Raw genomic sequence first — 143368 nt, 5'->3', positions numbered from 1 at the left:
CTGCCCTCCTGGGCCACAGCAGAGAGCGGGACTGGAAGAGGAGCGAGGAGCAACAGGGACAGAACCAGCGCTGGTGGCGGAGGATTAACCAAGTGAGCCACGGCGCCGGCCCCAATACTAATCTCTTATTTGTTCTTTAGTCCACTCTTTGACTACATTTGCTTTGTCTGATATGTCCTAAACAGTGCTCTGGGTAATAGCAATACAGCACCAGGAAAGATTTTCCATTTGGAAAATTTGGAATTTGTACTGAGCAGTTATCATTAACTACCAGTTTGTTGAATTTATGTTGGATGTTATTGGTGATGTTGGATGTTATGCTTAGAGTGTGTGATCTCTGCAGTCGTGAAGGGCTTCTTGAAAAAAACTGAGCTGAAATGTAATGAATGACCAGGACTTGATGAAGTGATTGGTTGTCGGGCATTTGCATCTACCCCGAAAGGCCAGATTTGAAGAAAAACCTTTGCAAACTTCATTTTATTTAGTAAAGTGAGAGAAGAGACTTCACTCCACTACCCAAGACATAGTCAACTATGGGAATGAAAGGCTGTTTGCATGATGATGTGCCTTGGTGGCATTCAGCTAAATGGGAAACAAGATGCCACAGCCACATATTTCATCATTTTATTAGCATATGATGCTTAGAATATACAACCCCACAAATGTCAAAGTAGAAAAGGATTTTTCAGGTGTTGGAGTTAGGAGGTATGCCCACGGGGAGTGTACACTAATAGACACTGAATTTCTTTACAGGATGATGAAACAGTACTGGGGTCAGATAACTGTGAAAGTTTCAAAGTTCTTTACTAAAATAAATTTTAATAGAAAATGTTCATATATTCATTGCAGTTGTATGCTGTGTGGTTTCTAACCAAGCTCTAATTATGACTACACTGTGCTCATGAAGTTACAACGTGCTCCAAAACAATCCTGCTGTCTCACATAAAAATATCCCAGGGTGGCGAGCTCCTCCATATGGGAGTTCACAAAGAATCATCATCAAACCTGACATGTCATGGGGGACCAAGCCAAAACAAGGGATTCAGAGGAGAAGTAAACTGGGTTGGAACGTTACAATGTATGAGGGAACCTTTGTCAACATCATAGAAACCCACTGTTCCATGGTCACAATCCAGAAACACCCCAACCATACTCAGGGGCCTCTTCACATAGTGAGTTAAGGGTGGAACACTGGTGTAGAGGACGTAATGGTTGTTACTCTTCAGGGAGGCCAGGAGAAATGCTTCTTCAAAATGAATAATGTCGCTGGTATCACTTGTGCTGGAATCATAACAGACTCCCAAAATCCAGGTGGAAGAGGATGACACATCCACCTCCCAGTAATGTTGGCCAGAGGTGAAGGTCTGAGCACCCCACACAGCAAAGCTCTCTGCTCTCTGGGAATGGTTGGGAGCACTGCGATGTTCTTCTCCAAATATTGTGCTTCTGAGATCTTCAGAGAAGCTTACATAGCGGCGGGCCACTTCCCTCCTCAGACCATTATCCACTGTAGAAAGAGAACAATCTGATCAATGAATGTTGTTTCCATGGCCTGAAGACAAAACTTTGCTGCCCGTGGATTCACTTCACTCGACTTTGCAAGGAAAACTAACAGAAGAAAGGTAGCATAATGAATTGAGATTCACTCAACTGAGAAAATCAAAGGTTCAAGTGCATTTACAGGAAAAAAAAATCAAACAACAGAGAAAAATAAGAAAAGGAGCTTAAACATATCACACACTGTGTGAAGTAGGGTTATGGTTGATCTAGAGTGTTAATTATTTCAATAGTTTTGAATATATATGTTTAATTATATGTCTTTGAATACAGACACAGAGACAGAGAAATGTTACATCTGCTCGTTCACTCTCCATATACCCACGACCAAGGCTGGACCCGGCCTGTGCCAGGAGCCAGCATCCAAACATGGTCTCCCACATGGATGGCAGGGATCCAGACATTGGGGGTAACATCTGCTGCCCCCCAAGGTGTGCATTAGCAGGAAGCTGGATGGAAGCTGAGGTGGGACTGATTCCCAGGCACTGTGCTATGGGGTAAGGATGCCCAAGACACTTTACTGCTGAGCCAAATGCCTACCACTCGATAGCATGTATTGAGACAACGATGCAACTTCTACTTTCTTGGCTAGGAAAGTATCCTTTAGTGTTTTACTTAATTCCATTTGTAAATACAATACTTTGAAATGTGATAGATCTTAAATGGGAAATCAGCTACACATCTGAATATTTCCAAAATAAAACTCATGCTCCAATAAGTAGTATATTTAAAGAATGTTCTGACTTCAGCTTATCTGTTCAGAATGTGGATTTAGCCCAATCTGGGTTTCAACCGTCTGTCCCTGAACTCCCTCTACTGCAGGCCTAACATCATTGCACTGTGTTCACAGATCTCTCATCATTTAATTGTTTTCAGAATCATTGATAGTATTGGAATGGTTCTGCTCTTTTTTTACAGGCAGAGTTAGACAGTGAGTGAGAGTGAGAGAGAGAGAAACAGAGAGAAAGGTCTTCCTTTCCATTGGTTCACCCATCAAATGGCCACTACGGGTGGTACGCTGTGGCTGGTGCACTCCGTCGATCCCAAGCCAAGAGCCAGGTGCTTCCTCAGGTCTCCTATGCGGGTGTAGGGCCCAAGCACTTGGGCCATCCTCCACTGCCTTCCCGGGCCACAGCAGAAAGCTGGCCTGGAAGAGGAGCAATCAGGACAGAATCCAGAGCCCCAACCGGACTGGAACCCGGGGTGCTGGGGCCGCAGGCAGAGGATTAGCCAAGTGAGCCGCGGTGCCAGCCGGAATGGTTCTGCTTGTGAGAATTTCTCCTTTTTTGGGTTGGTCAAATACTTCTGAGTTTATCAATGATAATAGCTATATTAGCAGTGCAGCATAAATGTACTTGGCATATAGAACAAATTAAAAACCACAAGTTGTGGGGAGCAACTCGGACTAGACTAAGTTACTGGAATTAAGACTTATTCTATGCATCTGCTCTCCCACAATATGGCGCTGGGAGAGGAAGAAACAGCTTCTACACAGCTGCCTCCAGTTCAACCAATAAGCAGCAGGACCTGCTCCTGATTGGAGGAGAGCAGCATACTCGGCGTGTGGGTAGCAGAGTTGGGATTGCTGGAAAAGGACTATAAAGGAGGAGCGAGACAACATGCACCAGGAACATCTAAGGGGAACATCTATCTGAAGGAACACCTGTGCAGCCCCCGAGAGAGCCGGCCGGCGGTGTGCCGCTCCCCCGCAAAAGTGGGGATAGTGGCTAGGAGGAACCGCCCTTCCACGGAGGTGTAAGGGACGGTGGCCAACCCGGGAAGAACCAGCAGCAAACCCAGGGAGGGCGGAGCAGACAAAAAGAACAGCGCAGGGTCCTGTGTCGTTCCTCCACGAAGAGGGGGAGCGACATAATGGTGCCGTGACTCGGATAGGAAGCTTAGGCAGGGTTTAGTGTCGTTCCTCCACGAAGAGGGGGAGCAACACAAGTGCCAAATTTAAACTTTAAGATCTGGCCAGTATTACAGCATAGTGGTTAAGGCTGATGGCTCTGACACGGGCATCCCATATGGTAGCTGCTTCATGTCCTAGTTGTTCCACTTCCAATCCAGCTCCCTGAGAATGGCCTGGGGAAGCAGCAGCAGATGACCCAAATATTTGAGCCTCTGCTACCCTTGTGGGAGTAGCAGAAGAAGCTCCTGGCTCCTGGCTTTGGCCTGTGCTAGCCATGGCCATTGCGGCCTTCTGGGGAGTAAAGCAGCAGGTGGAAGAGCTCCCTTTCTCTCTATTTCTCCCTAAAAACCTGCAGTGGATGGAGTAAACACACAGTTTTGACTGCTGCTCTAAGAAGTGAGCATTGTACCCCTTCTTAATCAAATGACCTGGATACTCTTCCTGTAGTTTGCTTACATCAGCATGCTCATTACAAATTTCAGTTTCGATCATTGCAATGTGATGAAACAAAGTGAGAAGGCACAGTTTCAAAAAATCCTATAACATTTTCAGGGACACAAAATGAAATAAAATAGGAAATGGCTCAGGCACAAAAGCCGTGAAGAAGGAAATTAGGGCTGGAAGGATGGAGGCTGAGCTCACCTCTGAAGTTGTTTAGCATCTCTCTGAGTCCAGTGATGTTCCGCAATGTCAGCTCTGGGTTCACCCCCTGGAGACGGAGCGTCTGCACCAGCTCTGCTCTGTAAGGAATCACACGAGTGACACTCCAGGTCAAAGGGCAAAAGCAGGGTCAAATCAAAAGTACCAGCTGTAAATCCAAGATATTTCATTGGGAATTTTCCCATTATCATCTAATAAGAATAAATGTATTCACTACCTTAGGTGAAATAAAATTAGTACTTCTCTCTAAATTTCACATCACATCCATTTGCCTCTTTCTTCTCAGACATTATTCAACCTCTCAAATGACAGTGGCTGCCCCCTGTATCCCTCACTTGACTTCAGGTAAAACAGAAATCCTGAGTAGCTACAGAGAGCAGGGCTTTTAGGTAGAATCTATGGGAATTCAGTCAACAGACATCCCCAACAGTACAGTCAGGAGGATCTGCACTGAGCCAGGAGGCTGTGAGCTTTTCTGCCAAGCAAGGGAATGGAAATCCAAACTGGCAGCCATGGTCCTGAGGGAGCTGAGGTGGCTGATGCCCCTGATCCAGCCAGCAACTGGGACAGACTCAGAGGGCAGGACTTGCTCACTGCTGCTCCCAGGAGTGAACCCTCCCTCCTCCTTCCCTGCTGTGGGAATTGCTCTTTCCTGTGTGTTTCTCACTTTCCCTCTTTCAAGGGTGGGGCCTCCTCTGGGATTTCTCAGAATAATATGAACATAAGGGTTGGTTGGGATAGTTTCAAAGGAAGGGGAGGAGAGAAAAGGTGAAATAAAGCCCAGAAAGTCAAATCTTTTTTTGTATATTTCGGTTCACCCACACCTCATCTGGCACCAAAGAGTAGAAGACCTCAGAATCCCTTATCCAACAACATGGTAAATAGTCAGGAAGATCAAAGGAAATCATGCAAAACAGAAGCATCTGCTGCATCAGCAAGAACACAACTTTCTTACACATTGCAGATTCTCATTGTAAACTTACCTTTCTAATACACTCCGCATATCCTGCAAAAAAAAAAAAAAACATTCAGTCATGATAATTCTCTCCTCTGATCTCTATGAAATACTTGCATTGTTAATTTGTAGTAATATATTTTCTCCTTATGATCTGTAAAGAGGGATCAGAGTCTGTTAATCACAGACTATGACCTGATCCATGAGGAACTTCCTCTGTGTGAATTAAGAAGGTGGTACTCAGGATGAAGATGTGCAGCTGTAAAAAGATTAGGTTGTAGGTTCCCTCACGCCCACTCACATTCCAGAGAGAGGTCTGACTGCTGCTAACATTATTGCAAAGCAGGGAAACCTCCGAACATCAGAGTTCACTGCAAATGACTATCAAAGCTTTCTTAGGCAAAGGCAAGGCCTCAATGTCATCAGAAAATTGTTCTCTGTTTTGTACCCCTGTGACGATGGAGGCAAGAGTAGGGAATATTATTATTATTTTTTTTTTGACAGGCAGAGTGGACAGTGAGGGAGAGAGACAGAGAGAAAGGTCTTCCTTTGCCGTTGGTTCACCCTCCAATGGCCGCCGCGGCCGGCGCGCTGCGGCCGGCGCACCACGCTGATCCGATGGCAGGAGCCAGGAGCCAGGTGCTTTTCCTGGTCTCCCATGGGGTGCAGGGCCCAAGCACCTGGGCCATCCTCCACTGCACTCCCTGGCCACAGCAGAGAGCTGGCCTGGAAGAGGGGCAACCGGGACAGAATCCGGCGCCCCAACCGGGACTAGAACCCGGTGTGCCGGCGCCGCTAGGCGGAGGATTAGCCTAGTGAGCCGCGGCGCCGGCCTGGGAATATTATTTCTGTGAAAGGCAATTGGATAGTTACAACATCATTCATGGACACAACAAATTATCACCTAAAAATAAATATCCTGCAGATTTATTGAATATTCTGGGGTTGCCTAGGCAGGGCCAAACCAACTGATATCACAGGCCTTATATAACCCTCTGGACAATCAGCACCCCTGGAGGGGAGAATAAATTGAAAATTAATCGAAGATGTAACCCTTGTGTGGTCATTGAGTTCCTGGATAATTGTCTCTAGAGTAGTTTTCCTGCTTACAATGCAGGGACTTTTATCTTATCTGAATTGTGACAAAGAAAAGCACCCAAAAGATTATCAGACTATGCAGAACCAAGCGATCGGGCAAAAATAAAGATACAGGGCAGTAGACATGAATCATGCAGTGTAAAGTCATGATAGGTGCAGGTATCATTTTTTGGTTCTTACGCCCTTGCCCAGAAAAGCACTTCTTTCCCATAACATGGACTCTCCCTGCTCACCTGGAGTAACTCCATGTCAGGCTTGTGACACACCTCAGCCAGCTCTCTGTACGTGTTTATCACCTGGTGTTTCTGTTGGGTCATTCTCATTTCACTACCCTGGAGCTGTTGGGAAATCTCCTGTGCTTCTCTGTGCAGGGCCTGCAGCTGCAGTTGCTCCTCCTCGTGGAGAAATATACGCAACTTCTGGTACTGAGCTTTTATCATCAGCTCCCTTAAGGACACATATTCCTGCAGAGATATTAGGTAAAAAGTTTACATATCTCATGCTGAACAGAAAATTGAAACGGCCAATATTATTGCCAGAGTTGCCTGAGACACTGACATCCCATAGGAGTGCCTCTTCAAGTCCCTGCTGTTCCACTTCCCATCCATCTGCTTGCTAACATGCCTGGAAAGGAGGCAGATGAAGGCCCAAGTGTTTGGACCCTTACTTTCCACAATGGAGGCCCTGATGAAGTTTCAACCTCCTCTTCTCAGCCTGGTCCAGCCATTATAAGCTGGGGAATATACAAGTACATGGATGCTCCCCTCACCTCATCACTCTATCTTTCAACTAAATAAAACATTTCAAAATGTACTTTGCAGACTTTCTGCCTCACCCATGCAACACCTCTTGAGTATATGCAAGTCTTTTCTGTGCGTGCCTCCTGTAGGTTCTTAGTCTTTTTCTATGTTTAAATCAAGATTCACCAAATGATCTCAGGTGATTCTCCCCCTTCCCCCCCTCTGCCACCACCTCTCTGAAGCTTCTTCAGTATTTGTACCCCATCAACTCTTTCGATTGTAATGTAAGCCTACTTAAGTTTGTTCTGTTCCTTTGCCTGATTCTTCTAAATAATTAGAACTATTTAGGTAGAGTCCACGTCACACAGTTTTCTTTAATGACTTCATTTTCTTAATTGATACTGTGGGGAGCAATCCGGACTGGACTGAGTTACTGGAATTAAGACTTATTCTATGCATCTGTTCTCCCACAATATGGCGCTGGGAGAGAAGTAAACAGCTTCCGCACAGCTGCCTCCAGTTCAACTAATAAACTGTAGGACTTGCTCCTGATTGGAGAGCAGCGTACTCGGCGTGTGGGCAGCCGAGTTGGGATTGGCGGAGGAGGACTATAAAGGAGGAGAGAGACAGCATGCACCAGGAACATCTATGGGGAACATCTAAGGGGAACATCTATCTGAGGGAACACCTGTGCAGCCCCCAAGAAAGCCGGCCGGCGGTGTGCCGCTCCCCTGCGGAAGTGGGGAATGTGGCCAGGGGGAACTGCCCTTCCACGGAGGTGGAAGGGATAGTAGCCAACCCGGGAAGAACCAGCAGCAAACCCGGGGAGGGCCGAGCAGACGAAAGAACAGCGCAGGGTCCTGTGTTGCTCCTCCACGAAGAGGGCGAGCGACATAATGGTGCCGTGACTCAGATATGAAGCCTAGGCAGGGTCCTGTGTCGTTCCTCCACGAAGAGGGGGAGCGACAGATACGATTCTACTTTTCACTGCTTCTTCATAGCCATACTTAATGCTATCTTTAGTGTTGGAAAAGGTTTGTGGAAACCTTCAGGGTTGGACTTGGAGTATCTGGGATGACCTGTTTTCCATACACCAGGGTATGCTTCTCACTAGGTGTCTTGGCTGGCACAGGAGTTGTGATCACTGAGTTACCATTTGAAACCACCACTGCTTCTGGGAGGAAATCACAAACTCTTCATGGTAAATGGAATTTGCCAAAGCAGTATAGTGATTGTAAGCATTATAGTAATTGAAGAACATCTTTTTCATTCTTACCTTGAATGAATGAGTCTTTTTAATTTCCTCTGTCACATTGTTTTTCAATTCCTGGATCAGTTCCCATAAAGTATTCATTTCCTTTAAAAGCTTTTCCTGCAGAATAATGATAAGATTTAGCAACATGGAATATACGCTTCTATATTTTACCTCCGTACTTATTAGAAATGGTGGTGGTTGAGAGAATAGTATTGAGACTACTAATTGTTGTATTCTGACTTCTTTTTCTGATGTAAGTGATTGTGACTAAAGTGGAGTGGTCATATTTTCACAAGTTGACCTAATTTGAGTCTTAGATTTGGGATACTGAGTGTGGTAGAAAATTACAAGGATGTCATTGCAGTGTAATGAGTTCATTGGCCTCCTGCTAAACCAGTATGCCATGTGGGCTGCAGTTCATGTCCTGGCCACCCCCCCCACCTCTGCTCCATCTCCCTTCTGATGGACTGTGAAAGCAACGGAAGATGCCCCAAGTGCTTTGGCCTTTGACACCCACAGGAAAGTTCCAAAACAATATCCTGACTCCCAGCTACAGCCTGGCCCAGCCCTGGTCATGTGAGCATTTGTGGTGGAAACCACAAAATGTATGGTACATCTCTCTCTCTCTCTTGCTCTCTCTTTCTCTCTGTCTTTTGCTTTCTGTGTTTGCATATAAAACTACCTTTGAAATAAGTAAATCTTAAAAATAAAAGATGAAACATACAATAGAAAATGTGAATAAAGTCAATACAATTTGCTTCCTTAGAAACGGTGTTTATGTTACTTGGCTGTGAAGCAGTCACAATTGCAGCACAAGCCCAAGTTTCTGCTGATGACCACTTGCACTGCACCTTACCAAGTGGCCATGCATGGACAGTGCTTCTAAGGTGGCTCCCCCTGATGACAACTCAACCCAATTGTGAATATTGGGTCCTTTGAGTAACAACATGGAAGGACACATTTACATCTTGGGATTCACAGGGAAAAATCACATGGCTCTGGAGGCACTTCTCACCCGGGACTCCTCAGCAGCACATTCCATCATGGTATGGTCATGTATCTCGGGCTGTGGGCATCCAGAGAGAGGCTGATAGTGCAGGCTCTTGTCCACCTCTGTGAGGAGCCCTGCTGCTTCTGTCTGCTCACCAGGGACCTGCTCCTCAACCTGGTGACCTGGTTCCATCGGTCCTGTTTGGCAGCAGAAGCCAGCTTCTTGTGCACGACACATTGGGCAGCACATGGGAGTCTTGGCTTCCTCCCAGCTCAGAGAAAGACAGGATCTACAAAAGTTGTGTCCACAGTCTATCCTAACTGGGTCTAGGAAGAAGTTCATGCAAATTGGGCATATGAGTTCCTGCTGGAAGACTTGCAACGTGGCTGGATCCATGTCTCGATGAAGATCCTTTAAAAACAGAGAGAAATAAAGTAGTCTTCCCTGAAGAGAGAAAGCATGCACTGTGTACCGTTTTCTTCCCCTGCTTGCCTGCATACAAACCTATACATCATGAGTATAAACATACTGGGTCTACAATCTAACAGAAATAAGAAAGTAATACATGTAATATGGTTGTTTAAAGGAAGTAACCTGGGTCGGTGCTGTAGCGCAACAGATTAAAACCATGGGCTGCAGGGCCCACATCCTGGCTGCTCTACTTCTGAACAGCTCCCTGCTGATGTGCCTGAGAAGCTAGCAGAGGATGACCAATGTCCTTGGGCCACTGAGCATACCCATGGGGAGTCCCAGAAGAAGATCCGGGCTCCTGGCTTCTGATTGGGTCAGTGCTGGCCTTTGGGAACATTTGGAGAGTGAACTAGAGAATCAAAGAACTGTCTCTCTCTCTCTGTCTCTACCTCTAAGAATTTTTCTTTCAAAAAAATAAATAAATAAACCTTTCAACTAAATAATAAAAAAGTATGTAACAAATTTATTTGGAGAAATTTAAGATGATGGTAAAAGATGAGATGATTCCAAGGTTTGTTTTCATTTTCTTATTGGCCTAGAAGCAGCACAAGATCAGTATTTCTTTCTGCATCTCCCTGCCTCCTCCTCTTCCTCTCTCTTCTCTGAGTTCCTACGCTATTCATTTCCTCCAGGACTGCTCGGCTTTAACACACACAAAAACAGTGAAACTCCATACTATGGGTCTACCATCTCTGCCTTGCAACTCAGAGGTACTTTTCTGAAATCAGTTATGAGACCAGGCTTAATCGAAGATTATTTGATTTAATCAGTGTTAAGTTGAATGCTCAGCTTCTATAACAATAAGCAGGTGAGTTTCCTTTTCAACCTCAACCTGAACATTTTCTTCAAGTAATAAACTACACAAATCATTTCCAGTTTGAGAAAATATCATTTCCCCAGAGTTAGTTCTTGTCATCAGAGGGATGGTCACATTCTGAAAAGGTGAACAGTCAACCACAGCAATGGGCAACAACTGGCCAATTGTCCTTTAAATCAAGCCCCCAAAATGATCATGAACACTGGGGTTCCTTCCTATTCTAGAATATCCACAGATGCAGGTAATGGAGGCATGAATGCTTCATCCTTATTTTCCCAAAGTTACACATGTCGTAACTTGGGAACACTTTTGTGTTGGTGGCTCTATTTTGAACATTTTTCACAATTAGTCTACAAATCAAAGTTTTTTAAGGCATAGTTAGTAGACTCTTGAATAAGGGTTTTCAAATTATTTCCAAACATTTAGGATTATTTTGATTTGTATAAAAGCTACTACTCATTTCTCAGTGACCACAGGAAATTGGTTCCACAAGACCTGGGAAGATCCCAAACTTCACAGATGCTCAATCTATTCCATAAGTGGTATGGTGGGGAACTTGCTGTGACTTAGCAGTTAACGCCTCGGACTGCAGTGCCAGCAAAACCAATCTGGCGCTGGTTCGAGTCCCGCTGCTCCACTTCTAATCCAGCTCCCTGCTATGGCCTGTGACAGAAGTAGAAGATGGCCCAAGTCCTTGGGCCCCTATACCCAAGTGGGAGACCTGGAGGAAGCTCCTGACTCTTTGATTCAGATCGGCCCAGTGCCGGCCATTGCAGCTACTTGGGAGTGAACCAGCGAATGGAAGAACCCTGTCTCTCTCTCTGCCTCTGCCTCTCTATAACTCTATCTTTCAAATAAATAAATAAATCATTAGAAAATTTAAAAAAAAATGGTATGGTATTTGTCTAAAACCTAAGCCATACTCCTATGTCCTTAATATCACCACTAGACTACTTAAGATAAAACTAATCCAAAGTAAATGTTTTGTAGATGGCTAGAGTAATGTTAAGGCCTCGTTTCAAGAGAAACGTCTAAATGGTCAAAACACATGCAATTTATTTCTGAATGCCTTCTCTCTATAGTTGGTAGAATCCATGGATTCTGAAGCTTCATATATGCACAGCACACTGCATGCATTCCTGAATTGAAGGGATCAGGTGCTTTATGACTTGTGCAAAAATGGAAAAAAATCCTTAACAACTTAAAATCGAGTAATGTATAAAAAGTAGAATAAAAAGTCAAACAATTTATTATAAAAATCAATGTATACAAATGTTCTAATCATGGATACTTTCAATACTGCAGTAGGTTAATCGCCGCCTGCAGCACCGGCATCTTATATGTGCACTGGTTCTAGGCCCGGCTGCTCCTCTTCCAATCCAGCTCTCTGATACAGCCTGGGAAAACAGTAGAAGATGGCTCAAGTGCTTGGGCAACTGCACCCATGTGGGAGACTGGGATGAAGCTCCTGCCTCCTGGTTTTAAATCAGTGCAGTTCTGGCTGCTGTGGCCAAGTGGGGAGTGAACCGTTGGAGGGAAGACTTCTCTCTCCCTCCCTCTCTCTCTCTCTCACTAACTCTACCTCCCAAATAAATAAATAAAATCTTTAAAAAAAATTAGTAGAAAAGACACATTTGCTTTGATAAAACATCCGTAATCTGATCATTAAACTTCAAGTATATTTGTAAAAGAAACTGAACAGGAAGGCCTGTCCTCTAAATTCTATACTCAAAGTGTGTGTGATGAGTAGTCTCACCTTTGGAAGTGCAGATGTGATTGGTCGTTTCAGTTCTATGCACAGCTGTTTCCAGTTCAGGATTCTCTCTTCTGATCTCAACTCCTCTGGGTGTGTCCCCTTTGACAGGATTTCACCAGACCCACCCACCAAATCCACTCAATGAGAGAGCTTCTGTCTTCAGAACTAATTGGATTTGCATCATGAGGTTACAGGGAAGGTGGAAAAGTGATTCATTGGATTTACAAGGTGCAGAAAATAGTACCCAGGGGCTAAGAGACAAGCAAACTGTAGACTGGGTTTGGGAGATGTGGGGAAGTTGACCAGATGTAAATTGTTCCAAGAAACTTTCACTGAGGGCTGAGAGCGCCAGGCTTTTGCACAAGCTGACACTGGCAGACGTTAGAGGGTGGGAGGATGGCAGAAGTCCCTGTGGCTCTCCTCTGCCTTAGAGGAAACACCTCCTCCCTGCTGCCACCCTCCTTGCAGGACTCTGGTCCTGTTGTAGTTTACACCACAAACCTCCTACACCCATAGTTACACTCTTTCAAATGCTGCTCTCTGGGTTGTTCCAACACTGTGAATATCTGCCATTATGTTTTTTTCCCAAAGTGGCCCCAAGACCTTGCTCCATGGTCTCAGATGTTTTCTTGAATGGTTAACTTAGGGGCTGGCCTAAGGGTTGGGCCACAGCTCACAATGCTGGCATTCCATGTGGGAGCTGTGGTTTAATCCAAGCTGCTCCACTTCCAATCCAGCTCCCCACTTTCATGCCTGAGAAAGCATTGGCAAATGGCTCAAGAGCTTGGCCCTGTGCCTTTCACTGGAGACCTGGAATAAGCTCTGGCTCCTTCCTAGCTTAGATTAAACCATCATTAGACAACCTGGCTGCACTGTAAAATTTCTGTAGAGAAATCATTTTACAGATTCCACAAGAAGATTTTCTATGGCAACCTTGCCAGAACTTCAGCATTTGATGCATATGGCATCAGAAAAATAACAGAAATATATTAATTTATAAGATACAAAATTAAAATAGACAAAAATTTTTATACATATTTCTATTTTTTTGAGAGGCAGAGTTAGTGAGAGAGAGAAAGAGAGAAAGGTTTTCCTTCCATTGGTTCACCCCCTAGATGACTTATATATATTTCTTAGACACATGAACATATGCCTGAAAGCAACAGAAGACTGCTTATTGCCAAGTCATAAAATGAAAATTCCTCTGTTTTCAAGGTTTAAGGTAAAAAACTTCAATTCATTTCTATGGACCCAGTACTCACCTGACGATTGGAATTGCTCCTCTGCAACTTCTTGGATTGGATCCTGGGTCAGGTAGGTGGCTCTGAGTTCCCTGGGCTCTGGAGGATCAGAAGGTCTCCACAGCCCAGTCAACACCAAGCCTCAGAACTGAATAAACCTTGACTGGGCGAGACCTTTATACAAGAGGAGCAAGCCCCGCCCTGATGGGGTTACTGTAGCAGAGAGGACTAGGGGGAGGGGCACTATTTCCCATCATTCTTTGGGTGAACACCTTCTCAGGTGATTTAGTTAAAAGCAATTGGATCAATCTCAAATTACACAAAAGTTTTCTTGATTGAAATGAATAATTATTTGGGAGGTGACAGTTGTAAATTTTTGAATTCCAGATAGATATTCTCTGACTACACCCATCGAGATAGTTTGTATAATTATGGAAGGCCTTTCTTTCTGTCTCTCTCTTTCTCTTCTTCTCAAATAAGTTAAAAAAAAATTTTTTTAAAAATGGAATGTGCTTGGAATGACAGAGATTATCACAACTTAAACTGAGGGTTGATCACATATGGAAGTGCCTGTTCAATCCTTGCTGCTCCACTTCAGATTCCTGCTAATGCAACTGAGAAAGCTGTTGAAGATGGTCCAAACATTTGGACACCTGCATCCAAATGGGATTCCCTGATGAAGCTTCTGGGTCAGCCTGACCCAGCCCAAACTGTGTGGCAGTTTGGAGAGTGAAACAGCTAGTGGAAGATCTCTTTCTCTCCCTCTCTCCTTCACTCTGCCATCTTCTACTGCTTTCCCAGGCCATAGCAGAGAGCTGGATGGGAAGGGGAGCAGCCGAACTGAAAGCGGCACACTGGGTTCTAGTCACAGTCGGGGCGCCGGATTCTGTCCCGGTTGCCCCTCTTCCAAGCCAGCTCTCTGCTGTGGCCAGGGAGTGCAGTGGAGGATGGCCCAATTGCTTGGCCCTGCACCCCATGTGAGACCAGGAGAAGCATCTGGCTCTTGCCATTGGATCAGCGCGGTGCGCCGGCCACAGCGCACTGCCAGAACAGCCATTGGAGGGTGAACCAATGGCAAAGGAAGAACTTTCTCTCATCTCTCTCTCTCACTGTCCACTCTGCCTGTCCAAAAAAAATAAATAAATAAGATGACCCAAGTGCTTGGACCTCTGCACCCAGCTGGGAGAGCTGGAAGAAACTCCTGGCTTCATAATGGACTCAGCTCTGGTCATTGCAGCCATTTCAGGAGTGAAACAGCAGATCTAAGACCCTTTTCTCTGGCTCTCCTTCTGTCTGTAATTCCAACTCTCAAGTAATAAACTCTTAAAAAAATAGGTTCACAAAAAAAGGCTACTTAGTTATGTTGTTTCAATAAAAGGAACATTCCATGAATTGTCTTTTGTCAGCTATAATTTGTTTAAAATTCAATGAATGTTAATATTATTGCTGATAATAATGATGAACCTGGGGAACACAGTTATGTGAAAGAAAAATAGAAAATGCCATATATTCTGTAATTTCAGTTCCATGAACCTATAGATGAAAGGATTAGGAGAATTAGAGTGGCTCATTTGTCTGGTGTCTGAGGAGTGATGATTGGCAGATCACATACAGGTGAGGAGTCACACAATAAGCCAGGAAGCCCAGAGAACTCACACATGCCCCACCCTAATCCTATCTCCCAGCCCCCAAAGAACAAAACTTTTAGTGCAGGGTTTGCGAAATATTCCTCTGTTATATAGGAGAGATACAAAACTAGAAGAGAATGAAACATTTTTCCACCGTGATTCAGGTTGTTTTAGAAATCAAAGGTACATATTGGAACTGGTGTCCCTCATCTCTACAGCACAGTGTACATTTCCCCTGCACGTCACCCCACTGTTTGTAAGCAAACACTATGTCCCAGGACCTCTTCCTCGCTTAAATGAGACAATGGAACTCATTACTGAACGCCAATAAACAACACCAACAGCTTTCACAAGAATTATCTTGTTCTCGGTTCTATTAGTCAGAGCCTCCGATGACATTTAACATATGCAGATGTATTTTTATAAATGCAGAGAAGATGCCACAAATGATGTTATAAACAGCCAGAAAGAAAATTCCCTATCCCTGGGTAGAGTGTGCCACTCTGTAATCTGCACCATACTTTACACTGTATGCTGATTCTTCACTGATTTGCACATCTGAGCAGGCATGTTTCCAAACAGTTCAGAGAAACAGAGAAGAAGAGCAAAAGAACTTGAATCAGCAAGTGACTAAAAGAGAATGTGTATTGCCAGGGATGGTTGAGGTGTAAAATGTGCATTGCACACAAAATTAGCATATAAATATGTAAAATACATTAGTAATATTTATAACAATAGCTATTTAAAATGTTTAGTGTATAAGAAATTTAATAATATCATTAATGTTAATTTTATTTGGTTTATTTTTTTGTGTTCACTAGAAAATTTAATATTAGATATGTGACCCATATTGCTATCTGGTATTTAACATTTTTTAAAATTTATTTAATGAAGGTAAATTTCCAAAGTACAGCTTATGGATTACAATGGCTTTTTTCCCCCCATAACTTCGCTCCCACCTGCAACCCTCCCCTCTCCTGCTCCCTCTCCCATTCCATTCACATCAAGATTGTATTAATGGTTTAAGAAGTCAGGCTGGAGCTGCAGCTTGCTAGGCTAATCCTCCGCCTGCTGCGTCGGCACTCCAGGTTCTTGGCCTGGTTGGGGCACCGGATTCTGTTCCAGTTGCTCCTCATCCAGTGCAGCTTTCTGCTGTGGCCTGGGCAGGCAGTGGAGGATGGCCCAGGTGCTTGGACCCTGCACCTGTGTGGGAGGCCAGGAGGAAGCACCTGGCTCCTGGCTTCAGATTGGCACAGTGCACCAGCTGTGGCGGTCATTTGGCGAGGGGGGGTGAACCAACAGAAGGAAGACCTTTCTCTCTGTCTCTCTCTCTCTCTCTGTCTAACTCTGTCAAAAAAAAAAAAAACTCTATTACCAAGTCCTATGATTATTATAGGTATACCTCCAAAATTATTTTATTTGTCTTATTGTCGCCATTACTGACAAATGTCCTTAGGAAAAAGCTTGGTTTTCCTGTCTGAATTATTCCCAGACACCTAAAATTGTAGAAAAGATGAAGAAAGTGTCCATAGAATTGGATGATGATTGGTGAAGACAAGTGGTAGAATGTAGTACCCATGAATTTTTAAAATCTTCAAATTGTAGCTAACCCTGTTTCTTTCTTTCTTTCTTTCTTTCTATAGACTGAGAGAGAGAGAGAGCTCCCATAGGGGCGTTTCCTGCCAGGTATTTGATACGGGAGTGAAGGAAGACCTGAAAAACCAAACATGAGACAGTGAAACAACCCAGAAAGTAACATCTGAAACAGCCGTGACCACCCTAACTATGGGTGAAGGAGGTTTGTGATATAAACTACAACAGGACCAGAGTTCTGCAAGGAGGGTGGCAGCGGGGAAGAGGTGGTTCCTCTAAGGCAGAGGAGAGGCACAGAGACTTCTGCCATCCTCCTGCCCTCTAACATCCTGCCAGTGTCAGCTTGTGCAAAAGCCTGGCACTCTCAGCCCTCAGTGTAAAATAAAGTTATAAGGTTCTAAGGCATTATCATGGACATTTGAGCACAGTGTAGGGCTTGGATTTGTACACAACAATCGATGTGCTGGTAATCTGTAGTCGAGACTCAACTGCACAGATTTGGGATGTGAGAACAAGCGCCAGTGTACACACATTTTCTGGACATACAAATGCAGTTGCTACAGTGAAGTGTCAAGCTGCAGAACCACAAATTATTACAGGAAGCCATGACACTACAATACGATTATGGGATCCAGTGGCTGGGAAGATGAGAGTGCCATTAACAAATCATAAAGGATCAGTGACAGCTGGGGTGTTACATCCAAGACATTACACATTTGCTCTGGTTCGCCACAGAACATCAAACAGTGGAAATTCCCTGATGGATGTTTCATTCAAATTGTGTCTGGACATAAAGCTATTATTAACACATTGACTGCAAATTCTGATGGAATACTTGTATGTGGAGCTGACAAGGGCACTATGCACCTTTGGGACTGGAGAACTGGCTCCAATTTTCAGAGTCCACGCAGGGGTGCAGCCTGGGTCATTGGACAGTGAATCTGGAATATTCGTTTGTGCTTTTGATCAATCTGAAAGTTAATTACTAACAGCTTCAGCTGATAAAACCATTCATGTTCACAGAGAGGATGACACAGTGAGAGAAGAAATTCATCAAGGGGCTGGCGCTGGGGGAAGCAGGTAAAACTGCCACCTACAGTGCCAGCATCCCATATGAGTGCTAGTTCGAGTCCCGACTGCTCCACTTCTGATGCAACTCTCTGCTATGGCTTGGGAAAGCAGTGAAGATTGCCCAAGTGCTTGGACCCCTGTGCCCTGTGTGGGGGATCCGGAAGAAGTTCCTGGCTCCTAGCTTGGGAGCGCTGGCCGTGGCGGCCAATTAGGAAGTGAACCAGTTGATGGAAATCTCTTTGTCTCTGCCTCTCCACTCTCTGTGTAACTCTGACTTTCAAATAAATAATAAAATGAATCTCTTTTAAAAAAGAAGAAGAACAACCTATCTGGTCAGCTGGAAACCAGAAATTATCAAGAGAAAGAGTTTGTAAAGTGATGCTGTCTCCATGGTGGTTCTTTTTTGTTTGTGTGTGTGTATTTATTTATTCTGAGCTTGGCATTGATGAGGAAATCCTGTCATCTTGTGTTCTGGCTGGGAGTATAAAGCAGAAACTCACTTTTGGTATGATTGCTGCTTTGTATTTTCAACAAACTGCCCCCCCCCACACACACAATCACACTTCTCATGGTGTTTTTATTTCTAAAACACAGAGATTATGGTCTTGGGGAAAGCTAAAACTAGTTTCATCTTCTAACACTTTGAGAGACTCACCTAGAAATAGTGTTGATTTTGGACATTTGAGACAGAATTGACCATCACAGTTAGTTGAATTAGTAGTGACTTGAGTTAGTAGATTACATAATATTAAGCCTACAGAGTTTCCACCTGCCAATTCACTACCCAAAATAGCTAGGATTGGGCAAGGACAAAGACAGGATCCAGAAATGTATTTCTGTTCTTCCATGTGGGTGGGAGAAACCAAGTACTTGAGCCATCACCTGTTGTTGCCCACAGTGCCCGTTGTTACCATGAAGCTAGAATATGCAGAGGAGCAGGACATGTCCCCAAGTGCTCCAAAAAGAGATGTGGCCATTCCAAGTGGATCTGAAACCACTGAGCCAAACATGAATGTTCTTGATGTTAGAATAACTTTGTTAATACTAACTCTCTCTCTCTCTCTCTCTTTTTTTTTTTTTTTGGAATGGGGGTTAGGGGTCAGGTAGAGTTGTAGACAGTGAGAGAGAGAGACAGAGACAAAGTATTTCCTTCCATTGGTTCACTCCCCCAGTGGTCGCTAGGGTTGACAATGCACTGATCTGAAGGCAGGAGCCAGGTGCTTCCTCCTGGTCTCCCATGCGGATGCAGAGCCCAAACACTTGGGCCATCCTCCACTGCCCTTCTGGGACACAGCAGAGAGCTGGACTGGAAGACAAGCAAGGAGCAACGGGGACAGAACCAGCACTGGTGGTGGAGGTGTAACCAAGTGAGCCACAATGACGGCCCCAATACTGAACTCTTATTTGTTCTTTAGTCCACTCATTGACTACATTTGTTTTGTCTGATATGTCCTAAACAGTGCTCCGGGTAATAGCAATACAGCACCAGGAAAATTTCCCATTTGGAAAATTTTGAATTTGTACTGAGCAGTTATCACTAACTACCAGTTTGTTGAATTTATGTTGGATGTTATTGGTGATGTTGGATGTTATGCTTAGAGTGTGTGATCTCTGCAGTCGTGAAGGGCTTCCTGAAAAAAATTGAGCTGAAATGTAATGAATGACCAGGACTTGATGAAGTGATTGGTTGTCAGGCATTTGCATCTACCCCAAAAGGCCAGATTTGAAGAAAAACCTTTGCAAACTTCATTTTATTTAGTAAAGTGAGAGAAGAGACTTCACTCCACTACCCAGGACATAGTCAACTATGGGAATGAAAGGCTGTTTGCATGATGATGTGCCTTGGTGGCATTCAGCTAAATGGGAAACAAGATGCCACAGCCACTTATTTCATCATTTTATTAGCATATGATGCTTAGAATATACAACCCCACAAATGTCAAAGTAGAAAAGGATTTTTCAGGTGTTGGAGTTAGGAGGTATGCCCACGGGGAGTGTACATTAATAGACATTGGATTTCTTTACAGGATGATGAAAAAGAAATTAATGGCAAGGATTCCATAGACTTTCTCTGCTGTCCTGATGCTTCCTTTCCTGACTGGGGTGGAGTCTAAAGTCTCATGGCTCTGCCTCCCACTGGTCTGAGCCACAGGATTTCCATTCCCCTCCCCAGCCTGGCAGGAGTGTCCAGAGGGAAGAGCTGTGCAGCAGGGAAGTCCCAGCTGAGTGCTTGCCAGGAGCAGGTTTCCAATTGGCCCAGAGTTAGAAACCAGATATTACTTGTGACTCTTCCCTAAAATGCTGCATTCCTGTAGCTCATCTGATGAGAAACACATCCTGAAAGGAATGCGTCTTCCTTTAATTATTAAATCACACTTAAGTGGGAAGATCAGGTTAAAGAATTGTATTCTCTGGTCATTTCTACTGTCCTTTTTTTCTTATCACAGTGTTGAGCAGAGAGACTCTGAGTTGGGTTCCCCTGCCTTTCTGTCTTGTGCTCTGGGTGACAGGTCAGGCAGTGCCACACAGAGACTCATCTTTCCTTCCTTTGCTGGGACAGCTCTGGAGGCTTGATCTGGAGTGTGCTGGGCAGGAGAAATCTCCATTTTGGGATGAGGGCCAAGGCTGTTCTGGCCAAGTTCTTACACCACAATGTAAACATACACCAATGAATAAAGCCAACCATTGTAGACATGACAAAATATAAATAAAGATAACCTTGTCAAAAGGATTTATAAGTTTCCTAAGACACGGATTAAAATCCTTGATGGCTGACATCCTCTTTTCTACCTGTTTCTCAGAGAGAAAAAAAGAAAGACACAATCCAAAAACATTACACAGAAAGCATTGGGGAACCCATTAGTTATGAAACCAATAACTCTCAATGATGCTGTAGAACAAGGCACAGCTGTTCTTGTCATTTTAAATAAATTAAATGTATCCAATACAAAGTACTAAATCCATCCATGAAGAAAACACTGAATCAATAGAGAAAGAGCATAAAAGATTCTGATCCTGGGTTCTGCCTTAACCCTGAAGTCCACGCCACCAGGGGTGGAGCCAAGGTCTGAGGGCTCCCACAGACCCTGGGACCTGGTAGCTATACAGACTCCAGCCAGGGACTCCTGCAGCTCCAGGTGCTGGTTAGAGACTGTGGGGAGCAACTTGGACTAGACTGTTACTGGAATTAAGACTTATTCTATGCATCTTCTCTCCCACAATATGGCGCTGAGAAGGGAGTAACAACTTCTACGCAGTGCATCTCGCCAACTTGAGTAATGATGTGCAGGAGCTGATCCTGCTCCTGATTGGAGGAGAGCAGCGTACTCAGCGTGTGGGTAGCAGAGTTGGGATTGGTGGAAGAGGACTATAAAGGAGGAGAGAGACAACATGCACCAGGAACATCTATCTGAAGGAACACCTGAGCAGCCCCCAAGAGAGCCGGCCGGCGGTGTGCCGCTGCCCTACAGAAGTGGGGAAAGTGGCAGGGGGAACCGCCCTTCCACAGAGGTGGAAGGGTTGGTAGCCAACCCAGGAAGAACCAGCAGCAAACCTGGGGAGGGCCGAGCAGACAAAAGAACAGCGCAGGGTCCTGTGTCATTCCTCCACAAAGACGGGGAGCGACATAATGGTGCCGTGACTTGGATATGAAACCTAGGCAGGGTTTAGTGTTGTTCCTCCATGAAGAGGGGGAGCGACAGAGACCAAAGAGATATGTAAATGAGACTCCTAGGCTGCTCCAGGCTCTGAGATAAGACTGGCAGCAGCTCCCCTTCTGGCTTTAGGGATCTGGAGATGAAGAAGCCTCCTTCAAAGAAAGCTGCTATCCCCCGTGAAAAAACCCTGTGTTTTCAAACTCAGCGGCAGCGGTGGTTCCAAGCTTCCAGGGAAATGCCAAGGCAAGTTTGCTGGCAACAAATAGGACACCAGGCTCCCAGGGGCCTTGGAGATAGCCATGGCATGCGAGCCTCCCAATGTGCCTGATCTGAGATAGTGAAACATCATGGCTTCTCCTAGGCGCACCCTGTGCCAGCAGCACAAAAAGTTAGAAAGGAGAACTTAGAAAATGGTCAAGGACCTGGTGGTTCAGTGAGCTGCACTCAAGCCCCCATAACGTCCTTTGTCCAAAGTCATCTGGTGGTTCCAATGGGGCCTGGGTGTCCCCTCAGGGGATGGCTGGGACCAACGTCAGAGTGGATGCAGGATCTGTCCCATCTTCCAGAGCGCAGCAAGGCTCAGCAGGCAGACAAGACCACACCTGAGGACGCTGATGGTGAGGTTCTGGATTCTTTTGGGGCTGTGATCCTGGTGCTCTCTTACCCAGCTCCAGTGCAGACTGAGCCTTAATGGCTCTGCTGGCTCCTGTCCTTTGTGCCCCAGCCATTGCTCAAGGAGCTAGGAGGCCTCCCTTCCCCTGTGCTGCCTGGGAGGAGTGCACAGTGGAAGGAGTCTTTGTAGCCAGGGTGCCCCACAGGCAGTCTCTCCAGAAGCAGGCTGCCAAACTGCCCTGGTACACTCTGGGAAGCAGTCCACCTGGCCAGTGTGTTCCTGGATCTCCAGGTATGCAGACCGGGGTAGCAGGGTCTTGCATCCAGTGACTGGGGTGCTACAGGGCAAGAGCCCGGAAATGCACACCAGCTTCAGCCTCTCGGCTGTAATCAAGTAAGGAAAACTAAATTAATGATCAGCTGGGAAGTTGCTATTAACAATAGGGGCTGTATGTGCACGCCTCATGAGACAAGAAAGTCCCATAAATAAAATAACAGTGAGATAATACCGTGTAGAAAGCTAATATCTTTCTGCAAAGATGTAGAAAAAATGAAATGCCTTTAATCTGGAAGGGGTGTATATTGAAAAAACCATTTTGGCAAACTCTAAAAATTCACTATGGTTGGGAGATGTGAGGCCGCTGGTTAATCCGTGGCTTTCAACACCAGCATCCAATATCCAGAAGTAACAGCATTCCCTGACTTGGAACCTGTTATTGACTGTTGATGTGTGAGGACACAGGTTAGCTACCTATCCAGGTTTAACTTGTTGCTTGCTCTGATGGCAACCCAGCACAGTGCTGGGTGGGGACCTGTCTGCACCAATTATCACCCGACTTCCTGCTATATACACTTGGGAGGGCAGCAAAAGAACTCCCAAGTACTTGGCTGCAGGCCTTGCCTTTGGAACACAGTTAAATCCGGCATCATGTATCAATTTGTGAATATAAAAATATACTTCAGCTTTCTATTAATTTAGGCTTTTATACATAATATCCTTTTTATGGGTGTATTCAGAGAATATCTATCTGGATTTCAAAAATTAACAAATATCACCTCTCAAATAGTTATTCATTTCAATCAAGAGAACGTTTGTGTAATTTGCGATTGATCCAATTGCTGTTAACTAAATCACCTGGAAAGGAGTTCACCCAAGTAATGATGGGAAATAGTGCCCCTCCCCCTAATCCTCTCTGCTACAGTAACCCCATCAGGGCGGGGCTTGCTCCTCTTGTATAAAGGTCTCGCCCAGTCAAGGTTTATTCAGTTCTGAGGCTTGGTGTTGACTGGGCTGTGGAGACCTTCTGATCCTCCAGAGCCCAGGGAACTCAGAAACACCTACCTTACCTAGTGTACATTCCTAGACGTTGCAGAGGACCAATTCCTTTTGCCAGGTGACTACTGGGTCCGAAGAACCGAATTCATGTTTTTTACCTTAAAACTTGAAAATTAGAGGAATTTTCATCTTAGAATTTAACTATCCACAGTCTTAGATCACTCCCAGGCCCAGGGAAATGTACCTAAGAATTAGGTACAAAGTTTCATCTCTATCATACTTTTGCACTTTAAATTCATAGAATTTATTCTGTTATTTTTCTGATGCCATATGCAGAAAACTGCTGAATTTCTGGTGAGGAAGCCCTTGGGAAATCTTGTCATGGAATGTGAAAGTTGATCTCTCTACAAAAATTTTAGATTTTAGCTTGTGTGTTTATCATGGAATAGCATGTTGGAATATATTTTTAATATTTTGTAGAAATTACATTTATGTTATAAAATTTTAATATACACATTTAAAAGCATACGGTGTTGGGGCTGGTGCTGTGGCACAGCGAGTTAACACCCTGGCCTGAAGCACCAGCATCCCATATGGGCGCCAGTTCGAGTCCCGGCTGCTCCACTTCCAATCCAGCTCTCTGTTATGACTTGGGAAAGCAGTGGAAGATGGCCTAAGTCCTTGGGCCTCCTGGCTTTGGATAGGTACAGCTCCGACCATTGCAGTCAATTGGGGAGTGAACCATTGGATGAAGACCTTTCTCTCTCTCTCTCTCTCTCTCTGCGCCTCTCTCTGTCTTTCCTCTCTCTGTACCTCTGACTTTCAATTAAATTAATTAATCTTTAAAAAAATAAAAAATGAAAACCTATGATGAGGGGGCCAGCAGCCCATATGGACAACGTTTCGAGTCCCGGCTGCTCCACTTCCAATCCAGCTCTCTACTATCTCTGGGAAAAGCAGTGGAAAGTGGCCCAGTGCTTAGGCCCCTGTCTCCACATGGGAGAACTAGAAGAAGCTCCTGGCTCCTGGCTTCAGATCAGCCGAGCAGTGGTCATTGCGGCTATTTGGGGAGTGAACCAGCAGATGGAAGACCATTCTCTCAGTCTCTCCCTCTCTCTGTCTGTAACTCTACCTCTCAAATAAGCAATAAATGAAATCTTAAAAAAAAATAAACTGATATTCCACACTCTACCATCCCTCCTGCCCCCTCTCCAACTCTTCTTTCTCCTCCATCTACTGTTCTGACTCTTAATTTTTACAAACATCTGTTTTCAGTTTACTTAATGATCATGAGGGCAATCCTAAACTAGGTAAAGAGTTCAAGAATTGAGCATTTTTGTTTTGACAGGCAGAGTTACTGAAGAGAGAGAGAGAGAGAGAGGGGGAAAGGCCGTCCTTCCATTGGTTCACCCCCCAAATTGCCATTACAGCTGGCGTGCTGCACCGATCTGAAGCCAGGAGCCAGGTACTTCCTCCTGGTCTCCCATGCAGGTGCAGGGCCCAAGCACTTAGGCCATCCTCCACTGCACTCCCAGGCCATAGCAGAGAGCTGGCCTGGAAGAGGGGCAAGTGGGACAGAATCCAGTGCCCTGACTGGGACTAGAACCCGGTGTGCCGGCGCCACTAGGCGGAGGATTACCCTGTTGAGCTGTGGCGCCGGCCTTGAATTCCCACTTTTTAAAAGTGTTTTCATTCCGTGGAAATGGTAGAGAGACATTTGGAGAGAGAGCATTCATCCACAGATTCACACCCCAAATACGTATTCCCAAAGAGCCATGGCTGGGGCAGGCCAACTGGAGGACCCAGGAGCTGTGTGCTGGTCTCATGTGGCTGACAGGGATCAAAGCACTTCAACCATCATTGGATGCCTGCCAGAGTGCTGCATTAGCAGGAAGCTGGATTGGAAGTGGGGAAGCTGGGTCTGAACCAGGAGGTTGTATGGTATGCAGGAGTCCCAGGTGACATCCCTACCTCTGCACCAAATGCCCTGTCCTTTATCACCTCTTCAAGGTTCCATTTTACAACAATGCTGCTTGGTGGGATTAGGACACAACATGAGTTTTGATGGGAACAACCCAGAATCAGAATACAGCACTACCTACCCATCTTGACTCAGTGTAGTCATCTAAACTTGGCTGTATTCAAATTTAAAATCGGGTGGGGTGCTTTTCCTTGCAATCCTCATGACACATCTATCTATTCATTACCAGTGTTCTCTCTGTCTCTCTTGTTTGAAAGATGTATTTTTATCTATAGACGACAGGTCTCCCACATGTTCTTAGGGGCCTGACCACTTGGGCCATCCTTCACTGCTATCCCTAGCACCGTAACAGGGAGCTGGATTGGAAGTGAAGCAGCTGGAAATCAAGTCTGCCTTTATGGGATGTGGGTACTGCAGAGAGCCTCCCCACTTGTTCTCTCTTCTACTTTGAAAAGCACAAGCTCAACAGGCCAGTGTGGGTACCAAGTTGATGTGCAAGTCAACAATTTTAGTACAGACCCCTACCTCACCTTTCTAGTTTCACTTTTGTTCTAACTTGTATTGATAAATTGATCATTTTTCACTTCTTTGAAGGAGAGACACAAAGTGATCTCCCACCTCTTAATACATTCCACAAATGCCCACAAAGAGCTGTATCAGAGCCAGGATAAACCAGAAGGTGGAAACTCAATCCAAATAGTGCATATGGGTGAGCAGATACCATTCACTACTTCCCTCCCTGTGGGCACATTAGCAAGAAGGTGGAATTGAGCACAGTGTTGGGACTCAAACTCAGGCACTCCCATTTGAGACCTGATTGTCCAAAATGTCACCTTAGCTACTGTACTGAATGTCTGCCCCCTGATGGACTTAAGTTCCATAGGTGAACAGGAAAACAACAGGAGAATATGCTCATAGAGGAAGTTTCCCTAAACAGGACATAAAACAGTAACCAAGAAGGTAAAAATCATTGCCTCTATGAAAACTAGTGACTTCTGCATTTTGAAAGATACTCTTTCACAGGACAGAAATGCAATTCAAGACGTGAAGACATTACCAAATATATATGAAACGATATCATACTTACATGCCTACTAAATGTTAGTCATTTAGTAACTACAGAATGTCAGCCTGCTATAAAATTAGGTAAGATTTTAGAGCAGACATTCACAAAGACAGAATATACATGCATAGAGAGAGAGAGCTGTGTGTATATGCAATCAAATATAGAAATGTTCTCATCTTAACTAATCATTAAATTAATACAAATTAAAACCTCAAATTGAATCCCTAAGTCTCATCAAAATAAACAAAATAAAGTGAGATAATACTGTGTATTGTCAGCAAATTTTATCGTGTTAAGCAAAATTTGAAGTGAATTAGTACTGTGTGGTCAACAATAAATGAACAGTATTCAAGTATGGACAATTTTAGATTTAAAGAAATCTTTAGGGCAGCCTCTTTATAATTTTTTCTTATTTGACAGAGTATTAGACTGTGAGAGAGGGACAGAGAGAAAGGTCTTCCTTCCATTGGTTCACTCCCCAGATGGCCACTACAGCCGGGGCTGCGCCAATCCGAAGCCAGGAGCCAGGTTCTTCCTCCTGGTCTCCCATGTGGCTGCAGGCCCCAAGCACTTGGGCCATCCTCCACTGCCTTCCCAAGCCAAAGCAGAGATCGGGACTGGAAGGGAGCAACTGGGACTAGAACCCAGCGCCCAAATGGGATTCTTGCACCGAATGCAGAAGATTAGCCAAGGGAGCCACTGTGCCGACCCAAGGGGGCAGCCTCTTTAAAGACATTCCTGGGAGCATGTGCATTGTGGCACAGTAGGTTAAGATGCAACTTGAAGCACTAGCACCCAACATAGGGTTGCTTTGGACTCCAGCTCCCCACCCCCAGCCAGAGACTGCATCTGAGCTGACCAAATTCCTATCTGGGAAATACAAGCAGCTCCCAGAGCACATGAAGCAGAAATACTTCCAGGGTTTCCAGAGGGAGAAGCAGGAATATGAGGAAAAACTGGCTCGGTTCAGGGAAGATCACCCTGATCTGGTCCAGGGCTCCAAGAAATCGGATTTCTTCAAGAAGGGCCAAGCCCAGGCCCCCAGGAAGTCTCAGGGAAATGGGAAACATGTGAGGTCTCCTCCAGAGAGGTATGGCTTGTTCAGGAAGCTGGTCTTCCTTGGAGAGCCCAAGAAGCCCCCTATGAACGCATACCACAAATTCCACCAAGATTTGTGGTGCAGTCCGGAGCTGCAAAGCCTGCACCTGAGGGAGCGCATGGTGGAGGTCAGCAGGCGCTGGCAGCGTGTTCCACAAACCCAGAGGGAGTTGAAATCCTATCAAAGGGGACACACCCAGAGGAGTTTAGACCAGAACAGGGGATCCTGATCTGAAAGCAGCTGTGCACTGGAGAGCTGAAATGACAGGTCAATCTGCACTTCCAGAGGTGAGACCACTGATAGCACACACTGTATAGAATTTAGAGGATAGGCTTTCGTGTTCACTTTCTTTTACAAAAATACATTAACGATCAGTTTACAGATGTTTTCTCAAAGCTTTCATGTTGCTTTCCTACATATTTTAAATGATATCAGAATTGAAAGTATCTAGCATTAGCACATTCTTATCTATTGATTTGTGTGATTAATTATTTGACTTTTTATTCCACGTCTTTATGCGTTACTAGATTTTAAGTTGTCAAAGATTTCTGTTTTCAATTTTTACACAAGTCACAAGTCAGAGAGAGAGAGAGGGTTCTTCCATCTGCTGGTTCACTCCCAAGTGGCCACAATGGCCTGTCCTGGGTCCTTCTGAAGCCAAGAGTCAGGATCTTCCTCCAAGTCTTCCAAGTGGGTATAGGAGCCTAAGGACTTCACTCATCTTCTACTACTTTCTCAGGACATAGCAGGGAGCTGGATCAAGAGTGGAGTAGCTGGGACTAAAACGACACCTATATGCACTTGCCGGTACTGCAGGTGGCAGCTTTACCTGCTATGCCATAGCAACATCCCACCATACTATCTATATAAGGGATTGAGCAACAGTGAATTTTGGTATCTGCCCAGGTCTTGTGGAACCAATTTCCTGTGGTCACTGAGAAATGAATAGTAGCTTTTACACAAATCAAAATAATGCTAAATATGGTGAAATAACTTGGAAACCTTTATTTAAGAGTCTGCTTTCTATCCCTTTAAAAACTTTGATTTCTAGAATACTTGTAAAAAATGTTCAAAACAGCCAACCAGCAGAAAAGTGCTTCCAAGATAGGGCATGTGTCGCTTTGGGAAAATGAGGATGAATCATTCATGCCTCCATTACCTGCATCCGTGGATATTCTAGAATAGGAAGGAACCACAATGTTCATTATCATTTTGGGGGCTTGATTTAAAGAACAATTGGGCAGAAGCCAGCACTGTGGCATAGCTTGTAAAGCCGCCGCCTGCAGTGTTGACATCCCATAATTGTACTGGATCTAGTCCTGGCTGCTCCACTTCTGATCCAGCTCTCTATTGTGGTCAAGGAAAGCAGTAGAAGAATGTCCAAGTCCTTGGGCCCCTGCACCCATGTGGGAGACCCGGAAGAAGCTCCTGGCTCCTGGCTTCGATTGGCGTAGCTCCAGGTGTTGCAACCAACTGGGGAGTGAAGCAGTGGATGGAAGACCTCTCTCTCTCTCTCTCTCTCTCTCTTTCTCTCTCTCTCTCCTCCCTCACACTCTTTCTTTCTCTCGCTGCCTTTCATTCTCTCTCTAACTCTGGCCTTCAGATAAATAAATCTTAAAAAAAAAGGCAAAAGGGCATTTGCTGCCCATTGCTAGTAATTGACTGTTCACATTTCCAGAATGTGACCATCTCTCTGATGACATGAAATGACTCTGAGGAAATCACATTTTCTCAAACTGGAAATGATTTCTGTATTTTATTACTTGATTAAAAGGCTTGGGTTAAAGTTCAAAAAGAAACTCACCTGCTTATTTTTTTAGTATTTAAGCAGTCAACTTAACACGGATTAAATCAAACAATCTTAGATTAAACCTAATCTTTTATTTGATTTCTTCAGAAAAGTACCTCTGTGAGTTGGAAGGCAGGGAATATAGACTGTAGAATGGAGCCCCACTGTTTTTGTAGGCATTAAAGGCAAGGAGTCCTGGAGGAAATGAGAAGCAGAGAAAAGCAGAGAAGAGAGACAGAGACAGAGAGAGAGACAGAGAGAGAGAGAGAGAAAGGAGGAGGAGTAAGAGAGATTCAGAAATAAATACTGATACTGTGTTGCTTCTAAGCCAATGAGCTAATGAAAATAAACCTTGGAATCATCTCATCTTTTACCATAATCTTAAAATTCTCCAAATAAATTTGTTACATACTTTTTTAATACTTAGTTGGAAGGTTTTTTTTATTTATTTATTTGAAAGAAATGCTTTTAGAAAGAGGTAGAGACAGAGAGAGAGATAGAGGTCTTTGTTTCTCTGGTTCACTCTCCAAAAAGTCCCAAGGGCCAGAGCTTACCCAATCAGAAGCCAGAAGCCAGGATCTTTTTCTGGGACTCCTTGTGTGGGGGCAATGGCCCAAGGACATGGGTCATCCTAGGAACTCAGCCCAGGAAGGCATGTGAACCAAAACAATCTGACAGTCTTCTCATTTCCTTGCTAGGAACAAAGGCGGCTTATGATCCCCCAGCCCAACCGCAGAGATGTTTCTGAATTTTGCCATGGCCTTCACCAGCTGGGTTCAATTGGTCAAGGTTTTCTAATTCTTCAAAGACTGGAGTTCCAGGCACACCACTAGACCTGTGAGAACCCAGAGCCACCTTCTCCAGCTCCTCAGAGCCTCACAAAATGCCTTCTGGCCTGGAGCTCGCCCTGTGTCCTGTTGAAACTCCCTGGATTTTCAGCACTGTTGCCCCTCCAACGGAGTGCAACAGCTGCTCAGTGCAAGAGAGTCCCTGAGCCTAACCCTCTGAGTCCATCCACTTGCAGCATGGGACACACACTACTTGGTAGACTGGTTCTATGACCGCCCCACTGCAGCTTGCCCACCTGCTCCTGGGCAGTCCCTCTCTGGGAGTTCCTGGCCTCGCAGGCTCCTCCCACTGTGGGCTTCTGCCAGGCAGCACAGTGTAAAGGAAGCCTCCTGGCTCTTTCACAGCTGCAGGGGCCCCCTCAGAACTGGGGCAGGTGGACCCATCAGGGTTTAGGCGCCATGCGAGCCAGTAAGAGAGCACCAGGATCTCAGCCACAAAGGTCTTGGGAATCCTCGCCATCAGCCTTCCGCAGGTCTGGTTCTGGGCTCCCTGTTGAGCCTGGGCATGTTTGGGGACAGTGGGACAGATGGTGCCTCTGCTCTGCCACTCATCCCCCTCCCTCCTGAGCCCACTTCTTAGGGGACACACAGGACACTTTGGCACCGCCAGAAGACTTTGGACAGAAGGAAGATTTCCGAGTCCTTGAGTGCAGCTCCCAAGACCTTGACTGATCTCAAGTCCTCCCTTCTAATTCAAGAGAATCCAGATGATGTGGATCCCAGCAGGAAGAGCAGCCAGGACTAGAACCTGTGTCTATATGGGATGGCATCTCTGAGGGGGAGGCCCAGCCCACAATACCACAGCTCTGTCCCTTGTATTCCTAAAGCACTATCTTGCTCAAGGGAATGCACAAGTGTTAACAATTTCAAGGCCTTGTTTTCAAATGCTAATCAATTCTGTGAGCATCATCCTTCTTTAGTGTAGACAAATAGGTAGATAATAGATAGATGATTGGTAGTCTTTTTCCACAATGTTCATAGTTTCTTTTGAAATGATGAAATTAAAATGATAAAGTTTTATTATTTCATTTTACTACTGTATGATCCATGTGTTATTGGATGTAAAACATAACTGTGTTTAGTTTCAAATTTACTTCAGAGAAAAAGGAACTGTTGACTCTTAAGAATTTTCAGTGTTTTGGGCTAACTTGTAGTCATTGGTTGAACAATGACATCCATCTTTCATGGGAAAATCTAAGCTAGAATCCACAATGGTGTTTAAAGAGAGTAATGTCACAGTGAACAAAATTTTTCACTTTTGAATTTCACTTTTCTTTGAACTTTTTACTGACTACTACATTCATAATCCTTTTGCAAATAAGGTAAGAATGTTTGAAAATTACATTCCTGGGGCCGGTGCTATGGTATAGCAGGTAAAGCTGCTGCCTGCATTGCTGGCAGTCCATATGGACACCGGTTTCAGTCCTGACTGTTCCCCTTCCCATCCAGCTCTCTGCTATGGCCTGGGAAAGCAGCAGAAGATGGCAGAGTGAAGGAGAGAGGGAGAGAAAGAGATCTTCCACTAGCTGTTTCACTCTCCAAACTGCCACACAGTTTGGGCTGGGTCAGGCTGACCCAGAAGCTTCATCAGGGAATCCCATTTGGATGCAGGTGTCCAAATGTTTGGACCATCTTCAACAGCTTTCCCAGTTGCATTAGCAGGAATCTGAAGTGGAGCAGCAAGGATTGAACAGGCACTTCCATATGTGATCAACCTTCAGTTTAAGTTGCGATAATCTCTGTCATTCCAAGTACATTCCTTTTTAAAAAAAAATTTTTTTAACAACTTATTTGAGAAGAAGAGAAAGCGAGAGACAGAAAGAAAGGCCTTCCATAGTTATACAAACTATCTCGATGGGTGTATTCAGAGAATATCTATCTGGATTTCAAAAATTTACAAATATCACCTCCCAAATAATTATTCATTTCTTTTTTTTTTTCTTTATTTTTTTTGAAGTTTTTCTTTTTTTTTTTTAATCTTTTATTTAATGAATATAAATTTCCAAAGTACGACTCATGTGTTACAATGGCTTCCCCCCCCATACCGTCCCTCCCACCCACAACCCTCCCCTTTCCCACTCCCTCTCCCCTTCCATTCACATCAAGATTCATTTTCGATTATCTTAATATACAGAAGATCAGCTTAGTATACCTTAAGTAAGTATTTCAACAGTTTGCTCCCACACAGAAACATAAAGTGAAAACTAATAGATGATTTTTTTTTTAAATGATGATGAAATCAGATCAGACCTATTGTCATGTTTAATCCCAGTGAGAGTCAAGTTGGGAATTGATAATTTCTTTCTTTTTTTTTTTTTTTTTTTTTTTACAGAAGATCAGTTTAGTGTACATTAAGTAAAGATTTCAGTCGTTTGCACCCCCATAGAAACACAAAGTGTAATATACTGTTTGAGTACTCGTTATAGCATTAAGCCTCAGTGTACAGCACGTTAAGGACAGAGATCCTACATGAGGAGTAAGTGCACAGTGACTCCTGTTGTTGACTTTACCAATTGACACTCCTGTTTATGGCATCAGTAATCTCCCTATGCACCAGTTATGAGTTTCCAAGGCTATGGAAGCCCCTTGAGTTCTCCGACTCTTATCTTGTTTAGACACGGTCATAGTCAAAGTGGAGGTTCTCTCCTCCCTTCAGAGAAAGGCACCTCCCTCTTTGAAGACCTGTTCTTTCCACTGGGATCTCACTCACAGAGATCTTTTTGCCAGAGTGTCTTGGCTTTCCATGCCTGAAATACTCTCATGGGCTTTTCAGCCAGATCCGAGTGCCTTTAGGGCTGATTCTGAGGCCAGAGTGCTATTTAGGACATCTGCCATTCTATGAGTCTGCTGAGTATCTCACTTCCCATGTTGGATCACTCTCCCCTTTATTTATTCTATCGGTTGGTGTTAGCAGATACTAGACTTGTTTATGTGCTCCCTTTGACTCTTAGTCCTTTCATTATGATCAATTGTGAACTGAAATTGATCACTTGCAGTAGTGAGATGGCATTGGCACATGCCACCTTGATGGGATTGAATTGGAATCCCCTGGTATGTTTCCAACTCTACCAATTGGGGCAAGTCAGCCCGAGCATGCCCCAAATTATACATCTCTTCCCTCTCTTATTCCCACTCTTATGTTTAACAGGGATCACATTTCAGTTAATTTTCAACACTTAAGAATAACTGTGTGATAATTACAGAATTAAACCAGTCATATTAAGTAGAACAGACAAAAAAAAATACTATGAGGGATAATGTATTAAGTTGTCCATTAGCAGTCAGGGCTATGCTGATCAAGTCACCATTTCTCATAGTGTCCATTTCACTTCAGGAGGTTTCCTTTTTGGTGTTCAGTCAGTTGTCACCGATCAGGGAGAACATATGGTATTTGTCCCTTTGGGACTGGCTTACTTCACTCAGCATGATGTGTTCCAGATTCCTCCATTTTGTTGCAAATGACTGGATTTCGTTGTTTCTTACTGCGGTATAGTACTCTAAAGAATACATATCCCATAATTTCTTTATCCAGTCTACCGTTGATGGGCATTTAGGTTGGTTCCAGGTCTTGGCTATTGTGAATTGTGCTGCAATAAACATTAGGGTGCAGACCGCTTTTTTGTTTATCAATTTAAACTCCTTTGGGTAAATTCCAAGGAGTGGGATGGCTGGGTCCAACGGTAGGGTTATCTTCAGGTTTCTGAGGAATCTCCAGACTGATTTCCATAGTGGCTTGACCAGTTTGCATTCCCACCAACAGTGGGTTAATGTCCCTTTTTCCCCACATCCTCGCCAGCATCTGTTGTTGGTAGATTTCTGTATGTGAGCCATTCTAACCGGGGTGAGGTGAAACCTCATTGTGGTTTTGATTTGCATTTCCCTGATTGCTAGTGACCTTGAACATTTTTTCATGTGCCTGTTGGCCATTTGGATTTCCTCTTTTGAAAAATGTCTATTGAGGTCCTTGGCCCATCTCTTAAGTGGGTTGTTGGTTTTGTTGGTTTTGTCACCTCCCAAATAATTATTCATTTCAATCAAGAGAACTTTTGTGTAATTTGAGATTGATCCAATTGCTTTTAACTAAATCACCTGAGAAGGTGTTCACCCAAAGAATGATGGGAAATAGTGCCCCTCCCCCCAATCCTCTCTGCTACAGAAACCCCATCAGGGTGGGGCTTGCTCATCTTGTACAAAGGCCTGCCCAGTCAAGGTTTATTTTGTTCTGAGGCTTGGTGTTGACTGGGCTGTGGAGACCTTCTGATCCTTCAGAGCCCATGGAACTCAGAACCACCTACCTGACCCCAGTATCCATTCCTAGACGTTGCAGAGGACCAGTTCCAATCACCAGGTGAGTACTGGATCCAAAGAAATGAATTAATCCTTTTTACCTTAAAACTTGAAAATAGAGGGATTTTCATCTTAGAAATGAACCAACAGCAGTCTTAGATCACTCCTAGGCCCAGGGTAATGTGCTTTATAATAAATACTGAATTTTCCTTTTTGTTGAACCGGCTCCCCAACCGCCACTAGAACCTGTTGTACTGGTGCCACAGGCGGAGGATCAGCCTAGTGAGCCGCGGCGCCAGCCTCAGAATTTTCATCTCTATTAGAATTTTGCATCTTATAAATTAATGGTGTTTTCTGTTATTTTTGTTATGCCATATGGATGAACATGTTGAAACACTGGAGGGGAAGACCTTGGGGAATCTTGTGGAATGTGAAAAATGATTTCTCTACAGAAATTTGTGGTTGTAGCTTGGGTGTTTAATAATGGTTTTATGCATTTGGAAGATATTTTGAAAATCCATTTCTGTATAATGAACTCTAAAATCTTGGGTACCTATGCTTCCTACTTCTATTTCATATAAGTTAATTATATTGTAACATTTTTAGAACATTAACTCTTTTGTGACTCACTCAGCATTATTTATTATAATACCATCCATTCTTATATCTGTGGGTGCTTCATTCTAGACTCCCACTGCATACCAAAATTCATGAATGCTCAAGTCTCTTATCGAACATGGTTTAGAATTTGCATATGATCGACACACATTGTCCCATATAATTTATATTTTATGTTTTTAATGCTTATTCATATAGCTGATGGGGGAGAGAGAGAGAAAGAGGGAGAGAGAGAGAATTCTATTCCCTGTTTCACTCTAAATGGTTGCAACAGCCATGTGTGGGCCATGCTGAAATGAGGAACCAGGAATTCCAGTCTGTCTTCCACATGGGTGGCTGGTTCCTTTTTACTTGGGCTGTATTCCCTGTTTTCCCAGGCACATCGACAGGGAGCTGAATTGGAACCAGAGCAGCCAGGACTCAAGCCTGCACTGTTATATGGGATGCCTGTTTTAAACAGCCAGTTAACCGGATGTGTCACAATGCCAGGTGCATGTCCCATATATTATTTATTTTTAAAGATTTTTTTACTTAATTGAAAGAGTTATAGAGAGGTCTTCAAATCCCTGGTTCATTCTCCAAATGGCTTCACACTCAGTGTGGGGGGTGTGGTGGGGGGGCGGGGTTAAGTTGGGAGGCAGACTGAAACCAGGAGCTAGGAGTGTCATCCAAGTGTCAGGCATGCAGACATGCTTGCAGAGGCCCAGGGAATGTGTGGGCAATTTTCCCATGCTTTCCCAGGCACATTATCAGGGAGCTTGATCGGAAGTGGAACTTCTGGGGCTCAAACTGGCACCTTTATTGGATGCCTGATTGTAGAAGCAAGTTAACCTGCTATGCCACAACCTTGGCCCTCTCTTTAAAGCTATTTGCAATTCTGTGATTGTCACCATTTCCCCTTAAATCCTCAGTGTTATTAAGTAAAGTTGACTACACAGAAGAGCCAAAATAAAGACTGCAGTTAACACAATATTGTATCAGGGCTGGCACTGTGGCCCATTGGGTTAAGCTGCCACCTTGGATGTCAGCATGCCCTATGCCCTGCAGTTCAAGTCCCAGCTGCCCAAATTCTGATCTAGCGTCCTGCTAATGAGGCTAGGAAGGCACCAGAACATGGCACAAGTACCTGGCCCTGATAAGTGGATGGAGATCCAGGCTTCTAGCTTCAAAAGTCTTGCCTAGCCCCATCTCTTGCATCCATTTGAGGAGTGAAACACCAGATGGAAGATCCTATCTCTCCCTCCTCTCTCTGCAACTTTGCTTTTAAATAAATTAATTAGGAATTTAAAAATTTTCTTAGCTTTGATGTGTGGTTATCACTTTTGGCATAGCAATGAAGTTTTTTAAATTATTGTTCCCATCAGATGCATTCTGTTTCTGTGGATTTTGGTGATCCTTTCTTATTTTTTGATATTCTTGCATTTCATCACACTATTTTGTAGCAATAAAATTAAGTCATAGATTTTGTTCTGTCATTCATGTATTTTGTACTCTCTGGTGTCTTTCATTCTGACGCCTTTGCTTTTTCACTTTACAGTTTATGATTTTCACTTCTATACATAGCAGTCCATATTTCACATTCTCCGTCTCATTTTTTTCTCGGATTTCTTTTAGCTGGACATTATACTTCCTCTGAAAGAGTTTCTCATTGTATGTTTTTCATACTGTGGTTCCTTTTGGAATGCATCTACTCTACACACATGCATACATTTTCTTTTTTTAAATATTTTTAATTATTTGAGAAGTAGAGTTGCAGACAGAGAGGGAGAGGAGGAGACAGAGAGAAAGGTCTTCCATCTGCTGATTCACTCCCCAAATGGCCGCAATGGCTGGAGCTGCACTGATCGAAAGCTGGGAGCGTCTTCTGGGTCTCCCATTTGGGTGCAGGGTCCCAAGAACTAGGACCATTTTCCACTGGTATTCCAGGCCATAGCAGATTGGAATAGGAGCAGCCAGCACTAGAACCAGCACCCATATGGAAGGCTGGTATTGCAGGTGAGCCACAGCCAGCCAGCACTATGCCAAAGTGCCAGCCCCAATATATATCTTTTGTTATTTTGGCTATTATTTTTAAAATTAATTTAATTCTGGGAGAGAGAGAGAGAGAGAGAAGTAGAGATAGTAGAGATAGTAGAGATACAGAGATCTTGCATCCATTGCCTCACTTCTAAAATGCCTGAAATTCCATCCAGGTCCCCAGTGTGGGAGCAGAGGCACAAGTACTTGAGCCACCATGTGTTGCCTCCTAGTGTGCCAAATATCTGGAAGCTGGATGTAAAGTGAAGCAACCATGAAATGGACCAGACATTGCAATAGAGTATGCAGGTTTCCCAAATGGTGATTAGCTACTGCACAAACACTTACCTTATTTTAAGCTATTATTCATATCTAAGGGTCTACCTGCTATATGTGGGCTTTTTCTCTTTGTTATTTCTTTTTTTAAGGATTTATTTATTAATTTGAAATTCATAGTTACATAGAGAGAGAAATTGAGAAAGAGAAAGAGAGAGAGAGGTCTTCCATGTGCTGGTTCACTCCCCAATTGGTCGCAATGGCTGGAGCTGCACTGATCAGAAGCCAGGAGCCAGGAGATTCTTCTGGGTCTCCCACGCAGTTGCAGGGGCCCAAGGACTTTGGCCATTTTTCACTGAATTCCTAGGCCATAGCAGAGAGCTGGATCAGAAGTGGAGCAGCTGGGACTTGAACCAATGCCCATATGGGATGCCGGCACTGCAGGCTGCAGCTTTTACTTGCTATGCCACAGCACCGACCACATTGTCTGGAAATTCTAACACGTATTCCTGTCTTCTTTGGCTCTTCATGGTCAATAATGGCTGCATCTAGTGGTGTCTGTGACTCAGTTGGTGGCTTTTTTTCCTGATATGCTGACCTCCTTAAATATCATTTGCTCTATGGAGTCAGCTTCCCTTACTCTTCTGATACTTTATCAACAGTAGTAGCAGGGAAGAGTCAGGCCCGAATCTACCCTCTTTGATAACTGAAAAGAAAATATGGCTAAAGCACATTTATCACACTAACTGATGGTTCCCATCTCCAAATAAACTCCTGGAATCAATGTATTGATGAATCCTGGTAAAAGTAATATTCTGTTTTTATACTAGTAGCTTTAAGATTTTGATTAAGTCGTGCAGAGTAGCTCTAGTATAAAAATTCAAAGCTTTTGTTTTTTTACCTGCTAATCAAATCATCATAAGTGCAAATTGTCCAATTTTACAGAATACAGGACCAGAGTTTTGATTCTCAACAATTGAGTGCTTTCATAGGATAGCATTAAATGGTGTTTCCTTAAGTATCTCTGGACTGGCAAGATTTAAAGAAATGCCCAAACAGAGGGTAACGGCATCTTCCCTTGCTTCAGGAATGGTACTAGCTCCAATTGATCAAGATATTAGCAAGGGGCCTGCACTGTGGCATACTAGGCTAAGCCTCCACCTACTGCTCCAGCATCCCATACAGATGCTGGTTCGTGTCATTGCTACCCCACTTCTGATCCAAGTCATTGCTAATGTGCATGGAAAAGCAGCAGTGAATGCTCCATGTGCTTGGACATTTGCACCCACATGGGAGACTCAGAAGAAGCTCCTGGCTGATGGCTACTGATGAGCACTGCTCCAGCCATTGTGGCCATTTGGTGAGTGAACCAGCAGGTGGAAGATCTTTCTCTGTCTATCACTCTCTCTTTTTGTAACTCTTTCTCTTCAATAAATAAAAAAAAAATCCTTAAAAAGATGTTTGTAGTGTGTGTGTGTGTATTCATTTGCTTCTCTACAGTTGCTGAAAAAATCATCCTGCCTTCAATTGCCAGGCTCTCCAAATGTCTGTGCTTTTCTTCATGGAGGTACTGATACAGTGTAGGACACTCAGCCTTGATCATCACCATCCGTAGGTTTATGAATGCCTGCAATGACATTTGGCTCATTAGATCACGGATCGATTTGGTTTCATTCTGTCCTTATCTCCTCTTCTGCTTTGCCTTCTGCTGTAATACAGTTTTATTCCTTTATGCTTTTAGGTATCCCAGATTTTGTTTCCTTCTTCCTTCCCTCCCTCCCATCTTTCCTTCCTACTCATTAATTTTCCTGTATCATTATTTCCACATCTTTTCCTTGATATTTCCATGTTTTCATGTAAATAAACCTTAAGATTGATTTGCGTGTGGTTTCATATGATATTGTATTATCTGTTTCTAAATCTAAAAATCTGTTCTGCTCAAAGCTTCTCAGAAACTGACTGGACACTCTCAGTAAAAGAACAATTTACTACTTTAGTACAACTGATGGCATCAGACATGATCTTTCTAAATTACTTTCATTTCCAAACCCTATGTTCCAACCAGTGGTCGGTTCTTTGTGCCTCCTACTTCCCAAGGCTACTCTCACCTGCTCTTTCTCTAGACTACTATCTTGCAATATTTATTCTTGCTTTCTACCTCTGTCTCTCTCTGTCTTGAATTTTTCATTCATGTTTCTCTCTGTCCCCACCCCCACCCTCTCTTTTCCTTTACCTCCCCCTCTCCTTCTTTATAGGGTTTGTTTCTATTTTTTTGGTCTCTTTCTCTGAGTCTCTTTTTCACTTAATTGCTTTTTTAAAATGTCTCTTCTATTCTTTCTATATAGCCTTTAAACGTGTAAATTTTGAGACCTACTTAGGGAAAAATAATAGAACAAAACCTCCTTTCCAAATGACCTCCTTCTCTTGCTAAAACTTTTATTTCCATCAAGGTCAGCCTTACTGATTAAATGCGATCTTACTTGCTGTGGCCAGGTGCGAGACCAACCCTTACTTTTTACAGGTTTGAACTATGCATTGCAACTCACCAAAAGCCTTCCTTCCCAAAACCTCACTTCCTTATCCATACATTTTGCATTATTTTCCACTCATCTGTTTGACTTATACGTTGCATTTCCTGCCCCTGAAACATGTGTTTTCAGAAAGCCCTGAAACATAGGTTCTCAGAGCACCTAGAGCTCTTTACTCATAAGGGAACCCACAGTGATTCCTCCTTGGCCAGGATAAAGTCCTCCACTTATAGAACCACATTTTTATTTCATCCTTGCCATCATATTATTATTACCATATATATATTATATTATCATATATCATAATATCATAGATATTGCTTTATCCCCAAATCAGGAAAATATTTTGTTGCACAGTGGGTTCAGCATAAAATTTCAAGGTTAGTTTACCCTATAGAGAAACATGTACTGCTTTTTCTAGTGCGCCCATTAGGAGATGTTATCACCTAACTCAAATTCTTTCCCTGTGTATTAGTGTAGTGCCCTTTCCCAAGCTGCTTCTGAGAGACAAGGGCTTATAAAACTTACCTGCCATGTTCTGATTATATTGGCCTCTTTGTTTAGATTCCTCTGATTTTTCTGTCTCTTTTTCCATATAGACTTCATTTGCATTAGGAGTTTCTCCTGAAAAAGAAATATAAATTTGAGCACTAGAGAAGAAATTATAGTACTTTTCTGTTACTTGTAAAAGACATGTGGATATACCGAAGGTAACTCAAGAATAAAGACAGAAGAGAAAGTGGACATTTCCTCGAAAAGACTGTCATATCTGAGATCTCTCTCAAACCAAGAATAGATTTCCTGAATCTAATGTGACCCACTATCTGAGTAATACAGTACTGAAATTGTATGTAACCTGGTAAATTTTCAGAAGGGAATCTTACTTCATATTTTGTTTTCAAATGCTGTCATTTGTCTATGACACTCTGAGCAGATTTAGAAACAGTAACACTAGCTCATTGTGATCATGACTAAGTTAGCCAGTGACTGTCACGACCACTAGAAATTTATCTATACTGCTACTTATCCTGATATACCAGAATTCTAACATCATCTTTATCATCATTGCACATTCCTCTGTCTCAGCCCAAGAAAATTTAAGCTACAGGTGACCAGAGCTATTTGTAGGGTTTCTTCACTGCTCTATCTCTCATGTTCAGAATAATGACTAAGTCATGATAGTAATTCTGTTTTTTAATTGCACGAAAGGATAACAACAATAATACCTGGCATATCCTTGGTTTTGCCTGTCAGTTTCAGGTAAAGATCCACTCTTCAAAGTGTTTTCAGTGTCAATACTCACCCTGCAGTACTCAGCAGCCTGCTGCATTGGGCAGAGTCTGTGAGTGGCATGTTCTGGGGATGCAGAGCAGAGCACACACAGAAATTTCTTGTCAGTTTCACAGATGAGGTCCTTGACTTTCTTGTGTATCATACAGATTATAGTGTGAGCAGTTTGTTTCTCAGCAAATATAATGCTTTGCCAGCCTATTTTCTGTGATATTTTCTGGCACACAGGGCAGCAAACAGGAGTTTGGACATCTTCCCAGAAGATGCAGAGACAGGGACTACAAAATCTGTGTCCACAGCTAATGGTGACAGGGTCGGTGAAATAGTCTGTGCAGATGGAGCAGATGAGCTTATTCAGGGAACACTGCAGGCAAAGAGAACCCATATTTCTGAGAAAACAAAAGGAAAAGATCATTCTTTACCCGTGGGCATGTGAGCTGAACTTAGAGCTAGAGCATCTTAGAAAAGGCCCTCCACACAATAGGAGGTGCAGTAATAGAGAAATTTACCAAGAAGGCTCAAAGTGGTTCTGTATGTAGTTATGGAAAAAGAGGTTCAAACTGTATCTATTACAAAGTAAAATTTTCTTTGTTTAGCTGAATGTACCAACAAATCCTAGAGAAAGATAGTCCTTGGTGATCACCTGAAAAGTCATAGGGAATACGGGATCCTGGAGAGGGTGATGAGAGATCTTCTAAAACATATGAAAATAACTCTTGTGTGCTTACCATATAAGGGGTTGACATGAAGTTTCTGCTGTTCATTGATGCCCAAGTGAGAAAGACAGTACTAATATGGCATCATGGTTACAAGCACAGGTTGGAAGTTCAGTTGCCCAGGTTTGATTCCCATACCCATCACTTAGAGAAGCAATATATATGATAATGTACAAAATCATATCATAAATATTTAGGTACTGCATACCAATACATAAATTACACATGCATAAACACACACAAAGGGAGAGAAGAGAAAGTAGGTCCACACTTTGCACAATATTTAATTTAATTATAGCAGCAAAATGATAAAGTAGGATTGAGAAGCGTGCAACCATGAGACAGGCAGAGTGGGGAAGGAGAGGAAGTATATAGGTGCTTAGGAGGAGGCAACAAAGAAAACAAGAAACAAAACAACAAAAACAAGCAATGGAGAGAGAACTCTGGTTTGTAGCAGTAATAACTGAATGACCCAGCAAGTCTTTTTAAAGCTCTAAAATTTGTGTTTGAATCCTTAATGGGAGAGCTTTCTAGGACAAAAACACATTCGATAACAGCTGGGATAGATGTGTTATCTATTTCTTACACTCAGGATTCTAAGACTTCCATGGTCACAATTCACAGCAGCAACAGATCTCAAGAATTGCTACCTACATCTCACCAGCCTGGCTGAAGACCTTCAGCAGGAAATAGCCAGAGATCTCGGCCCAAGGACTCATAATCCAGAAGTTGGGCTTGAGCCATTTGGAAGTTCCCTCTTATAGTCCTCAATTGGTAGGGTTGGGACAAAAAGCTTCATTTGGGCTTTCAGAAAACTTCAAAATGAATCCATAGATTGATCTACTGGGGTCCTGGGCCTTGTTACAATTTTTAGTAAGAGTTTTTCAAAGTCATTGTGGGTCTCAGCTACACTTAGAGTGATAAGACATCTCTAGCTTCATGTGGACCCAATAAATAAATAAATTCTGGTGAAGATTCTATAAGGTATGGAGAAGTGAGTTCATGTGTCCTGGCCAGGTTTTTCCCAAACACTCAGCTGGGCACACATTCAGGGCTTAAATTTCCTTTGCTCAATGGTGCCATCACCTGTTACATGTCTCTGAATATAGCTCCTTTAATTAGTGCTCTGATTCGTAGTCCTCATTGTGGCAGACAGCAAGTACCCCAAACCATTAAGGGAGCCTTCCTTCAATATTCACCTCTGCCTCTCCAATCCCTCATTTCAAGGCCACTGCTCACAACAAATGCAAGGAAAAACAAACAAAAGATTTATGAATCTGTTTCATCTTTAAAAAACCTCTGTCTCCACTACTTACCTCACTCCAAAGATGAAAGTCTTCGTGAGGGGTGAGAACATCTTTCTTCCCACCCCGTCACACATGCACATGAACACACACACACACACATATGAAAACAGAGTTTTTCAATGATATATAGACACCATAAAGATTAGTGATCAGTGAAATCTCTATAAAATCTATTTTAAGGATCTAAAAAATCTGCCCATCACCCATGATTTACAAGTAGTATATGAAAAGTACAACTAATTTCATACCTTTTCTTCCCTTTCTCTCTTTTCCTCACTCTCCCTCTCTCAAATGACATAAAAGAAACCTACCAGTCAAAAGAGTGCATTTTAAAATTTTCTCCCTGTAGAACACAAATTTAAAGGATTTACAGAAAAGCAGTAAATATTAACAAAGTCATTTATTATTATGGGGTTAAGCATTCAATGACTACTTTATATTTTTGTTATTTGGTGTTTTACAAGATTTTTGCAAGTAGCAAAAAATGTGTGCCCCTTTGTAATGAGACAGCGAGTGTAGAGGGCCCTCTCTGTGGTATCCCAAGACCTGTGAATGACCAACGACCATGTTTCACTGTGAAAAGCAAAGCCTGGAACCTGCCGAGGTGCTCTGGAGCAAGTCTCCAGGTGTTCATGGTGCTTCTGCCCCCAATTCTGCTTCTTTGATGGCTTTCTCCACACACGATATTACCACTGAGGTGACTGCAACGGAGGCTTTTCCACAAGGGAAACTTGGTCCCAATTCCTTTATAAACAAGACCCAGAAATGAGGCTGGAACTTGGACTAAAGACTATTAAAGGTTTTGAGAAAACTACAGGGAAAGAAAAACAAACAGTTCTAGTGGTTGGGAATATCCAGCTAATACCGTGCGCTTTCCTCACCTTCCAGTCAGTGCTTGTCCTCAGCCAATCTCTGTTGTCTGCTCCTGTATGCCCACCCTCAAAGCCGGAACTGACACTGTCTCTCCAGAACCACTCACACAGGAAGGGGAGGAGATAGGAAGTGAATGAGGGCGCTTTCCTCATCACCTGTGCTGGGTTTCCTTTCAAAGGTAGATTCCATCTCAGGTTAACTTCAACGCTAATGGCTTAAACTACTTGGTGCATTGGAATCACCTGCAAGGCTTGTTAGACTACAGATTGCTGGGCCTCAACTGTGGAGGCTCCTGTTCAGGAGGGTGGGGCCAGAGAGCTTGAATTTCAAATCAGTTCTAAGATGCTGCTTCTGGTGCTGGTCCCTGGACTGTATTTTGAGAACCTCTGACTTAGCTTAATGTTTATTAAAGATGATACTTCTAGGTTACACAAGGATAACCAATTACAGTAGAATCTTCCTGGATAACACACCGCAGGAATTCCAGGATCAGGATTTTACACTGTAGCTTGTGGTTGTGATGAGGAGAAGGGAATTGTGGGACATGCAGTCCCTTAAGGCCCTACATCTACAGCACCAGGGGAGGGCAATGGGATGCCTAGTGTGCAGCACACTTGCTTTCCAGGGTCTAAAAGGGGTGGGGAAATTTTTTTTTCCTGGGGACATTTGGATATTTAAAACATCTTTCACAGGCCATAGAAAACTATTGGCTTAAAAATTAGCCTGTTGAATTTCCACTCCTGCCTGCGGCTACCTTGATGAGGCCAGGCCAAGTGATTTCATGGGTCTTCCTTGTGGTCAGAGGCTGGATCTGCCCTGCCCCCAAACAAGACACAAGATGCAGCCCTGTTGTTCAGGAGCCCAGGAAGTCCCACCTTTGAAACATCCATTTCCCCACCTAAACCTTCAACCAACAGTGAGCAGGAAACAGGCCCTCACCATGAGGATTCTCAAAGTGTGGTTCTGTCAATCTTGTCATTAATTGCTCCCTGAAATCTTGTTCTTCTCTGCCTTTACAGGATAGTTTTCCAGGGGGCACTGTGACAAGCAGTATTACCCAAGATTGAAGGACAAGCAGCTATGAGAGTCCAGATATTTTCTACTAAGCAAGACATTAAAGAGATTTTCAAAAATAGAAAACAATGCCATTGTGGTTTTAGAAAATGTACTGTTTCTCACAAAAATATTTTGCTATAGATTATAGTGTTACAACTTATTTCAAATGATCAGTAAATACATATTAATAATTTTCTAGTTTTATTTTAGAACATGTCATTAAGGAACCCATTTAGCCAATGCTCTTGGGGACTCTCAATTATTTTGTCAGCTTAGTTGTATAATTGACATACCCTATGGTTCACCCACCTCATGTACACAGTTTGATGATGTTAATACATTTTTCTTAAATTTACTTTATATAACCAGTACCACTTCCTATTGTGGAACACGACATTCTCCTGAAAAGACCTCCCTTGCCCATTTAAGTTAGTCCCTACTCCATTTCAAAGCACCAGGCAACAACTCTTGTGCTTTCTAGTTTTGCCATTTTAGAAATATTCTATATTTTATTACACAATATGTAATTCTTTGCATTGAATTTCTTTCACTTATTACAGTGTTTTTGAGATGCATAATTATTGTGTTATTTTATTCTTTTTTGCTGAGTGTTACTCCATATTAGGCATGCACTATATTTTATATGTCAATTCTCCAGTGAATGGACATTTAAATTGTTCCCAATGTTGGGCTACTCTGAATGATATTGCTATGAAATTTGGATGCATGTTTCTAATTTATTAGGGTAGTAGTTTTGGGTAGTTACTTAGGGGCTAAAGTGCTGGATTATTTGGTATTAATACTTGATTTTTTAAGAATTAAACAAGTTTACAGGAACAAACTGCTTTTCAATGTGGCTGTACATTTTCACCACCAGCACTTATCTATAGGAGATCCAGTTCCTCCACTTTCTCACCAACACTTAGTAGTTTCAACATTTATTACTTTACACATTCCAATTTTAGAGTACTATGGTAGGATCTGATTGTGGTTTCAACTTGTTTACATATTACCAATGATTAAATGATGTTGATTGTCGCTCCCCCTCTTCATGGAGGAACGACACTAAGTCCTGCCTAGGCTTCTTATCCGAGTCACGGCACCATTATGTCGCTCCCCGTCTTCGTGGAGGAAAGACACAGGACCCTGCGTTGTTATTTCGTCTGCTCGGCCCTCCCCGGGTTTGCTGCTGGTTCTTCCCGGGTTGGCTACCGTCCCTTCCACCTCCGTAGAAGGGTGGTTCCCCCTGCCACATTCTCCACTTCCGCAGGGGAGCGGCACACCGCAGGCCGGCTGCACAGGTGTTCCCCTTAGATGTTCCCGGTGCATGCCTTCTCTCTCCTCCTTTATAGTCCTCCTCCGCCAATCCTAACTCGGCTGCCCACACGCCGAGTACACTGCTCTCCTCTAATCAGGAGCAGGTCCTGCTGCCTATTGGTTGAACTGGAGGCAGCTGTGCAGAAGCCGTCTCTCCCTTCTCAGCGCCATATTGTGGGAGAGCAGATGCATAGAATAAGTCTTAATTCCAGTAACTCAGTCCAGTCCGGGTTGCTCCCCACAGTTGATGAATGATTATGTCCCCCCCTGCCATTCAAAATGAGCCTTAGTGAGTCATCTACTCAAATCTAAAGCTGTACAATTTCCTGGTTGGATAATTTGTCTAACCATTGAGTCCTAGCAATAGTTTTGATACAAATCCTTTATCAGAATTATGTTTTACAAATGTCTTTTACCATTCTATGCCTTCTCTGCTAATTCTGTTGTCTCTCAAATAATAGATTTTTAAACTTTTAGGAATCAACTATGCATTTTTTCTTTCTGGTGCTACATGCAGAAAATATTTGTAAAACATAAAGTCACTGAATTTTTTTCTATGATTATTTCCAAAAGTTTAATAATAGAAAGTTTAATAATATAAAGTTTACATTCAGACTAATGATCAATTTTGAGTTTATTTTTGTTATGTGTGTAATATGGGTTTGAGGTTCAATTTTGGGTATAAATTCCAAATATTTAAACAATATTTGCTAGAAAGATTATTCATCACTTCTTTGAATGATCTTGACACCTTTGTCAAAAATCAATTGATCTTATACGTGTTGTCTATTTTGTTCTGTTGTGCATATTCCTATATCTTGCCTTGCACTAATACTATGCTGTCTTCATCACTGTACACTTTGAATACAGATAATGTTAATCCCCCAATTTTCTTCCTTTTGAAGAGCATTTTATTTTTAGCAGATTTACTGAAATATTAGTCATACAGCAAATAATTCACCCATACTAAATGTAAAGCTCAATGACATCCAGTACATTTATTTAGTTTTATAATTATTACCAAATCCAGTTTGGGAACAATTTCATTATGCCCAAAGGTTGTTTTATGCTGTTACATGCAATAAATCTCTTATGCTACCATAGTCCAGGGCATCCACTACCTATCTCTACAGAGGTACCTGTACCTCTGGACCTTCCATATACATGGAACCATACCACATGCAACCTTTCCTGTTTCCTTTTAACTCAGCATAATGTTTGTGAGTTGATCCATGTTGTGAAATGTATGTCACTAATTATTTATTCATTTTGCTGTTCAGTTTTTCAGTGTATGATTATACTACATTTTGATGATCTATTTAACAGTTGAGGGACATTTAGTTTTTGAGCTTGTATAAGTGATGCTATTATGCATATTTCAGTTCAAGTCTTTGCAAATACATGTGCTTTCATTTACCTTAGGATGATACTGAGGGAGGGAATTCCTGGGTTCTCTGGTAAGTTTATGCTTTATAAAACTTTCATTTACTTTTTATTTTTAAATAAAATTATTAATACTTTAGATTCTCAAGTTTGCAGTAAATGCATGATAATTATTACAACACAATTCAAATCAACTCTCATGATATTGCGATATCAATACAAAGAGACAGCTTCCATGTGGTTCATGGATACATTTCTAAAACTATGATAGTTCCCTCTTTCCTTCTTTCTTTTTCATTTTTTGAGAAAACATTTCTAATTTACATTATAGTCCAGGGCTTAATGTGCTACTAAATAAAGTGTTCAACAAGGGAAAAGTAAAAACACCATAGTTTAATAGGAATGGAGGTAAGGGCTATAAACAATAACCAAATGAAAAGATGTTCATGTCACTCATGCAGTATATTTCAAAATAACCACAGATCATTAAATCTATAGAATTATATGATTTTCTTTTATGTTTTTTTTTTTTTTGGTCAGGCAGAGTTAGACAGTGTGAGAGAGAGAGAGAGACAGTAAGAAATAAATGTCTTCCTTTTTCCGTTGGTTCACCCCTCAAATGGCTACTATGGCCAGCGCACTGCGCAGACTGGAAGCCAGGAGCCAGATGCTTCCTCCTGGTCTCCCATGCAAATGCAGGGCCCAAGCACTTGGGCCATCCTCCACTGCCTGCCTGGGCCACAGCAGGGAGCTGGATGGGAAGAGGAGCCACCAGGATGGAAACCGGCCCCCCAACGAGGACTAGATCCCGGGGTGCCATGCCGCAGGCAGAGGATTAGCCTAGTGAGCCGCAGCACCGGCCTTAAGTATATCATTCTTAACCACTGGCTTGACAAAAATATAAAACAATGTTTGCAGAAACTATTTACAGCAGTACCAATCACACAGGCATTTACTTTTTGGTTTCATTTTTTGTTTTTAAATTTTAGTTCCAACATATAAGGGAGAACATGTGGTATTCATCTTTCAGTGTTCAACTTACTTCACTCAGCATGCTATACTCCAGTAACATCTGTGTGGATGCAAAAGGTAGCACTGCATTCTTTTTAAGAGCTGAATAATATTCTATTGTTTTCTTTATCCATTCATGTGATGATGGACACATTGGTTGCTTCCTGATTTTGGCTATTGTGAACAATGCTGCTATAAACATGGTGGTGCAGGTTATCTCTGGGGTACAATATGTATCAAATCCCACTCAGTAAAATTGCTTAGAAAACTAGCATATTAATTGAAAAATGTAGAGAAGATTTCTTTGTAAGAAAAAGAAGTGCGACTTTCAGGTGAAGATGTGCTGTTGGCTTCTGAGATTGAAATATTCATAATGGAAAAGCTTTACTATAAATCCAGCTAACACTAAGCCATATCCTATCTATTTATTTATATGTATGTTAATCTGCATTTCAAAGGTTGTGCCTAAGTCCTCATAGCTAGTTCCATTGTTAGCCTTTATCATTCAGCATGTGCAGTGTGGAGCCTGTTGTCCCTGTTTGGAGTTTACAAGTCAGTCTCACATTCTGACATGGACTGACAGCTCATGATTCTTCCCTCTGGTGACTCCTGAGACAGTGCATGGGCACAGTCTCCTGACATCCCGAGATGACCGTGACTTTGTTTTCAAGCCTGCCTTCTAGGGATTCTCTGCTAGAATACAGTAGCTTATGGTTAACTCAGAAATATGCTTTAGATTTTAAGCCAACAGTGCTCACAGTTCTTGGTTGAGGCTCAGTGGTCTCTGCATGCTCTGAAAGTCAATTATAGGGGCTGGCGCTGTCCAACTGTTGCAGCCAACTGGGGAGTGAACCAGTGGATGGAAGACCCCTCTGTGTGTGTGTGTGTGTGTGTAACTCTTTCAAATAGATACATAAATCTTTAAAAAAAGGTCAACCATAATGCTCATTGCCAGCAATTGGGTTAGCAAGGGATGAGTGACTGATATCTCCTTTCATTATTTCATTTAATTGTTGAATTTTTCTTTGGTTTCCCTTTTCAACATTCCGTAATCCACCACCCAAAAACAATTTCTGAATACTTGACTCTGTGTCATATTTCAGACAGGATCTACTGACATGAATCCAGTAATATGTTGAGCTTGCATTCCTATCTCTGTTTTTAAAAAATTTATCCATTTATTTGACAGTCACAGTTACAGAGAGAGGCAGAGACAGAGAAAAGTATCTTCTATCTGCTGATTCACTCCCCAGGGTAGACACAACAGCTAGGGTGATACCAGACCAAAGCCAGCAGCCAAGATCTTCTTCCAGGTCTTCCACATGGGTGGCAGGGATCCAAGTACTTGGGCCATCTTCCACTGCTGTTCCCAAGCTGTGAGTTTGGAGCTGGATCAGAATTAGAGCAGCTGGAACTGAAACTGATACATATATGGGATGCTGGCATCGTAGGTGGCTTTACCACATTTCTATCTTTATAACTATATCTCTGAAAGCAAAGGAGTCACAGACTATAGCTAATAGCTATATTTCATTTTTTAGATTGATTTTAATTATTTGAAAGAGTTACAGGGTTGGTGCTGTGGTGTAGCAGGTAAAGCCACTGCCTGCAGTGCCGGCATTCCATATGGATGCTGGTTCAGGTCCGAGCTGCTCTACTTCTGATCCATCTCTCTGCTATGGCCTGGGAAAGCAGTAGAAGATTGTCCAAGTCCTTGGGCCCCGCACCCACATGGGAGACCTGGAAGAGGCTCCAGGCACCTGGCTTCAGATCAGGGCAGCTCTGACCTTTGCAGCCAATTGGAGAGTGAACCAGTGGATGGAAGGCCAGTCTTTCTCTCTCTTTCTCTCTCTCTGTAACACTGACTTTCAAATAAATAAATAAAAATCTAGAAAAAAGAAAGAGAGAGAGAAGGAAAGAGAGAAAGAACGAAAGAACGAAGGAACGAAGGAACGAAAGAAAGAGAAAGAAAGAAAGAAAGAAAGAAAGAAAGAAAGAAAGAAAGAAAGAAAGAAAGAAAGAAAGAAAGAAAGAAAGAAAGAGTTACAGAGAGAGGTAGAACTAGAGAGAGAGGTCTCCCATCCCATTCGCTGGTTCACTCTCCAAATGATCACAATGTCTAGAGCTGAGCTGATCTGAAACCATGAGCCAGGAGCTTCTTCTGGGTCTCCCACATGGGTGCAGGGGCCCAAGGATTTGGGCCATCTTCTACAGCTTTCCCAGGCCATAGCAGAGAGCTGATCGAAGGTGGAGCAGCAAAGCCTTGAACCGGTACCCATATGAAATGCTGGAGCTGCAGACCAGAGCATTAACCCACTGTGCCACAGTGCCAGCCCCATAGCTACATTTCTAAGTTTGTAAAACTAATACCAAGCACCACTTCACAATACTAAATCTATTATCACAAGGAGCACCAGAAAATAGATCATGGTTTTACAACATATATGCCTAATATGTGGGTATTCATTTAAAAAAATATTTACTTGAAGTTGGGATTCAAGAGAGAGGAGAGAGATCTTCCATCTGCTGGTTCACTCCCCAGATGGCTATAATGGCCAGGACTAAGCCAGGTGGAAGCCAGGAGCTTTCTCCAAGTCTCCCATGCAGATAGCTGGAGCCTGAACATCAGGGCAGTCTTACACTGCTTTACCCAGGTCATTAGCAGGAAGCTGGATCAGAAATGGAGCATCCTGGAAACAAATTGGCTCCCCTATGGGAGGCAGCAGCTTTACCTGCTATGCCGCAATGTTGGCCCCTGGGTCCTCATATTGATACCAGGTAAGTAAAATCAGGAGTCTTCTAATCACAGGTCAGTGATCTGAGAAGTGTCTATTTAGGTCATGATGTCACTGTGAACATTATAAATTTACACCACCTTGGTGGGTTAGGCAATCGTTCCACAAGGCCTATTGATGCAATCAAGGAATAGGGTAAACATGAGATGCAGGAAGCTGCTGCCAGGGTAAGACAGCAGGCTGTTTTCCGGTGCAGTTTTCATTTATGCACAGAAGGAGCACTCAGCATAATAATGGTAGAAATTATAGTATAGTACGTAAGCCTGGAACTGTGATTTGTTATCCTTATCATATGTTATTGTACATAATGACCTATACTTTCATATAGTGTTTCTTTACACCAACTACATCACATACACACACACACACACACATACACACACACACACACAAGTGATGTGTTTTGATAGAATGTCGAGATGTCTGCAGTAGCTACACCAGATCAGGCTACACCAGGTGACAGGAACTTTCAGCTGCTTCATAATCGTAAGGGACCATAATATATGTGGCTCTCATTGACTGGGATGTGGTTGTGCTCCTCTCTCTGTGTACCTCTTACTTTCAAATAAATAAAGAAATCTTTAATACAAGTGTACAAAAGAGGATGTTGTTAATTTAATACACTTATGAAAGTCACAGAAAATTTAGAATACTTTTGCCTGAGAGTAGCTTTAATTCTATTCTCTCATGTTGATAGTGGTCAGTTATTGATTTATTTTTATACTGTGAAGTGACAACACCCTTGTCCTTCAACACTGAATGATAATCCTGCCCCTCATACTGTAGACTAAGCCTCCAAGGCCTCACAGCTAGGTAAGAAGCTAGAGTCTCTGCCTGGCACTGCCTGACCCATCTCAGAGTGTACAGGAGAGAAAGCCAAAATGTACAACTCCGGGGCTCCTTGATCAAAATTACTGAAACTCTTCATTTTAGCAAAAACAGAAACGCCTTAGGAAAATGTGAGAAAGATATTTTTTAAAGATTTAGTTCCTTGAAAATCAGAGTTACACAGAGAGAGGAGAGACATAGAGAGACACAAAGAGAGAGAGAGAGAGAGAGAGAGAGAGAGAGAGACGGCTTCCATCTGCTGGTTCACTTCCCAATTGGCCTCAATGGCCAGAGATGCCCTGAGCTGAAGCCAGGAGCCAGGAGCTTCTTCCAGGTCTCCCTTGTGGATGCAGGGGCCTGAGGCCTTGGGCCATCTTCCACTGCTTTCCCAGGCCATAGCAGAGAGCTGAATCAGAAGTGCAACAGCCAGGACAAAAATTCGCACTCATATGGGATGCGTGTCCTGCAGGCGCAGCATTACCCGCTATACCATAGCACTGGTCCCAGAGAAAGATATTTGACAGGAGCTTAACCCACTGAGCCACAGCACTGGCCCTGCTTATCTACATTTCAAGTGGGTGATCTGCTAAGTATTTACTGCTATGCTTTTTAAAACATGGGAGCCCAGGATTCAGCATTGTGATGCAGTACATTAAGCCACTGCCTGCAGTACCTGCATCCATTTTGGGCAATGGTTCAAGTCCCAGCTATTCCACTTCTGATTCTGTTTCTTGTTGATGTGCCTGAGAAAGCAGCAGATGGTACAAGTACTTGGACCTGTGCAACCTCATGGGAGACCTGGAAGAAGAACCTCCTGACTCTTGCTTTCAGACTGGCCTAGCTCCATCTGTTGAAGCAATTTAGGTAGTGAAACATTGAATTGAAGATCTCTCTCTTTCTCTCTCTGTAACTCAGCCTTTCAAATAAATAAAAATAAATCTTAAAAAAAATGGGAGCCTTCAGTTGCTAAGTATACTTGAGGGCTTTATATTCAAATTATTTTTTAAAGTTTTATTTTTGTTTATTTGAAAGGGAGAGCAACAGAAAAGAGGAAGAGATAGGGAGAGAAAGAAATCTTCTGCCTTTAGCTCACTCTCCAAATGGCTGTCATGGCTGGGGTTAGACCTGGCCAAAGCCAGGAGCCCAGACTTTTATCTGGTTCTTCCATGTGGGAGTGACAGGGGAATCAATATGTGGGTTACCATGAGCTGCCTTCCCAGGCACATTAGTAGGGAGCTGGATTCAAAGTGGAGCAGCCAAGACTCGAATTGGCACTCCCACATAGGATGCTGGTGTTGCAAGAGGTGATTTAACCCATTGTGCCACAACCTCACCACCGGTATTTCAATTTGCAACCAATGTTTCTGGCATCAGTATTTCCTTAGGGAAGCATACAAATCTATATTTATTAATAATATATAGTTTTTTGATAAGAAACAGGGATAGTTCACTGTCAATGTTTTCAAAGACTTTTATGCTAACTTCTAGTGCTGTCTAGAGAAATAACCATCAACACTTTCCCAGAGGAAAAGCAATATTGGAGTCTATAGAGATAGTTCTCATAGATGAGATTAAGGTGAGCAGAAAGGCGTGATGTTAAGTTTCAACATCCTCTGGGCTAGTCAGTGCTGATCCTTGCCACTGTCCAGCTAAAGTGATCCTTGCCACTATCCAGCTAAAATATAAGATAGGACTGTTTGAGAGCAAAGTTCTCAACAGTCCTTGATCTATTATCTTTTCCAGTAAAGCTGTAACTTTGAGACCCTTAAACTAAACTTTGGTAAGAATTCTGGGTGGGTGGGTGGGTGGTAGAAGTCAACAATGCACAAGACCCCAAGTGTCTGGTATGGAAATTGCATTTTTCTCAGCTCTTGCTCATGCTTTCACTCAAGATATCCATAGCCCTCCTTTGAGATTGCTCTTTAAGGAATACCTCATCTTCAGCACCAACCACTAAGAGCAGTCCAGAGGAAAAGGTGCCCCTCTTCAGCCTCTAGGGCTCCTTCTAGTTTGGATGATGTCTTGTAAAACTTCTTTTTTTTCATACTGAGTGATGGAAAAGCTGATTCGGCAGTACGTATCCAAGATGATTTTAAGATGTCCAAATAATAACTTTAAAAATTACTTCAAAGTAGAAAGAGTGGTGTGGAAACATCAGTTTCAAATTGCCACTGCCACATCCTTTCCTGACAGCCAGGTTATTGGAAGTCTCGGTAACAGCAGCTGCCCTAGATGGCTACAGAAATGCTCAGGGGCTCCATGGCATTATGTTCTCTTCAGATTGGCAAAGGCAAACATCAGAGAGGCCCTTGAGTCTCCAGAGACTCCTACAACAGTGCCATTCACATTTCCCCCACTTCCATCCCAAATCATCAGATGAGGGGCTCCAGGTCTGCAGAGCCTGGCTGAGTACCAAGACGTTCCCTTAGGCAAGTGCAGTGTGAGCTCAGGGATATGACCTAGGATGATGCAGAAGGGATGGGGGACAAAGTTAGGCAGGAATTTAGAGGCACTTCTAGTGATCCTTGAAAGTTAGCATTGGACCTGACTTTCACCCTGGGACCAGGCAAGCATCTATCACTTCCTGTTGGAGGGAAAGGGAGAAGCCAGAGGCAAGAACCTGCTAAAGAGTAGAGTCTGTGTCCTGGAATCCTTTGAAGTCTAGTGGCCACATCCTTTAACTCCAGGTTCAAGCAAGTAGGGAAGAGGGCACTACACAGCGTGTACCTTCTGCAGGGAGGCCAAGTTCACCATTTTGCCTGCCAGTGTCCTTTTCATACCCCCAGAATTGCTTTCAAATTTTGTTCTTCGCCCATAGAAAATTTTAATTTAAAATAAACTCTATCATTAACTTAATTTGGGAGGGTGATTGTGTGCTATGTTTATTATTTGTAACTGACAATATAAAAGCTATATATTTCAGGGGAACTATGTGTTGTCTCGATATATGCATGCATTGGGTCATGTTCAAGTCAGTGTGAATATATTTACCTTTCCAACACTTAACATTTCTTTTTGGTGAAAACATATAAAATCGTTTCACTTATCTTTATAAAATAACGTATGGTACATTATCATAGCTATGGTCAGTCTAATGTGCACCAGAACCCCAGAATTACTTACTCCTATCTAACTGTAAGTGATAACCTGTCAATCAGCCTTTCTCTATCCTTTTCTCCTCTCTAGAGCTCTCTAGAGCCCAATGTAGGTCTCCATGTGGCTGACAAAAACCAGGCACTTGGGCTATTTTTTACTGCTTCAAAGGATCCTCATTAGCAAGACTCTTGTTTTTTAAACTTTTATTTAATGAATATAAATTTCCAAAGTACAGATATGGATTACAATGGCTTCCCCCCCATAACGTCCCTCCCACCTGCAACCATCCCCTTTTCCACTCCCTCTCCCCTTCCATTCACATCAAGATTCATTTTCGTTTCTCTTTATATACAGAAGATCAGTTTAGCATACATTAAGTAAAGATTTCAACACTTTGCACCCACATAGAAACACAAAGTGAAAAATACTGTTTGAGTACTGGTTATAGCATTAAATCTCAATGTATAGCACACTAAGGACAAAGATCCTACATGAGTAGTAAGTGCATAGTGACTCCTGTTGTTGACTTAACAAATTGACACTCTTGTTTATGGCATCAGTAATCACCCTAGGCTCTTGTCATGAGCTGCCAAGGCTATGGAAGCCCCCTGAGTTCACTGACGTTGATAATTTTTAGACAAGGCAGTGGTCAAAGTGGAAGTTCTTTCCTCCCTTCAGAGAAAGGTACCTCCTTCTTTGATGACCCGTTCTTTCCACTGGGATCTCACTCACAGAGATCTTTCATTTAGTTTTTTTTTTTTTCCCCAGAGTGTCTTGGCTTCCCATGCCTGAAATACTCTCATGGGCTTTTCAGCCGGATCTGCATGCCTTTAGGGCTGATTCTGAGGCCAGAGTGCTGTTTAGGACATCTGCCATTCTATGGGTCTGCTGTGTATCTCACTTCCCATGTTGGATCATTCTCTCCCTTTTTGATTCTATCAGCTAATATTTGCAGACACTATTCTTGTTTATGTGATCCCTTTGGTTCTTAGTCCTATCATTATGATCAATTGTGAACAGAAATTGATCACTGGGACTAGTGAGATGGCATTGGTATATGCCACCTTGATGGGATTGAATTGGAATCCCCTGGTGTGTTTGTAACACTACCGTTTGAGGTAAGTCAGCTTGAGCATGTCCCGAATTGCACATCTCTTCCCTCTCTTATTCCCAGTCTTATATTTAACAGCGATCACTTTTCAGTTAAGTTTCAGCACTTAAGAAGAATTGTATATTGATTACAGTATTCAACCAAAAGTATTAAGTAGAACAAACAAAAAAAAATACTAAGAGGGATAACATATCAAGTTGCTCATCAACAGTCTGAGAAACGGTGACTTGATCAGCCCTCACCCTGACTGTTGATGGGTGAGGGCTGATCAAGTCACCGTTTCTCATAGTGTTCATTTCACTTTAACAGGTTTCCTTTTTGGTGCTCAGTTAGTTGTCACCTATCAATGAGAATAAGTGGTGTTTGTCCCTTTGGGATCGGCTTATTTCACTCAGCATAATGTTTTCCAAATTCCTAACAGGGATCACTTTTCAGTTAAAATTTAAACACCTAAGAATAATTGTGTGTTAATTACAGAGTTCAACCAACGGTACTAGAGCAAAAAAAAATACTAAAATGGATAAAGTATTACATTGTACATCAACCATCAGGACAAGAGCTGATCAAGTCACTGTTTCTCATAGTGTCCATTTCATTTCAACAAGTTTCCCCTTTGGTGCTCAGTTGTCATCGATCAGGGAGAACATATGATATTTGTCGCTTTGGGACTGGCTTAATTCACTCAGCATGATGTTTTCCAAATTCCTCCATCTTGGTGCAAATGACCGGGTTTCGCTGTTTTTGACTGCTGTATAGTATTCTATAGAGTACATGTCCCATAATTTCTTTATCCAGCCTACTGTTGATGGGCATTTGGGTTGGTTCCAGGTCTTAGCTATTGTGAATTGAGCTGCAATAAACATTGAGGTGCAGACAGCTTGTTTGTTTGCCAATTTAATGTCCTTTGGGTAAATTCAAAGTAGTGGTATGGCTGGGTTGAATGGTAGGGTTATCTTCAGGTTTCTGAGGAATCTCCAGACTGACTTCCATAGTGGCTTAACCAATTTGCCTTCCCACCAACAGTGGGTCAGTGTCCCTTTTTCTCCACATCCTCTCCAGCATCTATTGTTGGGACTTTTCTGAATGTGAGCTATTCTAACCGGGGTGAGGTGAAACCTCATTGTGGTTTTGATTTGCATTTCCCTGATTGCTAGTGATCTTGAACTTTTTTTCATGTGTCTGTTGGCCATTTGGATTTCCTCTTTTGAAAAATGTCTATTGAGGTCCTTGGCCCATCTCTTAAGTGGGTTGTTTGTTTTGATGTTGTGGAGTTTCTTGATTTCTTTGTAGATTCTGGTTATCAACACTTTATCAGTTGCATAGTTTACAAATATATTCTCCCATTCTGTTGGTTGTCTCTTCACTTTCCTGACTGTTTCTTTTGCAGTACAGAAACTTCTCAATTTGATGCAATCCCAAATGTTAATTTTGTCTTTGACTGCCTGTGCTTCTGGGGTGTTTTCCAAGAAGTCATTGCCAGTACCTATATCTTGCAGGGTTTTTCCAATACTCTCTAATAATTTGATGGCGTCAGGTCGTAGATTTAAGTCTTTAATCCATGTTGAGTGAATTTTTGTGTAAGGTGAAAGGTAGGGGTCTTGCTTCATGATTCTGCACGTGGAGAGAGAGACAGAGAGAAAGGTCTTCCCTCCGTTGGTTCACTCCCCTAATGGCCAGCATGGCTGGCGCTGCACCAAACCGAAGCCAGGAGCCGGGTACTTCCTTCTGGTCTCCCATGTGGGTGCAGGGACCCAAGCACTTGGACCATCTTCCTCTGCCCTCCCGGGCCACAGCAGAGAGCTGGACTGGAAGAGGAGCAACCAGGACTAGTACCTGGCGCCCCAACCGGGGCTAGAACCCGGGGTGCCGGTGCTGCAGGCAGAGGATTAGCCAAGAGAGCCATGGCGCTGGCCTCCAGGGTATCTTTTAGTTGGACATTGTTCTTTACTATTATCCTTCACAGCATTTTCCATTTTTAAAGCAATTTGAAAAGCATCTATATTTACTGTTGACTTCCTTTAAGAGAGTTCCTCATTGTGAGTTTTCAGTGTGGTGGTTTTTTTTTTTTTTTTGACTGTCTCTACTCTACAAATGATCACATATATTTTTTCTTAATTTTAGCTATTATTTTGAAAATTTATTTGCATTCTACCTGAGAGGGTAGCATCCACTGGCTCACTTCTCAAATACCTGAAAAAGCTCATCCAAAGTCAAGGGCCTAAAACTCCTTCAAGGTCCCCTATGTGGGAGGCAGGGACCCATGTACCTGAGCCTTCATCAGTTAACTCCTGGAATGCCAAATAACAGGAAGGTGGACCAGACATTCCAATAGAGTATGCAGGTTTTCCACCTGGTGACTTAGCTGCTGCACCAAACACCTAGCCCTATTTTAGGTATTATTCATATCTAAGGATCTAGCTGCTCTTTTGTGTGCTTTTGCTTTTTGTATGATATTTTTAACATCTATGCTGTCTCCTTGGTGTATTCCATGCATATCACATTTTGGCTCTTCAAGTTCAAAAGCTGGTGCATCTAGTGGCATCTGTGATCAGGTTGTGGCTTTTCTTTCTAAGATGCCGACCTCCTTAGATACCATTTGGTCTGTGGAGGCAGGTTCCCTTAGTCATATGATACTTTGTCAACAGGAGTAGCAGGAAAGAGTAAGGCCTGAATCTACCCTCTTTGAGAACTGAAAATATTGGCATTAGTTGGCTCAAGCACATTTATCACAGTAACAGATGGTCTCCATTTCCACATGCACTCTTGGGATCTATATATTGATGAACCTAAGAAAAACTAATTTTCTGTTCTTAAACTAGTAGCTTTAAGATTTGCAGAGGGTGGGCCAAAGGAGCTCTAGTAAAAAATTTCAAAGGTTTTTTTTTTTTTCTTTCTGGAACTCAAATCTTCATAATTGCAAATTTTCCAAATTCGCAGAATACAGGACATGATATTTTTAATATATTTACTTATTTATTTGAAAGTCATAGTTATAGACAGGCAGGCATTGGCAGAGAGAGAGAGAGAGAGAGGTCTTCCCTCTGCTGTTTCACTCCCCAGATGGCCACAATGGCCAGAGCTGAGCCAATCTGAAACCAGGAGCCAGGAGCCTCCTCCCAGTCTCCAATGTGGGTGCAGGGGCCTAAGGGCTTGGGCCATCTTGTACTGCTTTCCCAGGCCACAGTAGAGAGCTGGATCAGAAGTGGAGCAGTCAGGACTTGAACTGGCACTCATATGCGATGCCAGCAGTGCAGGCAGCAACTTTACCCGCTAAGCCACAGCACTGGCCCCCAGGACATGAGATTTTGATTCTCAACAGTTGAGTGCCTTCAATAGGATAGTATTCAATGGTGTTTCCTTAAATGTATCTGGACTGGCAAGATTTAAAAAAAATGCCTGAATAGGAGACAGCAGCATCTACCAATGGTTCAGGAATGGTACTAGCTCCAATTTATCAAGGAGTTAGTAGGCAGTATGTATATATAGATTGTCATTTGCCAATGAAGAACTTGAGAATCGACTGGTAATGATACTAATGGTGTCCCAGGATGGAGAGATCAGAGCCATGAAGAAGAGCTACCACCCTGCTGGTGACTGACACAGTGCTCTACAGGGAAACCACTGAGAGAGAACCCTGGTGTCCAGGAACCAGGTTGTCATAGCAGCTACCTCTACAAAGGTACCAGCTGCCTCTACAGATGTGCCATCATACAATGAAGAAACATTCCTTCACAGCATCTACCAGCATCTGTTAGGACAGAGTCTCTGGCTCTACTTGCTCAGGTTTTCAGAGTAGTGGAGAAGGAAAGAGTCTGGCCAAAAACACAAACCGAGATATCATTAGAACCCAATAGACTGTAAAAGGAATGTGGGAGCGTGTGCATTAAATTTTAAATTAAATCATTTAGAATAGCAGAAAATGAAGAAGAGGAAGAGAGAGAGCTCTTCCATTTGCTGGTTTACTCCAAAGAACCTGGAATAGCCTAGTCTGGGCCAGGCTGAAGCCAGGAGCCCAGAGCTCATTCTGGGCCTCCCACATAGGTTGCAGGGATCCTAGCACATGGGCCGTCACCTGCTGCCTGATGGAAAGCAGGAGAGGTGACTTAGGAAAGTTGTCAGACTCTGGATAGTGCTCCCTCTTGCAGAAGTAAGGATTGATGTTGCCAGGCCAGGAGTGGGCATCTTCATGGAGATGGCAAGTTTCCATGTTGTCTCTGCCTCTTAGCTCTCAATGACTCTCTTCTTACTAATTTCAAAGAGTTAAACTTAAAAGAAGAAATAAAAAATTCCCATTTTGTTTAAATGAGCTCCTCCATAGAATCAGTGCTTGATGACTGTGGACTCTGCTGTTCTGTGTGGTGTGCTCATTTACACTGAGCAGAAGCTCCTACTCCTTCCTTCTCTCAGTGCAAGTGAGTCTCACTATGAGCATTTGGCATAGAGAGATTCATGCACATTTGGATATCCTGGAAAGATATGACCTTCTACTCTTCCCAGCTTACTTGGATGAGACTCCTCCAAACATTATAGCTTAATGGAGTCTTTGAAAACCTATTTAAGCCTCCTTTCTCATTCTACTTTTCTTGACTATTTCTACATTTTGTTTAAGGAATATTGCATCACATGAGAAGTGTAGATTTTAAAGATGAAGGCCATTTTTGAAAGTTAATTTTATTCCTAAAAATCTTCGTAAAGATTTATTTGTAGTTTTCTAGGTCAAATTCAGTTTCAGGATGACTGTTGGTATATTTATAATTTTTATAGCTGAAGTTTAAATATGTTCTTTGGGAATATTGGAAATAGTACTAATACTAATGATGAATTATTCTTGTTTTCTAACTTTGAAGCTAATGCCTACAGTATTTTCCACCATGAAAATTATTTGAAATAAATAATAAAATACTAAGGAGATGCCTATTTACATGTGCTAGTGTTTTTTTTTTTTTTTTGACAGGCAGAGTGGACAGTGAGAGATAGAAACAGAGAGAAAGGTCTTCCTTTGCCGTTGGTTCACCCTCCAATGGCCGCTGCGGCCGGCGCACTGCGGCGCACCATACTGATCCGATGGTAGGAGCCAGGTACTTATCCTGGTCTCCCATGAGGTGCATGACCCAAGCACTTGGGCCATCCTCCACTGCACTCCCAGGCCACAGCAGAGAGCTGGCCTGGAAGAGGGGCAACCGGAACAGAATCCGGCGCCCCGACCGGGACTAGAACCTGGTGTGCCGGCGCCGCAAGGCAAAGGATTAGCCTAGTGAGCCATGGCGCTGGCCTACATGTGTTAGTTTTTTATGATTTATTTATTTGACAGGCATAATAATAGAGAGAGGGAGATTTTCATCTGCTGGTTCATACCCTAAATGCCCCCAGTGGCCGGACATTCCTCTTTCTCCTGCCTTTTGCTCTCTTCAGGAAGTCAATGGATTGGATGACATCCATAGGTTTTAGGGAGGGGAATCCAAACTGACAGTCATTCCAATAATGGTGTCACTTTGTACCACCTTCACAGACACAACCAGAAATAGTGGGACCTTGCTTATGTACATCATAGGTTGAGAGCAAGAAGGGGCCATTAAAAGAGGCAGAATGAATTGTGGGTTGCCAGAAAACAGACTTGTATTCTTCCCACAAGAATGAATCCCAAAACTACAGTGGCCACAGGCTGGGGCTGGTGCAGTGTGTGGTAAAGTTAGGATGGTCATCCATTCAGCAGGTGGGGACAGGGTCACCCTGAAACAGCTGCTCCAAGGGCAGGGCCATGGAGTGAGAGCTCCTGGGACAAGCTCTGCGAAGGGGAACTCTGAGTCTGTAGACAATGTCAACCAGTGGTCACAGAGATATATGCAGTTGGTCCCAAACATATCCCTGTTGTTACTTTTGAGTTTTGATACCATTCACTTAGTTATAAACGTGTCATTTTAAAAATGCACTCTGGGAAAAATATACATTTCAGAACAAACCTTCAGTCATGTTGGGATGGAGATTAGCTTTTTGGTGACTAGCATTTGGCAACACTGCTTTATCACTGGGAATTTCCCTCTCTTAAAGCTAAGGTGACACTGTTACTAAGGGTAATTCAGAGAGTAAGGAGAGAGAAGCAGTGAATCATCAGGAGGAAAATAATCCACAGTTTCTTTATCAAAACTGCCTAGACTGCAGGAAATAAAACTTCCAAAATTACTCTTCATGTTCAAGAACATGCTTATAGGAGGTATTCTCTTTGGATTAAGTGTGATATTATTTATTTACTGATAGATTTGCATGATGGGGGGCAGGGACATGAGACACACATAGTTCCCATTTGCTGGTTCACTCTCCAAATGCTGGGAGAGGCTGCAGGCCTGCAGTGAAGATGGAAGCTGAGGACTCAATCCAGGTCCCACAGGTGGCTGGCAGGCAGCCACCTGTCTGAGATACATGCTGGATCTCAGGATCCCCATAAGCAGAAAGCTGGAAATGGGAGTGAAGCTGAGACCTGAACCCAGAACTCTGATGGAGGAGGGAAGCACCCCATCTGAACTTCTGTGGTGTCTTCACTGCCAGGCCAGATGCACTCATACACCTCCCCACCCACCTCTATTTTAAGATTTATTTGTTTCCTTGAGATGCAGAGTGAGAGAGAGAGAAGCAGAGACAGAGAGAGATCTGCCATTTGCCGGTTCACGCCCCTAATGGCTGCATGGCTATAACTGAGCCAAGATGAAGCCAGAACCAAGAGCCAGGAGCTTTTTCTGGATCTCCCATGTGGGTGCAGGGGCCCAAGGACTTGTGTCACCCTTGGCTGCTTTCCCAGGTTCATTAACAGGGGGCTGCATTAGAAGTGTTGCAGCCTGGACTTGAACAGTTGCCCAAACGGTGGCTTTACCACTCTGCCACAACATCAAGGACCACCACACCTCTTTGTAAATCCATTCAGACCCTGCAGACAGTCCAGAATCAGGAAAAGCCCCCAAATCCTGGTAATAGCTGCTATCTCTTCTTTCCATTTTCTCCATCTGTTGTTTCCTCTATATTTTTAGACCATCTTTTCTGGACTTCTTTTGTGCAAAAATATTTTTTGCTCTATATCTCTTATATGATATCATTTACAAATTATAAATGTACAGTGTGATAATTTTGATTTTCATTAAGTAGCATGGAAAAGCAAATGGCATACTATGACTGATATTTCTTGTAAAACAGCAAGAGAGATGATTATCCTTGTTATTAAAAAGTGTTTATTTTTCAAATATTTGAAAGGCAGTGAAGGATAGAAAGCTCAGCTATGGCAAAAAATAAAGTCAGGAAATAAAGGATTCAGGTCCTGCAGAAATCTAAAACCCCAAGGTCCATGCCACCTGGTGCAAGGCCAAGGAGTGACAGCTGCCTCAGCACTCTGGGACCTCGCAGGTGTGAAGAATGCAGCCAGGTGCTCCTCCAGGTCAACATCTGAACTTGTGGAAATGTGACTCCTTGGCTGCTCCAGGCTCCAACTAAGATAAGACTCCTGCAGCAGCTGGTCTTCTAGGCTTAGGGATCTGAGGATGGAGCGGACTCCTTCAAGGAAATAGCCACAGATTTCCCTTGAAAGAGTGGTAGTTCCAAGCTTCCATGGCAAAGCCTAGTCAAGTTTTCTGCTTGTCTCCCTGAGACTCGCTGTGTGTACCCAGCCCAGGGAGACGCTGTGGTGAGTCACAGAGACTTGGACATCAGGCTGCCAGGGGTTGGTGGAACTTTGTGACAGATGGCAACTTCTGTGCAGGGTGCAGGGTGCAGGGCATGGGGTTAGAAGGAATGGTGTGAGAACCATCAAGTCCTGGTCATTCAGTGGGGTGTGCCCAAGGAACTGAAATCTTCCTTTGTCCAAAGACATCCGGCAGTGCCAAGGGGTCCTGCGTGTCCTCTAAGGTATTGTCTCTGGTTCTTGTTTTGGCTGCTCTTCTTCTAATCTAGGTCTTTGCTAAGGCCTGGAAAAGCAGCGGAGGATGGTTCAAGTGCCTGGGCCCATGCACCCAACGGGGAGACCCAGAAGAAACTCCTGGCTCCTGACTTCAGATCAGCCCAGCTGCAGCCATTGCAGCCATCTGGGAAATGAACCAGCTGATGGAAGACCTTTGTCTCTGTCTCTCCCTCTTTCTGTCTGCAACTCTACCTCTCAAACAGATGGAATGGAAGAGGAAGAAAAGGAGAAGGAGAAGGTGAAGGAGAAGGAGAAGCACCAAACCTGCAGGACATTAACTGCAAAGATTCCATAGACCTCTGTGAGTGTCCTCCTGCTGGTCCCTATTCTGTCTGGGGTGGAGCCTCAATTCTCATGGCTCCATTTGCCACTGTCCTAAGTCAGCTCCTGCCCTTGAGAGGGGAGCCAGGCAATTCCCATTCCCATGGCCAGCCTTGGGGGAGTGTGAGGAGGGAAGAGCCTGTGCAACAGGGAAGTCCCAGCAGAGTGCACTGCAGGAGCAGGTGTGCAAGTGGCTGAGGGGAGGTCCCAGCACCAGTCAACTGAACCAGTGTGTTCCCAGTCCTCCAGGTGGGCAGATTCAGGGGAGCCTGATCAAGGACAGTTCTTGTGCCCAGGGCCTGGGGTGCACAGCCCACCAAGTGCCATGAAAAGCTGTGAACCTTAGCATTGGGACACAGTGAGAAGGCCTTTTGGGTGCTCTGAGGATCTGGTTCTAGGTTGTCAGCAGGACAGAGAGGGGCCCAGAAGTCTAGTCCAGGAGGAAAGAAAAACTTTGGGTCAACTAAACACAGTTAATGAAGCCCATTGGCCAAAACAGGAAAGGCTTCCAAGGCTGAGCTGTGTGGTCCTGTTTCTTTCGTAACAATGAAGGAGAAAACAGATGGTTTTGGTTCACATGCCCTCCTGGGTTGACCTCCTTAGTTGGAGAAGGAGAGGAGGAAAGAGGGAGAGAGAAGTGGGAGCTGGGGACCAGAGACAAAACCAAAGCAAGAGCCTCAGATGCCAAGAGAAGCAGGTTTAGATGTTTGATGTAGAGAAACAATGCCAGGGAAAACTGATAGCAAAGCTGCACTGACATTGCAGGCTGAGACAATGTTAGGTCTGCCTTTAATATGTCAATGTGTGACCTCCACATGCGTCATTCACCAAGGCACTTAGAGGTCTGTGGGCTGATTGACATCCAACATCCCCATCATTAATCATTAACACCAAATCAAAACTAAACTCAGCTGTCCAGTAATAAATGCAGTTATCAAAAAATTTCACAGGCCACTGTGTGAATCTTTGTTACTTTTTTTTTTATTTTTTTTATTTATTTTTTTTTGACAGGCAGAGTGGACAGTGAGAGAGAGAGAGACAGAGAGAAAAGTCTTCCTTTGCTGTTGGTTCACCCTCCAATGGCCGCCGCGGCCGGCGCGCTGCGGCCGGCGCACCACGCTGATCCGATGGCAGGAGCCAGGAGCCAGGTGCTTTTCCTGGTCTCCCATGGGGTGCAGGGCCCAAGCACCTGGGCCATCCTCCACTGCACTCCCGGGCCACAGCAGAGGGTTGGCCTGGAAGAGGGGCAACCGGGACAGAATCCAGCGCCCCGACCGGGACTAGAACCCGGTGTGCCGGCGCCGCCAGGCGGAGGATTAGCCTAGTGAGCCACGGCGCCGGCCGTGAATCTTTGTTACTATCACAGAGAAACTGAGAGGTTGATCTCTAATTGCAGAAAGTCACAGCCTCTTTCCCAGAAATACGTTGAACAGTCTGCCCAGGTATTGTCCTTTATTTCCAGGACCCCATAAATGTCACAGCCCAACAGTACCCAGTGCTGCTCTGACTGTGGTGTAGCCTGCTGTTTGCCACTTTCTTTCATCAAACTCTCAGGCTTTTACTTTCCTGCCTTTTGATTGAATTCTGTCTCTCACTGAAGCCAAGGACTCTCCTGAGATCAACTGGGATTCTCTGTCTTTTAAATAACTAAATAAATCTTAAAGAAAAACAATTCAAAATTCACTGGGTTTAAATCAGAAATAGTGATTATGTCCAGCAAAGCAGGATAGACTACAGGGCTCAAATGCAGTCTCTGGCTGGGGGTGGGCAGCTGGGGTCCAAGCATCCCCATGTTGGATGCTAGTGCTTCAAGTTGCAGCTTAACCCACTGTGCCACAATGCACCCCACCCCAGGAATGTCTTTACAGAGGCTGCCCTAAAGATTTCTTTAAATCTAAAATCACCCATACTTGAATACTATCCATTTATTCTGCACCACACAGCACTATCTCACTTCAAATTTTGCTAACATGATAAAATTTGCTGACAACACACAATAGTATGTCACTTTGTTTTGTTTCTTTTGATGGGATTTAGTGATTCAATTTGAGGTTTAATTCGTATTAATTTAATAATTAGTTGAGAACATTTCTATATTTTATTGCATATACACACATCTCTCTCTATATATGTATATTCTGTCTTTGTGAATGTCTGTTCTAAAATCTTACCTAATTTTATAGTAGGCTGACATTCTGTAGTTACTAAATGACAAACATTAAGTAGGCATATAAATATGATATCATGTTTCATATATATTTGGTATGGTCTTCATGTCTTGAATTGCATTTCTGTCCTGTGAAAGAGTATCTTTCAAAATACGGAAGTCACTAGTTTTAATAGAGGCCGATGATTTTTTTTACCTTCTTGGTTACTGTTTTTATGTCCTGTTCAGGCAAACTTCCTCAATGAGAATATTCTCCCATTGTTTTCCTGTTCACCTTTAGAGCTTAAGTCCATCAGGTGTCAGACATTCAGTACAGTAGGTCTGTACTAAAATTGTTGACTTTTACATCAACTTGATACCCATACTGGCCTGATGAGCTTGGGATTTTCAAAGTAGAAGAGAGAACAAGTGGGGAGGCTCTCTGCAGTACCCACATCCCATAAAGGCAGACTTGATTTCCAGCTGCTTCACTTCCAATCCAGCTCCCTGTTACGGTGCCAGGGATAGCAGTGAAGGATGGCCCAAGTGGTCAGGCTCCTAAGCTCATGTGGGAGACCTGTCTTCTATATATATATAAACACGTCTTTCAAACAAGAGAGACAAAGAGAACACTGGTAATGAATAGATAGATATGTCATGAGGATTGCAAGGAAAAGCACCCTACCAGATTTTAAATATGGATACAGCCAAGTTTAGATGATTAAACTGAGTCAAGATGGGTAAGTAGTGCTGTATTCTGAATCTGGGTTGTTCCCATCAAAACTCATGTTGTGGCCTAATCCCACCAAGCAGCACTGTTGTAAAATGGAACCTTGAAGAGGTGATAAAGCACAGGGCATTTGGTGCAGAGGTAGGGATGTCACCTGGGACTCCAGCATACCATACAGCCTCCTGGTTCAGACCCAGCTTCTCCACTTCCAATCCAGCTTCCTGCTAATGCAGCACTCTGGCAGGCATCCAATGATGGTTGAAGTGCTTTGGTCCCTGTCAGCCACATGAGACCAGCACACAGCTCCTGGGTCCTCCAGTTGGCCTGCCCCAGCCATTGCTCTTTGGGGTATTTAGGGTGTGAATCTGTGGATGAAAGCTCTCTCTCCAAATGTCTCTCTACCATTACCACGGAATGAAAACACTTTTAAAAAGTGGGAATTCAGTCCTTAAGAGGGATCCTACGTATCTATTGAGCAAAGATGGGAAAGTGAATGAATTCTTGTCCTTGGGGGAATGGATTGTTTCTGGCAAGACTGGGTTATTTTTTTTTAAGATTTATTTCTTTGAAAGAGAGAGCTACAGAGAGAGGTAGTGACAGAGACAGGTCTTCCATCTGCTGATTCACTCTCCAGATGACCGCAATGGCTGAAGCTGTGCCGATCTGAAGCCAGGAGCCAGGAGCTTCTTCTGGGTCTCCCACGTGGGTGTAAGGGTCCAAGGACTTGGGCCATCTTCCACTGCTTTCCAAGGCCATCGCACAGAGCTGGATCAGAAGAGGAGCAGCCAGGACTAGAACTGCCACTCAGATGGGATGCCAGCGCTTCAGACCAGGGTGCTAACCCATTGAGCCACAGCGCCGACCCAAGACTGGGTTGTTGTAACTACAGGCCACCCAACCACATGGTTCTTTCTGCACACAATTCTCCCTTCAGCTTTTCTGCCATGAGTTGATGCTTCATGAATTTTCAGCAGAAGCTCAGTAGATGGTGACACCACGATTGTGAAATGCCTTGGCTCACTCTCAAGAGTTGTGAGCTAAAAACAGTGCTTTTAAGGACTTAAAGCCATTTCACTTATTTGCTATTACACTAAAAAAATGGAAAATGACAAGTAGTTACTGTTAAATAAAGAGAAAGGACAAACTATTTCCATATTTCATTGGGTGTTTACAACCATGTTTGTTTGATTCATCCTTTATTGAATTGGATTTGGACATTACTGGAACACCTCCATAATCTATTCTTTCACTTTCTCAAAGTTCATAAATAAAGTGAGAATCAGACAGTGTGTTGTTTTCAATACATCATGAGAAAATATTTTATAAACAACAACATGTACAGCATACATAATTTTATTGTTACTACAATTGATAAGAACACAGTAAATGGGATTTCATGATAGTAGGAGGAATTGAAATTTCATAAAATGCCACCTATTTTTACTATCTGGTGAGGCTCAAGGACGAGTATTTCAGAGAGTGGATTTCCCCTGTGTCTGTTCATAAATGAGAGCAGGAGAAGATAGGCTTGAGATGAATAGAAAAGGAACAAGAAGGGATGGTATATATCAGAGAACTGTGATCAACATCAAGAAAGCTCATAGTTCTAGCTTCATAATCCAGGAATAGTCCTATGTGGTTAATTGGCCTTGCTACATATTGCACTAAAAGTGGAGAGGTGGTGAAGAAACTGTAATGGACATCTTCCTTAACACATGCAATAGGAAAGAGTCCCTCATCAACAAATGTCTTGGTATTCCTGTACTTCTCTTTCCAAAAGCCATTACAAACACCTACAGCCCAATTGCAAGAGTTTCCCACATCTACCTCCCAGTAATATCTGCCAGAAATAAAAGTATGAACACCCCATGCCACAAAACATCCGGGAGACAGGGCACATCATGAGGGAAACAACCAATGTGCAGACTTCAGAGATCTCCCTGTAGGAACATGTGCTGGTTGAATCTTTCAGGGTCCAGAGTGACAGTCACTGTAAAACAAAAGAACAGAAGTAGACACACATGTCAACAATGAGAGTTTAACCTCCAGAGGGAAAACATCTCCCAGAAGCTAATCTCCTGGGAAGTCAGAGGTTACCACAGTGAGCAGAATTTGGGTTGTAACACCTAATAGAAGAGAGGGCCCAATACACACTGCAGAACAAAGACCTAACTACAGAAACTGAAATGGTTTTTCAGAATTCAAATATTGGAATCAAATGTAAATCTAATGCCTTACAACTCAATTTTCAAAGCAACGTACCCATGGACAATGTGCCTGGAACTGTCTCCAGTTGTCCAACATCACTGTCAGAAACAGATTTCATGTTTCTAATAACAATGTCATGTGGGATAAGATTGAAGATTTTGTCCTAGTTAAAGCACTTCTGTAGAAAAAAAAAACTACATATTTCCACTGTAGACATATATATTTATGTAAATCTCTCTATGTCCATTGCGGATGTTACTTAACATTTAATGTTAAATGTGCACTGGAGTTTTGTAAGTCTTCTGGAACACCTTGCACTTTGAAAGTAGACAGGCACATACCTATGATGAGGACAAACAGATTATTATTCATTTCTTTTAATATATTTTATACAAAATTTCTCTTATTCTAACATTGAAACACTAGTGTGTATATATATATGTGTGTGTATATATATATGTAAACACAGACAAGATTAAGCTTCAAAGATGTCAAATTTAAGATTCACAGTTTTCACAGTGTTCATGAGAAATGCTAATTGTAGAAAAACTAGGGATGGGTTTAAAAACTCTTTGCTCCAAAATGAACTTCTTTTTCCACAAACTTCTATATGTACTCTCTTATGCCCATTATATATATAAAAAATAAGTTCCAATAAACTCTGAAACCTTTGAAGCATCTTCTTCCAAGCCAGCTTAAATATCATGAACAAAAGGATCCTTTTGTATGTTTTACACTAAATAACTAACCTTCATTTGCTCAATCTGCCCACACTTCCTCATTCCTTTCTCTATATGATAACTAAGTATGATCTTGGATCACGTTTATACTTTTCAATAGCTTTTTCCCTCTTCACATTATAAAAGCTGACTATATAGAAAAGCCTGTGATGTATGTACATAAGCCTATGGTTCCCTCACATGCCAAAATGTGTGTAACAGTTAATAAATTGGAAAAGGTCACCTATGTGATCTGCACAACAAGCCAAGGGCGTCAAGAATACGGTCAGTGGGCTGAAATTCACCTTGGAAGTATCTGAGGGTTTCTATCAGTCCAGTGATAGGCACTGCACTCAGCTCTGGATTCACAGGCTGGGGCATGTGCAGCAGCATGGATTCACACCTGCAAGAACAAGATAAAGTTCACATGAGTGGAGCCAAAAGAAATCATTTTCATTGAAAAGAAACCAGACTCTTAATAAACCCATCTGGAATTTGAGAAATCACCACATTGTCTAACTAATTCTATTTTTAACTCCTGAATTTCCAAATAGAATACAAAAGTCAATCAGAATTGAGTCCAGTGCTTCTTATTGCTCAAGAATCTGGGTAGATGCTACATCCCTGATGCTCCAAAGAGTAATCAGGAGGGGGAGTCTGGTGTCCAACTGCCAGACCTCCCTGAAAACGCTCTACCTGGCCATGTGTGGTTCTCTGAAACCTGGCATGTGTGCTGCTTCCTTCTGTGGCTAAAGGCTGTGAACCTTGTCCCATAAGGGAGATCTGTGTCCCAGAGCACAGCTACCCTCTGCCCCACAGTGTTCTAAATCATTCGAGGGAGGTTTCCTTTGTGTTCTTCCCAAAGCTGTCAACTCGTAAATGCAGGATCAACACAACAGCAGGATTTTCTCACTGCTGGAATATGCTATCCCTCTCTTGCCTCAGCTGCCACTGATGGCCCCTGGAGGGATCTGACATCTCACTCCTAGGGACTTCCAGCCCTTCTCTTCCACCTGTGGAGATTTTTAGAACTGAAATGAAGACTGCCTAGTAAAATCACTTGGGTACAACCACAAAAAATGTGTATGTGCAGGTGGGGAGCAAAGAGGATTCAGGAAACTATTCAGTCAGTTTCCTAAGAAGCTCTGCTCTCACTCCAGAGGATCCAAGGGCTTACTGGGGGAGACCCTGGGAAAGCCCCTGTGGGAATGCAGGTACACACTCACCTGGGCAGGATGTCTCCAAAAGCCTGTGAGAAGAAAAAGAAAAAGGCTTAGTGAATTTCCCAAGACAGCTCTAAACCTGTGTCCAGGGTGGGAATTTGAGATGGTTCTCGTCATTATTTCCACACCGTCTTCCTTCCAGGGTGCAGTTCCTATTTTTTCTTTTTAAAAACCTGGCCTATCACATTTTCATTAATTGTAGTCCTCTTAAGTTCAGAAAGTGGAGGACATTTTCTATGGGAATGAAGGGGAGAGCGGGCAGGAGAGCTGTGTGCTCTGCTGTAGCCATAAAGAAAGGAGGCAGCTGTCTTTCCCAGGCCCTCTTCCCAAGGGACAGGAGCAGAGAATGACAGCAATACACCCAGATCCTCAGATCTCCCCATCAGCCTTGTTATGAATTAGCCTAGCTGTCAATAAACTATTTACTTGTGAATTTTCAAAAAGCCAAAATAGTTTATTGATGTTTGTAAGGTGATTATCTTTGGAGCGATTTTCATAACCATTACACAAGTTTGGGCACTCGTGGAGAATGTCTGAGGGACCTTTGGTCCATAAAATTCCAAAAGGTAGCTTCAGTGTGGAAATAGCAGTCAGGAACAAATACTGGAAGGAAAGGGAGAGGCAGATGTCAGCAGAGAGAATGAGGAGCTACGTATGAATGTCTAACATGCTGATGCCTGGCTTGTCAGTTGTTACCTGAAGTAGCTCCACATCTGGTTTATGACACATTTCCTTCAGTTCCTTATACATTCCTCTTAAAGTCTCCCTCTTGTGAGCCATTCTGGCTTGACTTTCATTGAGTTGCTCAAAAATTTCCCTGTGCTCTTTGTACAGGATCTCCCAATGGTGTTGCTCCTCCTCCTGGAGATACAGAGGCATCTTCTGAAATACATTTCTGATTGCTTCTCTCCTCGAATCGACATAATCCTGCAATCACATTCAGTTATTCAAAACAAGAACCCATTTATCTCTATTCTGCTTTATCTCATGAATTTGATTTTGTCTCGTACACATCAATTACCTATAACCACCATCACTTCTGTTTCTCAACATCTACAAAACTTCATTCTTGTTTTTTTCTCCTGTATGAGGATCAACATCATGTTATTTCATTAATTACATTCAGATGATTCATCATGAACTTTTCATGAGAAACCAATAAATCTATTCATTTGATAAATATTTTCTAACATGCAACACATATACATGCATATATATCTATCGGAAGGCAACCAAACTCATGAGTAGAAAATGCCCTTTATGGCAGTAGTGACTGGATTGGAATCCATTCCTTAGCACTGTTTCTCAGATTTACTTCCAGTTATGGAAAACCATTATGTGTGCAGTACATCAGACTAGCATACTCATTCTCATGCAATTACTTCTCCCATAAACCTGACCTCCTAAGCTTTCCTCTCTATCTGACCCTCTTTACCACTTCATCTCATTTACTTCTAGCCTCCTACATCACTCACTGTGCCCAGAGATTTTGTTGTGGACTCTCAAGCTCCTCAACCCCACCCAATATACATTACTGACACACTTCTGCATGGACAGTTTTCTCCACCAAGAATTCTCTTACTGGCCTTATCATTCAGTGGCCTTCTTTATTTCAGTGTCATCTTTTTGTAAGCCTTTCTCTGATGTAGACATTTAACCTCATACTCTCATCTCCAGTCTGTATTCTCTTGTACTGCTTCACAAACTCCTTACTCAAATGTTTCCCTAAAATCTTGCCACATTCGAACATACAATGCATTTTACTTCGATGTTTACCATTTGCCTCTCTGATTCAGATTTTAGCCTCATTCAGCAAAGGATTTTTTTCAGTCTTGCATGCTGTCACATTTTTTGTCACAATTTGGCGTAGAATACCTGCTCATGACATTTTGGTTAAAGGAATTTGTCTTCTTTCAAATTAGCACACGCCCAAGAAAACCATCTGCCAAGACACACTTATATTCCTCTCTTAAAGGCTGAGTCCTACACTTAGGTTGCAAACCAGTCCCATATTTTGGTAGGTTTCTATGTATCCTTCAAGAGATTGAAACTACATCTCCTATCATATTTACACACATTTCATTATAATGTTAAAGATTCACATTAATTGCTTAGGGTACTCCTTTTAGCGTTTCCTCAGATTTGAGTCAGTGCTGTGTTTGTTGAAAGGTTTCTACCCACCTCCAAATACTATTTCATTCAAATGCAAGCTGACTATGCCAGGAAGCTTGACTTGACTGTCCCATGCCTCCCAGATGTCATACTTACCTGGGTTTTACAACACCTCAGCACACATGACCCTCTGTGAGACAACCCCGTTTCTTGTAGTTGATATGTGGTACTGAATGTCCTATTATGGGGGTAAGTCAGCACATCTGTGGTGCAACCAGAACTCCTAGGCAAGGGCCACACTTCCCTGTGGAGTAACTGAGGACATCATTTCCTATGACCTCACCCTCTTTAGAATGAAATCCGATACTTTGTCATTTCAGATCAAGTTCCTATTTTAAACATTGTCCCTATGTTCATCTCAAGTTTTGGCAAAGGTAAAGGTGGCAGCACACTAACCTCCCATGATCTGGTTTTGATTATTTCCATATTCATGTTTCTGCTATTTTCACAGAGGTTTTTCCATAAACACTCCATTGTCTTCAGGAGGGTCTCCTGTAGACACAGACACAATCATTCATTGAACACTAGTGAAGAGGATAGTGTAAGATGCACATTGCAACAAGAACTGGGGCTGCCAAGGAGAGGCAAGTTTGCCTCACTGACAATAAAAACATCATAGTACTTGCATGTTCATGTCAGACATTTGTCACATGTGAGCCTGAGAATACTCAGAACAGAGCTTCAGAATGGGACATAGAGAGGACTCCTGCAATGACCCAGGAAACAGACCCATGAGAAGGCCCTTGTCCTTTAGGGGAGTGGATCTTCAGAGACATCACTTACTCTGTGCTCCTCGGCAGCCCGGTCCACTGACAGGTGTCTGTGACCCTGATGCTCCTGAGAGTCAGAGCAGAGCACACACAGCAGGTTCTTGTTCTCTTGGCAGAAGATCTTCTTTGTCTCCTTGTGCACCACACACGTGTGCTCCTCTGAGCTGAGAAACTGCAGGAGACTGGCTTTTCTGGCGAGGACTGCCAGGTTCTTGATGCTAATGTCTGTTTTATAATCTCTCTTGCGTGTCACTCTCTTGCATTTCAAGCACAAACTAAGATCTGACGTTTCTTGCCAGCAGAGATACAGACAAGGCCTGCAAAAGCTGTGCCCACAGTCTATGGTGACTGGGTCAATGAAGTACTTCTTGCAGATGAGACAGGTGAGCTCCTTCTGGAAGACATGCCAGACTCTGGAATCCATGTTTCTGAAGAAGAAATAGCAGGTCATTCATAGGCCTGGGTTGGTGAGAATTTCTCAAGGGTTATATGAGGGGAGACACAGCTACATTTCTTTCTGAAATAGTCTCATGAAAGCAGAAGATATTAAGCATTTTCAACGCAAGTGAAAAATGGACTCCACAGGAGATTCTCAGCCTTTGGGAGACCGTGTGCCTGCTTGATGACTCATGACCCCTTCCACACTCAGACCCCACTCCTGAGCAGAATACCAGTTTCTTCCAATCCCATTTCCTGGATGTGGATGTGGGGCCAAATTGCTAGTCCTGAGTGATCAAAAACCTATCCATGGCTGGCGCCGCGGCTCACTAGGCTAATTCTCCGCCTTGCGGCGCCGGCACACTGGGTTCTAGTCCCGGTCGGGCGCCAGATTCTGTCCGGGTTGCCCCTCTTCCAGGCCAGCTCTCTGCTGTGGCCAGGGAGTGCAGTGGAGGATGGCCCAAATCCTTGGGCCCTGCACCCCATGGGAGACCAGGAGAAGCACCTGGCTCCTGCCTTTGGATCAGTGCAGTGTGCTGGCCGCAGTGCGGTGGCCATTGGAGGGTGAACTAACAGCAAAAGGAAGACCTTTCTGTCTCTCTCTCTCTCTCTCTTCACTGTCTGTGAAAAAAAAAAAGACCAAAAACCTATCCTAATTTTTCCAATCCTCCTTCCAATGTCTGGAAAATTGCCTCAGGAGTGGGGGAGGATCTCTCTAATTTAGTCATGAAATATGAGGATGAGATGGTGAGAAAGTTTTATAGTAGTCCTTGGTGGTTGGGGTAGGGTTCGATATAATAGCTCACCTCTTAATCAACCAAACTCAAATCAGATGGAAGCAATCTAGATTCATAGAAAAGATGGAATGAAACAATGTGAGGTTTATTTAACCTCTCTTAACGTGACAGAAATTTCTCTCTGGAACCATCCAAACTCTGCACCCATGCGTTGTCTTAAGTGAACATATATATTTTGATCATAACTCTAATGGTTAAGTAGTCTGCATTAGCCCTAATTAGTGTCCAAATTTAGTGTCCAAAATTTTTTAAAAAGGACTGTTTGAAAACATATTCTTCTTTATTTTCTGAAGATAAAAGAATCGACTCATTTTAATCCAGAGTAGAAATACCTTTGTTTTATTTAGGTCAATTTATTTGAAGGTAAAAGTGCAGGGAGTGGAGGTAGAGAAAGAGGGAGAGAAGGAGGGAGGGAGAAATCATCCATTTAGTGGTTCACTCCTCAAATGGCTGCAATTCGTGGGACAAGGCAAGGCCGAAGCCAGGAGCTGTAACTCCATGCAGTTGTTCCAGGTATTTGTAGCAATTTTTGCTGCCTTAAGATGCTCATTAGTGGGAGGCTGGACAGGACTTGAAGCAGCTGGGACTTGAACTGGCAGGGTATACTGCATGTTGACATCTAATGAGACAGTTTAACCCAATGGTCCACAATGCCAGCTCTGAGAGAATCTTGTGTTAATTGCAATCTTTATTATGGCAGTTCTAAGTAGTCAACTATCCTCTAATTTCCTAATAACACTAATGGATTTATGGGGAAGTGAGACAACTTTAGAATTGCAGAAAACTGGGGCAGGAGCTGTGGCATAGCGAGTTAAGCCGCTGTCTGCAACGTCAGCATCCCAAATGGGTGCAGGTTCAAGCCCCGGCTGCTTCACTTCACATCCACCTCTCTGCTATGACCTGGGAAAACAGTGGAAGGTGGCCCAAGTGTTTGGGGCTCTACATCCATGTGGGATAACCAAAAGCACCTCGTGGCCCTGGCTTTGCAAGCGCTCAGCTCAGGACTTTGCTGCCATTTGGGTAGTGGAACAATGGATGGAACATCTCTCTCTCTCTCTCTGTCTGTCTTTCAAATATAAATAAATAGCTTATTAAAAAAGAATTGCAAATATCTTTTAGAAGGGATCAAGATTGTGTTACAGCGAGTTAACTCACTACCTGAAAAGCAAATATTCCACATGGATGCCAGTTCTAGTCCCTGATGTCTCACTTCTGATTCAGCTCCTTGCTCAAGTCGCTGTGCCCCAGTACCCTTGTGGGAAACCTGGATGAGGCACCTGGTTCCTGTCTTTGGCATGGCTCAGGCCTGGTTGATGTGGCCATTTGAAGAGAAAACCAAGTAAAAAAGTACTTTATATTTTATGTCTATGAGGGTATGAGCTGTTGAAAACTTTATTCAATACAGAGTTGACCTTCTGTATATAAAGATAATTCAAACGGAATCTTTATGAAGAATGGGATGGGAGAGGGAGTAGGCGGTGGTGCACTTTGGAGGTGGTAGGGTGGGTATGGGGTGAAAAACTGCTATAATCCACAAACTGTACCTATGAAATATATAATTATTTAAAGCTTTCGAAAATAAAAAAATTAAAAAGAGTAAACCAGCAAATGGAAGCCCTCTCTCAGTCTCTAACTCTGACTATCCCATAAATGTATCTTTAAAGATAAATAAATAGCTTTAAATAATAATGAATGACTCACAAAGAGTTATATGTTCAAAGACTGTTAGGGCATAATTATCATATCAGATAGAAGAGGGAAGGATCGTCATCCCACATATAAGAGTATTATACAGAAATGGCTTTTCAAAATTTCTTCCCTGATCCTGAGTAACTAATACAGTACCATAAAGGTAATGTATTGGAATTAAATGCACATTTTGAGATTTGATGACTGTTTACAGCCCTTGTCTCCTGCTGAGAAAGAGTGTTTTACTTAATACTATTTCTTGGCGTGCCCCACGGCTCACTTGGCTAATCTTCCACCTGTGGCTCCAGCACTGCGGTTTCTAGTCCCGGTTGCTCCTGTTCCAGGCCAGCTCTCTGCTGTGGCCCAGGAGGGAAGCGAAGGATGGCCCAAGTTCTTGGGCCCTGCACCTGCATGGGAGACCAGGAGGAAGTACCTGGCTCCTGGCTTCAGATCAGTGCAGCACACCAGCCATAATCGCAATTTGGTGGGTGAACCAACGGAATGACAGCCTTTCCCTCTGTCTCTCTCTCTCTCTCTCTCTCAGTAACTCTGCCTGTCAAAACAAAAATGCTCTTTCTTGAACTCTTTACCTAGTTTAGGGTTGCCCTCATGATCATTAAGTAAACTGAAAACAGATGTTTGTAAAAATTAAGAGTCAGAACAGTAGATGGAGGAGAAAGAAGAGTTGGAGAGCGGGCAGGAGGGATGGTAGAATGTGGAATATCAGTTTCTATATTTTTTTAAGATTTCATTTATTGCTTATTTGAGAGGTAGAGTTACAGACAGAGAGAGGGAAAGACTGAGAGAATGGTCTTCCATCTGCTGGTTCACTCCCCAAATAGCCGCAATGACCACAGCTGGGCTGATCTGAAGCCAGGAGCCAGGAGCTTCTTCTGGTTCTCCCATGTGGAGACAGGGGCCTAAGCACTGGGCCACCTTCCACTGCTTTTCCCAGAGATAGTAGAGAGGTGGATTGGAAGTGGAGCAGCTGGGACTAGAAACATTGTCCATATGGGCTGCTGGCCCCCCTCATCATATGTTTTCATTTTTATTTTTTTAAAGATTAATTAATTTATTTGAAAGTCAGAGGTACAGAGAGAGGAAAGACAGAGAGAGGCGCAGAGAGAGAGAGAGAGAGAGAGAGAGAGAGGTCTACATCCAATAGTTCACTCCCCATTTGACTGCAATGGTCGGAGCTGCACCTATCCGAAGCCAGGAGCCTCCTCCAGGTCCCCCGTGGAAGCAGGGGCCCAAGGAATTAGGCCATCTTCCACTGCTTTCCCAAATCATAACAGAGAGCTGGATTGGAAGTGGAGCAGCCGGGACTCGAACTGGCACGCATATGGGATGCCAGTGCTTCAGGCCAGGGTGTTAACTCGTTGTGCCACAGCACCATCCCCAACACCGTATGCTTTTAAATGTGCATATTAAAATTTTATAACATAAATGTAATTTCTACAAAATATTAAAAATATATTCCAAAATGCTATTCCATGATAAACACACTGAAGAGTTAAAATTGTATATGTGTGCGGGTGTAAAAAGTTAAGCTTAAGCTTACAGGTTTAAACCTTCCTGGTACAGCTGTGAAAATAAGACAGAGTGAAGTAGCACCTTGACAGTAGGGACTCCATTTTGGAGCACTTGAGACACCATTCTGAGAAAGCACCTCCCCACCATGAGACTCTGGTCTGAAACTATGATTCAAATAGTCGGACAATAGCAGTGCACTACATCATCCTTGGCCGAGAACAAATACCCCCTAGCATGATTGCTCAAGCTTAAAAGTAGAAAGGTTGCACCTGGGTTACCTGGGCTAATAATGAAGATGTGATTTGTCTGTGTCTTACATTAATGTGAAGTCCTAATTGCTAATTGTAAGATTGTAACTGGTATTGTCAAGATTATGATGAATATTAATTTCACTTAGGTTTTAGGTTATGTTGACCCCAGTAACCATATACTCTCTTTTGATTTTATGTACTCTCTTTTGACCTTAGCAACTATGTATAGCAACTGTGCATAGCATCCATGTATTCCCCCCTTCCCGGTTTTGCGGTTTTTGCCTTTATAAACCCTAACCTTTGGTTATTCGGGGCTGCTCTGCTCTTGTATGAACAGACAGCCCCAGCATGCTGGATAATCAATAAAGCTTCCCCTTGCTGTTTGCATAAGAGACGTGTCTATTGGTGACGTTTTTCGGTCTGTCAACTCTAACAACACAAGCAAAAATCTAAAATTTTTGTAGAGAGATCAACTTTCACATTCCACGACAAGATTTCCCAAGGGCTTCCTCACCAGAAATTCAGCAGTTTTCTGCATATGGCATCAGAAAAATAACAGAATAAAATCTATGAATTTAAAGTGCAAAAGTATAATAGAGATGAAAACGTTGTACCTAATTTCTTAGGTACATTTCCCTGGGCCTGGGAGTGATCTTAGACTGCGTATACTTAAATTCTAAGATGAAAATTCCTCTACTTTCAAGTTTTAAGGTAAAAAACGTGAATTCGGTTCTTCGGACCCAGTACTCACCTGGCAAATGGAATGGGTCCTCTGCAACGTCTAGGAATGGGTCCTGGGTCAGGTAGGTGGCTCTGAGTTCCCTGGGCTCTGAAGGATCAGAAGGTCTCCACAGCCCAGTCAACACCAAGCCTCAGAACTGAATAAACCTTGACTGGGCAAGGCCTTTATACAAGAGGAGCAAGCCAGGCCCGGATGGGGTTACTGTAGCAGAGAGGATTGGGGGGAGGGGCACTATTTCCCATCATTCCTTGGGTGTACTCCTTTCCAGGTGATTTAGTTAACAGCAATTGGATCAATCTCAAATTACACAAACATTCTCTTGATTGAAATGAATAACTATTTGAGAAGTAATATTTGTTAATTTTTGAAATCCAGATAGATATTCTTTGAATACACGCATAAAAAGGATATTATGTGTAAAAGCCTAAATTAATAGAAAGCTGAAGTATATTTTTATATTCACAAATGGATACATGATGCTGGATTTAATTGTGTTGCAAAGGCAAGGCCTGCAGCCAAGTACTTGGGAGTTCTTTTGCTGCCCTCCCAAGTGTATATAGCAGGAAGTCGGGTGATAACTGGTGCAGCCAGGGCCCCACACAGCACTGTGCTGGGTTGCCATCAGAGCAAGCAACAAGTTAAACCTGGATAGGTAGTTAACCTGTGTCCTCACACATCAACAGTCAATAACAGGTTGCGAGTCAGGGAATGCTGTTACTTCAGGATATTGGATGCTGGTGTTGAAAGCCACAGATTAACCAGCGGCCACACAACTCCCAACCATAGGGAGTTTTTAGAGTTTGCCAAAATGGTTGTTTTTTCAATATACACTCCTTCCAGATTAAAGGCATTTCAATTTTTTCTACATCTTTGCAGAAAGATATTAGTTTTCTACACGGTATTATCTCACTGTTATTTTATTTATGGGGCTTTCTCGTGTCATGAGGTGTGCACATACAGCCCCTATTGTTTTTTATTTTTTTTTTATTTTTTATTTTTTTTCAGGCAGAATGGACAGTGAGAGAGAGAGACAGAGAGAAAGGTCTTCCTTTGCCGTTGGTTCACCCTACAATGGCCGCCGCGGCTGGCGCGCTGCGGCTGGCGCACCGCGTTGATCCGATGGCAGGAGCCAGGAGCCAGGTGCTTTTCCTGGTCTCCCATGGGGTGCAGGGCCCAAGCACCTGGGCCATCCTCCACTGCACTCCCTGGCCACAGCAGAGAGCTGGCCTGGAAGAGGGGCAACCGGGACAGAATCCGGCGCCACAGCCGGTACTAGAACCCGGTGTGCCGGCGCCGCAAGGCGGAGGATTAGCCTAGTGAGCCACGGCACCGGCCCAGCCCCTATTGTTAATAGCAACTTCCCAGTTGATCATTAATTTAGTTTTCCTTACTTGATTATAGCAGAGAGGCTGAAGCTGTTGTGCTTTTCCGGGCTCTTGCCCTGTGGCACACCAGTCACTGGATGCAAGTGCTGCCCTTAACCCTGCTACCACGGTCTGCATACCTGGAGATCCAGGAACACACTGGCCACGTGGACTGCTTCCCAGAGTGTACCAGGGCAGCTTGGCAGACTGCTTTTGGGGAGATTGCCTGTGGGTCACCCAGGCTACAAAGACTCCCCCCACCATGTGCTCCTCCCAGGCAGCACAGGAACAGGAGCCAGCAGAGCCATTAAGGCTCAGTCTGCACTGGAGCTGGGTAAGAGAGCACCAGGATCACAGCCCCAAAGGAATCCAGAACCTCACCATCAGCGTCCTGCAGGTGTGGTCTTGTCTGCCTGCTGAGCCTTGCTGCCCTCTGGAAGATGGGACAGATCCTGCATCCACTCTGAAGTTGGTCCCAGCCATCCCCTGAGGGGACACCCAGGCCCCATTGGAACCACCAGATGATTTTGGACAAAGGAAGTTATGGGGGCTTGAGTGCAGCTCACTGAACCACCAGGTCCTTGACCATTTTCTAAGTTCTCCTTTCTAACTTCTTGTGCTGCTGGCACAGGGTGCACCTAGGAGAAGCCATGATTTTTCACTATCTCTGATCAGGCACATTGGGAGGCTCGCATGCTATGGCTATCTCCAAGGCCGCTGGGAGCCTGGTGTCCTGTTGTTGCCAGCGAACTTGCCTTGGCATTTCCCTGGAAGCTTGGAACCACCACTGCCGCTGAGTTTGAAAACACAGGGTTTGTTCACGGGGGGCAGCAGCTTTCTTTGAAGTAGGCTGCTTCATGTCCAGATCCCTAAACCCAGAAGGGGAGCTGCTGCCAGTCTTACCTCAGAGCCTGGAGCAGCCTAGGAGTTTCATTTACATATCTCTTTGGTCTCTAACCAGCACCTGGAGCTGCAGGAGTCCCTGGCTGGAGTCTGTATAGCTACCAGGTCCCAGGGTCTGTGGGAGCCCTCAGACCTTGGCTCCACCCCTGGTGGCATGGACTTCAGGGTTAAGCCAGAACCCAGGATCAGAATCTCTTATGCTCTGTCTCTATTGATTCAGTGTTTTCTTCATAGATGGATTTAGTACTTTGTATTGGATACATTTAATTTATTTAAAATGACAAGAACAGCTGTGCCTTGTGCTACAGCATCATTGAGAGTTATTGGTTTCATAACTAATGGGCTCCCCAATGCTTTCTGTGTAATGTTTTTGGATTGTGTTTTTCTTTTTTTCTCTCTGAGAAACAGGTAGAAAAGAGGATGTCAGCCATCAAGGATTTTAATCCGTGTCTTAGGAAACTTATAAATCCTTTTGACAAGGTTATATTTATATTTTGTCATGTCTACAATGGTTGGCTTTATTCATTGGTGTATGTTTATATAGTGGTGTAAGAACTTGGCCAGAACAGCCTTGGCTCTCATCCCAGAATGGAGATTTCTCCTGCCCAGCACACTCCAGGTCAAGCCTCCAGAGCTGTCCCAGAACACACTGGTCAAGTGCACTGGTACTGGGACCTCCCCTGGGCCAATTGGAAACCTGGCAAGCACTCAGTTGGGACTTCCCTGCTGCAGAGCTCTTCCCTCTGGACACTCCTCCCAGGCTGGGGAGGGGAATGGAAATCCTGTGGCTCAGACCAGTGGGAGGCAGAGCCATGAGACTTTAGACTCCACCCCAGCCAGGAAAGGAAGCATCAGGACAGCAGAGAAGGTCTGTGGAATCCTTGCCATTAATTTCCTCCAGGTTTGGTTCACTTTTTTTATGATTTTATTTATTTATTAGAGAGGTAGAGGCACAGAGAGGGAGAGATAGAAAGGTTTTCCAACCCCTGGTTCACTCCCCAAATGGCTGCAACAGCCAGAGCTGGACTGGCCAGAAACCAGGCATCAGGAGATTCTTCCAGATCTCCTACAGGTACAGGGGCCTAAGCATTTGGGCCAACTTCTACTGCTTTCCCAGGCCATAACAGAGAGCTGGATCAGAAGAGGAGCATCTAGGACAAGTACCGGTGCCTATGTGGAATGCCAGCACCACAAACAGAGTCTTAGGGCACTAAGCCACAGTGTGGCCCCATGGTCTACTTCTTGTGTCTGGGCTGAGCCTCATTGCCTGTGGGAGGGTGGGGACAGATTCTGCCACTGCTCTGAAGCTCTTCTATGGAAAACAACAGATGGAGAAAATGGAAAGAAGAGATAGCAGCTATTGTGTGGATTTGGAGTTTTTTCCTCATTCTGGCTGTCCACAGTGTCTGCATTCCTGAAGAAATGTGTGTGGTTCTCGAGTTGTGAGGAGCCAGTATAACCACCATAGAGGGCACCTGTTTGAGTCCAGGCTGCTCCACTTCTAATGCAGCCCCCGTTAACGACCCTGGGAAAGCAGCCAAGGATGGTTCAAGTCCTTGGGCCCCTGCACCTATGTGGGAGACCCAGAAAGAAACTCCTGACTCCTGGTTTCAGCTTGGCACAGCTATGGCCATTGAAGCCATTAGGGGAGTTAATAGGCAGGTGGGAGATCTCTCTTTGTCTCTGCTTCTCTCTCTCTAACTTTGCCTTTCCAAGAAATAAATAAATCTTAAACTAAAACAGACATGTGAGGGCGAATGGGAACTATGTGTGTCTCATGTCCTTGCCCCCATCTTGCAAACAAATTAGTAAATGAATTAACTTTGTATTTATACCAAAGTGAATGCCTGCTATCCGCATGTTCAGGGACACGAAGAGCAATTAGGCAAGTTTTATTGTAGGAGAATCCCTGCCTCTGAAAATGTCCTGCAGTCTAGGCAGAGTTGTGAGAAGAAACTGAATTATTTTCCTCCTGCTGATTTATTGCTTTCCTCCTTTCTCTCTCTGAATTCCCTTTGTAAGAGTGTCACCAGTTGCTGAAAGTGAGGGAAATTCCCTGTGATAAAGCAGTGTTGTCAAATGCTGGACCCCAGAATGCAAATGTTTCCCCAACAGTGAGTATTCCTGAAGTATGAAAGGTTTACATCTAAGTGAATAGGTGACTGGTATCAAAATTCCAAAGTAATAACAAGGCTATGTTAGGGACCAACTGAATGTGTCTCTGGGAACCACTGGTTGAAACTGAATGCAAGACACAGCATTCCTCTCCATGCAGCTTGTCCCAGGAGCTCTCATTCCATGGCCCTGCCCTTGGAGCAGCTGTTCCCAGGGACACTGTCCTCACCTGCTGAATGCATGTCTGTCCTAGCTTCACCACACACTGCACCCACCCCAGCCTGTGGCCATTGTACTTTAGAATTCATTATTTTGGAGGGTACACAAGTCTGTGTTCTGGCAACCCACAATTCATTCTGCCTCTTTTAATGGCCCTGTCTGCTCTCCCCTCTGATGTAGATAAACAAGGTCCTGCTATTTCTGGTTGTGTCTGTGAAGGTGGTATAAGTTGAGATGAGCATTTGAATGACTGTATTCATTTAGGATTCTCCTCCCCAAAACCTATGGATGTCATCCAATCCATTGACTTCCTGAAGAGAGCAAAACACAGGAGAAAGTAATGCCCTCAGCCACTGTAGTCTTCTGGGGCGTGAGCCCCTCTCTCTCTTTCAGGCCCCTCTTTATTTTGCTGTCAAATAAATAAATATTTTAAAAAACAGCTCATGCTTATAGATAGAAATATTGCTGGTATTTTATTATTTGTTTCAAATAAATTTCATGGTGGAAAATAATGTAGACCTTAACTTCAAAGTGAGAAGCAAGAACAAATCATTTCTAGTATTTAGCACTGCTTGCAAAATTCCCAAAGAAGATATTTAAACGCAAGCTATAAAAGTTGCAAATATTCCAATTGTATTCTGAAACATATTTTGACCTAGACAAAGATAAATAACATTTTACTAAGATTTCCAGGAATAAAATAAACATTCAAAAATGGCTTTCATCTGTGAAGCCTACACTACTACTGTGACACAAATATTCTTTTAACAAAATGTAGAAATAGTCAAAAGCAAAGTAGAATGAGAAGGGAGGAGGCTTAAATAGGTTTCCAAAAATGCATTAACCAAAGAGTTTAAAGCAGTATCATCCAGTTGAACTGGCAAGAGTAGAAGTTTGTACCTTTTCAGGATATCCAAATGTGCACGAATCTCTCTATGTCAAATGCTAAGTGGGAGACTCACTGGTACTGAGAGAAGGAAGGATTAGGAGCTTCTGCTCAGGGTAAATGAGGGCTCCACACAGAACAGCAGAGTCCAAAGTAATAACGTACTGATTCTATGGAGGAGCTCATTTAATTGAAATAGAAATATTTGTTTCTTGTTTTAAAACGTTTACTCTGAAATTAGTAAAAAGAGACCCAGGGAGAGCTAAGAAGTAAAGACACACATCAAAGGAAGCGTGATGATGCCCACTGCTCTCCTGGCAACATCAGTCCTTACATCAGCAAGAGGGAACACTATGTAGAATCTGACAACTTTCCTAGGTCACCTCTCCTGCTGCCCATCAAACACTCTGGACCCTGGATTCAATGCAGGAGTTGAGGAGCAGCTCCCCAGGCAAGTCAGTGGTCATCCACTCAACCATGTCCCCTGTCAGAAGATAAGATGACCAACACATCTACCACTGTGTGCCCCACAGCCCAAGCAGTTCCTTGTTTACCAAGAGCTTCAATTACTTGGAATTTCCCAGGGATGGAATTGGGGATGATGATGGGCGGTACCAGCTAGCATTTACAAGCATTCCTCAGAAAAGCCATCCCTCCAGATTTACCGACTTGATACAGAGATACAGCACCACCTTCCCCTCATACTAGCGTGGTCTACGTTTATTGAGATAGAAGGTGGGAAGAAGGAAAGGAAAAAAGCAAGAAAATACAAGGAGCAGGGACAAGGGAGTCCTCTCGGTGACATTTGGTCATGAACACTTTTTGTGGAGATCACTGTCACTGTCCAGGCTTCTAGACTGTGAGCAGAGCTCAGTCAGAGTCTGAGGAAGATGAGCTACACACAGCATCCTCGCTCATCCCCATCTTCCCTGCAACCTCATCTTCATCCTCACTGACAGAGTCTGAAGAGTTACTGCCTTCATCCTCTTCTCCATCTTCCTCCACATCCATGTCTGCTCGCTGTGAGGGAGGAGAATCGACCTCAAAATGCTCTGAGTGATCTTTCCCGAGAGCCTGCATCATCTGCTTCTCTACAGGTGCTTCTTGGGAACTCCTTATTGATGTGGGCTGCAGACACCCCTGTCTGAAGTTGGGGTTTGGGCCTCCGGTCATGCGCATATTCCTCCCCTTGCCATAGTTGGCTTCTTTGTAGACAGCATATTCCTCAGGTGACAGACTCTGCAGCCAGAGGTCAGGTTCACCTTGTACTGTCTCTGCAGCTCCTCCGCCTGTCTGGTAAAGTGCTCCCTCTGGCTTTGTGGAACACGCTGCCAGCGCCTGCTGACCTCCACCATGCGCTCCCTCGGGTGCAGGCTTCGCAGCTCCGGACTGCACCACAAATCTTGGTGGAATTTGTGGTATGCGTTCATAGGGGGCTTCTTGGGCTCTCCAAGGAAGACCAGCTTCCTGGACAAGCCATACCTCTCTGGAGGAGACCTCACATGTTTCCCATTTCCCGGAGACTTCCTGGGGGCCTGGGCTTGGCCCTTCTTGAAGAAATCCGATTTCTTGGAGTCCTGGACCAGATCAGGGTGATCTTCCCTGAACTGAGCCAGTTTTTCCTCATATTCCTGCTTCTCCCTCTGGAAATCCTGGAAGTATTTCTGCTTCATGTGCTCTGGGAGCTGCTTGTATTTCCCAGATAGGATTTGGGTGAGCTCTTGGTTGCTGAGTTTGGGGTACTTTTGGGAGTAGTGAGGCTGCATCTCCTTGAAATAGCAGATGTAAGCAGTCAGGGGCTTCTTTGGGAAGACTGGAGGTTTCTTGTGGCTTTTCTGTCTGATGTGTTCCATAGTTCCCAGGACAGTTCTGTCAAGTTGTAGAACTTCCTGAAGTGAGAAGAGATCTGTAATTATCTCAGTAGGAGAGCTTCCCCAGCAAATCCTCTCAAAGCTAATTTCCCCAGGGCAGATGTGACTGGGTTGTTCTCTGTTTCTGTGGAGTCCGGTGGATGGGAGATTATTCTCTATGAATTCCAAGATGTTGTTTTTTGGAACAGAAAGCGTAGTCTAAAGCAGTGCTGTGGACCACTCTTAAAGTCCTTGTTGTGTACCATCCTTGACATGTCTCAAAGTTTTTCTCCCACAAGACTCCAAGAATGTATTTGTGGGCATCCTATCGTCATTCAGCAGGTCAGAGGAGAAAGGGCAGGAACATTATTCTCCTTCACTAAGATTAGTGGGAAAACCACAACTCACTCAGGGTACATCCTTCATACATTTCATGGGCTCTGCAGTGTAACTGGAAAACTGCCACGTCTGAAATGAAATCTAGGCTTGCCTTTGACATGCTGCATTTGTGCTTTTCACAATCTCCACCACACCAGCCTCACCAGCTTTTTACCGAATCTCACCGGAGCTTATTTAAAGGGAACTCAATAAGACAAGCAGCAGACCACACACTCAAGAAGCTGAAGTGTCTAAGCATCCTGAGATCAAAGTAAAAAACACAAAAAGGAAGAAGGCATAATTTATAAAGGAAGGACAATCCCTGTAGTGACTGAATGTGGCCACAGTCTGTGTCGAGTTCAGATACCCTTGACTGAAGGTATGACCGAGGGTCAGAAAATGCACACCATGAGTGCTGGCAAGTGATTGCCCAAGTACTAGGATCCCTACCACCCATGTGTGATGCCCAGAATGAGCTTTAGCCCGACCCAGACCGAGCCATGCCAGGTATATGGGTAGTAAACCAGCAGATGGAAGAGCTCTCTCTCCTCTTTTCATTCTTCCTTTCTAAAGTATAATTTGAAATATTTTGCATGTTCCCTGATTCACTTTACAGTCTTTTGTATTCTCACGATATCTTAGTTTCCTTTTTGTGCAGATACTCTGTTCTCCGTTACTTCTCTGAAAAGCTGAGCAAGTAAAGCCAGAGACTCTGTCACAATAGATGCTGGTAGATGCTGTGAAGGAATGTTTCTTCATTGGGTTTGATGTCATATCTTCAGAGGCAGCTGGTACTTTGATAGAGGTAGCTGCTATGACAACCTGGTTCCTGGTCACCAGGGTTCTCTCTCAGTGGTTACCCTGTAGAGCACTGTGTCAGTCACCAGCAGGGTAGTAGCTCTTCTGGTCATGGCTCTGCTCTCTCCATCCTGGGACACCATCAGTATCATTCCCAGTCAGTTCCGAAGTTCTTCATCAGCAAATGAATACACTCACACACACACACACACACACACCACACACTGCCTAGTAACATTTTTTAGAGATTTTTCAAAATTTATTGGACAGAAAGCATTACAGAGAGAGGGATAGACAGAGAGAAAGATCGTCCATCTGCTGGTTCACTCCCCAAATGGCCACAATGGCAGGAGCAGTGCTCTTTAGTAGCCATCAGCCAGGAGCTTCTTCTGAGTCTCCATTGTGGGTGCAAGTGTCCAAGCACTTGGAGCATTCACTGCTGCTTTTCCATGCACATTAGCAATGACTTGGATCAGAAGTGGGGCAGCAGTGACACGAACTAGTGTCTGTATGAGATGCTGGAGCAGTAGGTGGAGGCTTAGCCTAGTATGCCACAGTGCAGGCCCCTTGCTAATATCTTGATCAATTGGAGCTAGTACCATTCCTGAAGCAAGGGGAGATGCTGTTACCCTCTGTTTGGACATTTCTTTAAATCTTGCCAGTCCAGAGATTCTTAAGGAAACACCATTTAATGCTATCCTATGAAAGCACTCAATTGTTGAGAATCAAAACTCTGGTCCTGTATTCTGTAAAATTGGACAATTTGCACTTATGATGATTTGATTTCCAGGTAAAAAAACAAAAGCTTTGAATTTTTATACTAGAGCTACTCTGCACGACTTAATCAAAATCTTAAAACTGCTAGTATAAAAACAGAATATTATTTTTACTTGGATTCATCAATACATGGATTCTAGGAGTTTATTTGGAGATGGGAACCATCAGTTAGTGTGATAAATGTGCTTGAGCCAGTTTATGCCAATATTTTCTTTTCAGTTACCAAAGAGGGAAGATTCAGACCTAACTCTTCCCTAAAGTATCAGAAGACTAAGGGAAGCTGACTCCATAGAGCAAATGATAATTAAGGAGTTTGGCATCTTCAAAAAAAAAGCCACCAACTGGATCGCAGACACCACTAGATGCAGCCCTTATAGACCATGAGAGCCAAAGAAGACATGAATACGTGTTAGAATTTCCAGACAAAGTGGACGGTGCTGCGACATAGCGGGTCAAAGCTGCATCCTGCGGTGCTGGCAGACCATATGGGCATTGGATCAAGTTCAGCTGCTCCACTTCTGATCCAGCTCTCTGCTATGACCTGGGAAAGCAGTGGAAAATGGCCAAAGTCCTTGGGCCCCCGCAACTGTGTGGGAGACCCAGAAGAATCTCCTGGCTCCTGGCTTCTGATCAGTGCAGATCCAGCCATTGCGAACAACTGGGGAGTGAACCAGCACATGGAAGACCTCTCTCTCTCTCTCTTTCTCTCTCTCTCTCTCTCCTTCTCTCTGTATTTAACTCTCACTTTCATATTAATAAATAAATCCTTAAAAAAAGGAAATAACAAATACATTACCCTAGGCTGGGAGAGCTGGAAGAATCTCCTGGCTTCATAATGGACTCAGCTCTGGTCATTGCAGCCATTTCAGGAGTGAAGCAGCAGATCTAAGACCCTTTTCTCTGGCTCTCCTTCTGTCTGTAATTCCAACTCTCAAGTAATAAACTCTCAAAAAATAGGTTCACAAAGAAAAGGCTACTTAGTTATGTTGTTTCAATAAAAGGAACATTCCATGAATTGTCTTTTGTCAGCTATAATTTGTTTAAAATTCAATGAATGTTAATATTATTGCTGATAATAACGATGAACCTGGGGAACACAGTTATGTGAAAGAAAAATAGAAAATGCCATATATTCTGTAATTTCAGTTCCATGAACCTATAGATGAAAGGATTAGGAGAATTAGAGTGGCTCATTTGTCTGGTGTCTGAGGAGTGATGATTGGCAGATCACATACAGGTGAGGAGTCACACAATAAGCCAGGAAGCCCAGAGAACTCACACATGCCCCACCCTAATCCTATCTCCCAGCCCCCAAAGAACAAAACTTTTAGTGCAGAGTTTGAGAAATGTTCCTCTGTTATATAGGAGAGATACAAAACTAGAAGAGAATGAAACATTTTTCCACCGTGATTCATGTTGTTTTAGAAATCAAAGGTACATATTCGAACTGGTGTCCCTCATCTCTACAGCACAGTGTACATTTCCCCTGCACGTCACCCCACTGTTTGTAACCAAACACTATGTCCCAGGACCTCTTCTTCGCCATATGAGACAATGGAACTCATTACTGAACACCAATAAACAACACCAACAGCTTTCACAAGAATTATCTTGTTCTCGGTTCTATTAGTCAGAGCCTCCGATGACATTTAATATATGCAGATGTATTTTTATAAATGCAGAGAAGATGCCACAAATGATGTTATAAACAGCCAGAAAGAAAATTCCCTATCCCTGGGTAGAGTGTGCCACTCTGTAATCTGCACCATACTTTTACACTATATGCCGATTCTTCACTGATTTGCAGGCATGTTTCCAAACAGTTCAGAGAAACAGAGAAGAAGAGCAAAAGAACTTGAATCAACAAGTGACTAAAAGAGAATGTGTATTGCCAGGGATGGTTGAGGTGTAAAATGTGCATTGCACACAAAATTAGCATATAAATATGTTAGATACATTAGTAATATTTATAACAATAGCTATTTAGAATGTTTAGTGTATAAGAAATTTAATAATATCATTAATGTTAATTTTATTTGGTTTATTTTTTGTGTTCACTAGAAAATTTAAAATTAGATATGTGACTCTTATTGCTATTTGGTATTTAACATTTTTTTAACTTTTATTTAATGAATATAAATTTCCAAAGTACAGCTTATGGATTACAATGGCTTTTTCCCCCCCATAACTTCCCTCCCACCTGCAACCCTCCCCTCTCCCGCTCTCTCTCCCCTTCCATTCACATCAAGATTGTATTAATGGTTTAAGAAGTCAGGCTGGTGCTGCGGCTTGCTAGGCTAATCCTCCGCCTGCTGCATCAGCACTCCATTTTCTACTCCTGGTTGGGGAGCCAGAATCTGTCCTGGTTGCTCCTCTTTCAGTTCAGGTTTCTGCTGTGGCCGGAGCACGCAGTGGAGGATGGCCCAGGTGCTTGGGACCTGCCCTGCATGTTAGGCCAGGAGGAAGCACCTGGCTCCTGGCTTCAGATTGCCACAGTGCACGGCTGTGGCATTCATTTGGCGGGGGGGGGGGGTGGGTAAACCAAGAGAAGGAAGACCTTTCTCTCTCTCTCTCTCGCTGTCTCTGTCAAAAAAAAAAAGAAGAAGTCTATTACTAAGTCCTATGATTATTATAGGTATACCTCCAAAATTATTTTATTTGTCTTATTGTCGCCATTATTGACAAATGTCCTTAGGAAAAAGCTTGGTTTTCCTGTTTGAATTCTTCCCAGACAACTAAAATTATAGAAAAGATGAAGAAAGTGTCCATAGAATTGGATGATGATTGGTGAAGACAAGTGGTAGAATGTAGTACCCATGAATTTTTAAAATCTTCAAATTGTAGCTAACCCTGTTTCTTTCTTTCTTTCTTTCTTTCTTTCTTTCTTTCTATAGACTGAGAGAGACAGAGAGCTCCCATAGGGGCATTTACTGCCAGGTATTTGATACGGGAGTGAAGGAAGACCTGAAAAACCAAACATGAGACAGTGAAACAACCCAGAAAGTAACATCTGAAAGAGCTGTGACCACCCAAACTATGGGTGAAGGAGGTTTGTGATATAAACTACAACAGGACCAGAGTTCTGCAAGGAGGGTGGCAGCGGGGAAGAGGTGGTTCCTCTAAGGCAGAGGAGAGGCACAGAGACTTCTGCCATCCTCCTGCCCTCTAACGTCCTGCCAGTGTCAGCTTGTACAAAAGCCTGGCACTCTCAGCCCTCAGTGTAAAATAAAGTTATACGGTTCTAAGGCATTATCATGGACATCTGAGCACAGTGTAGGGCTTGGATTTGTACACAACAATCGATGTGCTGGTAATCTGTAGTCGAGACTCAACTGCACAGATTTGGGATGTGAGAACAAGCGCCAGTGTACACACATTTTCTGGACATACAAATGCAGTTGCTACAGTGAAGTGTCAAGCTGCAGAACCACAAATTATTACAGGAAGCCATGACACTACAATACGATTATGGGATCTGGTGGCTGGGAAGATGAGAGTGCCATTAACAAATCATAAAGGATCAGTGACAGCTGGAGTGTTACATCCAAGACATTACACATTTGCTCTGGTTCGCCACAGAACATCAAACAGTGGAAATTCCCTGATGGATGCTTCATTCAAATTGTGTCTGGACATAAAGCTATTATTAACACATTGACTGCAAATTCTGATGGAGTACTTGTATGTGGAGCTGACAAGGGCACTGTGCACCTTTGGGACTGGAGAACTGGCTCCAATTTTCAGAGTCCACGCAGGGGTGCAGCCTGGGTCATTGGACAGTGAATCTGGAATATTCGTTTGTGCTTTTGATCAATCTGAAAGTTAATTACTAACAGCTTCAGCTGATAAAACCATTCACGTGCACAGAAAGGATGATACAGTGAGAGAAGAAATTCATCAAGGGGCTGGCACTGGGGGAAGCAGGTAAAACTGCCACCTACAGTGCCAGCATCCCATATGAGCGCTAGTTCGAGTCCCGACTGCTCCGCTTCTGATGCAACACTCTGCTATGGCTTGGGAAAGCAGTGAAGATTGCCCAAGTGCTTGGACCCCTGTGCCCTGTGTGGGTGATCCAGAAGAAGTTCCTGGCTCCTAGCTTGGGAGCTCTGACCGTGGCGGCCAATTAGGAAGTGAACCAGTTGATGGAAATCTCTTTCTCTCTGCCTCTCCACTCTCTGTGTAACTCTGACTTTCAAATAAATAATAAAATGATTCTCTTTTAAAAAAGAAGAAGAACAACCTATCTGGTCAGCTGGAAACCAGAAATTATCAAGAGAAAGAGTTTGTAATGTGATGCTGTCTCCATGGTGGTTCTTTTTTGTTTGTGTGTGTGTATTTATTTATTCTGAGCTTGGCATTGATGAGGAAATCCTGTCGTCTTGTGTTCTGGCCGGGAGTATAACGCAGAAACTCTCTTTCGGTATGATTGTTGCTTTGTATTTTCAACAAACTGCCCCCCCACACACACACACGCACACACTTCTCACGGTGTTTTTATTTCTAAAACAAAGAGTTTGTGGTCTTGGGAAAGCTAACACTAGTTTCATCTTCTAACACTTTGAGAGATTCACCCAGAAATAGTGTTGATTTTGGACATTTGAGACAGAATTGACCATCACAGTTAGTTGAATTAGTAGTGACTTGAGTTAGCCAACTACCTAATATTAAGCCTACAGAGTTTCCACCTGCCAATTCACTACCCAAAATAGCTAGGATTGGGCAAGGACAAAGCTAGGATCCAGAAATGTATTTCTGGGTCTTGCATGAGGGTGGGAGAAACCAAGTACTTGAGCCATCACCTGTGGTTGCCTACAGTGCCCGTTGTTACCATGAAGCTAGAATATGCAGAGGAGCAGGACATGTCCCCAAGTGCTCCAGAAAGAGATGTGGCCATTCCAAGTGGATCTGAAACCACTGAGCCAAACATGAATGTTCTTGATGTTAGAATAACTTTGTTAATACTAACTCTCTCTCTCTTTTTTTTGGGGGGGGGGTGAGGGGGCAGGTAGAGTTGTAGACAGTGAGAGAGAGAGACAGAGACAAAGTATTTCCTTCCATTGGTTCACTCCCCCAGTGGTCGCTAGGGTTGACGATGCACTGATCTGAAGGCAGGAGCCAGGTGCTTCCTCCTGGTCTCCCATGCGGGTGCAGGGCCCAAGCACTTGGGTCATCCTCCACTGCCCTCCTGGGCCACAGCAGAGAGCTGGACTGGAAGAGGAGCAAGGAGCAACAGGGACAGAACCAGCACTGGTGGCGGAGGATTAACCAAGTGAACCACGGCGCGGGCCCCAATACTAACCTCTTATTTGTTCTTTAGTCCACTCATTGACTACATTTGTTTTGCCTGATATGTCCTAAACAGTGCTCTGGGTAATAGCAATACAGCACCAGGAAAGATTTTCCATTTGGAAAATTTGGAATTTGTACTGAGCAGTTATCATTAACTACCAGTTTGTTGAATTTATGTTGGATGTTATTGGTGATGTTGGATGTTATGCTTAGAGTGTGTGATCTCTGCAGTCATGAAGGGCTTCCTGAAAAAAACTGAGCTGAAATGTAATGAATGACCAGGACTTGATGAAGTGATTGGTTGTCAGGCATTTGCATCTACCCCAAAAGACCAGATTTGAGGAAAAACCTTTGCAAACTTCATTTTATTTAGTAAAGTGAGAGAAGAGACTTCACTCCACTACCCAAGACATAGTCAACTATGGGAATAAAAGGCTGTTTGCATGATGATGTGCCTTGGTGGCATTCAGCTAAATGGGAAAACAAGATGCCACAGCCACATATTTTATCATTTTATTAGCATACGATGCTTAGAATATACAACCCCACAAATGTCAAAGTAGAAAAGGATTTTTCAGGTGTTGGAGTTAGGAGGTATGCCCACGGGGAGTGTACACTAATAGACACTGAATTTCTTTACAGGATGATGAAACAGTACTGGGGTCAGATAACTGTGAATGTTTCAAAGTTCTTTACTAAAATAAATTTTAATAGAAAACGTTCATATATTCATTGCAGTTGTATGCTGTGTGGTTTCTAACCAAGCTCTAATTATGATGACACTGTGCTCATGAAGTTACAACATGCTCCAAAACAATCCTGATGTCTCACATAAAAATATCCCAGGGTGGCGAGCTCCTCCATATGGGAGTTCACAAAGAATCATCATCAAACCTGACATGTCATGGGGGACCAAGCCAAAAAAAGGGATTCAGAGGAGAAGTAAACTGGGTTGGAACGTTACAATGTATGAGGGAACCTTTGTCAACATCATAGAAACCCACTGTTCCATGGTCACAATCCAGAAACACCCCAACCATACTCAGGGGCCTCTTCACATAGTGAGTTAAGGGTGGAACACTGGTGTAGAGCACGTAATGGTTGTTACTCTTCAGGGAGGCCAGGAGAAATGCTTCCTCAAAATGAATAATGTTGCTGGTATCACTTGTGCTGGAATCATAACAGACTCCCAAAATCCAGTTGGAAGAGGATGACACATCCACCTCCCAGTAATGTTGGCCAGAGGTGAAGGTCTGAGCACCCCACACAGCAAAGCTCTCTGCTCTCTGGGAATGGTTGGGAGCACTGCGATGTTCTTCTCCAAATATTGTGCTTCTGAGATCTTCAGAGAAGCTTACATAGCGGCGGGCCACTTCCCTCCTCAGACCATTATCCACTGTAGAAAGAGAACAATCTGATCAATGAATGTTGTTTCCATGGCCTGAAGACAAAACTTTGCTGCCCGTGGATTCACTTCACTCGACTTTGCAAGGAAAACTAACACAAGAAAGGTAGCATAATGAATTGAGATTCACTCAACTGAGAAAATCAAAGGTTCAAGTGCATTTACAGGAAAAAAAAATAATCAAACAACAGAGAAAAATAAGAAAAGGAGCTTAAACATATCACACACTGTGTGAAGTAGGGTTATGGTTGATCTAGAGTGTTAATTATTTCAATAGTTTTGAATATATATGTTTAATTATATGTCTTTGAATAGAGACACAGAGACAGAGAAATGTTACATCTGCTCGCTCACTCTCCATATACCCACGACCAAGGCTGGGCCCGGCCTGTGCCAGGAGCCAGCATCCAAACATGGTCTCCCACATGGATGGCAGGGATCCAGACATTGGGGGTAACATCTGCTGCCCCCCAAGGTGTGCATTAGCAGGAAGCTGGATGGAAGCTGAGGTGGGACTGATTCCCAGGCACTGTGCTATGGGGTAAGGATGCCCAAGACACTTTACTGCTGAGCCAAATGCCTACCACTCGATAGCATGTATTGAGACAACGATGCAACTTCTACTTTCTTGGCTAGGAAAGTATCCTTTAGTGTTTTACTTAATTCCATTTGTAAATACAATACTTTGAAATGTGATAGATCTTAAATGGGAAATCAGCTACACATCTGAATATTTCCAAAATAAAACTCATGCTCCAATAAGTAGTATATTTAAAGAATGTTCTGACTTCAGCTTATCTGTTCAGGATGTGGATTTAGCCCAATCTGGGTTTCAACCATCTGTCCCTGAACTCTCTCTACTGCAGGCCTAACATCACTGCACTGTGTTCACAGATCTCTCATCATTTAATTGTTTTCAGAATCATTGATAGTATTGGAATGGTTCTGCTCTTTTTTTTCAGGCAGAGTTAGACAGTGAGAGAGAGTGAGAGAGAGAGAAACAGAGAGAAAGGTCTTCCTTTCCATTGGTTCACCCATCAAATGGCCACTACGGGTGGTACACTGTGGCTGGTGCACTCCGTCAATCTGAAGCCAAGAACCAGGTGCTTCCTCAGGTCTCCTATGTGGGTGTAGGGCCCAAGCACTTGGGCCATCCTCCACTGCCTTCCCGGGCCACAGCAGAAAGCTGGCCTGGAAGAGGAGCAATCAGGACAGAATCCAGAGCCCCAACCGGACTGGAACCCGGGGTGCTGGGGCCGCAGGCAGAGGATTAGCCAAGTGAGCCGCGGTGCCAGCCGGAATGGTTCTGCTTGTGAGAATTTCTCCTTTCTTGGGTTGGTCAAGTACTTCTGAGTTTATCAATGATAATAGCTATATTAGCAGTGCAGCATAAATGTACTTGGCATATAGAACAAATTAAAAACCACAAGTGCCAAATTTAAACTTTAAGATCTGGCCAGTATTACAGCATAGTGGTTAAGGCTGATGGCTCTGACACGGGCATCCCATATGGTAGCTGCTTCATGTCCCAGTTGTTCCACTTCCAATCCAGCTCCCTGAGAATGGCCTGGGGAAGCAGCAGAAGATGACCCAAATATTTGAGCCTCTGCTACCCTTGTGGGAGTAGCAGAAGAAGCTCCTGGCTCCTGGCTTTGGCCTGTGCTAGCCATGGCCATTGCAGCCTTCTGGGGAGTAAAGCAGCAGGTGGAAGAGCTCCCTTTCTCTCTATTTCTCCCTAAAATCCTGCAGTGGATGGAGTAAACACACAGTTTTGACTGCTGCTCTAAGAAGTGAGCATTGTACCCCTTCTTAATCAAATGACCTGGATACTCTTCCTGTAGTTTGCTTACATCAGCATGCTCATTACAAATTTCAGTTTAGATCATTGCAATGTGATGAAACAAAGAGAGAAGGCACAGTTTCAAAAAATCCTATAACATTTTCAGGGACACAAAATGAAATAAAATAGGAAATGGCTCAGGCACAAAAGCCGTGAAGAAGGAAATTAGGGCTGGAAGGATGGAGGCTGAGCTCACCTCTGAAGTTGTTTAGCATCTCTCTGAGTCCAGTGATGTTCCGCAATGTCAGCTCTGGGTTCACCCTCTGGAGACGGAGCATCTGCACCAGCTCTGCTCTGTAAAGAATCACACGAGTGACACTCCAGGTCAAAGGGCAATAGCAGGGTCAAATCAAAAGTACCAGCTGTAAATCCAAGATATTTCATTGGGAATTTTCCCATTATCATCTAATAAGAATAAATGTATTCACTACCTTAGGTGAAATAAAATTAGTACTTCTCTCTAAATTTCACATCACATCCATTTGCCTCTTTCTTCTCAGACATTATTCAACCTCTCAAATGACAGTGGCTGCCCCCTGTATCCCTCACTTGACTTCAGGTAAAACAGAAATCCTGAGTAGCTACAGAGAGCAGGGCTTTTAGGTAGAATCTATGGGAATTCAGTCAACAGACATCCCCAACAGTACAGTCAGGAGGATCTGCACTGAGCCAGGAGGCTGTGAGCTTTTCTGCCAAGCAAGGGAATGGAAATCCAAACTGGCAGCCATGGTCCGGAGGGAGCTGAGGTGGCTAATGCCCCTGATCCAGCCAGCAACTGGGACAGACTCAGAGGGCAGGACCTGCTCACTGCTGCTCCCAGGAGTGAATCCTCCCTCCTCCTTCCCTGCTGTGGGAATTGCTCTTTCCTGTGTGTTTTTCACTTTCCCTCTTTCAAGGGTGGGGCCTCCTCTGGGATTTCTCAGAATAATATGTACATAAGGGTTGGTTGGGATAGTTTCAAAGGAAGGGGAGGAGAGAGAAGGTGAAATAAAGCCCAGAAAGTCAAATCTTTTTTTGTATATTTTGGTTCACCCACACCTCATCTGGCACCAAAGAGTAGAAGACCTCAGAATCCCTTATCCAACAACATGGTAAATAGTCAGGAAGATCAAAGGAAATCATGCAAAACAGAAGCATCTGCTGCATCAGCAAGAACACAACTTTCTTACACATTGCAGATTCTCATTGTAAACTTACCTTTCTAATACACTCTGCATATCCTGCAAAAAAAAAAAAACCATTCAGTCATGATAATTGTCTCCTCTGATCTCTATGAAATACTTGCATTGTTAATTTGTAGTAATATATTTTCTCCTTATGATCTTGTAAAGAGGGATCAGAGTCTGTTAATAACAGACTATGTCCTGATCCATGAGGAACTTCCTCTGTGTGAATTAAGAAGGTGGTACTCAGGATTTAGATGTGCAGCTGTAAAAAGATTAGGTTGTAGGTTGCCTCACACCCACTCACATTCCAGAGAGAGGTCTGACTGCTGCTAACATTATTGCAAAGCAGGGAAACCTCCGAACATCGGAGTTCACTGCAAATGATTATCAAAGCTTTCTTAGGCAAAGGCAAGGCCTCAATGTCATCAGAAAATTGTTCTCTGTTTTGTACCCTTGTGACGATGGAGGCAAGAGTAGGGAATATTATTTCTGTGAAAGGCAATTGGATAGTTACAACATCATTCATGGACACAACAAATTATCACCTAAAAATAAATATCCTGCAGATTTATTGAATATTCTGGGGTTGCCTAGGCAGGGCCAAACCGATTGATATCACAGGCCTTATATAACCCTCTGGACAATCAGCACCCCTGGAGGGGAGAATAAATTGAGAATTAATCGAAGATGTAACCCTTGTGTGGTCGTTGAGTTCCTGGATAATTTTCTCTAGAGTAGTTTTCCTGCTTACAATGCAGGGACTTTTATCTTATCTGAATTGTGACAAAGAAAAGCACCCAAAAGATTATCAGATTATGCAGAACCAAGTGATCGGGCAAAAATAAAGATACAGGGCAGTAGACCTGAATCACGCAGCGTAAAGTAGTGATAGGTGCAGGTATCATTTTTTGGTTCTTACGCCCTTGCCCAGAAAAGCACTTCTTTCCCATAACATGGACTCTTCCTGCTCACCTGGAGTAACTCCATGTCAGGCTTGTGACACACCTCAGCCAGCTCTCTGTACGTGTTTATCACCTGGTGTTTCTGTTGGGTCATTCTCATTTCACTACCCTTGAGCTGTTGGGAAATCTCCTGTGCTTCTCTGTGCAGGGCCTGCAGCTGCAGTTGCTCCTCCTCGTGGAGAAATATACGCAACTTCTGGTACTGAGCTTTTATCATCAGCTCCCTTAAGGACACATATTCCTGCAGAGATATTAGGTAAAAAGTTTACATATCTCATGCTGAACAGAACATTGAAATGGCCAATATTATTTCCACAGTTGCCTGAGACACTGACATCCCATAGGAGTGCCTCTTCAAGTCCCTGCTGTTCCACTTCTCATCCATCTGCTTTCTAACATGCCTGGAAAGGAGGCAGATGAAGGCCCAAGTGTTTGGACCCTTACTTTCCACAATGGAGGCCCTGATGAAGTTTCAACCTCCTCTTCTCAGCCTGGTCCAGCCATTATAAGCTGGGGAATATACAAGTACATGGATGCTCCCCTCACCTCATCACTCTATCTTTCAACTAAATAAAACATTTCAAAATGTACTTTGCAGACTTTCTGCCTCACCCATGCAACACCTCTTGAGTATATGCAAGTCTTTTCTGTGCGTGCCTCCTGTAGGTTCTTAGTCTTTTTCTATGTTTAAATCAAGATTCACCAAATGATCTGAGGTGATTCTCCCCCCCGCCCCCGCAACCACCTCTCTGAAGCTTCTTCAGTATTTGTACCCCATCAACTCTTTTGACTGTAATGTAAGCCTACTTAAGTTTGTTCTGTTCCTTTGCCTGATTCTTCTAAATCATTAGAACTATTTAGGTAGAGTCCACGTCACACAGTCTTCTTTAATGACTTCATTTTCTTAATTGATACGATTCTACTTTTCACTGCTTCTTCATAGCCATACTTAATGCTATCTTTCCTGTTGGAAAAGGTTTGTGTAATCCTTCAGGGTTGGACTTGGAGTATCTGGGATGACCTGTTTTCCATACACCAGGGTATGCTTCTCACTAGGTGTCTTGGCTGGCACAGGATTTGTGATCACTGAGTTACCATTTGAAACCACCACTGCTTCTGGGAGGAAATCACAAACTCTTCATGGTAAACAGAATTTGCCAAAGCAGTATAGTGATTGTAAGCATTATAGTAATTGAAGAACATCTTTTTCATTCTTACCTTGAATGAATGAGTCTTTTTAATTTCCTCTGTCACATTGTTTTTCAATTCCTGGATCAGTTCCCATAAAGTATTCATTTCCTTTAAAAGCTTTTCCTGCAGAATAATGATAAGATTTAGCAACATGGAATATATGCTTGTATATTTTACCTCCTTACTTATTAGAAATAGTGGTGGTTGAGAGAATAGTATTGAGACTACTAATTGTTGTATTCTGACTTCTTTTTCTGATGTAAGTGATTGTGACTAAAGTGGAGTGGTCATATTTTCACAAGTTGACCTAATTTGAGTCTTAGATTTGGGATACTGAGTGTGGTAGAAAATTACAAGGAGAGCAAAAGCAAATGTTGGGTGAACGGCTGTTTCCTCTTATTCAAGCCATGCACCCTACTCTTGCTGGTAAAATCACTGGCATGTTGTTGGAGATCGATAATTCAGAACTTCTTCATATGCTTGAGTCTCCAGAGTCTCTCCGTTCTAAAGTGGATGAAGCTGTAGCTGTACTACAAGCTCACCAAGCTAAAGAGGCTGCCCAGAAAGCAGTGAACAGTGCCACAGGCTTTCCCGCTGTTTAGAATAGATCAGGGACCATGAAAAGAAACTCGTGCTTCACCGAAGAAAAATATCTAAACATCGAAAAACTTAAATATTATGGAAAAAAAAACATTGGAAAACATAAAATAAATAAAAAAAAGGAAAGGAAACTTTGAACCTTATGTACCGAGCAAATGCCAGGTCTAGCAAGCATAATGCTAGTCCTAGATTACTTATTGATTTAAAAACAACAAGAAAAAAACATACAAAAATAGTAAAATATAAAAACAAATTAATGTTTTATAGACCCTGGAAAAAAGAATTTTCAGCAAAGTACAAAAATTTAAAGCATTCCTTTCTTTAATTTTGTAATTCTTTACTGTGGAATAGCTCAGAATGTCAGCTCTGTTTTAAGGAACAGAATTGACAACTGAGCGAGGAAACGTAATTTGGATTATAAAATTCTTGCTTTAATAAAAATTCCTTAAACAGTGAAAAAAAAATAAAAAAGAAAATTACAAGGATGTCATTGCAGTATAATGAGTTCATTGGCCTCCTGCTAAACCAGTATGCCATGTGGGCTGCAGTTCATGTCCTGGCCCCCCCACCTCTGCTCCATCTCTCTTCTGATGGACTGTGAAAGCAACGGAAGATGTCCCAAGTGCTTTGGCCTTCGACACCCACAGGAAAGTTCCAAAAGAATATCCTGACTCCCAGCTACAGCCTGGCCCAGCCCTGGTCATGTGACCATTTGTGGTGGAAACCACAAAATGTATGGCACATCTCTCTCTCTCTCTCGCTCTCTCTTTCTCTCTTTTGCTTTCTGTGTTTGCATATAAAACTACCTTTGAAATAAGTAAATCTTAAAAATAAAAGATGAAACTTACAATAGAAAATGTGAATAAAGTCAATAAAATTGGCTTCCTTAGAAACGGTGTTTATGTTACTTGGCTGTGAAGCAGTCACAGTTGCAGCACAAGCCCAAGTTTCTGCTGATGACCACTTGCACTGCACCTTACCAACTGGCCATGCATGGACAGTGCTTCTAAGGTGGCTCCCCCTCATGACAACTCAACCCAATTGTGAATATGGAGTCCATTGAGTAACAACATGGAAGGACACATTTACATCTTGGGATTCACAGGGAAAAATCACTACCATCACAGTCTCCATTCTCACCCACTTCCACTCCATTTCCACAAATCCCCACCTTTCTCTCTAGTTCAGGATCCCAGAGAATCCACATGGCTCTGGAGGCATTACTCACCCGGGACTCCTCAGCAGCACATTCCATCATGGTGTGGTCATGTATCTCTGGCTGTGGGCATCCAGAGAGAGGCTGGTAGTGCAGGCTCTTGTCCACCTCTGTGAGGAGCCCTGCTGCTTCTGTCTGCTCACCAGGGACCTGCTCCTGCAACCTGGTGACCTGGTTCAAATGGTACTTTCTGGCAGCAGAAGCCAGCTTCTTGAGCACAACATTGGTTTTGAAGTTTGTCTTCTCTGACATCTCCTTACACATTGGGCAGCACATGGGAGTCTCGGCTTCCTCCCAGCTCAGAGAAAGGCAGGATCTACAAAAGTTGTGTCCACAGTCTATCCTAACTGGGTCTAGGAAGAAGTTCATGCAAATTGGGCATGTGAGTTCCTGCTGGAAGACTTGCAATGTGGCTGGATCCATGTCTCGATGAAGATCCTTTAAAAACAGAGAGAAATAAAGTGGTCTTCCCTGAAGAGAGAAAGCATGCACTGTGTACCGTTTTCTTCCCCTACTTGCCTGCATACAAACCTATACATCATGAGTATAAACATGCTGGGTCTACAATCTAACAGAACTAAGAAAGTAATACATGTAATATGGTTGTTTAAAGGAAGTAACCTGGGTCGGTGCTGTAGCGCAACAGATTAAAACCCTGAGCTGCAGGGCCCACATCCTATGTGGGTGGCAGTTTGAGTCCTGGCTGCTCTACTTCTGAACAGCTCCCTGCTGATGTGCCTGAGAAGCTAGCAGAGGATGACCAATGTCCTTGGGCCACTGAGCATACCCATGGGGAGTCCCAGAAGAAGATCCGGGCTCCTGGCTTCTGATTGGGTCAGTGCTGGCCTTTGGGAACATTTGGAGAGTGAACTAGAGAATCAAAGAACTGTCTCTCTCTCTCTGTCTCTACCTCTAAGAATTTCTCTTTCAAATAAATAAATAAATAAACCCTTCAACTACATAATAAACAGTACGTAACAAATTTATTTGGAGAAATTTAAGGTGATGGTAAGAGATGAGATGATTCCAAGGTTTGTTTTCATTTTCTTATTGGCCTAGAAGCAACACAAGATCAGTATTTCTTTCTGCATCTCCCCTCCTCCTCATCCTCTTCCTCTCTCTCTCTTCTCTGAGCTCCTACGCTATTCATTTCCTCCAGGACTGCTCGGCTTTAACACACACAAAAACAGTGGAACTCCATACTATGGATCTATCCTCTCTGCCTTGCAACTCAGAGGTACTTTTCTGAAATCAGTTATGAGACCAGGCTTAATCGAAGATTATTTGATTTAATCAGTGTTAAGTTGAATGCTCAGCTTCTATAACAATAAGCAGGTGAGTTTCCTTTTCAACCTCAACCTGAACATTTTCTTCAAGTAATGAACTACACAAATCATTTCCAGTTTGAGAAAATATCATTTTCCCAGAGTTAGTTCATGTCATCAGAGGGATGGTCACATTCTGAAAAGGTGAACAGTCAACCACAGCAATGGGCAACAACTGGCCAATTGTCCTTTAAATCAAGTAGAAGATGGCTCAAGTGCTTGGGCAACTGCACCCACGTGGGAGACTGGGATGAAGCTCCTGCCTCCCGGTTTTAAATCAGTGCAGTTCTGGCTGTTGTGGCCAAGTGGGGAGTGAACCGTTGGAGGGAAGACTTCTCTCTCTCTCCCTCTCTCTCTCTCTCTCTCACTAACTCTACCTCCCAAATAAATAAAATCTTAAAAAAAAATTAGTAGAAAAGACACATTTGCTTTGATAAAACATCCGTAATCTGATCATTAAACTTCAAGTATATTTGTAAAAGAAACTGAACAGGAAGGCCTGTCCTCTAAATTCTATACTCAAAGTGTGTGTGATGAGTAGTCTCACCTTTGGAAGTGCAGATGTGATTGGTCATTTCAGTTCTATGCACAGCTGTTTCCAGTTCAGGATTCTCTCTTCTGATCTCAACTCCTCTGGGTGTGTCCCCTTTGACAGGATTTCACCAGACCCACCCACCAAATCCACTCAATGAGAGAGCTTCTGTCTTCAGAACTAATTGGATTTGCATCATGAGGTTACAGGGAAGGTGGAAAAGTGATTCATTGGATTTACAAGGTGCAGAAAATAGTACCCAGGGGCTAAGAGACAAGCAAACTGTAGACTGGGTTTGCGAGATGTGGGGAAGTTGACCAGATGTAAATTGTTCCAAGAAATTTTCACTGAGGGCTGAGAGCGCCAGGCTTTTGCACAAGCTGACACTGGCAGACGTTAGAGGGTGGGAGGATGGCAGAAGTCCCTGTGGCTCTCCTCTGCCTTAGAGGAAACACCTCCTCCCTGCTGCCACCCTCCTTGCAGGACTCTGGTCCTGTTGTAGTTTACATCACAAACCTCCTTCACCCATAGTTACACTCTTTCAGATGCTGCTCTCTGGGTTGTTCCAACACTGTGAATATCTGCCATTATGTTTTTTTTTTTTTTCCAAAGTGGCCCCAAGACCTTGCTCCATGGTCTCAGATGTTTTCTTGAATGGTTAACTTAGGGGCTGGCCTAAGGGTTAGGCCACAGCTCACAATGCTGGCATTCCATGTGGGAGCTGTGGTTTAATCCAAGCTGCTCCACTTCCAATCCAGCTCCCCACTTTCATGCCTGAGAAAGCATTGGCAAATGGCTCAAGAGCTTGGCCCTGTGCCTTTCACTGGAGACCTGGAATAAGCTCTGGCTCCTTCCTAGCTTAGATTAAACCATCATTAGACAACCTGGCTGCACTGTAAAATTTCTGTAGAGAAATCATTTTACAGATTCCACAAGAAGATTTTCTATGGCAACCTTGCCAGAACTTCAGCATTTGATGCATATGGCATCAGGAAAATAACAGAAAATATATTAATTTATAAGATACAAAAGTATAATAGGCAAAAATTTTTATACATATTTCTATTTTTTGGATAGGCAGAGTTAGTGAGAGAGAGAAAGAGAGAAAGGTTTTCCTTCCATTGGTTCACCCCCTAGATGACTTATATATATTTCTTAGACACATGAACATATGCCTGAAAGCAACAGAAGACTGCTTATTGCCAAGTCATAAAATGAAAATTCCTCTGTTTTCAAGGTTTAAGGCAAAAAATTTGAATTCATTTCTTTGGACCCAGTACTCACCTGACGATTGGAATTGGTGCTCTGCAACTTCTTGGATTGGATCCTGGGTCAGGTAGGTGGCTCTGAGTTCCCTGGGATCTGGAGGATCAGAAGGTCTCCACAGCCCAGTCAACACCAAGCCTCAGAACTGAATAAACCTTGACTGGGTGAGACCTTTATACAAGAGGAGCAAGCCCGGCCCTGATGGGGTTACTGTAGCAGAGAGGACTAGGGGGAGGGGCACTATTTCCCATCATTCTTTGGGTGAACACCTTCTTAGGTGATTTAGTTAAAAGCAATTGGATCAATCTCAAATTATACAAAAGTTTTCTTGATTGAAATGAATAATTATTTGGGAGGTGATATTTGTAAATTTTTGAATTCCAGATAGATATTCTCTGACTACACCCATCGAGATAGTTTGTATAACTATGGAAGGCCTTTCTTTCTGTCTCTCTCTTTCTCCTCAAATAAGTTAAAAAAAATTTTTTTAAAAATGGAATGTGCTTGGAATGACAGAGATTATCACAACTTAAACTGAGGGTTGATCACATATGGAAGTGCCTGTGCAATCCTTGCTGCTCCACTTCAGATTCCTGCTAATGCAACTGAGAAAGCTGTTGAAGATGGTCCAAACATTTGGACACCTGCATCCAAATGGGATTCCCTGATGAAACTTCTGGGTCAGCCTGACCCAGCCCAAGCTGTCTGGCAGTTTGGAGAGTGAAACAGCTAGTGGAAGATCTCTTTCTCTCCCTCTCTCCTTCACTCTGCCATCTTCTACTGCTTGCCCAGGCCATAGCAGAGAGCTGGATGGGAAGGGAGCAGCCGAAATGAAACCGGCAATATTTGTTAATTTTAGAAATCCAGATAGATATTCTCTGAATAAACCCATTGAGATAGTGTGTATAAAAGCCTAAATTAATAGATGGGTGAGTGACATGTTTACACTCACAAATCAATACAAGGCAGTAATGTATAGGGTTAGACATATCAATAAGTATCAAAGGAAGAATATCTGGAAATATAATTCTTGGAATTAATAGCAGTAAAACCTGCTGGGATAATTTTTGAAATTCTGATAGAAATTTTCTGAATGTACTCATCAAGGGGATATTATGCATAAAAGCCTAAATTAATAGAATGTTGAAGTACATTTTTACATTCACAAATTGATACATGATGCAGAATTTAATTGTGTTGAAGTTATAACTTTAGTGATAACTTTCAAATTAAAACTTTAATATGTTGAAGTTATATATAGGATTGGCCATATCAATAAATACCAATTGAAGTATACCTGGAGATATGATTCTCAGAATTAATAGTAGTAAAACCTGCTGGGATGATTTTACCTGATTGCTGTTTTATTTCTTTACGTGTTTTGAGTATCTGGAAAAGGGAATTAACCACTGTTTCAAAACAGTTGTAATAAGGCATGTATATCTCATAGAAGTTTCAAAAGAAGACAGGCCCAGCCGGTGCTGTGGCAATGTAGGCTAAGCTTCCTCTTGCAGTGCTGCCATATGTTTGCCAGTTTGTGGTGCAGCTGCTCCTCCTTGGATCAGGATTTTGCATTGTCCCGGGAAAGAAGTAGAAGATAAGCAAGTGGCCGGCAGCCACGGCTCACTAGGCTAATCCTCCGCCTTGCGGCGCCAGCACACCGGGTTCTAGTCCCGGTTGCCCCTCTTCCAGGCCAGCTCTCTGCTGTGGCCAGGGAGTGCAGTGGAGGATGGCCCAAGTGCTTGGGCCCTGCACCCCAGGTGAGACCAGGAGAAGCACCTGGCTCCTGCCATTGGATCAGCGCGGTGCGCCAGCCGCAGCACGCAGTCAAAACAGCCATTGGAGGGTGAACCAACGGCAAAGGAAGACCTTTCTCTCGTCTCTCTCTCTCACTGTCCACTCTGCCTGTCCAAAAAAAAAAAAAAAAAAAAAAAAAAGAAGAAGATGACCCAAGTGCTTGGACCTCTGCACCCAGCTGGGAGAGCTGGAAGAAACTCCTGGCTTCATAATGGACTCAGCTCTGGTCATTGCAGCCATTTCAGGAGTGAAGCAGCAGATCTAAGACCCTTTTCTCTGGCTCTCCTTCTGTCTGTAATTCCAACTCTCAAGTAATAAACTCTTAAAAAAATAGGTTCACAAAAAAAAAGGCTACTTAGTTATGTTGTTTCAATAAAAGGAACATTCCATGAATTGTCTTTTGTCAGCTATAATTTGTTTAAAATTCAATGAATGTTAATATTATTGCTGATAATAACGATGAACCTGGGGAACACAGTTATGTGAAAGAAAAATAGAAAATGCCACATATATTTTGTAATTTCAGTTCCATGAACCTATAGATGAAATGATTAGGAGAATTAGAGTGGCTCATTTGTCTGGTGTCTGAGGAGTGATGATTGGCAGATCACATACAGGTGAGGAGTCACACAATAAGCCAGGAAGTCCAGAGAACTCACACATGCCCCACCCTAATCCTATCTCCCAGCCCCCAAAGAACAAAACTTTTAGTGCAGGGTTTGCAAAATGTTCCTCTGTTATATAGGAGAGATACAAAACTAGAAGAGAATGAAACATTTTTCCACCGTGATTCAGGTTGTTTTAGAAATCAAAGGTACATATTCGAACTGGTGTCCCTCATCTCTACAGCACAGTGTACATTTCCCCTGCACGTCACCCCACTGTTTGTAACCAAACACTATGTCCCAGGACCTCTTCATCGCCTAAATGAGACAATGCAACTCATTACTGAACACCAATAAACAACACCAACAGCTTTCACAAGAATTATCTTGTTCTCGGTTCTATTAGTCAGAGCCTCCGATGACAGTTAATATATGCAGATGTATTTTTATAAATGCAGAGAAGATGCCACAAATGATGTTATAAACAGCCAGAAAGAAAATTCCCTATCCCTGGGTAGAGTGTGCCACTCTGTAATCTGCACCATACTTTACACTGCATGCTGATTCTTCACTGATTTGCACATCTGAGCAGGCATGTTTCCAAACAGTTCAGAGAAACAGAGAAGAAGAGCAAAAGAACTTGAATCAACAAGTGACTAAAAGAGAATGTGTATTGCCAGGGATGGTTGAGGTGTAAAATGTGCATTGCACACAAAATTAGCATATAAATATGTAAAATACATTAGTAATATTTATAACAATAGCTATTTAAAATGTGTAGTGTACAAGAAATTTAATAATATCATTAATGTTAATTTTATTTGGTTTATTGTTTTGTGTTCACTAGAAAATTTAATATTAGATATGTGACTCATATTGCTATCTGGTATTTAACATTTTTTAAACTTTTATTTAATGAATATAAATTTCCAAAGTACAGCTTATGGATTACAATGGCTTTTTCCCCCCCATAACTTCCCTCCCACCTGCAACCCTCCCCTCTCCCGCTCTCTCTCCCCTTCCATTCACATCAAGATTGTATTAATGGTTTAAGAAGTCAGGCTGGTGCTGCGGCTTGCTAGGCTAATCCTCTGCCTACTGCGTCAGCACTCCAGGTTCTACTCCCAGTTGGGGAGCCGGAATCTGTCCTGGTTGCTCCTCTTTCAGTTAAGGTTTCTGCTGTGGCCGGGGCAGGCAGTGGAGGATGGCCCAGGTGCTTGTGCCCTGCACCTGTGTGGGAGGCCAGGAGGAAGCACCTGGCTCCTGGCTTCAGATTGGCACAGTGCACCAGCTGTGTCGGTCATTTGGCGAGGGGGGGTGAACCAACAGAAGGAAGACCTTTCTCTCTGTCTCTCTCTCTCTCTCGCTGTCTAACTCTGTCAAAAAAAAAGTCTATTACCAAGTCCTAGGATTATTATAGGTATACCTCCACAATTATTTTATTGGTCTTATTGTCGCCATTATTGACAAATGTCCTTAGGAAAAAGCTTGGTTTTCCTGTTTGAATTCTTCCCAGACAACTAAAATTGTAGAAAAGATGAAGAAAGTGTCCATAGAATTGGATGATGATTGGTGAAGACAAGTGGTAGAATGTAGTACCCATGAATTTTTAAAATCTTCAAATTGTAGCTAACCCTGTTTCTTTCTTTCTTTCTTTCTATAGACTGAGAGAGACAGAGAGCTCCCATAGGGGCATTTACTGCCAGGTATTTGATACAGGAGTGAAGGAAGACCTGAAAAACCAAACATGAGACAGTGAAACAACCCAGAAAGTAACATCTGAAAGAGCCGAGACCACCCTAACTATAGGTGAAGGAGGTTTGTGATATAAACTACAACAGGACCAGAGTTCTGCAAGTAAGATGGCAGCGGGGAAGAGGTGGTTCCTCTAAGGCAGAGGAGAGGCACAGAGACTTCTGCCATCCTCCTGCCCTCTAACGTCCTGCCAATGTCAGCTTGTACAAAAGCCTGGCACTCTCAGCCCTCAGTGTAAAATAAAGTTATAAGGTTCTAAGGCATTATCATGGACATCTGAGCACAGTGTAGGGCTTGGATTTGTACACAACAATCGATGTGCTGGTAATCTGTAGTCGAGATTCAACTGCACAGATTTGGGATGTGAGAACAAGCACCAGTGTACACACATTTTCTGGACATACAAATGCAGTTGCTACAGTGAAGTGTCAAGCTGCAGAAGCACAAATTATTACAGGAAGCCATGACACTACAATACGATTATGGGATCCGGTGGCTGGGAAGATGAGAGTGCCATTAACAAATCATAAAGGATCAGTGACAGCTGGAGTGTTACATCCAAGACATTACACATTTGCTCTGGTTCGCCACAGAACATCAAACAGTGGAAATTCCCTGATGGATGTTTCATTCAAATTGTGTCTGGACATAAAGCTATTATTAATACATTGACTGCAAATTCTGATGGAGTACTTGTATGTGGAGCTGACAAAGGCACTATGCACCTTTGGGACTGGAGAACTGGCTCCAATTTTCAGAGTCCACGCAGGGGTGCAGCCTGGGTCATTGGACAGTGAATCTGGAATATTCGTTTGTGCTTTTGATCAATCTGAAAGTTAATTACTAACAGCTTCAGCTGATAAAACCATTCACGTGCACAGAAAGGATGACACAGTGAGAGAAGAAATTCATCAAGGGGCTGGCACTGGGGGAAGCAGGTAAAACTGCCACCTACAGTGCCAGCATCCCATATGAGTGCTAGTTCGAGTCCCGACTGCTCCGCTTCTGATGCAACACTCTGCTTGGGAAAGCAGTGAAGATTGCCCAAGTGCTTGGACCCCTGTGCCCTGTGTGGGGGATCCGGAAGAAGTTCCTGCCTCCTAGCTTAGGAGCTCTGCCCCTTGCAGCCAATTAGGAAGTGAACCAGTTGATGGAAATCTCCTTCTGTCTGCCTCTCCACTCTCTGTGTAACTCTGACTTTCAAATAAATAATAAAATGAATCTCTTTTAAAAAAGAAGAACAACCTATCTGGTCAGCTGGAAACTAGAAATTATCAAGAGAAAGAGTTTGTAATGTGATGCTGTCTCCATGGTGGTTCTTTTTTGTTTGTGTGTGAGTATTTATTTATTCTGAGCTTGGCATTGATGAGGAAATCCTGTCGTCTTGTGTTCTGGCTGGGAGTATAAAGCAGAAACTCACTTTTGGTATGATTGCTGCTTTGTATTTTCAACAAACTGCCCCCCCCCCCACACACACACACATGAACACACTTCTCACGGTGTTTTTATTTCTAAAACAAAGAGTTTGTGGTCTTGGGGAAAGCTAAAACTAGTTTCATCTTCTAACACTTTGAGAGACTCACCCAGAAATAGTGTTGATTTTGGACATTTGAGACAAAATTGACCATCACAGTTAGTTGAATTAGTAGTGACTTGAGTTAGTAGATTACATAATATTAAGCCTACAGAGTTTCCACCTGCCAATTCACTACCCAAAATAGCTAGGATTGGGCAAGGACAAAGCTAGGATCCAGAAATGTATTTCTGGGTCTTGCATGAGGGTGGGAGAAACCAAGTACTTGAGCCATCACCTGTGGTTGCCCACAGTGCCCGTTGTTACCCTGAAGCTAGAATATGCAGAGGAGCAGGACATGTCCCCAAGTGCTCCAGAAAGAGATGTGGCCATTCCAAGTGGATCTGAAACCACCGAGCCAAACATGAATGTTCTTGATGTTAGAATAACTTTGTTAATACTAACTCTCTCTCTCTCTCTTTTTTTTTTTGGGGGGGGGTGAGGGGACAGGTAGAGTTGTAGACAGTGAGAGAGAGAGACAGAGACAAAGTATTTCCTTCCATTGGTTCACTCCCCCAGTGGTCGCTAGGGTTGACGATGCACTGATCTGAAGGCAGGAGCCAGGTGCTTCCTCCTGGTCTCCCATGCGGGTGCAGGGCCCAAGCACTTGGGCCATCCTCCACTGCACTCCCTGGCCACAGCAGAGAGCTGGCCTGGAAGAGGGGCAACCGGGACAGAATCCGGCGCCCCGACCGGGACTAGAACCCGGTGTGCCGACGCCGCAAGGCGGAGGATTATCTAGTGAGCCGTGGCTGCCGGCCACTTGCATATCTTCTACTTCTTTCCGGGGACAATGCAAAATCCTGACCCAAAGAGGAGCAGCTGCGCCACAAACTGGCAAACATATGGCAGCACTGCAAGAGGAAGCTTAGCCTACATTGCCACAGCACCGGCTGGGCCTGTCTTCTTTTGAAACTTCTATGAGATATACATGCCTTATTACAACTGTTTTGAAACAGTGGTTAATTCTCTTTTCCGGATAATCAAAACACTTAAAGAAATAAAACAGCAATCAGGTAAAATCATCCCAGCAGGTTTTACTACTATTAATTCTGAGAATCATATCTCCAGGTATATTTCAATTGGTATTTATTGATATGGCCAGTCCTATATATAACTTCAACATATTAAAGTTTTAATTTGAAAGTTATCACTAAAGTTATAACTTCAACACAAATAAATTCTGCATCATGTATCAATTTGTGAATGTAAAAATGTACTTCAACATTCTATTAATTTAGGCTTTTATGCATAATATCCCCTTGATGAGTACATTCAGAAAATATCTATCAGAATTTCAAAAATTATCCCAGCAGGTTTTACTGCTATTAATTCCAAGAATTATATTTCCAGATATTCTTCCTTTGATACTTATTGATATGTCTAACCCTATACATTACTGCCTTGTATTGATTTGTGAGTGTAAACATGTCACTCACCCATCTATTAATTTAGGCTTTTATACACACTATCTCAATGGGTTTATTCAGAGAATATCTATCTGGATTTCTAAAATTAACAAATATTGCCGGTTTCATTTCGGCTGCTCCCTTCCCATCCAGCTCTCTGCTATGGCCTGGGCAAGCAGTAGAAGATGGCAGAGTGAAGGAGAGAGGGAGAGAAAGAGATCTTCCACTAGCTGTTTCACTCTCCAAACTGCCAGACAGCTTGGGCTGGGTCAGGCTGACCCAGAAGTTTCATCAGGGAATCCCATTTGGATGCAGGTGTCCAAATGTTTGGACCATCTTCAACAGCTTTCTCAGTTGCATTAGCAGGAATCTGAAGTGGAGCAGCAAGGATTGCACAGGCACTTCCATATGTGATCAACCCTCAGTTTAAGTTGTGATAATCTCTGTCATTCCAAGCACATTCCATTTAAAAAAAAAAATTTTAACTTATTTGAGGAGAAAGAGAGAGACAGAAAGAAAGGCCTTCCATAGTTATACAAGCTATCTCGATGGGTGTAGTCAGAGAATATCTATCTGGAATTCAAAAATTTACAACTGTCACCTCCCAAATAATTATTCATTTCAATCAAGAGAACTTTTGTGTAATTTGAGATTGATCCAATTGCTTTTAACTAAATCACCTGAGAAGGTGTTCACCCAAAGAATGATGGGAAATAGTGCCCCTCCCCCTAGTCCTCTCTGCTACAGAAACCCCATCAGGGCGGGGCTTGCTCCTCTTGTATAAAGGTCTCGCCCAGTCAAGGTTTATTCAGTTCTGAGGCTTGGTGTTGACTGGGCTGTGGAGACCTTCTGATCCTCCAGAGCCCAGGGAACTCAGAGCCACCTACCTGACCCAGGATCCAATCCAAGAAGTTGCAGAGCACCAATTCCAATCGTCAGGTGAGTACTGGGTCCAAAGAAATGAATTGAAGTTTTTTTGCCTTAAACCTTGAAAACAGAGGAATTTTCATTTTATGACTTGGCAATAAGCAGTCTTCTGTTGCTTTCAGGCATATGTTCATGTGTCTAAGAAATATATATAAGTCATCTAGGGGGTGAACCAATGGAAGGAAAACCTTTCTCTCTTTCTCTCTCTCACTAACTCTGCCTATCCAAAAAATAGAAATATGTATAAAAGTTTTTGCCTATTATAATTTTGTATCTTATAAATTAATATATTTTCTGTAATTTTCTGATGCCATATGCATCAAATGCTGAAGTTCTGGCAAGGTTGCCATAGAAAATCTTCTTGTGGAATCTGTAAGATGATTTCTCTACAGAAATTTTACATTGCTGCCAGGTTGTCTAATGATGGTTTAATCTAAGCTAGGAAGGAGCCAGAGCTTATTCCAGGTCTCCAGTGAAAGGCACAGGGCCAAGCTCTTGAGCCATTTGCCAATGCTTTCTCAGGCATGAAAGTGGGGAGCTGGATTGGAAGTGGAGCAGCTTGGATTACACCACAGCTCCCACATGGAATGCCAGCATTGTGAGCTGTGGCCTAACCCTTAGGCCAGCCCCTAAGTTAACCATTCAAGAAAACATCTGAGACCATGGAGCAAGGTCTTGGGGCCACTTTGGAAAAAAAAAAAAAACATAATGGCAGATATTCACAGTGTTGGAACAACCCAGAGAGCAGCATCTGAAAGAGTGTAACTATGGGTGAAGGAGGTTTGTGATGTAAACTACAACAGGACCAGAATCCTGCAAGGAGGGTGGCAGCAGGGAGGAGGTGTTTCCTCTAAGGCAGAGGAGAGCCACAGGGACTTCTGCCATCCTCCCACCCTCTAACGTCTGCCAGTGTCAGCTTGTGCAAAAGCCTGGCGCTCTCAGCCCTCAGTGAAAATTTCTTGGAACAATTTACATCTGGTCAACTTCCCCACATCTCGCAAACCCAGTCTACAGTTTGCTTGTCTCTTAGCCCCTGGGTACTATTTTCTGCACCTTGTAAATCCAATGAATCACTTTTCCACCTACCCTGTAACCTCATGATGCAAATCCAATTAGTTCTGAAGACAGAAGCTCTCTCATTGAGTGGATTTGGTGGGTGGGTCTGGTGAAATCCTGTCAAAGGGGACACACCCAGAGGAGTTGAGATCAGAAGAGAGAATCCTGAACTGGAAACAGCTGTGCATAGAACTGAAACAACCAATCACATCTGCACTTCCAAAGGTGAGACTACTCATCACACACACTTTGAGTATAGAATTTAGAGGACAGGCCTTCCTGTTCAGTTTCTTTTACAAATACACTTGAAGTTTAATGATCAGATTACGGATGTTTTATCAAAGCAAATGTGTCTTTTCTACTAATTTTTTTTAAAGATTTTATTTATTTATTTGGGAGGTAGAGTTAGTGAGAGAGAGAGAGAGACAGAGAGAGGGAGGGAGAGAGAAGTCTTCCCTCCAATGGTTCACTCCCCACTTGGCCACAACAGCCAGAACTGCACTGATTTAAAACCAGGAGGCAGGAGCTTCATCCCAGTCTCCCACGTGGGTGCAGTTGCCCAAGCACTTGAGCCATCTTCTACTTGATTTAAAGGACAATTGGCCAGTTGTTGCCCATTGCTGTGGTTGACTGTTCACCTTTTCAGAATGTGACCATCCCTCTGATGACATGAACTAACTCTGGGAAAATGATATTTTCTCAAACTGGAAATGATTTGTGTAGTTTATTACTTGAAGAAAATGTTCAGGTTGAGGTTGAAAAGGAAACTCACCTGCTTATTGTTTTAGAAGCTGAGCATTCAACTTAACACTGATTAAATCAAATAATCTTCGATTAAGCCTGGTCTCATAACTGATTTCAGAAAAGTACCTCTGAGTTGCAAGGCAGAGAGGATAGACCCATAGTATGGAGTTCCACTGTTTTTGTGTGTGTTAAAGCTGAGCAGTCCTGGAGGAAATGAATAGCGTAGGAGCTCAGAGAAGAGAGAGAGAGGAAGAAGATGAGGAGGAGGGGAGATGCAGAAAGAAATACTGATCTTGTGTTGCTTCTAGGCCAATAAGAAAATGAAAACAAACCTTGGAATCATCTCATCTTTTACCATCATCTTAAATTTCTCCAAATAAATTTGTTACGTACTGTTTATTATGTAGTTGAAAGGTTTCTTTCTTTATTTATTTGAAAGAGAAATTCTTAGAGGTAGAGACAGAGAGAGAGACAGGTCTTTGATTCTCTAGATCACTCTCCAAATGTTCCCAAAGGCCAGCACTGACCCAATCAGAAGCCAGGAGCCAGGATCTTCTTCTGGGACTCCCCATGGGTATGCTCAGTGGCCCAGGGACATTGGTCATCCTCTGCTAGCTTCTCAGGCACATCAGCAGGGAGCTGTTCAGAAGTAGAGCAGCCAGGACTCAAACTGCCACCCACATAGGATGTGGGCCCTGCAGCTCAGGGTTTTAATCTGTTGTGCTACAGCACCGACCCAGGTTACTTCCTTTAAACAACCATATTACATGTATTACTTTCTTAGTTCTGTTAGATTGTAGACCCAGCATGTTTATACTCATGATGTATAGGTTTGTATGCAGGCAAGTAGGGGAAGAAAACGGTACACAGTGCATGCTTTCTCTCTTCAGGGAAGACCACTTTATTTCTCTCTGTTTTTAAAGGATCTTCATCGAGACATGGATCCAGCCACGTTGCAAGTCTTCCAGCAGGAACTCACATGCCCAATTTGTATGAACTTCTTCCTAGACCCAGTTAGGATAGACTGTGGACACAACTTTTGTAGATCCTGCCTTTCTCTGAGCTGGGAGGAAGCCGAGACTCCCATGTGCTGCCCAATGTGTAAGGAGATGTCAGAGAAGACAAACTTCAAAACCAATGTCGTGCTCAAGAAGCTGGCTTCTGCTGCCAGAAAGTACCAATTGAACCAGGTCACCAGGTTGCAGGAGCAGGTCCCTGGTGAGCAGACAGAAGCAGCAGGGCTCCTCACAGAGGTGGACAAGAGCCTGCACTATCAGCCTCTCTCTGGATGCCCACAGCCAGAGATACATGACCACACCATGATGGAATGTGCTGCTGAGGAGTCCCGGGTGAGTAATGCCTCCAGAGCCATGTGGATTCTCTGGGATCCTGAACTAGAGAGAAAGGTGGGGATTTGTGGAAATGGAGTGGAAGTGGGTGAGAATGGAGACTGTGATGGTAGTGATTTTTCCCTGTGAATCCCAAGATGTAAATGTGTCCTTCCATGTTGTTACTCAATGGACCCCATATTCACAATTGGGTTGAGTTGTCATCAGGGGGAGCCACCTTAGAAGCACTGTCCATGCATGGCCAGTTGGTAAGGTGCAGTGCAAGTGGTCATCAGCAGAAACTTGGGCTTGTGCTGCAACTGTGACTGCTTCACAGCCAAGTAACATAAACACCATTTCTAAGGAAGCCAATTTTATTGACTTTATTCACATTTTCTATTGTAAGTTTCATCTTTTATTTTTAAGATTTACTTATTTCAAAGGTAGTTTTATATGCAAACACAGAAAGCAAAAGAGAGAGAGAAAGAGAGATGTGCCATACATTTTGTGGTTTCCACCACAAATGGTCACATGACCAGGGCTGGGCCAGGCTGTAGCTGGGAGTCAGGATATTCTTTTGGAACTTTCCTGTGGGTTTCGGAGGCCAAAGCACTTGGGACATCTTCCGTTGCTTTCACAGACCATCAGAAGGGAGATGGAGCAGAGGTGGGGGGGGCAGGACATGAACTGCAGCCCACATGGCATACTGGTTTAGCAGGAGGCCAATGAACTCATTACACTACAATGACATCCTTGTAATTTTCTCTTTTTTTTTTTTCACTGTTTAAGGAATTTTTATTAAAGCAAGAATTTTATAATCCAAATTACGTTTCCTCGCTCAGTTGTCAATTCTGTTCCTTAAAACAGAGCTGACATTCTGAGCTATTCCACAGTAAAGAATTACAAAATTAAAGAAAGGAATGCTTTAAATTTTTGTACTTTGCTGAAAATTCTTTTTTCCAGAGTCTATAAAACATTAATTTGTTTTTATATTTTACTAATTTTTTGTGTTTTTTCTTGTTGTTTTTAAATCAATAAGTAATCTAGGACTAGCATTATGCTTGCTAGACCTGGCATTTGCTCGGTACATAAGGTTCAAAGTTTCCTTTCCTTTTTTTTTATTTATTTTATATTTTGCAATGTTTTTTTTTTCCATAATATTTAAGTTTTTCGATGTTTAGATATTTTTCTTCGGTGAAGCACGAGTTTCTTTTCATGGTCCCTGATCAATTCTATACAGCGGGAAAGCCGGTGGCACTGTTCACTGCTTTCTGGGCAGCCTCTTTAGCTTGGTGGGCTTGTAGTACATCTACAGCTTCATCCACTTTAGAACGGAGAGACTCTGGAGACTCAAGCATATGAAGAAGTTCTGAATTATCGATCTCCAACAACATGCCAGTGATTTTACCAGCAAGAGTAGGGTGCATGGCTTGAATAAGAGGAAACAGCCGTTCACCCAACATTTCTTTTGCTCTCCTTGTAATTTTCTACCACACTCAGTATCCCAAATCTAAGACTCAAATTAGGTCAACTTGTGAAAATATGACCACTCCACTTTAGTCACAATCACTTACATCAGAAAAAGAAGTCAGAATACAACAATTAGTAGTCTCAATACTATTCTCTCAACCACCACCATTTCTAATAAGTAAGGAGGTAAAATATACAAGCATATATTCCATGTTGCTAAATCTTATCGTTATTCTGCAGGAAAAGCTTTTAAAGGAAATGAATACTTTATGGGAACTGATCCAGGAATTGAAAAACAATGTGACAGAGGAAATTAAAAAGACTCATTCATTCAAGGTAAGAATGAAAAAGATGTTCTTCAATTACTATAATGCTTACAATCACTATACTGCTTTGGCAAATTCCGTTTACCATATAGAGGTTGTGATTTCCTCCCAGAAGCAGTGGTGGTTTCAAATGGTAACTCAGTGATCACAAATCCTGTGCCAGCCAAGACACCTAGTGAGAAGCATACCCTGGTGTATGGAAAACAGGTCATCCCAGATACTCCAAGTCCAACCCTGAAGGTTTCCACAAACCTTTTCCAACACTAAAGATAGCATTAAGTATGGCTATGAAGAAGCAGTGAAAAGTAGAATCGTTTCAATTAAGAAAATGAAGTCATTAAAGAAAACTGTGTGACGTGGACTCTACCTAAATAGTTCTAATTATTTAGAAGAATCAGGCAAAGGAACAGAACAAACTTAAGTAGGCTTACATTACAGTCGAAAGAGTTGATGGGGTACAAATACTGAAGAAGCTTCAGAGAGGTGGTGGCAGAGGGGGGGAAGGGGGAGAATCACCTGAGATCATTTGGTGAATCTTGATTTAAACATAGAAAAAGACTAAGAACCTACAGGAGGCACGCACAGAAAAGACTTGCATATACTCAAGAGGTGTTGCATGGGTGAGGCAGAAAGTCTGCAAAGTACATTTTGAAATGTTTTATTTAGTTGAAAGATAGAGTGATGAGGTGAGGGGAGCATCCATGTACTTGTATATTCCCCAGCTTATAATGGCTGGACCAGGCTGAGAAGAGGAGGTTGAAACTTCATCAGGGTCTCCATTGTGGAAAGTAAGGGTCCAAACACTTGGGCCTTCATCTGCTTCCTTCCCAGGCATGTTAGCAAGCAGATGGATGGGAAGTGGAACAGCAGGGACTTGAAGAGGCACTCCTATGGGATGTCAGTGTCTCAGGCAACTCTGGAAATAATATTGGCCGTTTCCATTTTCTGTTCAGCATGAGATATGTAAACTTTTTACCTAATATCTCTGCAGGAATATGTGTCCTTAAGGGAGCTGATGATAAAAGCTCAGTACCAGAAGTTGCGTATATTTCTCCACGAGGAGGAGCAACTGCAGCTGCAGGCCCTGCACAGAGAAGCACAGGAGATTTCCCAACAGCTCAAGGGTAGTGAAATGAGAATGACCCAACAGAAACACCAGGTGATAAACACGTACAGAGAGCTGGCTGAGGTGTGTCACAAGCCTGACATGGAGTTACTCCAGGTGAGCAGGGAGAGTCCATGTTATGGGAAAGAAGTGCTTTTCTGGGCAAGGGCATAAGAACCAAAAAATGATGCCTGCACCTATCACGACTTTACGCTGCATGATTCATGTCTACTGCCCTGTATCTTTATTTTTGCCCATTCGCTTGGTTCTGCATAGTCTGATAATCTTTTGGGTGCTTTTCTTTGTCATAATTCAGATAAGATAAAAGTCCCTGCATTGTAAGCAGGAAAACTACTCTAGAGAAATTTATCCAGGAACTCAACGACCACACAAGGGTTACATCTTCGATTAATTCTCAATTTATTCTCCCCTCCAGGGGTGCTGATTGTCCAGAGGGTTATATAAGGCCTGTGATATCAATTGGTTTGGCCCTGCCTAGGCAACCCCAGAATATTCAATAAATCTGCAGGATATTTATTTTTAGGTGATAATTTGTTGTGTCCATGAATGATGTTGTAACTATCCAATTGCCTTTCACAGAAATAATATTCCCTACTCTTGCCTCCATCGTCACTGGGGTACAAAACTGAGAACAATTATCTGATGACATTGAGGCCTTGCCTTTGCCTAAGAAAGCTTTGATAGTCATTTGCAGTGAACTCCGATGTTCGGAGGTTTCCCTGCTTTGCAATAATGTTAGCAGCAGTCAGACCTCTCTCTGGAATGTGAGTGGGCGTGAGGGAACCTACAACCTAATCTTTTTACAGCTGCACATCTTCATCCTGAGTACCACCTTCTTAATTCACACAGAGGAAGTTCCTCATGGATCAGGTCATAGTCTGTTATTAACAGACTCTGATCCCTCTTTACAAGATCATAAGGAGAAAATATATTACTACAAATTAACAATGCAAGCATTTCATAGAGATCAGAGGAGAGAATTATCATAACTGCATGTTTTTTTTCTTTTTTTTTGCAGGATATGCGGAGTGTATTAGAAAGGTAAGTTTACAATGAGAATCTGCAATGTGTAAGAAAGTTGTGTTCTTGCTGATGCAGCAGATGCTTCTGTTTTGCATGATTTCCTTTGATCTTCCTGACTATTTACCATGTTGTTGGATAAGGGATTCTGAGGTCTTCTACTCTTTGGTGCCAGATGAGGTGTGGGTGAACCGAAATATACAAAAAAAGATTTGACTTTCTGGGCTTTATTTCACCTTCTCTCTCCTCCCCTTCCTTTGAAACTATCCCAACCAACCCTTATGTACATATTATTCTGAGAAATCCCAGAGGAGGCCCCACCCTTGAAAGAGGGAAAGTGAGAAACACACAGGAAAGAGCAATTCCCACAGCAGGGAAGAAGGAGAGAGGATTCATTCCTGGGAGCAGCAGTGAGCAGGTCCTGCCCTCTGAGTCTGTCCCAGTTGCTGGCTGGATCAGGGGCATTAGCCACCTCAGCTCCCTCAGGACCATGGCTGCCAGTTTGGATTTCCATTCCCTTGCTTGGCAGAAAAGCTCACAGCCTCCTGGCTCAGTGCAGATCCTCCTGACTGTACTGTTGGGGATGTCTGTTGACTGAATTCCCATAGATTCTACCTAAAAGCCCTGCTCTCTGTAGCTACTCAGGATTTCTGTTTTACCTGAAGTCAAGTGAGGGATACAGGGGGCAGCCACTGTCTTTTTAGAGGTTGAATAATGTCTGAGAAGAAAGAGGCAAATGGATGTGATGTAAAATTTAGAGAGAAGTACTAATTTTATTTCACCTAAGGTAGTGAATACATTTATTCTTATTAGATGATAATGGGAAAATTCCCAATGAAATATCTTGGATTTACAGCTGGTACTTTTGATTTGACCCTGCTATTGCCCTTTGACCTGGAGTGTCACTTGCGTGATTCTTTACAGAGCAGAGCTGGTGCAGACGCTCCGTCTCCAGGGGGTGAACCCAGAGCTGACATTGCGGAACATCACTGGACTCAGAGAGATGCTAAACAACTTCAGAGGTGAGCTCAGCCTCCATCCTTCCAGCCCTAATTTCCTTCTTCACGGCTTTTGTGCCTGAGCCATTTCCTATTTTATTTCATTTTGTGTCCCTGAAAATGTTATAGGATTTTTTGAAACTGTGCCTTCTCATTTTGTTTCATCACAATTCAATGATCTAAACTGAAATTTGTAATGAGCATGCTGATGTAAGCAAACTACAGGAAGAGTATCCAGGTCATTTGATTAAGAAGGGGTACAATGCTCACTTCTTAGAGCAGCAGTCAAAACTGTGGGTTTACTCCATCCACTGCAGGATTTTAGGGAGAAATAGAGAGAAAGGGAGCTCTTCCACCTGCTGTTTTACTCCCCAGAAGGCCGCAATGGCCATGGCTAGCACAGGCCAAAGCCAGGAGCCAGGAGCTTCTTCTGCTACTCCCACAAGGGTAGCAGAGGCTCAAATATTTGGGTCATCTTCTGCTGCTTCCCCAGGCCATTCTCAGGGAGCTGGATTGGAAGTGGAACAACTGGGATATGAAGCAGCTACCATATGGGATGCCCGTGTCAGAGCCATCAGCCTTAACCACTATGCTGTAATACTGGCCAGATCTTAAAGTTTAAATTTGGCACTTGTGGTTTTTAATTTGTTCTATATGCCAAGTACATTTATGCTGCACTGCTAATATAGCTATTATCATTGATAAACTCAGAAGTATTTGACCAACCCAAAAAAGGAGAAATTCTCACAAGCAGAACCATTCCGGCTGGCACCGCGGCTCACTTGGCTAATCCTCTGCCTGCGGCCCCAGCACCCCGGGTTCCAGTCCGGTTGGGGCTCTGGATTCTGTCCTGATTGCTCCTCTTCCAGGCCAGCTTTCTGCTGTGGCCCGGGAAGGCAGTGGAGGATGGCCCAAGTGTTTGGGCCCTACACCCGCATAGGAGACCTGAGGAAGCACCTGGCTCTTGGCTTGGGATCAACGGAGTGCACCAGCCACAGCGTACCACCCGTAGTGGCCATTTGATGGGTGAACCAATGGAAAGGAAGACCTTTCTCTCTGTTTCTCTCTCTCTCACTCTCTCTCACTGTCTAACTCTGCCTGTAAAAAAAGAGCAGAACCATTCCAATACTATCAATGATTCTGAAAACAATTAAATGATGAGAGATCTGTGAACACAGTGCAATGATGTTAGGCCTGCAGTAGAGAGAGTTCAGGGACAGACGGTTGAAACCCAGATTGGGCTAAATCCACATTCTGAACAGATAAGCTGAAGTCAGAACATTCTTTAAATATACTACTTATTGGAGCATGAGTTTTATTTTGGAAATATTCAGATGTGTAGCTGATTTCCCATTTAAGATCTATCACATTTCAAAGTATTGTATTTACAAATGGAATTAAGTAAAACACTAAAGGATACTTTCCTAGCCAAGAAAGTAGAAGTTGCATCGTTGTCTCAATACATGCTATCGAGTGGTAGGCATTTGGCTCAGCAGTAAAGTGTCTTGGGCATCCTTACCCCATAGCACAGTGCCTGGGAATCAGTCCCACCTCAGCTTCCATCCAGCTTCCTGCTAATGCACACCTTGGGGGGCAGCAGATGTTATCCCCAATGTCTGGATCCCTGCCATCCATGTGGGAGACCATGTTTGGATGCTGGCTCCTGGCACAGGCCGGGTCCAGCCTTGGTCGTGGGTATATGGAGAGTGAACGAGCAGATGTAACATTTCTCTGTCTCTGTGTCTCTATTCAAAGACATATAATTAAACATATATATTCAAAACTATTGAAATAATTAACACTCTAGATCAACCATAACCCTACTTCACACAGTGTGTGATATGTTTAAGCTCCTTTTCTTATTTTTCTCTGTTGTTTGATTATTTTTTTTTCCTGTAAATGCACTTGAACCTTTGATTTTCTCAGTTGAGTGAATCTCAATTCATTATGCTACCTTTCTTGTGTTAGTTTTCCTTGCAAAGTCGAGTGAATTGAATCCACGGGCAGCAAAGTTTTGTCTTCAGGCCATGGAAACAACATTCATTGATCAGATTGTTCTCTTTCTACAGTGGATAATGGTCTGAGGAGGGAAGTGGCCCGCCGCTATGTAAGCTTCTCTGAAGATCTCAGAAGCACAATATTTGGAGAAGAACATCGCAGTGCTCCCAACCATTCCCAGAGAGCAGAGAGCTTTGCTGTGTGGGGTGCTCAGACCTTCACCTCTGGCCAACATTACTGGGAGGTGGATGTGTCATCCTCTTCCAGCTGGATTTTGGGAGTCTGTTATGATTCCAGCACAAGTGATACCAGCAACATTATTCATTTTGAAGAAGCATTTCTCCTGGCCTCCCTGAAGAGTAACAACCATTACGTCCTCTACACCAGTGTTCCACCCTTAACTCACTATGTGAAGAGGCCCCTGAGTATGGTTGGGGTGTTTCTGGATTGTGACCATGGAACAGTGGGTTTCTATGATGTTGACAAAGGTTCCCTCATACATTGTAACGTTCCAACCCAGTTTACTTCTCCTCTGAATCCCTTTTTTTGGCTTGGTCCCCCATGACATGTCAGGTTTGAGGATGATTCTTTGTGAACTCCCATATGGAGGAGCTCGCCACCCTGGGATATTTTTATGTGAGACATCAGGATTGTTTTGGAGCACGTTGTAACTTCATGAGCACAGTGTCGTCATAATTAGAGCTTGGTTAGAAACCACACAGCATACAACTGCAATGAATATATGAACGTTTTCTATTAAAATTTATTTTAGTAAAGAACTTTGAAACTTTCACAGTTATCTGACCCCAGTACTTTTTCATCATGCTGTAAAGAAATTCAGTGTCTATTAGTGTACACTCCCCGTGGGCATACCTCCTAACTCCAACACCTGAAAAATCCTTTTCTACTTTGACATTTGTGGGGTTGTATATTCTAAGCATCATATGCTAATAAAATGATGAAATATGTGGCTGTGGCATCTTGTTTCCCATTTAGCTGAATGCCACCAAGGCACGTCATCATGCAAACAGCCTTTTATTCCCATAGTTGACTATGTCTTGGGTAGTGGAGTGAAGTCTCTTCTCTCACTTTACTAAATAAAATGAAGTTTGCAAAGGTTTTTCCTCAAATCCGGCCTTTTGGGGTAGATGCAAATGCCTGACAACCAATCACTTCATCAAGTCCTGGTCATTCATTACATTTCAGCTCAGTTTTTTTTTTCAGGAAGCCCTTCACGACTGCAGAGATCACACACTCTAAGCATAACATCCAACATCACCAATAACATCCAACATAAATTCAACCAACTGGTAGTTAATGATAACTGCTCAGTACAAATTCCAAATTTTCCAAATGGAAAATCTTTCCTGGTGCTGTATTGCTATTACCCAGAGCACTGTTTAGGACATATCAGGCAAAACAAATGTAGTCAATGAGTGGACTAAAGAACAAATAAGAGGTTAGTATTGGGGCCGGCGCCGTGGCTCACTTGGTTAATCCTCCGCCACCAGCGCTGGTTCTGTCCCCGTTGCTCCTCGCTCCTCTTCCAGTCCAGTTCTCTGCTGTGGCCCAGGAGGGCAGTGGAGGATGACCCAAGTGCTTGGGCCCTGCACCCGCATGGGAGACCAGGAGGAAGCACCTGGCTCCTGCCTTCAGATCAGTGCATCGTCAACCCTAGCGACCACTGGGGGAGTGAACCAATGGAAGGAAATGCTTTGTCTCTGTCTCTCTCTCTCACTGTCTACAACTCTACCTGCCCCCTCACCCCCCCCCAAAAAAAAAAAGAGAGAGAGAGAGAGTTAGTATTAACAAAGTTATTCTAACATCAAGAACATTCATGTTTGGCTCAGTGGTTTCAGATCCACTTGGAATGGCCACATCTCTTTCTGGAGCACTTGGGGACATGTCCTGCTCCTCTGCATATTCTAGCTTCATGGTAACAATGGGCACTATGGGCAACAACAGGTGATGGCTCAAGTACTTGGTTTCTCCCTCCCTCATGCAAGCCCCAGAAATACAACAGCCTGAGCTCCCAAGCTAGGAGGCAGGAACTTCTTCTGGATCCCCCCACACAGGGCACAGGGGTCCAAGCACTTGGGCAATCTTCACTGCTTTCCCAAGCCATAGCAGAGAGTTGCATCAGAAGCAGAGCAGTTGGGACTCAAACTAGCACTCATATGGGATGCTGGCACTGTAGGTGGCAGTTTTACCTGCTTCCCCCAGCGCCAGCCCCTTGATGAATTTCTTCTCTCACTGTGTCATCCTTTCTGTGCACGTGAATGGTTTTATCAGCTGAAGCTGTTAGTAATTAACTTTCAGATTGATCAAAAGCACAAACGAATATTCCAGATTCACTGTCCAATGACCCAGGCTGCACCCCTGCGTGGACTCTGAAAATTGGAGCCAGTTCTCCAGTCCCAAAGGTGCATAGTCCCTTGTCAGCTCCAGATACAAGTACTCCGTCAGAATTTGCAGTCAATGTGTTAATAATAGCTTTATGTCCAGACGCAATTTGAATGAAACATCCATCAGGGAATTTCCACTGTTTGATGTTCTGTGGTGAACCAGAGCAAATGTGTAATGTCTTGGATGTAACACTCCAGCTGTCACTGATCCTTTATGATTTGTTAATGGCACTCTCATCTTCCCAGCCACCGGATCCCATAATCGTATTGTAGTGTCATGGCTTCCTGTAATAATTTGTGGTTCTGCAGCTTGACACTTCACTGTAGCAACTGCATTTGTATGTCCAGAAAATGTGTGTACACTGGCGCTTGTTCTCACATCCCAAATCTGTGCAGTTGAGTCTCGACTACAGATTACCAGCACATCGATTGTTGTGTACAAATCCAAGCCCTACACTGTGCTCAGATGTCCATGATAATGCCTTAGAACCTTAAAACTTTATTTTACACTGAGGGCTGAGAGTGCCAGGCTTTTGCACAAGCTGACACTGGCAGGTTTTAGAGGGCAGGAGGATGGCAGGAGTCTCTGTGCCTCTCCTCTGCCTTAGAGGAACCACCTCTTCCCCACTGCCACCCTCCTTGCAGAACTCTGGTCCTGTTGTAGTTTATATCACAAACCTCCTTCACCCATAGTTAGGGTGGTCATGGCTCTTTCAGATGTTACATTCTGGATTGTTTCACTGTCTCATGTTTGGTTTTTCAGGTCTTCCTTCCCTCCCGTACCAAATACCTGGCAGGAAACGCCCCTATGGGAGCTCTCTGTCTCTCTCAGTCTATAGAAAGAAAGAAAGAAAGAAACAGGGTTAGCTACAATTTGAAGATTTTAAAAATTCATGGGTACTACATTCTACCACTTGTCTTCACCAATCATCATCCAATTCTATGGACACTTTCTTCATCTTTTCTACAATTTTAGTTGTCTGGGAAGAATTCAAACAGGAAAACCAAGCTTTTTCCTAAGGACATTTGTCAATAATGGCGACAATAAGACCAATAAAATAATTGTGGAGGTATACCTATAATAATCCTAGGACTTGGTAATAGACTTTTTTTGTTGTTGTTGACAGAGTTAGACAGCGAGAGAGAGAGAGACAGAGAGAAAGGTCTTCCTTCTGTTGGTTCACCCCCCCTCGCCAAATGACCGCCACAGCTGGTGCACTGTGCCAATCTGAAGCCAGGAGCCAGGTGCTTCCTCCTGGCCTCCCACACAGGTGCAGGGCCCAAGCACCTGGGCCATCCTCCACTGCCTGCCCCGGCCACAGCAGAAAGCTGCACTGGATGAGGAGAAACTGGAACAGAATCCGGTGCCCCAACCAGGCCAAGAACCTGGAGTGCTGACACAGCAGGCGCAGGATTAGCCTAGCAAGCCGTAGCACCAGCCTGACTTCTTAAACCATTAATACAATCTTGATGTGAATGGAAGGGGAGAGGGAGTGGGAGAGGGGAGGGTTGCAGGTGGGAGCGAAGTCATGGGGGGAAAAAGCCATTGTAATCCATAAGCTGTACTTTGGAAATTTATATTTATTAAATAAAAGTTTAAAAAATGTTAAATACCAGATAGCAATATGAGTCACATATCTAATATTAAATTTTCTAGTGAACCCAAAACAATAAACCAAATAAAATTAACATTAATGATATTATTAAATTTCTTATACACTAAACATTTTAAATAGCTATTGTTATAAATATTACTAATGTATTTTACATATTTATATGCTAATTTTGTGTGCAATGCACATTGTACACCTCAACCATCCCTGGCAATACACATTCTCTTTTAGTCACTTGTTGATTCAAGTTCTTTTGCTCTTCTTCTCTGTTTCTCTGAACTGTTTGGAAACATGCCTGCTCAGATGTGCAAATCAGTGAAGAATCGGCATACAATGTAAAGTATGGTGCAGATTACAGAGTGGCACACTCTACCCAGGGATAGGGAATTTTCTTTCTGGCTGTTTATAACATCATTTGTGGCATCTTCTCTGCATTTATAAAAATACATCTGCATATATTAAATGTCATCGGAGGCTCTGACTAATAGAACCGAGAACAAGATAATTCTTGTGAAAGCTGTTGGTGTTGTTTATTGGCGTTCAGTAATGAGTTCCATTGTCTCATTTAGGCGATGAAGAGGTCCTGGGACATAGTGTTTGGTTACAAACAGTGGGGTGACGTGCAGGGGAAATGTACACTGTGCTGTAGAGATGAGGGACACCAGTTCGAATATGTACCTTTGATTTCTAAAACAACCCGAATCACGGTGGAAAAATGTTTCATTCTCTTCTAGTTTTGTATCTCTCCTATATAACAGAGGAACATTTCTCAAACCCTGCACTAAAAGTTTTGTTCTTTGGGGGCTGGGAGATAGGATTAGGGTGGGGCATGTGTGAGTTCTCTGGGCTTCCTGGCTTATGTGTGACTCCTCACCTGTATGTGATCTGCCAATCATCACTCCTCAGGCACCAGACAAATGAGCCACTCTAATTCTCCTAATCCTTTCATCTATAGGTTCATGGAACTGAAATTACAAAATATATGGCATTTTCTATTTTTCCTTCACATAACTGTGTTCCCCAGGTTCATCGTTATTATCAGCAATAATATTAACATTCATTGAATTTTAAACAAATTATAGCTGACAAAAGACATGGAATGTTCCTTTTATTGAAACAACATAACTAAGTAGCCTTTTTTTTTGTGAATCTATTTTTGTAAGAGTTTATTACTTGAGAGTTGGAATTACAGACAGAAGGAGAGCCAGAGAAAAGGGTCTTAGATCTGCTGCTTCACTCCTGAAATGGCTGCAATGACCAGAGCTGAGTCCATTATGAAGCCAGGAGTTTCTTCCAGCTCTCCCAGCTTGGTGCAGAGGTCCAAGCACTTGGGTCATCTTTTTTTTTTTTTTTTTTTTTTTGGACAGGCAGAGTGGACAGTGAGAGAGAGAGACGAGAGAAAGGTCTTCCTTTGCCGTTGGTTCACCCTCCAATGGCTGTTTTGACTGCGTGCTGCGGCTGGCGCACCGCGCTGATCCAATGGCAGGAGCCAGGTGCTTCTCCTCGTCTCACCTGGGGTGCAGGGCCCAAGCACTTGGGCCATCCTCCACTGCACTCCCTGGCCACAGCAGAGAGCTGGCCTGGAAGAGGGGCAACCGGGACTAGAACCCGGTGTGCTGGCGCCGCAAGGCGGAGGATTAGCCTAGTGAGCCGTGGCTGCCGGCCACTTGCATATCTTCTACTTCTTTCCCGGGACAATGCAAAATCCTGATCCAAGGAGGAGCAGCTGCGCCACAATCTGGCAAACATATGGCAGCACTACAAGAGGAAGCTTAGCCTACATTGCCACAGCACCGGCTGGGCCTGTCTTCTTTTGAAACTTCTATGAGATATACATGCCTTATTACAACTGTTTTGAAACAGTGGTTAATTCTCTTTTCCAGATAATCAAAACACTTAAAGACATAAAACAGCAATCAGGTAAAATCATCCCAGCAGGTTTTACTACTATTAATTCTGAGAATCATATCTCCAGGTATAGTTCAATTGGTATTTATTGATATGGCCAATCCTATATATAAGTTCAACATATTAAAGTTTTAATTTGAAAGTTATCACTAAAGTTATAACTTCAACACAATTAAATTCTGCATCATGTATCAATTTGTGAATGTAAAAATGTACTTCAACATTCTATTAATTTAGGCTTTTATGCATAATATCCCCTTGATGAGTACATTCAGAAAATATCTATCAGAATTTCAAAAATTATCCCAGCAGGTTTTACTGCTATTAATTCCAAGAATTATATTTCCAGATATTCTTCCTTTGATACTTATTGATATGTCTAACCCTATACATTACTGCCTTGTATTGATTTGTGAGTGTAAACATGTCACTCACCCATCTATTAATTTAGGCTTTTATACACACTATCTCAATGGGTTTATTCAGAGAATATCTATCTGGATTTCTAAAATTAACAAATATTGCCACTTTCAGTTCGGCTGCTCCCCTTCCCAATCAGCTCTCTGCTATGGCCTGGGCAAGCAGTAGAAGATGGCAGAGTGAAGGAGAGAGGGAGAGAAAGAGATCTTCCACTAGCTGTTTCACTCTCCAAACTGCCAGACAGTTTGGGCTGGGTCAGGCTGACCCAGAAGCTTCATCAGGGAATCCCATTTGGATGCAGGTGTCCAAATGTTTGGACCATCTTCAACAGCTTTCTCAGTTGCATTAGCAGGAATCTGAAGTGGAGCAGCAAGGATTGAACAGGCACTACCATATTCAATCAACCCTCAGTTTAAGTTGTGATAATCTATGTTATTCCAAGCACATTCCTTTTTTTAAAAAAAAATTTTTTTAACTTATTTGAGAAGAGAAAGCGAGAGACAGAAAGAAAGGCCTTCCATAGATATACAAACTATCTCGATGGGTGTAGTCAGAGAATGTCTATCTGGAATTCAAAAATTTACAAATATCACCTCCCAAATAATTATTCATTTCAATCAAGAGAACGTTTGTGTAATTTGAGATTGATCCAATTGCTTTTAACTAAATCACCTGAGAAGGTGTTCACCCAAAGAATGATGGGAAATAGTGCCCCTCCCCCTAATCCTCTCTGCTACAGTAACCACATCAGGGCGGTCTTGCTCCTCTTGTATAAAGGTCTCACCCAGTCAAGGTTTATTTTGTTCTGAGGCTTGCTGTTGACTGGGCTGTGGAAACCTGATCCTTGAGAGCCCAGGGAACTCAGAGCCACCTACGTGACCCAGGATCCAATCCAAGAAGTTGCAGAGGACCAATTCCAATCACCAGGTGAGTACTGGGTCCAAAGAAATGAATTCATCTTTTTTTTTTTTTTTTGACAGGCAGAGTAGACAGTGAGAGAGAGACACAGAAAGGTCTTCCTTTGCCGTTGGTTCACCCTCCAATGGCTGCCGCAGCTGGCGCACTGCGGCCGGCGCACCGCGCTGATCCGATGGCAGGAGCCAGGAGCCAGGTGCTTTTCCTGGTCTCCCATGGGGTGCAGGGCCCAAGCACCTGGGCCATCCTCCACTGCACTCCCAGGCCACAGCAGAGAGCTGGCCTGGAAGAGGGGCAATCGGGACAGAATCTGAAACCCCGACCGGGACTAGAACCTGGTGTGCCGGCGCCGCTAGGCCGAGGATTAGCATAGTTTGTCGCGGTGCTGGCCAGAATTCATCTTTTTTACCTTAAAACTTGAAAATAGAGGAATTTTCTTCTTAGTATTGAACCAACAGCAGTCTTACATCGCTCCAGGCCTAGGGTAATGGGTTTGGTATTTCCTTTTTTTAAGGATTTATTTATTAATATGAAAGTGAGAGTTAAATACAGAGAGAAGGAGAGAGAGAGAGAGAGAGAGAGAGAGAGAGAGAAGTCTTCCATGTGCTGGTTCACTCCGCAGTTGGTCGCAATGGCTGGAGCTGCACTGATCAGAAGCCAGGAGCCAGGAGATTCTTCTCGGTCTCCCACACAATTGCAGGGGCCCAAGGACTTTGGCCATTTTCCACTGCTTTCTCAGGCCATAGCAGAGAGCTGGATCAGAAGTGGAGCAGCTGGGACTTGATCCAATGCCCATATGGTCTGCCAGCACCGCAGGATGCAGCTTTGACCCTCTATGTCGAAGCAACGACCACTTTGTCTGGAAATTCTAACACGTATTCATGTCTTCTTTGGCTCTTCATGGTCTATAATGGCTGCATCTAGTGGTGTCTGCGATCCAGTTGGTGGCTTTTTTTTCGAAGATGCCGACCTCCTTAATTATCATTTGCTCTATGGAGTCAGCTTCCCTTAGTCTTCTGATACTTTAGGGAAGAGTTAGGTCTGAATCTTCCCTCTTTGGTAACTGAAAAGAAAATATTGGCATAAACTGGCTCAAGCACATTTATCACACTAACTGATGGTTCCCATCTCCAAATAAACTCCTGGAATCCATGTATTGATGAATCCAAGTAAAAATAATATTCTGTTTTTATACTAGCAGTTTTAAGATTTTGATTAAGTCGTGCAGAGTAGCTCTAGTATAAAAATTCAAAGCTTTTGTTTTTTTACCTGGAAATCAAATCATCATAAGTGCAAATTGTCCAATTTTACAGAATACAGGACCAGAGTTTTGATTCTCAACAATTGAGTGCTTTCATAGGATAGCATTAAATGGTGTTTCCTTAAGTATCTCTGGACTGGCAAGATTTAAAGAAATGTCCAAACAGTGGGTAACAGCATCTCCCCTTGCTTCAGGAATGGTACTAGCTCCAATTGATCAAGATATTATCAAGGGGCCTGCACTGTGGCATACTAGGCTAAGCCTCCACCTGCTGCTCCAGCATCTCATACAGACAATAGTTCGTGTCACTGCTGCCCCACTTCTGATCCAAGTCCTTGCTAATGTGCATGGAAAAGCAGCAGTGAATGATCCAAGTGCTTGGACACTTGCACCCACATGGGAGACTCAGAAGAAGCTCCTGGCTGATGGCTACTGATGAGCACTGCTTCCGCCATTGTGGCCATTTGGGAAGTGAACCAGCAGATGGAAGATCTTTCTCTCTGTCTATCCCTCTCTCTGTAATGCTTTCTGTCTAATAAATTTTGAAAAATCTCTTAAAAATGTTACTAGGCAGTGTGTGTGTGTATTCATTTGCTGATGAAGAACTTCAGAACTGACTGGGAATGATACTGCTGGTGTCCCAGGATGGAGAGAGCAGAGCCATGACCAGAAGAGCTACCACCCTGCTGGTGACTGACACAGTGCTCTACAGGGCAACCACTGAGAGAGAACCCTTGTGACCAGGAACCAGGTTTTGTCATAGCAGCTACCTCTACAAAGGTACCAGCTGCCTCTACAGATATGACATCAAACCCGATGAAGAAACATTCCTTCACAGCATCTACCAGCATCTGTTGGGACAGAGTCTCTGGCTTTACTTGTTCAGCTTTTCAGAGAAGTAACGGAGAACAGAGAGAATCTGGACAAAAAGGAAACTGAGATATCGTGAGAATACAAAAGACTGTAAAGTGAATCAGGGAACATGCAACATATTTCAAATTATACTTTAGAAAGGAAGAATGTAAAGAGGAGAGAGAGCTCTTCCATCTGCTGGTTTACTACCCATATACCTGGCATGGCTCGGTCTGGGTCGGGCTAAAGCTCATTCTGGGCCTCACTCATGGGTGGTAGGGATCCTAGCACTTGGGCAATCACCTGCGAGCACTCATGCTGTGCATTTGCGGATCCTCAGTCATACCTTCAGTCAAGGGTATCTGAACTCGACACAGACTGTGGCCACATTCAGTCACTACAGGGAATGACCTTCTGAACTCAACACAGACTGTGCTCACATTCAGTCACTACAGGGAATGTCCTTCCTTTATATGTTATGCCTCCTTCATTTTTGTGTTTTTACTGTGACATCAGGATGGTTAGTCACTTCAGCTTCTTGAGTGTGTGGTCTGCTGCTTGTCTTATTGAGTTCCCTTTTAATAGGCTCTGGTGAGATTTGGTAGAAAGTAGGTGAGGCTGGTGTGGTGGAGATTTTGAAAAGCGCAAATGCAGCATGTCAAAGGCAAGCCTAGATTTCATTTCAGACGTGGCAGTTTTCCAGTTACACTGCAGAGCCCATGAAATGTATGAAGGATGTACCCTGAGTGAGTTGTGGTTTTCCCACTAATCTTAGTGAAGGAGAATAATGTTCCTCCCCTTTCTCCTCAGAGCTGCTGAATGACGATAGGATGCCCACAAACACATTCTTGGAGTCTTGTGGGAGAAAAACTTTGAGACATGTCAAGGATGGTACACAACAAGGACTTTAAGAGTGGTCCACAGCACTGCTTTAGACTACGCTTTCTGTTCCACAAAAGAACATCCTGGAATGCATAGAGAATAATCTCCCATCCACCGGACTCCACGGAAACAGAGAACAACCCAGTCACATCTGCCCTGGGGAAATTAGCTTTGAGAGGATTTGCTGGGGAAGCTCTCCAACTGAGATAATTACAGATCTCTTCTCACTTCAGGAAGTTCTACAACTTGACAGAACTGTCGTGGGAACTATGGAACACATCAGACAGAAAAGCTACAAGAAACATCCAGACTTCCCAAAGAACCCCTGACTGCTTACATCCGCTATTTCAAGAAGATGCGGCCCCACTACTCCCAAAAGTACCCTAACCTCAGCAACCAAGGGCTCACCAAAATCCTATCTGGGAAATACAAGCAGCTCCCAGAGCACATGAAGCAGAAATACTTCCAGGATTTCCAGAGGGAGAAGCAGGATTATAAGGAAAAACTGGCTCGGTTCAGGGAAGATCACCCTGATCTGGTCCAGGACTCCAAGAAATCGGATTTCTTCAAGAAGGGCCAAGCCCAGGCCTCCAGGAAGTCTCCGGGAAATGGGAAACATGTGAGGTCTCCTCCAGAGAGGTATGGCTTGTCCAGGAAGCTGGTCTTCCTTGGAGAGCCCAAGGAGCCCCCTATGAACGCATACCACAAATTCCACCAAGATTTATGGGGCAGTCCGGAGCTGCGAAGCCTGCACCCGAGGGAGCGCATGGTGGAGGTCAGCAGGCCCTGGCAGCGTGTTCCACAAAGCCAGAGGGAGCACTTTACCAGACAGGCGGAGGAGCTGCAGAGACAGTACAAGGTGAACCTGGACCTCTGGCTGCAGAGTCTGTCACCTGAGGAATATGCTGTCTACAAAGAAGCCAACTGTGGCAAGGGGAGGAATATGCGCATGACCGGAGGCCCAAACCCCAACTTCAGACAGGGGTATCTGCAGCCCACATCAATAAGGAGTTCCCAAGAAGCACCTGTAGAGAAGCAGATGATGCAGGCTCTCGGGAAAGATCGCTCAGAGCATATTGAGGTGGATTCTCCTCCCTCACAGGGGGCAGACGTGGATGTGGAGGAAGATGGAGAAGAGGATGAAGGCAGTAACTCTTCAGACTCTGTCAGTGAGGATGAAGATGAGGCTGCAGGGAAGATGGGGATGAGCGAGGATGCTGTGTGTAGCTCATCTTCCTCAGACTCTGACTGAGCTCTGCTCACAGTCTAGAAGCCTGGACAGTGACAGTGATCTCCACAAAAAATGTTCAAGACCAAATGTCATAGAGAGGACTCCCTTGTCCCTGCTCCTTTTATTTTCTTGCTTTTTTCCTTTCCTTCTTCCCACCTTCTATCTCAATAAACGTAGACCACGCTAGTATGAGGGGAAGGTGGTGCTGTATCTCTGTATCAAGTCGGTAAATCTGGAGGGATGGCTTTTCTGAGGAATGCATGTAAATGCTAGCTGGTACCGCCCATCATCATCCCCAATTCCATCCCTGAGAAATTCCAAGTAATTGAAGCTCTTGGTAAACAAGGAACTGCTTGGGCTGTGGGGCACACGGTGGTAGATGTGTTGGTCATCTTATCTTCTGATAGGGGACATGGTTGAGTGGATGACCACTGACTTGCCTGGGGAGCTGCTCCTCAACTCCTGCATTGAATCCAGGGTCCAGAGTGTTTGATGGGCAGCAGGAGAGGTAACCTAGGAAAGCTGTCAGACTCTACATAGTGCTCCCTCTTGCTGATGTAAGGATTGACGTTACCAGGAGAGCGGTGGGCATCATCACGCTTCCTTTGATGTGTGTCTTTACTTCTTAGCTCTCCCTGGGTCTCTTTTTACTAATTTCAAAGAGTAAAAGTTTTAAAACAAGAAACAAATATTTCTATTTCAATTAAATGAGCTCCTCCATAGAATCAGTATGTTATTACTTTGGACTCTGCTGTTCTGTGTGGAGCCCTCATTTACCCTGAGCAGAAGCTCCTAATCCTTCTTTCTCTCAGTACAAGTGAGTCTCACATTTAGCATTTGGCATAGAGAGATTCGTGTACGTTTGGATGTCCTGAAAAGGTACAAACTTCTACTCTTGCCAGTTCAACTGGACGATACTCCTTTAAACTCTTTGGTTAATGGAGTTTTGGAAACCTATTTAAGCCTCCTCCCTTCTCATTCTACTTTCCTTTTGACTATTTCTACATTTTGTTAAAAGAATATTTGTGTCACAGTAGTAGTGTAGGCTTCACAGATGAAAGCCATTTTTGAATGTTTATTTTATTCCTGGAAATCGTAGCAAAATGTTATTTATCTTTGTCTAGGTCAAAATTTGTTTCAGAATACAATTGGAGTATTTGCAACTTTTATAGCTCGCGTTTCAATATGTTCTTTGGGAATTTTGCAAGCAGTGCTAAATACTAGAAATGATTTATTCTTGCTTCTCACTTTGAAGTTAAGGTCTACATTATTTTCCACCATGAAATTTATTTGAAACAAATAATAAAATACCAGCAATATTTCTATCTATAAGCATGAGCTGTTTTTTAAAATATTTATTTATTTGACAGCAAAATAAAGAGGGGCCTGAAAGAGAGAGAGGGGCTCACGCCCCAAAAGACTACAGTGGCTGAGGGCATTCCTTTCTCCTGCCTTTTGCTCTCTTCAGGAAGTCAATGGATTGGATGAGATCCATAGGTTTTGGGGAGGAGAATCCTAAATGAATACAGTCATTCAAATGCTCGTCTCAACTTATACCACCTTCACAGACACAACCAGAAATAGCAGGACCTTGTTTATCTACATCAGAGGGGAGAGCAGACAGGGCCATTAAAAGAGGCAGAATGAATTGTGGGTTGCCAGAACACAGACTTGTGTACCCTCCAAAATAATGAATTCTAAAGTACAATGGCCACAGGCTGGGGTGGGTGCAGTGTGTGGTGAAGCTAGGACAGACATGCATTCAGCAGGTGAGGACTGTGTCCCTGGGAACAGCTGCTCCAAGGGCAGGGCCATGGAATGAGAGCTCCTGGGACAAGCTGCATGGAGAGGAATGCTGTGTCTTGCATTCAGTTTCAACCAGTGGTTCCCAGAGACACATTCAGTTGGTCCCTAACATAGCCTTGTTATTACTTTGGAATTTTGATACCAGTCACCTATTCACTTAGATGTAAACCTTTCATCTTCTAGAATACTCACTGTTGGGGAAAGATTTACATTCTGGGGTCCAACATTTGGCAACGCTGCTTTATCACAGGGAATTTCCCTCACTTTCAGCAACTGGTGACACTCTTACAAAGGGAATTCAGAGAGAGAAAGGAGAAAAAGCAATAAATCAGCAGGAGGAAAATAATTCAGTTTCTTCTCACGACTCTGCCTAGACTGCAGGACATTTTCAGAGGCAGGGATTCTCCTACAATAAAACTTGCCTAATTGCTCTTCGTGTCCCTGAACTTGCTGATAGCAGGCATTCACTTTGGTATAAATACAAAGTTAATTCATTTACTAATTTGTTTGCAACAAGATGGGGGCAGGGACATGAGACACACACAGTTCCAATTTGCTGGTTCACTCTCCAAATGCTGGGAGAGGAAGCTGGAAAATGGAAGTGAAGACTCAATCCAGGTCACCCATGTGGCTGGCAGGGAGCCACCTGTCTGAGACATATGTGCTGGATCTCAGGGTCCCCATTCGCAGAAAGCTGGACTTGGGAGTGAAGCTGAGACTTGAACCCGGAAACTCTGGTAGAGGAGGGAAGCACCCCTTCTGAACATCTGTGGTGTCTTCACTGCCAGGTTTGATGCCCTCACAAGCCTGTTTTATTTTAAGATTTATTTATTTCTTGGAAAGGCAAAGTTAGAGAAAAGCAGAGACAAAGAGAGATCTCCCACCTGCCTATTAACTCCCCTAATGGCTTCAATGGCCATAGCTGTGCCAAGCTGAAGCCAGGAGTCAGGAGTTTCTTTCTGGGTCTCCCACATAGATGCAGGGGCCCAAGGATTTGAACCATCCTTGGCTGCTTTCCCAGGGTCGTTAACAGGGGGTTGCATTAGAAGTGGAGCAGCCTGGACTCAAACAGGTGCCCTCTATGGTGGTTATACTGGCTCCTCACAACTCGAGAACCACACACATTTCTTCAGGAATGCAGACACTGTGGACAGCCTGAATGAGGAAAAAACCCCAAATCCACACAATAGCTGCTATCTCTTCTTTCCATTTTCTCCATCTGTTGTTTTCCATATATTTTTAGATCTGTATTTCTCAACTTCTATTTTTGATAGTGTGCTTTTGCGCAAAATTTTTTTTATGATCTAGATCATTCTTAGGATATGATTTACCAATTTCAAGTGTACAGTTGGATAATTTTGATTTTCATTAAGTAGCATGGAAAGGCAAATAGAATACTTTGACTGATATTTCATGTAAAATAGCAAGAGAGATGATTATCCATTGTATAAAAATATTGATTTTTAGGGACAGTGCCATAGCACACTTGGTTATTCCTCCACCTGCATCCCATGTGGGCACCGCGTTCTAGTCCTGGCTGCTCCTCTTCTAGTCCAGCTCTCTGCTGTGGCCCAGGAGGGCAGTGCACCATGGCCCAAGTGCTTGGGCCCCTGCCCCTGCATGGGAGACCAGGAAGAAGCACCTGGCTCCAGGCTTGAGATTGGTGTAGCGCCAGCCATAGCAGTCATTTGGGGAGTGAACCAACAGAAGGAAGACCTTTCTCTCTGTCTCTCTCTCTCACTGTCTATAAGTCTACCTGTAAAATAAATAAAAATACAATAAAATACGTGTTTATTTTTATATATGTGAAAATCAGGGAAAAGTAGAAAGTCCAATTTTCCTTACAAAAATAAATAAAGACAGGAAACAAAACTTCAGATCCTGAGATCTGGCTAAACCCCAAAGTCCACACCACCTGGTTAGGGCCAAGGGATGATGTCTGTCCCAGACCCCTGGAACCTTGCAGGTCTGTAGACTCTAGCCAGCTGCTCCTGTAGGTCAAGGTCGCCACTTAGCAACACAACTTAGGTGGAAATGAGGCTCATTGTGGCTGCTCCAGGCCCCAGCTAAGACTGCAGCAGCAGCTAGCCTTGTGAGCTTAGGGATCTAAGAATGGAGCAGCCTCCTTCAATGAAATATCCATGGATTTCCCTCACAACAGCGGTCCTTCTAAGCTTCCACGGCAAAGCCAAGTCAAGTTTGCTGGGCGTCTCCCTGAGACATGCTGGGTGTTCTGGGCCCAGGGAGATGCTGTGGGGAGTCCAATGAACTTGGACACTAAGCTGCCAGGGACTGGTAGATCCTTGGGACATAGGGTCCCCTCATGTGCTGAAATCCCATGTGGGTGACAGATGGAGATTTCTGTTCAGGGCACAGGGCGGCCCTGCAGTGCTTGGAGTTAGAAGGAAGGATGTGAGAACCGTCAAGGGCTTGGTGATTCAATGGACTGCGCTCATGGACCCGGAAATCTTCCTTCGTCCAAAGATATCCAGCAGTGCCAAGGAGTCCTATGCTTCCCCTCAAGTGTGGGTGCAGGAGGAGGAAGAGCTTCAGAGCAGCGGCAGAATCTGTCCCCACCTTCCCACAGGCAATGAGGCTCAGCCCAGAGACAAGAAGTAGACCATGGGGCCACACTGTGGCTTAGTGCCATTAGACTCTGCTTGTGGTGCTGGCATCCCACATAGGCACCAGTACTTGTCCTGGATTCTCCTCTTCTGATCCAGCTCTCTGTTATGGCCTGGGAAAGCAGTAGAAATTGGCCCAAATGCTTAGGCCCCTGTACCTGTAGGATATCTGGAAGAATCTCCTGATGCCTTGCTTCCGGTCAGTCCAGCTCTGGCTGTTGCAGCCATTTGGGGAGTGAACCAGGGGATGGAAAACCTTTCTATCTCTCCCTCTCTGTGCCTCTACCTCTCCAATAAATAAATAAAATCATAAAAAAGTGAACCAAACCTGGAGGAAATTAATGGCAAGGATTCCATAGACCTTCTCTGCTGTCCTGATGCTTCCTTTCCTGACTGGGGTGGAGTCTAAAGTCTCATGGCTCTGCCTCCCACTGGTCTGAGCCACAGGATTTCCATTCCCCTCCCCAGCCTGGGAGGAGTGTCCAGAGGGAAGAGCTATGCAGCAGGGAAGTCCCAACTGAGTGCTTGCCAGGAGCAGGTTTCCAATTGGCCCAGGGGAGGTCCCAGCACCAGTGCACTTGACCAGTGTGTTCTGGGTCCTCCAGGTGGCCTATTCAAAGGAGCCTCATCAGGGACAGCCCTGCCAACACCTATATGGGGATGTTGTGCCACACTCCCCCAAGTGGGAACTGCATCTGAGCCTGTAGTCTGTGTGAGTACAAATCACTTACTTACCCACGGTCCTGGACATATTCACCACTTCTGTTTTGAAACCAGTGTATTTTGAATGAGTTTTCTTTAAGATATGCTTGGTTATTTGAAAGGCAGAGTTACAGAGAGAGAGACGGGGGGTGGGGGGACCTACAAACTTTCTAGATTAAAAATTTCCTAGGTCATCCATAGAAAAAGAACATAGGGATGTATATTTCCATCTATTTTAGAAGAGTTAGAAACCAGATATTACTTGTGACTCTTCCCTAAAATGCTGCATTCGTGTAGCTCATCTGATGAGAAACACATCCTGAAAGGAATGCGTCTTCCTTTAATTATTAAATCACACTTATGTGGGAAGATCAGGTTAAAGAATTGTTCTCTCTGGTCATTTCTACTGTCCTTTTTTTCTTATCCCAGTGTTGAGCAGAGAGTCTCTGAGTTGGGATTCCCTCCCTTTCTGTCTTGTGCTCTGGGTGACAGGTCAGGCAGTGCCACACAGAGACTAATCTTTCCTTCCTTTGCTGGGACAGCTCTGGAAGCTTGACCTGGAGTGTGCTGGGCAGGAGAAATCTCCATTCTGGGATGAGGGCCAAGGCTGTTCTGGCCAAGTTCTTATACCACTATATAAACATACACCAATGAATAAAGCCAACCATTGTAGACATGACAAAATATAAATAAAGATAACCTTGTCAAAAGGATTTATAAGTTTCCTAAGACATTGATTAAAATCCTTGATGGCTAACATCCTCTTTTCTACCCGTTTCTCAGAGAGAAAAAAAGAAAGACACAATCCAAAAACATTACACAGAAAGAATTGGGGAACCCATTAGTTATGAAATCAATAACTCTCATTGACTCTATAGCCCAAGGTACAGCTGTTCTTGTCATTTTAAATAAATTAAATGTATCCAATACAAAGTACTAAACCCATCTATGAAGAAAACACTGAATCAATAGAGACAGAGCATAAAAGATTCTGATCCTGGGTTCTGGCTTAACCCTGAAGTCCATGCCACCAGGGGTGGAGCTAAGGTCTGAGGGTTCCCACAGACCCTGGGACCTGGTGGCTATACAGACTCCAGCCAGGGACTCCTGCAGTTCCAGGTGCTGGTTAGAGACCAAAGAGATATGTAAATGAGACTCCTAGGCTGCTCCAGGCTCTGAGATAAGACTGGCAGCAGCTCCCCTTCTGGGTTTAGGGATCTGGAGATGAAGAAGCCTCCTTCAAAGAAAGCTGCTATCCCCCGTGAAAAAACCCTGTGTTTTCAAACTCAGCGGCAGCGGTGGTTCCAAGCTTCCAGGGAAATGCCAAGGCAAGTTTGCTGGCAACAACAGGACACCAGGCTCCCAGGGGCCTTGGAGATAGCCATGGCATGCAAGCCTCCCAATGTGCCTGATCTGAGATAGTGAAAAATCATGGCTTCTCCTAGGCGCACCCTGTGCCAGCAGCACAAGAAGTTAGAAAGGAGAACTTAGAAAATGGTCAAGGACCTGGTGGTTCAGTGAGCTGCACTCAAGCCCCCATAACGTCCTTTGTCCAAAGTCATCTTGTGGTTCCAATGGGGCCTGGGTGTCCCCTCAGGGGATGGCTGGGACCAACGTCAGAGTGGATGCAGGATCTGTCCCATCTTCCAGAGCGCAGCAAGGCTCAGCAGGCAGACAAGACCACACCTGAGGACGCTGATGGGGAGGTTCTGGATTCCTTTGGGGCTGTGATCCTGGTGCTCTCTTACCCAGCTCCAGTGCAGACTGAGCCTTAATGGCTCTGCTGGCTCCTGTCCTTTGTGCTCCAGCCATTGCTCCAGGAGCTAGGAGGCCTCCCTTCCCCTGTGCTGCCTGGGAGGAGTGCACAATGGAAGGAGTCTTTGTAGCCAGGGAGTTCCACAGGCAATCTCCCCAGAAGCAGGCTGCCAAACTATCCTGGTGCACTCTGGGAAGCAGTGCACCTGGCCAGTGTGTTCCTGGATCTCTAGGTGTGCAGACCGGGGTAGCAAGGTTAAGGGCAGCGCTTGCATCCAGTGACTGGTGTGCCACAGGGCAAGAGCCCGGAAATGCACACCAGCTTCAGCCTCTCTGCTATAATCAAGTAAGGAAGACTAAATTAATGATCAACTGGGAAGTTGCTATTAACAATATGGGCTGTATGTGCACACCTCATGACACAAGAAAGCCCCATAAATAAAATAACAGTGGGATAATACCGTATAGAAAGCTAATATCTTTCTGCAAAGATGTAGAAAAAAATGAAATGCCTTTAATCTG

The 143368-nt window shown here is 43.4% G+C and overlaps 6 protein-coding genes across 12 annotated transcripts; 2 read left to right on the top strand and 4 right to left on the bottom strand.

Moving 5' to 3' along the window:
* Positions 1-604: 604 nt before the first annotated feature.
* Positions 605-13668, bottom strand: LOC138846059 (tripartite motif-containing protein 64-like). 4 transcript variants are annotated; one of them, XM_089311805.1, is made up of 8 exons: positions 13475-13668; positions 12213-12377; positions 9193-9579; positions 8199-8294; positions 6416-6646; positions 5113-5135; positions 4112-4209; positions 605-1507 (listed from the first exon to the last, which is right to left on the bottom strand). In XM_089311805.1, the coding sequence occupies exons 3-8, from the start codon at positions 9562-9564 to the stop codon at positions 1014-1016; spliced, it is 1314 nt and encodes a 437-aa protein (XP_089167931.1). In that variant the 5' UTR covers positions 9565-9579; positions 12213-12377; positions 13475-13668; the 3' UTR covers positions 605-1013. The 4 variants fall into 4 exon arrangements, with proteins under 4 accessions (XP_089167931.1, XP_069916688.2, XP_089167938.1 ...); XM_070060587.2 differs by lacking the exon at positions 12213-12377 and having other exon boundaries at positions 607-1507; positions 13475-13658; XM_089311812.1 differs by lacking the exons at positions 8199-8294; positions 9193-9579; positions 12213-12377; positions 13475-13668 and adding an exon at positions 7018-7113 and having other exon boundaries at positions 608-1507.
* A 55385-nt stretch (positions 13669-69053) lies between these two features.
* On the bottom strand, positions 69054-80529 carry LOC100357286 (tripartite motif-containing protein 51). The gene is given in 8 exon segments (XM_008267561.5): positions 69054-69608; positions 69611-69706; positions 70949-71046; positions 71870-71892; positions 72563-72793; positions 74435-74530; positions 74822-75236; positions 80268-80529. Coding segments are annotated over 7 exon segments (1347 nt in total). The 5' UTR covers positions 75233-75236; positions 80268-80529; the 3' UTR covers positions 69054-69216.
* Positions 80530-86914: 6385 nt separating this feature from the next.
* On the bottom strand, positions 86915-87598 carry LOC149128475 (upstream-binding factor 1-like protein 1). The gene has a single exon (XM_089305842.1). The coding sequence runs from the start codon at positions 87596-87598 to the stop codon at positions 86915-86917; it is 684 nt and encodes a 227-aa protein (XP_089161968.1).
* A 7773-nt stretch (positions 87599-95371) lies between these two features.
* Positions 95372-106561, bottom strand: LOC138843224 (tripartite motif-containing protein 64). Of its 3 annotated transcripts, none has more exons than XM_089311792.1 (7): positions 106359-106561; positions 103230-103655; positions 101429-101524; positions 100221-100451; positions 99280-99302; positions 98279-98376; positions 95372-96233 (listed from the first exon to the last, which is right to left on the bottom strand). In XM_089311792.1, the coding sequence occupies exons 2-7, from the start codon at positions 103638-103640 to the stop codon at positions 95740-95742; spliced, it is 1353 nt and encodes a 450-aa protein (XP_089167918.1). In that variant the 5' UTR covers positions 103641-103655; positions 106359-106561; the 3' UTR covers positions 95372-95739. The 3 variants fall into 3 exon arrangements, with proteins under 3 accessions (XP_089167918.1, XP_089167920.1, XP_089167927.1); XM_089311794.1 differs by lacking the exon at positions 106359-106561 and adding an exon at positions 105090-105374; XM_089311801.1 differs by lacking the exons at positions 101429-101524; positions 103230-103655; positions 106359-106561 and adding an exon at positions 100823-100908.
* A 7671-nt stretch (positions 106562-114232) lies between these two features.
* On the top strand, positions 114233-126251 carry LOC100358498 (tripartite motif-containing protein 64). 2 transcript variants are annotated; one of them, XM_089311789.1, is made up of 7 exons: positions 114233-114418; positions 117130-117555; positions 119245-119340; positions 120322-120552; positions 121475-121497; positions 122401-122498; positions 124544-126248. In XM_089311789.1, the coding sequence occupies exons 2-7, from the start codon at positions 117145-117147 to the stop codon at positions 125035-125037; spliced, it is 1353 nt and encodes a 450-aa protein (XP_089167915.1). In that variant the 5' UTR covers positions 114233-114418; positions 117130-117144; the 3' UTR covers positions 125038-126248. The 2 variants fall into 2 exon arrangements, with proteins under 2 accessions (XP_089167915.1, XP_089167916.1); XM_089311790.1 differs by lacking the exons at positions 114233-114418; positions 117130-117555; positions 119245-119340 and adding an exon at positions 119855-119950 and having other exon boundaries at positions 124544-126251.
* An 8832-nt stretch (positions 126252-135083) lies between these two features.
* Positions 135084-135980, top strand: LOC138846053 (upstream-binding factor 1-like protein 1). The gene has a single exon (XM_070060561.1). It carries the CDS (start codon positions 135084-135086, stop codon positions 135978-135980), a length of 897 nt encoding a protein of 298 aa, XP_069916662.1.
* Positions 135981-143368: the final 7388 nt, after the last annotated feature.

Source organism: Oryctolagus cuniculus, chromosome 1 (genome assembly GCF_051225735.1).
Source record: "Oryctolagus cuniculus isolate XC-2025 breed Fujian yellow rabbit chromosome 1, ASM5122573v1, whole genome shotgun sequence".
Taxonomy (NCBI): Eukaryota; Metazoa; Chordata; class Mammalia; order Lagomorpha; family Leporidae; genus Oryctolagus; species Oryctolagus cuniculus.
Note: the sequence above shows the minus strand (reverse complement) of the source record. Positions and strands in the feature narration are given on the sequence as shown.

Coding starts and splice junctions, on each gene's coding strand:
- LOC138846059 (XM_089311805.1), bottom strand. CDS start 9,564: ATGGATCCAGCCACGTTGCAAGTCTTCCAGCAGGAACTCATATGCCCA. Junction 6,647..8,198: donor AAAAGACTCATTCATTCAAG/GTAAGAATGAAA, acceptor ATATCTCTGCAG/GAATATGTGTCCTTAAGGGA. Junction 1,508..4,111: donor GATGCTAAACAACTTCAGAG/GTGAGCTCAGCC, acceptor CTCTTTCTACAG/TGGATAATGGTCTGAGGAGG.
- LOC149128475 (XM_089305842.1), bottom strand. CDS start 87,598: ATGGAACACATCAGACAGAAAAGCCACAAGAAACCTCCAGTCTTCCCA.
- LOC138843224 (XM_089311792.1), bottom strand. CDS start 103,640: ATGGATCCAGCCACATTGCAAGTCTTCCAGCAGGAACTCACATGCCCA. Junction 101,525..103,229: donor GTGCTGCTGAGGAGTCCCGG/GTGAGTAATGCC, acceptor ATTATTCTGCAG/GAAAAGCTTTTAAAGGAAAT. Junction 96,234..98,278: donor GATGCTAAACAACTTCAGAG/GTGAGCTCAGCC, acceptor CTCTTTCTACAG/TGGATAATGGTCTGAGGAGG.
- LOC100358498 (XM_089311789.1), top strand. CDS start 117,145: ATGGATCCAGCCACGTTGCAAGTCTTCCAGCAGGAACTCACATGCCCA. Junction 120,553..121,474: donor CTGACATGGAGTTACTCCAG/GTGAGCAGGGAG, acceptor TTTTTTTTGCAG/GATATGCGGAGTGTATTAGA. Junction 121,498..122,400: donor ATGCGGAGTGTATTAGAAAG/GTAAGTTTACAA, acceptor GATTCTTTACAG/AGCAGAGCTGGTGCAGACGC.
- LOC138846053 (XM_070060561.1), top strand. CDS start 135,084: ATGCGGCCCCACTACTCCCAAAAGTACCCTAACCTCAGCAACCAAGGG.